The sequence below is a fragment of the Cryptomeria japonica genome, chromosome 5 (genome assembly GCF_030272615.1).
Source record: "Cryptomeria japonica chromosome 5, Sugi_1.0, whole genome shotgun sequence".
NCBI lineage: Eukaryota > Viridiplantae > Streptophyta > Pinopsida > Cupressales > Cupressaceae > Cryptomeria > Cryptomeria japonica.
Genome location: NC_081409.1, coordinates 605212638 through 605356816, shown reverse-complemented (window position 1 = coordinate 605356816; position 144179 = coordinate 605212638). Strand labels below are relative to the sequence as shown.

Below are 144179 nucleotides of genomic sequence, written 5' to 3'. Positions count from 1 at the left end.
CTCACCTACCCGTACAAGAGAAGATAGAATATCGTACTATAATGGATAGAATGGCATACGAGATTTTGCAGAGAATTTATAGACAAAATCTAAAAGATGAGAATCTGATGATCTGTGAGACCAAAAAATTGAGTTTCCAACCCACGGTGGGCACCAATTAATGTGTGTGTGAAATTTGGAATCAGTATCTGAAACACAAACACTCAATAAATCATTGCATGCATGGTTAGTTGATTAAAATCAATAAATGTAAAAACCATAACAAATCGACCTATTGGCTCCTAAAAGATGTGAGTATAGATTTGTTCTCAGATTTATCTAAGCAATACCAGTGACTAGACTACACCAAGACGGAGGATTTAATCTATATGAATGCAAAATAAATGAATGCAAAATTAGGCAAATTAAGTAAATTAAGCTAGATTAATCTAAAGTGATATGAGAAGCATGATTAATCTAAAATGCTAATTATGCTAGATGATTGAGATAAAAATGTCTATAGTAATGATGCTAAAATCTAGGATGCAAGGGCTCTTTATTGCTCCAAAATGAGGGGTATTTATAGGAATTCCAAGGCCAAAGCTGAGGTGGCAGGAATAGACGATCCAGATTTGATCTGAAGATATCAAGGGCTAAGATTGAGGAAGTTGGAGAAGAGGTTGGAGGAAGGGACACATGTCATCTATGTGGTGACAAATGTCAAGGAACCTTGCTCATGAGAGGGCAAGTGTCCAAGAGAGGAGACATGTGGAAAAAGTGTTGTGTGTCTCAAAAGGAGAATATCCAACCTATAAGAGGTTAAGATAAAAGAGGTTAGGATGTGCAAGATAGGATAGGGTTAGTTAAACCCAAGATTAGATGGAATGGGTTAGGTTAGGGGGTTGTTAGGTTAGGTGGTTAGAAGTTAGGAGCCATGTGCTCATATTTGAATTTTGAAATTTAAATATTAGGAAAAGATAATTAATCTCAACAAATTAAGAATTCGTTAATCTTAAATAGGAATTAGAAGAATAAAACTGATGGGGGTAATTAATTAATTTAGAATTAATTAATCAAAGGGGGGTTATTGAATGAACTATATAAATAAATCACTTAGACTTATTTACTAGTAGATGAATAAGGAAATTAATCAAATTACTTGTGAATTCAATTAATTGGGAAGGGGTATTGATTAAATAATTGTGTATTTAATTAATTATTTTCAGACCATTTTTAGTTGTATGCACCCCCATCTCTCCCTTTCCCTCTCTATATAGAGTTCTCTCTCTCTCTCTCTCTCTCTCTCTCTCTCTCTCTCTCTCTCTCTCTCTCTCTCTCTCTCTCTCTCTCTCTCTCTCTCTCTCTCTCTCTCTCTCTCTCCCCCCTTACTACACCCATCTCTCCCTTTTCCTCTCCATATAGAGTTATATCTCCCTCTATATATTGAGCTATCTCTCTCTCCCTGTCTCCTTCTACCTCCCCCTCTGCCCATCTCCCTGCTTCACTCCCTCCCTTTCTCTCCATCTCATTATATTAATTTATTCAACTTTATCTATCACTCTCTCTTCTCTCTATTTATCTCCCACTCTAGCTCCATCTCTATTTCCCTCTCTATCTCTATCTCCTTCCACTCACTCTCACTCTTCCTCTTTCTATTTATCCTTCTCTGACCATCTCTCTCTCCTCTCTCTATCCCAAATAGAAAAACACCATATTGGTAATGGACCCTAAGTCAACCTAATTCAAAGGTTTTGCTCCAATCATGTTTAGATCCACATAAGTGGATGCATAGTTGATTTGAGGCTTTGAATTCTGCATTGAGACTTTCGTTGCACAAACAACATAATTTGCTAAATGGACTACCTATTAAAACCATATACTTATAGACCATTTTTTTTTATATTTAACCTTTCACACATCTTCGACCACTGTACACCAGAGTGCAATTGCTAGTTATAATTTAAAAATTAATAAAATAAATTTTATTATCTATACATCACAATTAATAAAATCTACATTCAATATTAAGAACAAATAATTATTTAAAATCTATGTATAGTAGAGATTTCCATTTCGTCTACCAGTTATATCTTTAAACATTCACTTGCACATAAAAATTAGGAATCAATCATTATACTCCATTAGATCTTCACAATATGTTTTCAGAAAAAGCATGCATTTCAATTTGCAATGTGATATTATTAACTTGTGGTTGTCTATGATTAATTAGTGGTTGACTTCTAGGTTTGGTTGAATATGGACATTTCATTGTGTTTGGAGTAAATTACATGGTTGTTTTTTTGGTTTTGCTTAACATGGTCAATTTAAGATTCTTTGAGCAATTTTCATATTTGATCACTTTTTGAGTTTGATTGAACACAACTGTTAGTGTTGGTGTTGGAAATAAGCCACACTCGGACCGACGATGGACTGGTCCAAGAGGGGCTAGTAGCTCAGTGGTAAAGCACTCCAGCAACGTATGGAAGGTCCTAGGTTCGAGTTCTAGCTAGTCCATGTCTCAACATGGTATCAGAGCCAGGTTCAGGCTAGGAGCCCCAAGCACACGAGAGGTGTGGCTTAAGGGGGGGTGTTGTGTTGGAAATAAGCCACACTCGGAATGATGATGGATTGGTCCAAGAGGGGCCAATACCTCAGTGGTAGAGCACTCCAATAGCGTATGGAAGGTCCTAGGTTCAAGTCCAGGCTGGTCCATGTCTCAACAGTTAGGCGATCATATTCTAAGTGATTTTCTTAGTGGGTTTCATTGAGCAAGTGGTTTGAGTATTTTTTATGTTTTTGTGCCTTGTTGGGATGTTCAATCATTATTTGTTGAACACTCCCTATTTTACATGGACATGACAATTTCTATGGCTATGGGTTTGAAATCATTCATGATTTTTTATTTTTTATTTGGCCTAATTTTTCATTTGTACGTTATAGAATCACTTCATGCAAATCTTAGTTTGTTTAGTCTTATGTACAAAAACATTTAATGTAAAGTAAACTTTACATTTATTTTCTATTGTTTTGTGTCTTAGCTAAGTTAAATACATGTTTTAACTATTCTTTTTAGGATGCAAACTTTTGTGTTTATTCTCATTGCTTCATTTTCTCCTCCATAATTTTTATGTCGAAAAAATCTCTATTCTATTTACTAGTTTTCTTTAATTGATTTGTAAGAGTCGTAAAATTTTTCTTGACAATAATATTGTCAATTATAATAAATTGCAAGAGATAATCCTCTTTTATTGGTGTTGGCCCTTATGGTGTTTGGCTTTATTAAAGAAACCAATGGTTAGCCATTATTCCACCTTTTTCACTTCAAAATTTACTTAGGATCAATTGCTCTAAGAGCACTTAAATCAATTGTACAAGGGCTTTTGCTTACATTTATTTTTTCTTAAAATTAGTTTATAATCTCTTTCTTCGTATTTACATAGCATGATTGCCCTTGGAGAAATGATAAAGTAATTTATTACATGGAACCTTGCAAAGAAAAGAATCTAAAATTATTTGTTTGGCTTGTATCTAAATTGCAAACAAGGAAAGTTATCTTCTTCGAATCCTAATTCTTAATTTGATGGCATATAACAAAAATAAATTTAATTATTTATATTTATTTGTAAAATTACATGGAGGAGAAGAAGAATATGGAGAAATAGTAGAAGAGGAGGAGCTAGTAGTAAATGAAAAGTATATTCAAACCTAAAAGGGTGGATTTTTAGTATATCTCTTAGTAGGAACTTGAGTGACATTAATACATCTTTCAACATTTACCACCAAAGAATAGCTCAATGACATAGTGTGTCAAGATTAATGAATTTCATATAAAAAAAATGCACTATTTTTTGGGAGGCTTGCAAATATTGCTTTGATGATACATCTCATTGCATAATTATCTATCAACTAGTAGAGGAAAGGGATCATCTATGACAATAGACTCAGAAAAATTATAGGAATATAGTACCTCCTTAAATTTGGCTTATTATATATAAGGTCTTGAATGCGTTACCATGGAGGATATGTTGTTGTCTTATGGGTTTCATGCTCTTAACTTTCTATTCTCAATAAAAGGGAGGATTAGTGAAGTGGTGTGCCCATCTCTCCCTACTTTATCCTTTGTTTCCTTCTAATTAAAATTTTAAAATATCAATTGTAATAGGGAAATGCATATAGTCTAAAATACTAATTATCTATATCAACATAAACAAATTAAAGCATGTAAATAATTACCTTTTCCCCAAACACGTTCTCTTTGTCTATCTTTGCCTTCATAATATATTCTCTCTTTATATAACCTTACCTTTAACTCTTCCTATCTAATTCAAATTTAAACCTACATGCCAACCTTGACCCTAATAGTTCAACCTTGGTATTTAATCCTATATATAAATAATTAAATTTAATAAATAATTGTAAGTTGTGAAAATTAGGGTTTCACCAATTAGGATAGTAAAAACACTAATTGCATAAGATCTGGCATATATTAATAGGGGGTGTAAATCCAATAGATCTAGCCACAATTCAACTAACAACAAAAGGGTTGAGATACTAATTAAAGTTACTTATTTGTTGTCTCCCCTTTTAGAGTCGAAATTGGATTTGAATTATAAATTTCTAGGATAAGACAATAGAGAATTGGAGAAAAATAGTAATAAGAGATTGTTCCAAATGTTAGATAGAGCCACTGACAAAGATCTCAGAAGGGAAAGTGAATCAGAATCTACAGCTAAAAATCTAGGTCGAATTGTTGAGACTAGGGTGGTAGGTCACCCTAGTCCTACAACTTCCCGACAAGCAAGTGGGATATTTTTCGAATCAAGGAGATGCATAGAATCCACTATCAAAATATTAGACAAAATTATTTCGACCAAGGTGGTAATTTTCCCTAGTCCTCCATTTTTCACTCTTGTAAAAGCTAAACCTATTTGTCATTGTCTATTCTTTCGAAATCTTTAATCACAACTCCTTAATCAAATTTCTACACACACACAAACACATAGATAGAGAGAGGGAGAGAGAATGGGTTGTGGACTAGGGTTTGCCTTGGGCCAAACCCCGGTTTAGGAATCTACCTTGAAATTGAAATGATAATTGAAATGGAAATAGAACTGAATTGTAGCAAGATGCTTTCCTTTTGAGGGAAAGGCTAGATCTGAATTCAAATGAATACTTGTAATTGAAGTTGATACCTCGATGAAGCTTGCTTGAATCCTCACATGAGGGTTCAGGATGTCATATAGAATGTCTTTATGGAAGTTTGATCATGGATGCCAACTTGAATGCTTGAACTTGACTTAAGCTCTCCTTTAATACAAGACGAATTCTTGATTGCTTGCTCACTTGAATTGAATTTTCTAGAGAGAGATCCAACTCAGGCTTCATATACATCATAGACATAGACTTCAAATGAGTGGGGTGAGCCTCCTTTTATACTTAACCATCCAATAATTATTTAAAAATTTGGAGCAGGCCAACATAGGAGCTAAATTCCTGCCCACTTGAAGTGATTGTTGATGGGACAAAATTTAGGTCTTGATTAGGAGGACCAGAGTGGTGGGATGCCCTGGTCCTAATAATCAAGACTCAAATTTGGATAGGGGATAGAAGGAGAGTTGAAAATGAAGGTTTCAAAAAGGTGTGAGTAGAATCAAAGTGGATATCAAGCACTAAGAGATAGAATTCCAAGGTGAGGTCTAGGTGAGGACAAAATTGTATGCAAATATAATTTACAATGATACATTTTATCCATACTTTAGAAAGAGTATAAGACTACACTCACTCATAGTAAAGACAAAGTCACACAAAAAAAATTTCACCAAGATACCAAAGAGAAAAGACACACGAAGCTCCCAGGGACTTTAGGATCTTACTACTCTAATATCGAGATAAAAGGGACAACACATGAAATAAAAGAGCATGACTATATTTGCCTAGTAAGATTTGTGCTCACTATGAGTAATGAAAAATAAAATTTTGAAATACCAAATTATAAAGAAAAAGGCTCAATTTGCAAAGTAACTTAAATATCGAAAGCACATCGTTAGTGTGTGCATAAAGTATAACATTGAGCAGAGTGTATTCCCCCACGTTAATTGCATATTCCTTATTGGGAGAAATAACTTTAAGGTAGTATGCATCCAAAATACAAGCACATTACCACAATGAGATGCCCCCAAGAAGGACAAATCAAAGGATAATGGTTACAAAACATATAAGAAAAAGCACATAAGGGATCCACTAACTCTAGGGTCGGTAATGAACTTGTGATAAATAATGTATATCAAGAATAATTGTATTTAATTTACCTAATCCCCCAAAGGTAGTGGAACTATGAACACAATGGAAGAAGAGCACAAGAGATAACAAACAATTATTTTTTTTGAGCCAACATGGAAGAGACCAAAAAGGAGATCTCAATGCTTTGCATGGTCCCCAAGTAGACAACACAAGAGCACATTTATAAATAATAATGTACGACATAACATAGATATGACATATAGAAGAACAAAGGTACACATAGAGGAATGTTAGAACAGATTCAATCTATCTATTACCTTGCACTAATGGAATAAGAAGGGTCATCCAAAGAAAACCTAACATAACATAAAAATCATATCAAGTAGCACATCATGGGGGAGGCACATTATGAACAAGAAAAAACATAAAAGAGAATCCATGACACAATTGAAGCTAGTTAAACAAATCATCTGCCTCCCAATCTTGCTTAGCATAGTTTAGGGATGGTTGACAAGATGAAAGAGGAGCCACATCAAGAATGGTAGATGGAGCTACTGCAAGTTCCAAACAAGGACCGTGATTTAATGATGAATCACTTTGTTTAGAATTAAGACCTAAGATTAATGCTTTTGAAAAATATGAAGATAACTCATGAATAATCTTAACAAGCTCATACATAGTCTAGGATTGTAAATTGTATCCACATACAATTTCATCCTCACCTAGACCTCACCTTGGTCCTCACAACAAGTGAGAAAGAAATTAGATCCCATGTCGGCCTACTCTATAAATTCAAATAATTTTTAGGCAGTCAAGTATAAAAGGAGGTATACCCCTCTCATTTAAAGACCTAATCTAAGAACTTCTAAGAGCCTCATTCAAGATTTCAAATTCAAGTGAGAAAGTAATCAAACATTCATCAAGCATTAGAGAAGAAATAAAGTCAAGTTCAAGCATTTAAGATGGCATCCATGATCAACCTGAAGACATTCTAAAAGACATCTTAAAACCCTTGCATGAGGATTCAAACAAGCTTCATCAAGGTACACATTTCAATTACAAGCATTTCATTTTAGATCCAGCCTTTCCCTCAAAAGGAAAGCATCTTGTTATAATTTTTCATTACAATTATTATTTCAAATTCAAGGTTAATTCCTAATTAGGGGTTTGACCCAAGGTAGAATCATATTCACAATCTTTATCCTCTCTTTTTGTGTGTAGGGAATTGACTCGGGAGTTGTACTCAAAGATTCCAACAGAGTTGACAATGATGAACAAGTTCAACTTTCAACAAAGCAAAATTGGAGGACCAAGGAAAATCTCTACTACTCGGTCTCAAAAAATCAACTTGAACTTTTAGAAGTAAGTTTTGATTCTCTTCTTCTACCCAAATCCATGTCTGTGGCTTCATTGAATATCTACAACATTCTATTTTTGTCAATTTACTTCTTTTTGTTAAATACTTGTCATAAATTCAACTTTACAATTTCAATTGCAATATTTCAACTCAAACATAAGGGAAATGAGAGTTCAATCAGCATTCAACCCTCTTCCTAATATAATCAAGGTTGGACCAATTGTGTTTATCATCCTTTTAATATTTTGCATGTGAAAGTTAGGTCATTTCCTAGTTTACAAAGCATAACTTACGAAACCCTGATTTTCAAACCAAAAGATTTTGGTGAACTCGACTCTCATGCTTGCATTAATTTTGATTTTGATTTTTAGATTTGATTCATATGCACTTAATTGATTCATATTTGCAATCATTTCTAAAACATATAGCTTATGCACTTTTAGTTACATTCATTTCATGTTTTTGTGAACCTAACTTCTTTCATGCTTGTTTCTAATTCATTATCTCAAATTCAATTTGTATGCACTCTATCATTAAGATTTGCACTCATAAATCTTATGTACAATTGAATTACATAAATTTAGTGGTTAATTTCATAAAAACCCTAATTTATTATTTTAAAATTGACTTGTGGGTTGCATAATTTTTCAGATGTGTTTTTAGATCTAATTATTATGACATGTTATGTTCAGATTTAGATGCATCTAATATCCAATATCATAATTCACATTATTTAATTTAATGGTTAATCAATCATTTTTACAAAGAATTGCATTGCTTAATCATAGTTTTCAATTTTTGCATTCAATTTTCCCTCCTTTGTGCATGAGTTTTCTTACCCTTAGTCCTACACTAAATATTCCTATGAGAAGAAGTTGTAGACTTAAGGCTTCTCAAGGTTTAAATACTAAGGATATGGAGCCTTATTTGAATAACTTATTCCATGTGAATTTTTGTGCTTCCTCTAATCCAACAAATGACATCACTTATCCCAATTATCCTCATACTTCTCATGATGTGGATGAATCATTAACTAGGTTTATTGTTGAATAGTTGGAGAAGCTCAATAATGAATTTAAGATTCTTGAACAATGGATGGGTCAATAATACCCAGATAGTGAGGCAATCCCCTTGATTGAAGGATTAAAAAGAATGGTGCAAAATGATAAGATAGGTGTGGATTTGTTGCATGGCCTTGTTCATATTGTTGATACTAATATTATGATAATCAAAATTTGTTTTGAAGTCCTTGGTTATTCCCAACCCACTAGCCAAGTTAATCATACCATTCCTATGCCCACATCCTTCCCTAGTGTGCCTACATTTACATCTTCGATCATGACTACTTCCACACAAAATTTTAATCCGACACACGTCAATCATGGGAGAAATCCTATTAATCAATATTCTTACATACCTCCTTATGTGAGTCTTCCATTTGTTTCACAACCATCTCCCATACCAACATCCCACAATGTTCCCCCTCCTTATTATCAAAATCCACCTACTTACAACAATGTTGTACTCCAATATGTCCAATTTCAATCCATCTACCAAAACAACTATCAATAACCTAGCTCAAACTATTACATTTTTACAACATCAATTGGCTTACATAATTCAATTCAAGTTCAATGTTCCCACATTTGATATAGCGAGCCCACTATCTGATGACATTGTTTGTATGGTTCTTCCTAAGCATATGCAAGTTCCTCAATTGGAATTGTACAATGAAAAAGGTGACCCATTGAATCGTGTGAAGACATTTCAAACTTTGTATAGTGATTTTGCTCATGACCAAAGACTTGTCGCTAAACTGTTTACTAGAACCTTTAGAGATAAAGTATTGCAATGGTATTGTTCTTTGTCTCCTTATTCTATTACTTCCTTTCAACAATTGGCTAATGATTTCATTCAAAAATTTCAAAATAACATTGGTCCTAAGATTACTTTTACTGGTTCAATTCATTGTAAACAAAGAGTTAAAAAAAAGTGAATAAATTTATTGGTAGATATAAACATTTGCATTCACCTATCCTATGTCTGATCATGAAATTCAAAGAATTTTTATTGCTAATTCACAATAAGATATTAGAGACAAGCTTCTATTTCTAACTTTACTTCTTTTATGCAATTGTGTTAAGTGCTTCATAATTATCAGCTTCAAGTGAGTCAATTTGAATCATCATCTTCAATGGATCTGGTTGATAAAAACAAGAGTGCTCAACAATCGATATGAAGTTCAAACCAAACAAAGGTTTTATCAACATAAATGACAATGTAGATTATAATCTTTAGCTCTCCTTTTCAGGCCCTTTTATTTTACTTATTAATACCTCGACTCCCAACTCTTAAATTTTTTTCTCCCATTCTACCACGTGTCATTCAGGTGGACTTTTGAGCCTAGCATTTTGTTTTGTTTCCTTGAAACCCTGCCAGGTCGTTGTGTGTCTCAACCCAGAGCTAGGCTCAAGCCTCAAAGTTGAAGCAACCCACCTATTAGCCAGCCCAACACGTGTCTCATTTGTGGAGCTTTCCTAAAAAGGGAGGAAGAGAAGTGGGGAGAATTCCTGTTGTTTTTTCACACGTCTGTTCAACCAAGTTTTTAACCACGTGTAAACAGGGAGGAATTTTGAAGGGCGGCATGATCCAATGACAAGCATCCATTTTTGGAAGCTGTGAAGGCCATTTCATTTAGCCAATTTTTTGAGGCCTTTAGATCAAAAATGATGAACAAGGAGTGGGGGAAATTAGTGAAAAACGTGAACAATAGCCACAAGGCCTAGAACAAGAATCTTTGTGGTTGCCTTTAGAATTTGTGCCAGTGATCAAAAGGGGGTTATAAAAAGGAATCTTAGATCATTTTAGGGGGTTCACATAGATAGATAATTTTTACCTTACTCATACTTTAGTATTATTTTCAGTTTATACAAATAGATAATCAGTTTGTGCCAACTTTTGGCCTTTATGTTTATATGTTTATTTTTCCAATTGGATTATGCTTTATGTCATTAGAGTAAGAGTTGTAAATTTGCAATTTGTGTAAGCTTTTAAGATATTAAGCATAACTTCTCTTATTCGAATAATTTCTCAAACTCCTTTAACTTGTTATTGTATTTAATTCATATTATGCTTACAGTGAATTTTAGCATTTTGTTTATTTCAATTACTGAATCATCAAGCCTTTAAATTGTGCATTTAATGTATGGTTTGATGTGCTTTGAATGTGTATAATCTTAAATCTATGGTGCATCGCCTTAGCTAGTTTATTTTTTAAATTTTTCTTTCCCCTTTTCCCATTTGAAATGAAGAGCTGACTTCTAAAATCTTAGAGGTCGTTCAGTGATGTACAATAGGTTCCCCACTCACTGAACTTCTCATAAGGTTGTTGTCCTGAAAGAAATTTTAGGCATCAATAGTTCTTTTTCTAGCACGCCTAGTGGGACCAAAAATATCAATACTATAAGTGAGTGTATGAGCCATAAACCTACTACCAAATCTCAAATCTCTATGAGTCCAAGCTTGTTGGTACCACCACTAGTAATAGTTCAAGAAAGAATCTCTCGGAGAGGTATTCAAGCCCTGATCCAAGCTCTTGTGCAAATGGTAGTCCCTCCCTATAATTTTATGACATGGAACAACATGAGCCCTCTTATTCCCCTTGTCCCTCCTGCACAGTGGGATCCCATTCCAACTTCCACCTTAAAAGCTTTTCCCAAATTCACAAGGGAAGATTTTAAAACTCCTACAAAACACTTGCAAGATGTAGTTGATGTTTGTACTATGCATAATGTCACACAACAAAATGTGGCATTAATATTGTTCATAGCCTCTTTTAAAGGCAAATCTCAAGATTGGTATTGCTCCTTACAGCCTTATTCAATAAGAGATTGGGACCAACTTGGAGATTTATTCTTTGAGTGTTTCACAAAGAAAAGAGATAGATCTTCATTATTGCAACAACTGATAACTATCAAGAGGGCACCACAAGAAACCATGATTGATAAATCAATACAAGATTTCACAAGACCTAGCGAAGGATCCCAACCACTACCTATTGTCCAAATGATATGGTGTTTGTATTTTACTTAAAAGCCTTTAAATCTAACAAAGTGGTGCTTCTACTTCTGCTTCACTAACAGTGGAGGTAAATGACATGAAGAACTTATTGTAGACCTTTTTTAATGAGACAATTAATATCAAGAGGAAACAAGCAACACTTGTAAGGCCTCCTTTTCAGAATTACCAAAGCGCCCTCCCCCCCCTCTTATAAGAAAAATCAATTACAAGGAGGTGTGAAAATGACACCCCAAGCTCGACCTAATAATCAGCTTGTGCCCATCCCTACACCTTTGCAAACTATTCCTCCAAATCGAAACAAGGAGTTGGTAGCAAGCCAAAATAACCTTGTGGATGAAACTAATTCATGTTGTTTTCCTTGTAATGAAGCACGTATGCCCTTAAATTCCCCATGCAACAAATTACAACAAAAGGTGGTGGAGCAGCGTAGCTAAGGGATTACTTTGGATTCAAGAGTGTACATGTACTCTTCCCCGGGTATGGATAATGCAATGTTGACCGTGCAAATGCAAGGGATGTCCTTAGAGAAAGAAGCAGAGATCACCCCTGACCATGTGCTCTTTTCATGGATGGAAGGAGAAGAGGTGGTGTTTGCTAATGATACTTCAACCTTGAAAGCTCTTCAAGTGCATTCGGATTACAACACATGCTCAAAGTGCAGACTTATTGAGGAACTATTGGTACAACAACTTAAAGTTAGTTTAGATAAATCTCAAAAATAGCTCATAATGGTTCCACCATTTCAAAATCCTAAAGAGACTTTTCCCTACAAGCCTAAGGAATTAAAATTGTCGCTCCCAACATCACTTAATGTGATTGAGTAACTTAAAGAGGCCCTTGTAAATATATCCTAGTGGGGTATTCTACCTATTCTAGAGAAAATATCTTTGTTGCAAGAAGCTTTGGGAGAATCTAAAAAATCAATAGTGGCGGGACCTGTTGTAAAACATGCTCAAGCCAAAGATAAGACATCTGAGGCTAGGAATCAGTCGCATCAAGTTGCAATACTCACAAATGATGAAGATGGAGCTACAAAAGAAAAGGTAGATAAACCGAAACCCACTCCCTTCTTCTTAATGCTCATTGTAGGGGATTAAGTTGCTACATAATTCTATGATAGATTCTAGTGCTAGCACTATTGTTATGCCCAAACAAATAGTTGAAGTGCTAAGGCTTGAATATGAACCCTTAGATAGAGGAGTTATGAAACTAGATGGAAATAAGGTTTAGGCTATAGGCATGATCAAAAGTCTTCTGCTAACCTTATACGCTTGTCCTAGTATTATTGTGTCTTAAGAGGTGGTAATAATTGATATTCCCCATATTTTTGGCCTTTGTTTGTCAAGTGACTTTATTGCAAAAATAGGTGCTTGTACCTTTCCTTAGATTGGTCTCATCTCATTATGAGGACTAAGCATGGAGCTAAATTAAAAATATTTTCCGAGCTTTTATATTTGAAACACATAGCTGAAGAGGCTATAATGAATTTCGAAGCTACCCATACCTCCATTACTAAGGATGAAATGTACTATGCTAAATTGTTGGACAATGAGGAAGTGATTGGTGCTTGAACTCTTGAAGAAGAGGTCCTCCTCAACGAATTCATAGATACAGATCCTTTTGGAAACTATCATGCCACCAGTATAAGAACCTATGTAATCTATGATGAAGACCAAGTGATCCCCATGGTCTCCAAGGATGAACGAGATGTGCAAAAGTTGAAGGAGGGTTACACCTCCAAGTTATGGACGTTGCATTTTGATGTTGCAAGATGTAAAACCAGATTAGGAGCCAGCATGTGTCTGAAGTCTCCATCAAGAGAGGAAGTCCTCAGGGCATTCTGTTTCCAATTTGCTTCCTCAAACAATGAGGCAAAATATGAAGGCCTTGTGCATAGATTAAGCCTTGCAAAATGGATGGGTATCAAATAGTTAAAAGTTTTGAGAGACTTTGAGCTAATGATGAAGCAAGTCCGAGGTAACTCCATAGCTAAAAATGCCTACATGCACTCCTACAAGAACAAAGTTTGGGACCTAATTGAGAGTTTTGATGCTTTCAATATCCAAGGAATCCTACAGATTAATTAGCTACTGTTAGAGCCCAATTTGACCCTATCTTGGAATTGATAGAAAACAATGACTCAATCTATGTGATCGTAAGGCTAGCCATCCCAAAAAATGACCAAAACTGGAAATTTTTTGAAAGCGATGCTCATATTGTTGTGTTCATCCAACAGTCATGTGAATTTGTTGATAAATTGTAACCCATTGTGGTAGAAGCATATAAAGAAAAAAATTGTTCAACTAAAATCAAATAAGCTTCCTAGGGGTTTAATTACCTTGTAAAACTTGTTTGATTGTGATGATGCTAGAAATAGCAAAAGAAAATTTGCAGTAGACAAAGGAGACTACATTGATCTCCATGTCGGAGAAGGCAAGAAGTTGAAAGTGGGCAAAAATGTTCCCCAGTGGGATAAGGACAGATTGATATACTTCTATGAAAAATACAAAGGGGTTATTGCATGGTCATATGATGATCTAAAAGGATATGATCGTACTGTCACTTAGCATACTATTGAGCTAGCGGAAGGGGTGAAACTAGTCTGACAAAAGTAGAGACCAGTCTACCCCAAAATTGAGTCTCTCATGGCTCAAGAGATAAGGAAACTAGTTGACTTTTAGATAGTGTATACGATTAAACACAACACCTGGGTCTCTAACCTAATTCCTACCCACAAAAAGAATGGGGATATTCACCTCTACATAGATTTCAAATATCTGAATAGAGCCTCTTTAAAAGACCAGTATTCTTTCAATGTTGGATGGTTTCTTTGGATATAACCAAGTCTTGGTTAAGGAAGAACGTCAACACAAAAAAATGTTCACTACCAAGTGGGGAACATTCACATGTGCTAAGATGCCTTTCGATCTCTCTAATATAGGAGCCACTTTCCAGTGAGTCATGAACATTGCTTTCAAGGAGTTGATCAACAAAATCATACTCATCTACCTAGATGACCTCATCGTAATGTCAAAATCAAAAGGGGATCATTTTGATCACCTCAAGTTGGTTTTTCAAAAGTGTTTAGAATTTGGGGTCTCTCTGAACCCAAAGAAATGTATCTTCAGAGTCCCATAGGGGAAATTATTAAGACATGTAGTGTCCAAGGATGGAGTGTCAATTGATCCTTAATGTGTGGAGGCTATTAAGAAATTACCCCTTCCAGTTAACAAAAAGGGAGTTCAGTCTTTCCTGGGAAAGATAAACCTTGTAAGCAGATTCATATTAGATTTTGTTAGAATTATTAGACCAATCACATTAATGCTAAGAAAGGGCTAGCCTTATAAATGGACTTACCAAACTAGAGAGGCCTTTTAAAAAGTTAAGGAAGCTATATCCTCCACTCCAGTGCTAGTTAATCCAGACCTTTCTAAGAATTTCATCATGTATGTGTATAGCAATGAATATAGTATAGCGATGGTCTTGAATCATAAAGGTGACAAAGGAAACAATGAACACCCTGTAGCATTCCACTCCAAGAGACTCAAGAATTCTGAAGTTAAATATAACTTCGTTGAGAGATAGGCTTTTGCTATTGTAGAAGAACTTAAGAAATTTGGACACCTGATTGCCTGTAATAAAATAGTAGTTTATGTTGCGCATCTTATTGTGTGTGAATATATCATGGAAGGAGAAATAATAGAGAAGCAGATGAATTGGATTACTAAAATCTTGGAATATGGTATTAAAGTTTGACCAAGTAATCTGTGGGAAAGGATTGTGTGAATATCTGGCACAAGAGCTTACAATTGCCACTGAAGGAGATCATTCTGAGCAAGTTTTGGTCAATCAATAGAACCCAAAGGATGTTGGATGACAAATAGAATCAATTTTATGTAGATAGGTAAATACCCTCCAAACCTTTCTTTTAATAAAATAGATTTTATAGGTTGTAGAATGTTGGTTATGCACTTATTGAATGAGTTCTTTTTAAGAGAAATTTCAATGGAGTCCTCTTACGTTGTGTGGACAAGGAGCAAGAAAAGAAAATTCTTAATGAATGTCATAATGGCCTTGTGGGTGGACATTTTTCAGCAAAAACCACTGCAATCAAGATTATGCAGGTAGGATATTTATGGCCCAACATGTTTAGTGAAGCACATTCATTAGTTAGGTCATGTAAAGAATGTCAATTCTTTGTAGGGAAAAGAAAGAATGTGGTTATGCCATTGAGTCCAATTGTGGTGGATGAGCCATTCATATAGTGGGCCCTAGATTTTGTCAGTATGATCAACCCAGTTTCAAGCATCAAGCACAAAAGGATTCTCAGGACAACATAATATTTCACAGAATGGTTAGAGGTTATTCCCTTAAAAAATGCAACAGAGGTAGATATCTTAAATTTCCTGGAAGAGTTAGTTACCAAATTTGGCTCGTCAAAAACCATCATCTCTGACAATGCTAGGGCCTTTTTAGGCTATAAAATATGTTAGTTTGCATTAGACAATGAGATTTTCCTCAAGACATAATCTAGTTACTATCCACAGGGGAATGTTCTTATGGAATCAACAAACAAGAATTTGATCTAGTTGATCAAGAAGATTGGAGCAGAATACAAAGTGAATGGCACAATCCCCTAAAAGTGGCACTATGGGCAGACATAATTACTCCAAAGAAAGTTTTTAAGATGTCACCATATGAGTTGGTCTATGGGAAGGAAGTCATACTACCCATTTCCATGGAAATACCCGCATCAAAATTGTTGAAGTCCCTGAAGATTGACGGAAATGGAGCTATGGAAATCAGGTTGGCAGAACTACTTAAAGTGTAGGAATTAATTGAGAAAACACACAATGTAATGGATGTATGCTAGAAAGTGGTTAAAAGGTGGTTCAACAAGAAGAGTTTCAACCTAGATTTTAAGTGCAAAGATATAGTGCTGAAATACAATGAATGTGTCGCTAAACCTAGGTGACATGATAAATTTGATTCCTTATGGGAGGACATTTTTTGTGTCTTAAATTGCAAACAAAATAATTCCTTTGAATTAGAAAATTTAGAAGGTGAACAATTGGGGATTTATATTAACAGAATCCACCTTAAACCTTTCTATTAAGATCATCAGTCATTAGCCTTTGTAAATTATGTTAAGAGTGTAAATTTTGTATTAAAGTGTGAAGTTCTTGAAAGTTTGGGTTAGTGTAATGAATAGAAAAGTAGAACCCATAAATTTGATACATAATTTCATGTAAAGAAATCCAAAAGAGTCATATATTCATTATATCTTGTAATATGTACAATATATAATTCAAAAGAGCTCTTAGGCATATGTACGTGAATGTCAAAAAGTATCAAAAAGAGGGACTCCAGTCATATTCTTCATCTCTCTCCTCTTCTGAGGACAACGTAGCTAGTGTAGCAAGAGGGACAGGTTGAAAAGCTGGAAAAGCAAGAGCAACAAGTGCAAGAGTAGTTGGAATTGCAAGGTTACAGAAGCTAGTATACCATGCCAAACCATAGATTTCTACCACGTTCATAAGCCTCATCAAGAAATGACAAGCGCTAGCTGATTTTTGTCTATGACGTTGGACATCGTAGTTGTGCGGAAGCTGCTCAGGAAGGGAATCCAAGCCACCACCTCATCATGGTCATTGTAGTGTTGTAGGTCTGAAGCAGTGGGTATACCTAGATCTATGACAGTAGTATGCACTACCTCTTCTGGATCACCCAAATAGTGTTTTGGGAACAACTCTCTAGTGAGTTCAATAATGTGAGCTTTATGCTCACCTAGACCCAAGAGGGAGGCTACAAAACAAGACTCAAATGTCAATATTTATCTTGTACCTATCTATCCCAATGACAAAGTCCTCACCTAGAACCTATTTGATGGCTATAACTGTGAAAGTATTTTATTTTTTTATCCTCTGCAAGAGGCGAGTATCACTAATCTCCCCTAAGAAAGCCAAGTGATTCTTTTAAATTACTAACCTAATGGGAGTATCCATGATCATTGTACCTCAATAAATTTAGTTTTGTATAAGCTGAGTATTGTGATAAAAATTAACAATATGTAAGCTAACTAGTCATAGCCTATGGGTAATTTATAGGTTCGATACAGTTGGTAGTGGTACTAGATGTTGGCAGGTCGTAAACCTTGAAATACGACTCAAATCAATTGCCCTACAAGTGGAGTGAGGTGGAAAATAAACATTGAGTTGGTGGTGAAACCCTTGGGAAGTGAAAAAATAAAACCAAGTTCTAAGTGTCCTACCATAGGATTTATTAGTTGCATCAAATCCAAGAAAATCAAGAGAACAAAAGCCTCATGCTAAATCACCCTGTAGTCTATTTTTAATGAAAAGTATTTGAAAAGGCCTGTACCAACTAGTTGCAAGCTCGGTTACCTAACTTTTCAAGGTGGAATAATCAGTCATTGCAGTGAGGTGGCATCCTCTCATCAGCTGCAAATTAATTTCGCACAAAGTTCACAATTATCGGCATGCCTTGGGTAAAATGCTCTAACTTCCGTATTAACCTACATTAGTAAGGAATTATAGAAACGTTTATTTTTTTTAAAAAGCTAAATGTTGAATGCAAAATTTGAAGGCAGTATTATGGAGAAGAAAAGATCAGCGAGAAGCTTTATGATTAGAAATTTAAATTATCTAGAGAGAAACACTATGGTAGCAAAGGGGTCTTCAACAAGTGGTGAAAGGGAAGGGTCCTCCACTCCTTTGGCCTTTGTAAATGTTTTTGGAGAAGTGTCATATGCTTCTACCAGAATGTTGAGTAAACTGACATATCCAAACATGAGAGTTGCTTCGAAGGGCACATACAAAAATGGCAACTTATCTAAAGATGAGTTTGATAGAGTTCATGACCTAGAGCTAAGTTCAAACCCCAAGAATCTTAGAGAGGGAGCTTGTGCCTAAATGGCAGAAAAGATGAAGAGGAGAGAAATTGAGTCCTTGGGATATAGGCTATGGCAATATGGTCTCCCGAAATATATGGTTTCATTGGTTCATCATTTCCCAAAGTTGGTAGGAGCAAGCATTGGAAATCTTGAGGGAAATAATGGGCTAATTTAAAGGATAGTTTCTCAAAGTAATTATCAACCCTGATGCTATATGAGATATGTTATGCATTCCTCCCTTATCAATAGAAGCTGAGGTATTCACTAGAAAGAAGATGAAAATGTATTGGTCTACTCGAACGAATCATATTAGTTTTTTACAACTTAGAAAAGGGAGACAAGAGTAGCTCCCAACAAGTAAAATTTCTCGTGTCTTTAAGGAACTTCAATCAAGATTTGCAATATGTTTTTTCCATGTTGGCATTTATTTTTGGTTTCAACCATGATCAAAGTGTACATGAGTTCCAACTTGGTTTGGCTTTCAAACTCCAAAAGAAAAAGGGAGTCTTTCAGCTCGACTTCACTGATGTAATTGTAAGAGAAATAATCAATGAGTTACAAAAATTTGATAAATAAATTAAACTCAGGTACTCTTATTTAAAGGCCCACATGTTTTTGCACCAAAATGCAGACTTTTTTAGTTAGTTTATGCAGTTGGCGGTGGTAGACAAAAATCGATGTAGAAGACCTGTGTCATCTTGGACTCATGTCCTTTCCATTACCTATGACTACTATGTTTTTTCTAATAAATTTTTTACCCCCATCTCAGAGGATTTGAGGTGGGGAAACAGGGAAAACCTAACTAGAATTTATGAAGAACAAGTTGGGTGGATGGTAAATTCCAAGCCTCCATGTGACTGGTTTTTAAGGGAAAACTTTACAATTATCAAAATACATGGCTTTTTTGAGGAACCTTTTCGGCTCTTGACCTACCTAACAGATGTAATTCTTGCAATAGAAATATTCAAGCAACTCTCTATCCTGGATAAAATGCATGGTTTAGGGAGACATAAGGTTGGTATTTATGATTACTCACTGGTGCTAGGGCCAACTACCCTTTAAAGGAGAGACGTGAAGGCCTTATTGGAAGCCAAATTGGCTCACCTGGCTTTAGTTTTTATATTTGATAGATGAAATTATGACCCAGATAGTTGCCTTGTGGATTTGAAGGTCAAGGTGAACCATATTGCTCGACACTATTAGGAAATTCAGTGCAATCCAGCGGTTGTCAAACCTGATGCATATTTGGATCTTAATCTCATTACAGAATCAGATATAAAGCAACCTCCTTAGCTGTCATTTTACCCAGTCACAACTCTGTAGCATCATAAAATTGTGACCCTATAATTTTTTACCATATTTGGGTCTTTGCATTAGCAGATGAATCCCTAAGTCTGATTGGAGACCCGAGACATGCTCATACCACTTCAAACTTGCATTTTCTTGCACCCCGCACTACCTATTCTAAATTAGGGTTGGACAGGGGTGTGGCGCCCCTGTCCTCCTAGGATAGGGGCGTGGTGCCCCTATCCTCCTAGGATAGGGGTGTGGCATCCTTGTCCCTGCCCTATTTTGGCCTCCCATTACCTATTCATGCATTGGGCTTGTCAATTGCAAGCAAGAAAAGGTTTTCCTATGTCGGCCTAATATGAAAAAATTAGTTAAAAAACCCCATTAGCAAGTATATAAGGAGCATTTTCCCCTCCTATTTGGATGAGTTCGATAAGCGAAATAAGTTCAATAAGTTTGATAAGAGAAATCAAGTACAAGCATTCAAGCATTCAAGAATCCATTGAGCATCTCAAGTCTCCTTTAAAGGCTAGATGTTGCATTCAAGTCAAGGATTCAACCATTAAAGAGGATATCTCTTTCAACATTCAAGACATTCTATTCCACATATCCTTTCAAACAACTCTATCAACATTTCAATTGCATCCTCTCTTGAGGTTAATTTTACTTCAGACATTTCCTTTCACTTGCTTGCAAGTATTTTTCATCATTTCATTAATTCCAAAACAAGGTTTGACTTGAAGGCAAACCCCCAATCCCAACAACATTTCCTCTCTTTTATGTGTGTAGGTTAGAGGTGCATGGTTGTAATTGCAGGTTTAGGCTTCATTTTCAGAGACGAAAAAACCTTTTTTGGTGCATGGATTTTTCGGAGGACCAAGTACACAATCAACCCAGTCCCGACAACTTTCACTCAAATTTGCAGGGGGGATTTGTCTTGACATTTTACTACAAATTCCAAGTGCATAGTTTCATCCTGCATCTCTACCTCAAGTTGTAATCATTTCTTTGTCATCTTCATGCAGAGTTTCAATTCATTTAATTCAACTTGTATATTTTAAAAGAGGGTTACTTTACTTTCCAAATCATTGTCAATTCATTTAGCATTCAAACTCTTTCTATTTGAGATTGGATCTAATGAATTCAACCCCCCTCTTTTAAATATAACGTGTGTGAGAAGTTGAAGGGAATCCTTGGTGAATCTTTTCACTCATTTCTTGAGGAGGGTAAAGCTTTCCACTTGATCTCCTCTCATCACTTTTCAACACATTGCATTTTGGTGAACCCGACGTCTTACATGCTTCACATTAAATATTTTTCATTTACAAGTTTAATTTCCTTACAAAACTTCGTGGTTAATTCATTCAAAACCCTAGTTGTCAAAATTGAACTTGCGTTTTCCAAAAAATGCTATCTATTGTCTTAGATCTGAAAATTACTTTAATTGTCAAATTCAATTCTTTCATTGTCTTGTTCAGTTTGCAAATCAAATTTACAAAATTAAGTGGTTAATTGTCAAAACCCTAAATTTCAAAAATCAACTTGAATTTGTGCAAACATTGGATTCATATTTAATTTTCAGATTTAGGAATATTTTCAGACTTGTCTTCTTGCCTAAAATTCAAATTTTCAGTTTCCCTCCTTCCAAAATTTCAAAATTCAGTGGTTAGGCCCTAAAACCCTAATTTTCAAATTTGCTTGGATTTTGTGCAAATTTCAATCAATTTCAGTTTTCTAAATATTATTCAAGGTGGCCCTATCCATTAGGTTTGACCTTTTTCAAATTTTCAATTCAATTTGTCATCTTTTTCAAAACCCTCATATGGTCCTATTTTGACATTCAAACCTCAATTTCTCCTAGATAAACTTCGTAAAATTAACCAATTTTGGGGGGTTAGCTCTAAAATCATTGTAACTTTCACCCCTGAAAATTTTTGAAAAAGTTGGGCAAACCAGGTGCACTTTCAATCTGGTCCTCGACTTTTTTCCTGAAATTTCGGAAGACTGTTATGATTGTACTTAAGTGCTTAAATCCAAAAAATTGGCTGATTTTGTCAAATTTTGATCCCTCTTAAAACAAAAATATTTTCCAATTTCAAGATTACAAATTTTAAGAAAATATTTAAAATTAAGTGGTTAATTATAATTTGCCCTGATTTTAAAAATCCTAATTTTGTCAAAATTAAGTGGTATCCCATTGGCCCTAATTTTCAATTTTAATTTCTTTTCATTCATCATAAATTGTCTTGGAAATTGCATCATTTCCTCTTTCCACAAAGTTCAAATTGCATAATCATCATTTTCTTGAATTATTCAATTTTGCAAACTTTGTTCCCAAAATTTAAAATTCAATTTTTCCCTCTAGTGCATGATTTTTACAACTATTAGTCCTACCTATACTATCCCCGTTATACAAAGCATTAGAATTAAGGCTTCCCAAGGTTTAATTCTCGGAGAGATGGAGCCTAATCTGGGTGACTTCTTTAATGAGGATATGGCTAATTCTTCCCATCCTAATAACATCCCTATCTACCCAATTGATGATTTCAATGATGAAGAAGAAGCTTTGACTAGATTTTCCATAGATCAACTTTCAAAATTGGATAATCAATTTGACAACTTTCAACAAAGGATGTCCCAAGAATATCCTAGTAGTGAAGCTCTTCCATTAATTGAAGGTCTAAAATGAATGATTCAAAGTGATAAGAATCAAATTGATATATTGTGTGGCATTTCTCACATTGTTGATTCTAATGTCATACCTATAAAGAGTTGTGTTGAGACCTTAGGTTATTCACAACCTCCTACACAAATCAATCATTCTATTCCTTTGACCACTTCAATAACTAGCATTCCTACTTTCACTTCAAACATCATGGCTACATCAACTCAAAATGTCATACCTACAACCATTAGTCATGGGGGAAATCCCTCTTCTTCATTCAATCCTTCATCTTTATCTATGCCTTCAATGAGTATTCCTATTGTCTCTCAACTAATCAATGTGACACAAGGGGGCAATTCATCCAATCATTCTATTGCTCCTTTTAGTGTCCCATTCCCTACTCAATCATCACCTATGCCTACTTACCATAGTGTTCCACTACCCTATTCTCAATCAATGCCTTCTTCTAATAACATCACACCACCTTCTAAATCAAACATGTCTAACATAATTTCCTCAACCGAAGCAACCATTAATAGCCTTGCCCAAACTGTGTCATCATTGCAACAACAAATCGCTTCTATGAGTCAATCCAAGTTTAATGTACCCACATTTGATGTTGCGAGCCCACTTTTTCTTGATATTGTAAGAGCCATCCCTCCTAAACATGTTGAAGTCCCTCAATTGGAACTCTATAATGGAAAAGGTTATCCTTTAACACATGTCAAAACATTACAAACTTTGTGTACTGGTTTTGCTTATGATCAAATATTTCTTTCGAAATTGATTAATAGAACATTAAGAGATAAGACTTTACAATGGTATTGCTCTTTGCCTTCCTATTCTATTACTTTTTTTAAACAATTAGAAAATATTTTTATTCAACAATTTGAAAACAACATAGGTCCTAAAATCACTTTGACTAATTTAATGCATTGTAAACAAGGTGTTAAAGAAAAAGTGATTGATTTCATTGGTAGATATAAGAATTTGTGTTCTCAAATTTCTTTTCTAGTGCCTAATAATGATATTCAAAGAATTTTCATTTCTAATTTGCAAAAAGACATTAGGGAAAAACTTCTCCTTTGTAAGTTTACTTCCTTTCCACAGTTGTACGCAACACTTCACAATTATCAACTGACTATGAGTCAACTAGAGTAATCTACTCCTATGGCTCCGAGTGATAAGGGTGAGAGTGCTTAACAACCATTTGCGAAGTTCAAACCGAATAAAGGCTTCATCAAATTCAATGACACCATTAACAACAACAGTGTGAATGGTACAATAGGTGTGCCTCCTATTTCTAAATTTTTCAAAAGAGAAAGACAATTTACTCCTTTGAATGAATCTTTACATATCATCATGTCTCAGTTGTTACAAATAAATGTTATCAAACTCCCTCCAATAAAACTAGTTGACCCTTCTAAGGCAGCCTCACCTTACTTTGATAATAATTCTTTTTGTCAATTTCATCGTCAACCTACTCATGATACTGAGAAATGCTTTGCATTAAAAAGTAAGATTCAAGACCTGATAGATAATAATACTATATATGTGGTAGGTGTGATTGATAAGGGAAACAAATCAGTAGCTCCTCCTAATCAAAATCTTAAGATTTTTACTGATCCTTTACCCTCGCATACCTCTAACGTGATTAAGACTGAACATACCTCTTTCTCTCCTTTTAATCTCACTACCACGATTCCAAATTTGGTAAATATGGTAGAGAACAAGATACACCTAAGGATCAATGTATCACATTTCACCCTAGTGAGACCATTAGAGCACCTGATGGCTCTTTATACATAGTTGTGAAAATCCAATACAAACCTTGTCGTGGTGTGCTTATCGATCCCTCTTGCATGGTTAATGTCATCATTGAAGAATATCTCTATACTTTACATTTGCATAAAGCAATCTATGATGATACTAATGTGGTCGTTAAGTTATTTGATGGATTTTCTTGTCCTACCATTGGTTCTATCACACTCCCTATTGAGGTTCGCACTAAATCTATAGATGTCAACTTTGTTGTCATTCCTTCATCTGAATAATTATGTGTGAAGTTAGGCTACCCTTGGCTATCTTCCATGAATGCTATTGCCTCTCCAATCCATAAGTGTTTGAAATTTCCCCACAATGGAGAAATCATAACTGTTAACCATAGCTTATTTCGACCAACCAAAAGAAGCCAAGGTGTTCCTATTGATTACTTTTGGCCTCAACAATTTCAATCTCTTCCACCAAGAAGTGATTCTCTCTTTCAATCTTATTAGAAATGGAAGAGAGATGTGATCTTATCCTTAAGACAACCTAGAAATCCAACACTTGATATTCCCACTATTCTTGAAGATGAGGTTCTTCCTCTAACAGATAGAACTAACCTTCCTCCTAAGGAAGATTCCCAACCTATTCCTATTGATGAGACTATGCCTTCTCCTAAGAAGAACAATAATATCCATCCTAAGGTTAGACTTGTACCTCCTCCTCATCATGGATCTAGTCTCCTTCCTACACCAAACATTCCTCCTTTATATGGTGCAGTTCTGCCTCCTTGCTCTTATAGAGAGAAGAGACATGCCTCTCCTCTTGTTCAACCTAAGAGACCTCAACCTAAACCTCCAACTACAAAAGATGAGAATATTTCTCCTTCAACAAATATTCCTCCTTCAACAAATATTCCTCCTTCTTCTCAGCCTTCGGCTAAGACTTGACAGAATCGTTGTGCAAGAGAACGTTGAAGAAAATGTCGTGCTAGAGCCCGTGAAGCTATTTCTCAAACTATTCAATCTCCCAAAATACCAATAGTTGACATGATCCAATTTTCTGCTCAATAATATGTTGAATCTAAGTCTCTAAATCATAAGTTGCAAAAATCATGTGATTGTTTTACTTCTATTCATATTAGACCTCCTCTTTCTATAAATCTTGATGAAGAAATAGGTGAAAATGTTATTCATGATGGCAATACAACTCCTAATGCTTTCGATAGTGAATATGAATATGTTGACGTTGACAAACATTTATCTGCAAAATTTTCAAAAGCCTTGATCCTAGCTCCTAGAATCGAACAAAGTGACTTAGCATGTGAGCATAGTCCTTGTTTGGATCTTGTGATAGCTCCATCTCCTATGCTCAATGTTGCTCCTCTGGAATGTTTCCCGCCTTTCCAAAATAATGTTCAGCAAGATCGGGAGGTGGATGTTGTGCTAGACTAGTTGCATCGGCACCGTAGATCCTCTATCTCTCTCCTTTCTTGCTCTTTTGTGCCCATTCTTCTATGCGTATCCATGTTCTTCTATTTGTTGTTCCTAATGATATCTACTTGAGGATGAGGCAAAGAATTGAGATGTCTTTTGGTCTCTTTCATGTTGACTCAAAAGATACATGGGGTTCCCTTTCTTCCAAGGTGGTTTCCTTTCTTTGGGGAATGAGGACTATTCTATGCATAAATACATGATATAAATGAGTTATCATACAACATACTGACCCTGAGGAAAGTGAAGCCACCCCATGCTTTGTGTTTTGTGTTCATTATCCTTGGGTTTATTGCTTGATTGGGGGCTAAATCCTTGTGGTAATGTGATCCCTCTCTTTCTCTATCTTTGGTGTATCCTACCTTAAAGCAATCGCTCCCGATAAGGCGTGCGCGATCGCTTTAATGTGGGGGCATACACTTCACTCATATTTTTCTTCTTGAATACTCTGAGTTACTTAGTGGACTTGGCTTTGTTTTGTAATTTTTGGTATCCTTGCTTTTCATGACTTATAGTGAGGGGAACCTTGCTACTTGCAGTCATTGTTCTCTCCCTCTTGATCTTCCCTTTTACTTTGTCAATTGAACTTGTAAGATCCTTAGTCCACATGGGGCTTGGTGCATCTTGCCTCCTTGACGTGGTGATATTATTTCAATCCTATTTCCTTGTACTTTACCGGTAGTATTGGCATACGCTTATACTCCCGCTAAAGTGGGGGCTAAATGTAGTGTCATAAAATTGCGACCCTACAATTTTTGACTGCATTTGGGTCTTCGCATTGGTGGATAAATCCCTAAGCCTGATTGGAGACCCGATACATGCTCATACCACCTGAAACTTGCATTTTCTTGCACCCCGCACTGTCTCCTCTCACTGCCTATCCTAAATTAGGGTTGGACAGGATCGTGGCATGGTGCCTCTATCCTCCTAGGACAGGGATGTGGCATGGCACCCTTGTCCTCCTAGGACAGGGGTGTCGCCCCTGTCCTCACGCCCTTGTCCCTACCCTATTTTGGGCCTCCCTTGACCTATTCTTGCATTGGACTTGTCAATTACGAGCGGGACCTATGTCGGCCTAAGACGGAAAATTATTTAAAACCCTAATTAGCAAGTATATAAGGAGCATTTTTTCCTCCTATTTGGATGAGTTTGATAAGTGAAATAAGTTCAATAAGTTTGATAAGCGAAAGAAGTTCAATAAGTTCGATAAGCAAAATCAAGTGCAAGCATTCAAGCATCCATTGAGCATCTTAAGTCTCCTTTCAAGGCTAGGTGTTGCATTCAAGTCAAGGATTCAACCATTGAAGAGGATCTCTCTTTCAACATTCAAGACATTCTATTCCACATATCATTTCAAACAACTCTATCAACATTTCAATTGCATCCTCTCTTGAGGTTAATTTTACTTCAAATGTTTCCTTTCACTTACTTGCAAGTATTTTTCATCATTTAGTTAATTCCAAAATGGGGTTTGACTTGAATGCAAACCCCCAATACCAACAACATTTTCTCTCTTTTCTATGTGTAGGTTGCAGGTGCACAACTATAATTGCAGGTTTAGGCTTCATTTTCAGAGATGGAAAAACTCTTTTCGGTGCATGGATTTGTCGGAGGACCAAGTACACTTTCAACCTGGTCTCAACAACTTTTGCTCAAATTTGTAGGGGAGCTTCATCTCGACATTTTACTGCTAGTTCCAGGTGCATGGCTTCATCCCACATCTCTACCTCAAGTTATAATCATTTCTTTGTCATCTTCATGCTTAGTTTCAATTCATTTAATTCAACTTGTCTATTTTAGAAGAGGGTTACTTTACTTTCCAAATCATTGTCAATTCATTTAGCATTCAAACTCTTTCCATTTGAGATTGGATCTAATGAAATCAAGCCCCCTCTTTTAATTGTAATGTGCGTGAGAAGTTGAAGGGAACCCTTGGTGAAACTTTTCACTCATTTCTTGAGGAGGGTAAAGCTTTCCACTTGATCTCCTCTCATCACTTTTCAACACATTACAAACTCGATTGGATCCCGCCAAGAAGATAGGGACATTTCTCAGACGCAAACTTATAGGTCAGGGTTGGAAATAAGAAAAGGTTGCAACCTTTTGGACTTATCGTCAGGAGATTCAATATTTGGACATTGACTATTAGATTAACCCTTTATATGATACCTTTGATGATATCTAGAATGGGGAACATATTAGTATTGATGAAGATGAGGATGAATCTCAAACACAAGAAAGAAATGGGAAGAAGCCTACCTTTGAAATTGTTACACGATCGTTAGTGGTCGAGGGATATACAATAGTCTGGCGGCCCCATTCTCAGAACTCCAGGAAGCGTCCTCAACCCATGCCACAACCTCAAAGGATAATCAAGGTTAATAACCCATCACCCAAGAAGAGATAAAAGACAAATGATATGCAAGAGGAAGTTATAGAGCAAGCGATAGTTTCAGCACTAGCTTCATCCGCTCCCGCAACTTAGGTACGCTTTTCTCCTCCCCTTCTCTCTTCTCAGTCTCTTGTGAACCCACTAGTTATTCCTCCTTCTATTTAATCAGTCGGTGCCAGTTCCCCAACCTTAATCTCTAGTTCTATGACAAGTTTTTCCCAAGTTTCAACGCCTATCCCCTCAAATGGCTTCACTTTTACCCCTCTACGAACATTTTTGTCCTTTGTAATTGTCTTAGCTCCTCCCACTGTTGCAACAATTAATATTCTGACAACATCAGCCCCTGCACCTCAAATTACAACAACAATAGTTGTTTTATCCCTTGCATCTAATGTAAGTATCACACCTCCTACACTTCTAGGTGCTCTGCAAAGTATTCCCCCTTTCTCCCCTTTAGTTCTCCGCCTCCCAAGGCAAACCCAATCAGAATCTCCAAGAATACCCATTATTTTTGCTATCACTACCAGGTACCCTTTTATCAACCAATGCATTCCATCCCCTGATGAGTTCATAAATCAAGCGGATGCAACAGGAATCTAGTAGTCATAGTAGTCAATTTTTGAAGGGCGACATGATCCAATGATAGGCATCTATTTGTGGAAGTTATGTAGGCCATTTTAGGGAGACGATTTGTTGAGGTCGTTAGACCAGAAATGATGAATAGGGAGTGGGGCTAATTGGTAAAAAATACGAATAGTATCCACGCGGCCAAGAACAAGAATATTTGTGGGTGCCTTCAGAATCCGTGCTATGGATTGAAAGAGGGTTATAAAAGGAGAATCTTAGATCATTTTAGGGGGTTCACATAGGTAGAGAATTTTTACCTTACTCGGACTTTAGTATTATTTCAATTTATCCAAATAAATAACCAAATTATGCCAGCTTTTGGCCTTTATGTTTATTTGTTTATGTTTCTGATTGGATTATGCTTTATGTCATTAGAGTAAGAGTTGGAAATTTGCATTTTGTATAAGCTTTTAAGATATTAAGCATAAATTTTGCTATTCGAATCATGTCTTAGACTCCTTTAACTTGTTGTTGTTGTGTTTAATTCATATTATGCTTGCAGTGAATCATAGCATTTTGGTTGTTTCAATTACTGAATCATCAAGCCTTTAAATTGTACATTTAATGTATGGTTTTGTGTGCTTTGAATGTTTAGAATCTTAAATCTCTAGCACATCGTCTTAGTTATTTTATTTTCAGTATTTTCTTTCTCCTTTTCCCATTTCAAATGAAGAGTCAACTTCTAAAATCTTGGAGGTCGTTCAATAATGTGCAATAGGTTCCCCACTCACTAAACTTACCATAGGGTTGTTGTCTTGAAAGAAATTTCAGGCATCAACAAATAACATCAACAATCAAGTGGCAGTCACGACATCAAGTGTGACCCCTTTATCCAAATACTTTAGAAAAAAATTAACTCCTCTTTCAGATTCTTTGCATAAAATAATGTTGAGGTTGATGAATGCTAATATGTTGTAGCTTCCCCCCATCAAATTAATTGACAATTCTAAACCATTGCTAGGTTACCATAATCCTAAATATTTTTGTCAATATTACCGTCAACTTGGCCATGATACTAAGAAATATTACCAGTTGAGAAATAAGATCCAATACTATATTGATAACAATACTATATCTATAGCTGGTGTCAATGACAAAGGGAATAAATCCATAGCTCCTCCTAATCAAAATCTCCAAATCTTCACCAATCCATTGTCTTCTCATTCTACCAATGTTGTTGATTTTGAACCTCTTGCTTTTTCTCCTAATGACCTTGGTATAGAATGTTGGCATTCTACACTCTTATGAGAATAGTTGATGTTGTCATTGATGGCAACCAACTAGCAATCATCTGGCAACCCACCAGCAGTTACCGACACCGACAATAGACTTCTACATACACCGGCAGGCACTTCACTGGCAGCGGCAATAATGCATACCGACACTCAAGCCGACATGGAATAAACTTTGTTTATTGTTTTATATTGTAATTATCTTTTGTAAAAGTTGACATGGCATACTGTAAAAGACTCGTATATATGTATGAGACCTTATAGGTCATTTTGAAAGAGGAGAAAAATGATATGATAAGAGAGAGAGAGAGAGAGAGAGAGAGAGAGAGAGAGAATAGATGATTTTGTTGTATAAGGTGATATAGTTGACAACGAAGGTTTTGGTAATAGACTGAACTTAAACCGGTACTGAATATAACATAGTTGATGTTGATCTGAAGTAGTACATTGTATTGGATTTTGATAATCCATTTTGTAAGTTAGTGAGACTTTTGTTTTGTAATTGGGCAGTGAGCTCTAGCCTGCTAGCCTTCTTGCATGTGCAGGCCCCTCATTGTAAGTAATATTTATTCATTGGCCAGTGAGTGAATATTATGGGTCACAAATCCCACCAAGGTTTTTCCCACATCGAATTTCCTCATTAAATATCTTGTGTTATAGTGTGTTCTCTATGCTATCTTTGTTATTCTTATTTACTGCATTAATTTTTATTTACCGGTACACTGTTTTGGGATACAAAGTTCTTAATAAGTTTAAATATTCTACTAACCGGTTAGACATGGATTCACCCCCCCCCCCCTCTCAATGTCTTTGGGACTGACATTGATTCTAACAATTGGTATTAGAGTCTGGTACTCTATTTTTGAAATCCTAACAACTTGAGGAAGATTCTGACACTGGTACAGATGGAGAACTTAAGAAAACAATTGGAAGGAGCTCTTGTAGATTATGATGCAGAAAAAATTGAAGAATATCAAACTTAAAGATGACCTAAGGACTGCACAGGAATTCATTAAAGGACTTCAGGAGAACCTTGCTATAGCACAAAATAAAAGAAAAGAACTTCATGAGAAGATGCAAAAAGATGGTGAGGAAAGAGAAAGTCTTAATGAACTTGCAAACAAGTTGAGACAGGAAAATAGTAATATGAAGATTGAAATGCAAGATATGACTATGAGGCTATGTAAAGACATTGAAGATAGGAAGAAGAATGAAGAAGACTTGACTAGAAGACTCAATGATGTTGGAAATGAAAATCTAAGACTTAGTCATGAAAATGATATGTTAAAGATAGATCTGATTCACATGCAACATGATAAAACTTAGCTTATGAGACAAAAGGAAATTCTGGAAAATGAGTTGGCTACTGCAAATCAACACAAAGAGAAATTCAAGAGAAGTTCAGAGGAGCTTGATGACATGCTAAAAAGTTAGAAACCTAATGGAGATACAAATGGACTTGGATTTGAAGTTGGAGAAAGTTCCAGTACTGCAAACAATCTAGATCAGAACAAACGGGTAAGAGAACCTAATGCTTTTAAGTTTAATGAAAAATGTTTCAATTGCAACAAATATGGTCATAGAGAAAATTAGTGTAGATTTAGAAATAATTAGAATACTAATACACCCACTGGTCAATGTTCCAAATGCAACAATGTTGGTCATAATTCAGAAAACTGCAGAATGAATGTGAAATGCTATATTTGTGGAAGATATGGACACTTATCTAATCAATGCAAAACACAAACCGACGTAGGATATGGAAAGGCTATTTAGAGGAATAATGTGACTTGTTGTGCTTGTAACAAAATTTGACATATTGCCAAATTTTGTACAAGCAAGACTTCACCCGCAAACAATAAAGGATCCAGTTTGAAAGGTAAAGAAAAGGTAGATGAGGTAAAGCAAGAATTTTCAAAACAATGGATTAGGAAGAGAGATCAGAATGTTGATGAAACTATCTCTATACCGGTAGAACAGAGTAATCCTCCACCGATAGGAGATTCTTCGTCCAACTGAGAAATAACCCTTTGGGGGTGCAGATGTGTTAAGTTTTCACTTAACCAGCGAGCATTTAATGTGATTGGTAAGAGAAATGTCATTATAAATCAGCTAATTTCCCTCATTTTTGATTCACCGAGCATTCAAATTAGAAGAGAGCGCGAAAAAAAGCAAAGGCATTCAAGGTGAAGGTGCAGAGTGATTTCTTTAGGCATTCATAATATTTTCAGGCAGCTAAAGGTATTTTTCAATGGATTCTTCTTCTGCTCCCGATTTTATTCCGAACCCTACTATTGTAGAAAATGTGAAAAGCCCTAGGCCTATATTTAAAATAATTCCCGAAGTAGCTAAGCAAGATGACTCTATAGGGGCATTTTTTAAAATTCCTAAATGTGTAGCTTTTGCAGAAGACCCTAGGATTTATATACATTGCAATATAGAAGAACTAGTTTCCAAAGAATTGATGAAAATGTTTACTAAAGTGATTTGTGATGAAAATGGTGCTATCAAACCCGAACACAAAATCATAGAAACTCTAGGTTTTGTGGAGATACTGAACATTCCCCAATTTCTAGAGGAAGTAGTAAGAATTGTTTTGAGTAGAGCACATGGAGAATTCTTATTGTTGGATTCTGTTTGCAAAATAACCCGACAAGAAATTAGGGCAGTAACTGGTTTACCCTCAACCGACAGAAGACCTGATAAGACTAAGAAGATTCCTAACAACAAAGTGATGACCCTAACCAGAGCAACATCTAACAATAGATCACTGAGAGTGAATGATATCAAAGACATCAATGTAAGATTTGTAAGTATGGTGTTAGGATACAAGACTACACATGCTAACAGGCTAAATATAGTTTCTAGTCTTTGTATAAGCAGTGCTTATGAGATGGTTAACAACAATGCAATAATAGATGTGTGTGAATGGCTAAAAGATGAACTCGTTGACAATTTGAAAAAGATCAAAGGAGATAAGAAAGGGACATTCCGCTTTGGAAATCTTTTGGTATGTTTAATGTTGTATTTCACTAAGGAAATCCCCAGTACGGGACCTAAAGACTTTGGATATGATATTACGGTAGGAAAACAATTACAGGAAGCTTTTATTGGCATGGGAACTACAAAGGACAACAACATAATTGAATACTTCAAAACCTTCCAAGCTAAAATGAAAACTAGAGAAAGACTACCACAGAGTGTAGTGGAAAAATATAACAAAGATATATGTTTTGTTGTCAAGAAAGATGACACATGGATGGAATTTGTACTCCCTAGGACTGTCTGGGTGACTGAAATGGGATATGAGGTAGATCTTAACATTCTTGAGACATATACAAAAGCTTTACTAGATGCACCAAGAGAACCATCAGAACAATTTTTTGATAGTGCTGAGACTATTGAAAGTGATGTAAAAACATTGAAGCAAAGGAAGAAAAGAGAAAAATTTATGAGAGATGCTTCTAAGAAAGTTAAGGAAATCAAGGAAAATATAATGAACATTAGTGGCATATCGGCTAGTGAACTTGAAGGACTGCAGCTGGAGGCACACATTTCACTGGTTGGCACATCTTCTGGAATTGACAGTGAGAAACCAACAGAGTTTAAAAGAGTTGAAAGGAGGAAGAGAAAGCCTTCATCGATACCCTCTCCTTTACCTAAGAGAACAAGGACTTTGAGGAAGAAACAACAAACAGTAAGGGGACCACCAAAGAAACTGACACCAAAGAAGAAACAACAACATGTTACCCCTTCTTTGAATGATTTATTAAATGAGATAACTGATGATGGAAATTTGGCCAATGTGCACAAACTGTATAACACATTTAATGATTCTGACAGGGAAAACATTGAGAATAGTATTATCTTACATCTGGATATATATAAAAAGGTTTTAATTGAAGTTGTGGATGACTTACCCAATGATCTGTATAGGAGATTAGAAGCAAAAAGGATTGCAGTAATGGAATTAGATAAGAAACTAAAAGTTGAAAAACTTCTAGCTGTACATCCTGTAAATTCAAAAGAGGAAATTGATGAATTAATTTCTTAGGCTAACCGATCTATTTTTGCTAGTGGACACCAGCAAGTAAGTTTAATGGCAGGAAGAGTAAAAGAGATTGCAGATGAAATTGTTGATAATTAGGATATATTTTTTGTGGAGAAGGAAAAACAAGAGGAAATGAACTGATCGAATAAGACATTTAAAGTATATCAGAAGGATAAGGACAAAGGCAAAGGAAAAATTGGTGGTATTCCAAACATCAAGATCACTGACAATTTACCGCCACCTTTGGATACTGCACCGATACATATAGATGATCCACCGGTTATTGACACAGAAGGTGTTACACATGATGACACAAATCTTGAATCTGAGATACTCTTCACCATGAATGTGGATACTCAGAAAGTGAATATTGTTGTAGATAAGGACAGTGTAGAGGTTAAGGAAGACAATGTTAACAGTGGCAACTTGGCAGAGAAACCGATAGAGATTGTTGAAGTTGAGATCCCAACTCAACCTGAGCAACCATTAGAAATAGAGAAACCTACTAAAGGAATAGATGTTGGCACAGGGCCACCGGAGACTGAGATACCGGCAGTTGAACTTACTAAGAAACCTACTAAGGTAGAGGTACATACTAAGGCAGAGGTACACACTAAGGCAGAGAAACCGGCAATCATTGTTGTTAGGCCCAATATGGAAAGCTAATGTACTAAGAGGGGAGGGGTGAATTAGTACTTCAAATCCTTTCTTCAACAATAACTTTACTGTTATGCATAAACCAAAAACTATTGTAACATAACATAAAGCTAAAACAAATAAACAACAATCATACATGATTCACTCCATAACACATATATTTTGGTTATGCAGAAACTCTTGGTTAGAGAGAAAAATTGTGGTAGGGATGGCACCCACAACTTCACTACTGCAATAATAAAGGTTGCTCAGTTAGAGCTACATGTTTAGCTATTTCTGATAGCTTACCCTATTAGGAGTATCAAGATCATTAGATCCACCTTGCTAAAGGATTTTACAACACTTATTCTAAATGTTGCACCTGGTTAAAGGCTTTACAATTTATAGACTTTGTTAGTCTTTTACCCTGTTAAAGGTTTCTCTTACAACTCAAAATATTACAATAAAATCTTTACAAATATCTGCAACTTCACATCTGAAATGTTATAGCAGATTCTATGTGCTCAAAATGAGATTACCTTGCTTATAGCATACCTCGGTAATCCATAAAGTAACTCAGTAAACCCTTCTGTTTACTCTGTTCCTTGACTGTTCTCTGAAATCCTTCTCAGTGACCTTTGTGTCTCTAACAGTCACAATACTCAGTGCTTCCTTATCTATTACGCATGTCTTGCTTCATATACCTCTCTTTTTTATCCTTAATTCATGTTGTATAAATAGATCTCTTATGTCGGTGATTTGGTTCATTGCTTCAATCTTATAAACATGATTTATTGAATGAATAACCATACAAGATATTTCATTGGATAGATGACCTCAAGATCATAAAAAATCTTTAAGGTGCAATTTCCTAAGTGATAATGATTCTCTGCTCCTCGATCTTGTAACATGTTTCCCATGTGTATCTAGGTTCAATGAATTTGGTAACACGTTTCACTTGGTGTGTGCTCACTCGGTATATCATTTTTGCTTCTCGGTAGACATAGAGTGTTACTCGGTAGACAACTCAGTGTATACTAGGCTCTGTGACTACTTTCTTCTATTACCGACTGAATATTTTGGTAGCAGTAACCAACTAGAGTATATAGAATGACTTTGGACATAAAACTAATGGCAACTTAGTAAGTAGTAACAATCTCCCCTTTTGACATTAGTTTTGAAATGTTTGACAAAACTCCTTTCAAAGTCATAATTCAAAAAATCTATATACTTACAAAATTTGACTAATCAGACAGTATATAAATTTGTCAATAAAATAGTATATTCAGATATACTCCCCTTATCAATATACTGTACAAAACTCTGATTATGCATGCGTTGTGATCAATATTCTATATTAACTACTTGGTTGTCACTGTTCAGTTCACTGCTCCCCCTATCAAAATTAACTGTGCATTTGGATACTATGTTCTGCTCGGTATACTCCCCCTGTATACTACACTCCCCCTTTGATAATTTGATACTATACTCCCCCTTTTTGACAAACATCAAAACTTAGTTACCATTCGGTGGAGGCAACTGATCAAAAATGGATTTATACTTTATCCTTGCATCGGTGAGAGTGGCAGAGAGGGCATCCTTGACACTATCCATGAGTGAATTCTAAGTTGTAATGTTAGTTAACAGTGAAATTAGTACATCTAAGGTGCTTCCCTCTGGTTGAGTGGATAGGAAGGTAGCCTTGTTGATCTACTCTTGGATAGAGGACAAGTGTGGAATGAATAAGGTTTGAAGAGTCATAATGTCCATCCATATTTTGTGTTCTTCATTCCTAAGTTCCAATTGTTGATCCATGAGCTTTTGTAACTTTGTATAGAAATGTTGAATAGAATTTGTCTCAGTGGTCAACTTATTTGAGAGATCGGTGATCTCTTTCTCAATCACTTCTGTTTTATTTTTGATATCTTTAATGAATAAAGAGAATGTACAGAGTTTCTGAAATAAATAAAGAATATGCTTGAGTTAAGGGGACAACTCAGCAATAAATTTGACAAGTTTTACTTTGCCAATAGCAATGGCTCTCTATACCTCTTCAATCATTTTAGCAATGAGCTCTTTGTCCTTCAACTTGCTCAATATTCAGATGTGTCTACTCTAGATGTCTCGATCTAATTGAGGAGTTCATCCAATTGAATATGGATGGCTGCATCTTTTGTCACTATAGCTTCAAGTAGCATATCTGTTAATAGTGCTTTCACCTTCTGAAGTACTTTGGTTTTCTTTTGAATAGCCATTTATTTTTCTTATTTTTCTTTGGCTTTGCATAGTTCACCGAATTCAATGAGTGCTTGCCCTTTTAATTTGGATATGTCTACATTTGGCAACACTATTGGTTTTGACAAATCTAATTTGAAACTATGCTTTTTCATTTTCTTTTCTTTAGCTTTCACCAATTGAACTAATACAATGGCTTGGGAGGCTTGTTGACCCTCGGTAGGTTGCTCGGTAGAGGCAACACTTTTGTCAATTTCTTGAACCTCTGATGTAGCCTTCAGTGAATCCTTGCTCGGGGTCTCAGTTGTAACATTTTCAATGCTAGAAGGAGCTTGAGAAGTCTGTTCCCCGGTGGCTTGAGAAGTAGCTTCTCCTTCTGTAGACTTGTGACCTTTTGTTCCTTGTTCAGTATCCTGAGGGGCCTCAGTTGAAACAGGTTGAGTGACCGAAGGATAGGGCTGAACTTGTTCCAAAAGTGACTCATTGGATACTAGTTTGGCATATGCATTCCCTTCTATCATTTCCTATTCTTGTGCCTCGGTGTCCATGATATCCTCATCAATTTGTATAGTGTCAGCAAGGTCTTGCTCGATGATATCAGGATCTTGCTCGGTGACATCAATTATTTCAACTTCAATTTGCTCACCATCATTCTTGATTCAAAAGATTTCCTGCCATTTTTCCTTGGTCTCATTCTCTACATCCAGATAAAGGCCATTCATCAATTTCAAGGCTCTTTGCTTGACTAGGAAGTTTGTGTGGTAGTTTTTCAGATATTCATTGATCTCATGTACTGACATGTCTAGAAAGAGATGTACCGGACTTCTTTCTCTCATCTTCTTTTCCGAGTCCATGGTGTATTTCTACCTGTTATCAATATGCAAATACAATTCTTTTGGAAGAGAATTAGTTACTTCCAATGGGACCAATCGGAATTTTAGAAGAGTGCAGATTACAGCTTCTTCAATTTGTCTCTTTTCTGCATCAGATCTGGAATCATATTTTACATATCTGAATGCTCCAAATCCACCACATTGCTTCAGATTAGCACAAAAATTATCAACACTATTTACATCTTCCTTTTTACTCTTAACAATCTGAAATTACTTTTGTCTTCAGATTCGGTGTCACTAGACTCTTTAGTCAAAATGAGTCTCTGAGTAGATTTCTTATAAGTTTTTGTTACCTTTGGTGCGACAACATTCTTTGGTTTCTTACTCGGTGACGCTGCAGATGATCTTGTGTTTGGGCGCTTTACTGAAGGAGTTGGTAATACCTTTGATGTATCTTGTTTCTTCCTTTTCAAAACTTTCCCTTTAGGCAACTCGGTGCTCAATGTAATAGCTGCCTCTTGGGCTTCATATTCCTCCTCGGTGATGACTAGAGTGCCCTTGACAGGTGTGGAGGAAGAACCTTCTCTAAATTTCTCCGTTAATGCCTTGATCATTTTTGTTGCTTTCCTTGTAGCCTTTGGTACTACAATGCTCATCTTAACTTTCTCTTTAACTTCTTCATATGTATCGTATCTCAATTTGGTAGCATGCCTTGGTAATGTAAGTAAAGCATCTATTTGTTGTGTGGTGTCAAAATAAATCTCATAACCCATAGGTGGCAAAGATTGAGTTCTTGGTTCCACCGCATTGACATAGCAGTAGTCGGTGTCTACTTCAAAGCATATATCATCCTTGTATTTCTCTACTAACTTGGGTGGAATTCTATACCTGTTATGCATCTTTTCTTGAAACTTGCTAAAGTAATCATCCATAATATCATTAAAGTTATCACCTAGTCGTTTGATGAAGTCATTGATTTGATGGGTGATTGGTCGGTGTAGCTCCCAAACTACATTACCGACTGTTGGAAAGAATTTCTTAAAATAGAAAAACATGCATACCAAAAGTGATCCAAACTTCAGTGTGTTAGTCGAGTTGTTCTTCTTCGGCTTCCTTATGGTGTTTATATTCTCAAATAGGTTTTTCAACAATACTTCAGATAGATCAATTTTCATTCCTTTCTTCACAATTTTATATGCTAAATCAACTGCTGCACGGGGTACACTGTTTTCCCTTGTTGATTGAAAGAAACAATAACCTATGACTCTAATTGCAAAATTAAGCTCTGCATCTGTGACATTATTCAGTTTTAGTCCTTTGCAATCAAATTCAACTCCGGTTAAAGTGATCAATTCCTTTTGTGATATCATTTTCTGAGCTCGGGCATGATCAAAAATAGGGTAACCGATGATCAAATGGATGATTTCCTTGGTGATCTTGAGTGGTTGCTCCTCTAACCACATGAAGTCATCATGAACTCTGCTCAAAACAAATTTAACCCACTGGGGTTTGAAGACTCACGGGTAGGTTAGGGCTTCGGTCAATCCCTTGACTTTAATGTGTTCATACTTGCTATCCAATTTCCCATCGGTACACAATTCATCATATGTGTCCTTGATCTCAACATGACCTAGTTCCTCAACACGACACTTAGTGAAGAATATGACATCCTCAACTAGTAAAACCCTATATGGAATGAGTGAAAATGTAGTTTTATCATCCGGTTCAGATGCTACTTTGGGAGTTAGAGAGTATTTCAGTGAGGGCTTTTCAATGTTCTCAACAACAACGGGCTTCTGGATCTTAGGTGCCATTTCAAATTTCAGATAATCACTTAACAAAAGATCCTTAGGGTTTGAAAAATTTTAAACGACAGACGCTTTCCACTTAACAAATGTCAAACAGATATTCACAACTGATATGATCGGTAAACTAGCTTGACAATGCGTTGTGATTGATGTAAATACCTTGAATTTTGTTTCGAAGGAGGTTTGATCACCTTTGAATCGCTTTGCTCTGCTTTCTTGAAAACTTGGTAAGTGTAAAATGACTGCGCAAAAGCTTTAAGTACACAATATACCTTATCAGGCTTCGTATAATTAGGTCAAAAAACATTAAATGCACTCGGTACCACTTCCTTTTTTATGCTTTTACCGAGTAGCCAGACTTCCTGTATTTACCGACTAGACAGGCTTCCAAAAGACTTGATAAAATTTCAAATTTCCTAATGCATCTTTAGCTATGCAGATTTTGAATTAAGTACATGATAAAATAGGAACTGTTAAGATTTAACCTTTGAGAGAATGCAGTCCCTTCATACCTTCACCGATTAATTTGGAATAGGTGCACCTAACTCGGTAGATAAGGTGCTTTCTTCATTTGACACAATTTCCTTCTTTTTCCAAATCATCTGTAATTTGCCTTTTATTTCCTTAGTGTCTCCTCTAGGTTGATCTCTGCAATCTCTAGCCAAGTGTCCAACTTTGTGACAATGAAAACATGCCATACCAGGATTTCTCCATGATCTTCGGTTGTTCATTCCAAACCTTATAAAGCAGTTGGCACTTATATGTCCATATCTTCCACAACATTCACATCATATCCTTATATTGTAATCCCATGGTACTACAGCATATTGTCGATTAGGATCTGTGTGAGTTCGGTAGCTTCCAGTATTTGCTCGGTGTGCAAACCACATATAATTCTTTTGCTTAAACCAACACTTCTCGGTACTATGTCCATATCTATTGCAGTTTTTACAAAACCCTTTGAATTTTGCCTTCTGATAATTGCTAGCAAACTTTGTCCTACATTGGTTAGATGTGTGACCATATTTATTGCAATTGTAACAATAACCATTAGACCTTGTGACATTTGGTTGCTTACCTTTTCTGATTTGGCACATGTTGGCAGTATGTCCTTGTTTTCCACAGTAGTTGCAAATAAGTTTCTTTCCTTTGATGTTCTTCTTGTTTCTAGCTTGCTTTGATGATTCTCCTCTCTTGGTAGTGTGGATTCCCTTTTCAGTATAGTCTTTTCCTTTGTAACCAAGTCCTGCAACTTTGTTGGGTCTTTTGTATTAAGTTGCTCATCCAACATCTTTGATGCTTCATAACTCTTCTTCAGTGTTTCTTTGGATTTCTTCTCTATTTCAAGTTCATCGGTCAATCTTGATAGTTCAAGTTTTAATGCTTGATTCTCATCATCTTTCAAATTTTCTTCATAATGTGCATAACCCAATTGATCTGACAGTTTTTGTTGAATCCCAATCAACCTTGTGATTTCATCATTCTTTTCAGATACTAATGCTTCAAGCTGTTGTTTTTCTCTTTCTAGATCTCTTACTTTATCCTCAGCTGTCCTCAATGCATCAATATTTTCAGTCATCTGTGTGCTAAAATGTTCATGTTCTCTTTTCATTGCTTTTAGCTGATCAGTCAATTCTTTTTTCTTTTCTTTCAGTTCTCCAATCATCTCTTCAGTCTCTTCAGATATATTGTTTTCAGATGATGTCTCAATTTGTTCCACTAACTCTTGAGAGTCTTGCAAATCATTAGACAATCTTCTTCTAACTTTCAGAGATCTTTGCATTTGTTTCTGCATGCCAGCAATCACTTGATTAGCATGATCCAATTCATTTTGAAGATTCACAATTCTCCGAGATTGTCTGTAGCCTTCCATTGATAAGATCTTTCTCTTTATGTTGTTAAACCCTTTTCCAAGATTGAAGCTCTGATACCAATTGTTAGGCCCAATATGGAAAGCTAATGTACTGAGAGGGGAGGGGTGAATCAGTACTTCAAATCCTTTCTTCAACAATAACTTTACTGTTATGCATAAACCAAAAACTGTTGTAACATAACATAAAGCTAAAACAAATAAATAACAATCATACATGATTCACTCCATAACACATATATTTTGGTTATGCAAAAACTCTTGGTTAGAGAGAAAAATTGCAGTGGGGATGACACCCACAACTTCACTACTGTAATAATAAAGGTTGCTCGGTTAGAGCTACATGTTTAGCTATTTTTGATAGCTTACCCCGTTAGGAATATCAAGATCGTTAGATCTACCTTGCTAAAGGATTTTACAACACTTATTCTAAATGTTGCACCTAGTTAAAGGCTTTACAATTTATAGACTTTGTTAGAGTCTTTTACCCTGTTAAAGGTTTCTCTTACAACTCAAAATATTACAATAAAATCTTTACAAATATATGCAACTTCACATCTGAAATGTTATAGCAGTTTCTATGTGCTCAAAATGAGATTACCTTGCTTATAGCATACCTCGGTAATCCATAAAGTAACTCAGTAAACCCTTATGTTTACTTTGTTCCTTAACTGTTCTCTGAAATCCTTCTCGATGACTTATGTGTCTCTAATAGTCACAATACTTAGTGCTTCCTTATCTATTACACATGTCTTGCTTCATATACCTCTCTTTTCGATCCTTAATTCATGTTGTATAAATAGATCTCTTATGTTGGTGATCTGGTTCATTGCTTCGATCTTACAAACATGATTTATCGAATGAATAACCATACAAGATATTTCATTGGATATATGACCTCAAGATCATACAAAATATTTAAGGTGCAATTTCCTAAGTGATAATGATTCCCTACTCCTCGATCTTGTAACATGTTTCCCATGTGTGTCTGGGTTTAATGAATCTGGTAACACGTTTCACTCGGTGTGTGTTCACTCGGTATATCATTTTTGCTGCTCGGTAGACATAGAGTGTTACTTGGTAGACAGCTCGGTGTATACTAGGCTCTGTGACTACTCTCTTCTATAACTGACTGCGATGTGCTTACCGATTGAATATTTCGGTAGTAGTAACTGACTAGAGTATATAGAATGACTTTGGACATAAAACTAATGGAAACTTAGTAAGTAGTAACAACCGTGACATCAAAGCAGTCTAAGAAACCCTTGCAAGTTGAGATGCAAACATAGACTGATCCACTGAAGGTAAACACAAGTAAAATGGTTACAACTGATGGAAGAACAGAGGTAATAAAGGCAATTGATCAGACATCCAGCACATCAGCAAGTGAATTAAGACCTACCAATGTTACAGAGGTACTTTTAGAATCAGTCAAAAAGATAACGGATTGCAATGCTTTGTCCTACAAGGCAATTGATAATACTGTACCAATTCTTAAATTGATTGCACCAAATTGTAACATAGATCACATTAAGGATTCTTTAGGAAAATTGGACACATTGTCCAAATTTATTGTTGACAATGTAATAACGATTGATAAAGTGAATGAGGATACAATAAAGGAAAGAGTTGAAAAAGAGAAGGACAAATTCTTTGATGACACCATAAAGAAGTGCACCAAACACCTGAATACATTATAACTGGCACTGAACTCTACAATTTTGGAGTACAAAGAGCTATATAGGGAAACATGCAAACCTCACATTCTTGACAGCGGACATAGACAAGGAGATCAGTAAAATACAGAAGGAAATCGATGACATAGCTGATAACATAATTGGTTCATCTGGTCACATATCAGTTTTTGAGCAAGAGATGACAGGTTTTGAGGAAAAATTAGAGAAACTTGAGAAAGAAAAGACAAGGATAAGGTCTAATGCCAAAGAGCTTAAAAATAAACTTGGTCCTAAGTTGGAAAATCTTATTTCTCAGAGAATAGAAATAACTAAGGCATTACTTCAAGGAGAACGATCACTGGAAGATCACATGTATCATCTCATCGGCATGATCCAACAGATTGAGGCAACTTTGAATGACAGCAAAAGGTTTATGCAGAGTCTGAATTTGGTTTTGGAAGATATCTTTCAAATTGTAACCAACCGGTTATAGACTTTGAGGTGAAATTTTTGCACTCATTTGACAATTTTTGACAACCTTTGTCATTGATGTCAAAGGGGGAGTAGTGGAGAGAAAATTTGATTACTCCAAGGAGATCATTTGCTCAGGGGGAGAACATCTTTTTGGAAACTTTTTGGACTTCAGTTTTTGGAATAGTTTTTGGATTTTTCTCATGAGTGTTGCCATCAATGCCAAAGGGGGAGATTGTTGGCATTCTACACTCTTATGAGAATAGTTGATGTTGTCATTGATGGTGGCCAACTGGCAATCATATGGCAACCCACCGGCAGTTACCGGCACCGGCAATAGACTTCTACATACAATGGCAGGCACTTCACCGGCAACGGCAATAATGCATACTGACACTCAAGCCGACATGGAATAAACTTTATTTATTGTTTTATATTGTAATTATCTTTTGTAAAATCTGACATGGCATATTGTAAAAGACTCATATATATGTATGAGATCTTATAGGTCATTTTGAAAGAGGAGAAAAATGATATGATGAGAGAGAGAGAGAGAGAGAATAGATGATTTTTTTGTATAAGGTGACATAGTTGACAGCGAAGGTTTTGGTAATAGAGCTTAAACCGATACTGAATTTGGCATAGTTGATGCTAATCTAAAGCAGTACATTGTATTGGATTTTGATAATCCATTTTGTAAGTCAGTGAGACTTTTGTTTTGTAGTTGAGTAGTGAGTTCTAGGCTGCTAGCCTTCCTACATGTGCATGCCCCTCATTGTAAGTAATATTTATTCATTGGCCAGTGAGTGATATTGTGGGTCACAAATCCCATCGAGGTTTTTCCCACACCGGGTTTCCTCGTTAAATATCTTGTGTTATGGCGTGTTCTCTATGTTGCCTTTGTTATTCTTATTTACTGCATTAATTCTTATTTACTGATACACTATTTTGGGATACCAAGTTCTTAATAAGTTTAAATATTCTGCTAACCAGTTAGACACTGATTCACCCCCCCTCTCAGTGTCTTTGGGACTATCATTGATTCTAACATAGAATCTAATAATGTTGTGAACCTTGTTGACAAACCTACACCTCCAAAAGACACATGTATTCCATTTGATGCTAATGAGACTATTGTTGCACCTAATGGCCCATTATTTATCACTGTGAAGATCAAAGACAAACTCGCACGAGGGGTGCTCATTGATCCAGTGTGTATGATGAATGTGATTATTAAAGAACATATTTATACTCAACAATTGCATCAAGTAACGTATGATAAATATGGATTTATGGTTAAGGTGTATGCTAGTTTTTCTTGCCCTACTATTGGTTCTATCACCCTTCCCATTGAGATTGGTACTAAGCACTTAGATGTCACCTTTGCTATTATTCCTACATTGGATCAATTTTGTGTGAAGTTGGGACATCCTTAGACCTCTTCAATGAAATATATCCCTTCTATAATTCATAAATGTTTTAAATTCCCTCATAATGACACTATTATAATGATTAATCATATCCTTTACCAAGCCACAACAAAGAGTGAAAATTTCAATCTTGATTACTTTTGGCCTAAGCAACTTGAGCCCTTATAGCATTGAAATGACATCCTTTTCTTATCTTGCCAAAAATGGAAAAATGAGATGATAATTGTATTGAGTAAACCTAGAGACCCTACACCCATGTATATTCCTCTTCCTCATCTTGGACTTGGTCTTCTTCCTACTCATATTACTCCTATATATGCCACAATCCCAACTCCTACGTCCTATAAAGGAAAGTGCTTGGCATCATGTGTCTTTCAACCTATTAGGTTTTCCTTTATTCCTCCCCCTATAAGGGAAGAAAAGAAGCCTATGTCAATTGATCCTCAACCTTCGCAAGTCTTGACTAAGACTAAAAGGAATCATTGTATGAGAGAACTCCAACCAAGAGGATTGATGTCGGGGTTGACGTTAAGTCAAGTATTGAAGATGGTAGCATTTGATATTGATGGTAGGCCAAGTTGTGATTCAAAGATGGAGGATAGTTCATGTTTTGATTAGGCCCCAAGTTTTAATGATGTACACCCTTGAGTATTGATTTTGATAAGTAGGATATGTGTTATGTGGGCGATTGTTGTTTCAAAGAAGAGTAACTCAAAGAATGTTCATGAGATTATGATTGTATGTTCTACTAGTTGGAGGATCATTTTGACTTGGGATATGAATTGATGTGGGATTAGTTGTACCTTGACTGATGTAGACTTCGTCTACACGGACTAGCCTCACCGTTTCTTTTCCCACAGTTTGGCCGCATCAATATTTGTGTGCTTCCTATGAAGCATGCCCGCTTCAAACAATGCAACCCTGTTACGGAACACATGCCAGTTGGTCAGAGTTTCTAGGCCCCTAGGTGATATTTTCCCTCACAAAGGTCTGTCAGTGTGACACATGCTCTGAGGCGGTCATGCCCTCAACAAAACCGCTAACACACATTCTTGGAAATGTGTCAAATCACGTGTCTCTCATAATTAATGACAAGTTCGATAGGTGTTAAGGGGCATATTTTCAATTAGCCCATGCAATTATAAGTAATGTCACATGAGCTTGCCATGATCGGTTGTTTCATCCATAGCTAACACGCATACTGCGAATAAGCTAGTGAGGAAAGCACACTTGACTATGACATGAGAAGTCAAGGAATCCATGGCTAATTCTTTGGCATGCCATTTGATTGTAATAAAGGGCAATCATTTCATTATTGAGAGAAGTCAAAGATGTTTCTATAAAACCCGAGGGCTTGTATTGAAAAAAGATATATATAATTAGTAACATAAAACTTTAGGTTTTTTTTGAGGAAATGATTGTAAATTCATAGTCATTTTTAAGGAACTCGATGGTTTTTTTGTCAGAGGTGTATGTTATGACATCTATTTTCTGGAGCTTATTCTCCAACCTTGGCATGTTTTCTCTTAATGAATTATAGAGACTATGCCTATGTGGCATTTTTTCTTTTATTAATCAAAATGTGTTGTGCTAATTTCTTCAGAGTCTGGTCGAGTTTACTTATGAGGGTGTGATTGTTTTCTGTTTAATTAGATGCACTTATAATCATGAAGGTTTTTTTCTCCTTGTAAGGCATTTAAAATAGAAGATGAATTGTACCCTTCATAGCCTGCTCCTTAGGAATTTTTGCTTTGGGAGTGGAAACCTCTTTGTTGGACCCTTATACTAACTATCCCTCTATATAAGCAAGAACCCATTCTTGGTGTCTCTTCATTGGAATGGTCTTCTTGTATCGTGTTCTTGGACATAGAGGAATTAACGCTCCTTAGTAGTTTTGTGTTTTTATTCAGACCCTTACAGGTGCTTCCCATAGCTAGGATATGAATATTATACCCTATGCCCTCTGAGGTTTGCGTATTTTGTTCTCTTGGCCAACAATGAAGGGTAAGTGTTGCATTGTGTCTCTTTGATAAAGATATGGATGTTTGATCAGTAATGATCAAATTACTATGAATACTATCTCATACATTCCCAATTGAACCACCAAGGGCCATTATATAACCAAAATCTTCATCACGGTGAATCGCCTCCCATTAGCTTAGTTTATTTCTAAAGGGTTTTTCTTTTCCCTTTCCCTCAACCCCAATATGAAGAGTCGACTTCTAAAATCTTGGAGATCGTTTCACATGGTGCAACCTATCCCACTCCTGTGATGCTTCCCAACTGCCCTTTTTTAAGCGTGATCCTCTTAAGGATCAACAACTAACATTTGGTTGGTTTAAAGGATTGACATTTATATTTGATGAGCTTGTTGTGGTGCCTATGATGTTGGTCATGGTATTGGTCGAAGGAGGAGGTTGGTTATTAGCTTGTGGAGCTTGACTGTTGGTATGCTTTGGAATTGATGATGAAGACGAAGGTACGTTTTGATTAATAATTTTTTTATTAGGTTGTGTCACATTTTAACTTGGTTGGGACATCTTTTGATCAATGAATGACACACTTGGATTAGAAGATATTAAATTGGGATTAGGTTGTGTGACACTTGTTTTATTTGTTGAATGTAAACCAAAAAGATGGTTATTAAATTGGAAATCAAGAGATGATGATGAGCCCTCAATTGGTTTTGGTTTATACTATTATGGATTCGGGATGTTAGCCAAATTGAGAAAATCCATGTCAAGTGAGGTTTGTTTGATATTTGAGATGTCAAAATCAGGGGGTAATTTGGGTTGTTGTTGTTCTAATAGTAGGAAGTATCGATCTTGGTCTTTTGCAAGAAGGGCATCCATTATAGATTGAATCTTAGGATCTTGCAAGCCTTCATCAATCTCCTCTCGCGTTAAATTTTCTCTAATGTTTTCTATGGACATATCAAGAGGAGGTTCAAATGGATATTCAAGTATGGGACTTGGATTTTTTCTCTAGTAATAGTAATTGGTAGGATCGATCATGGATATTGAGATGGGTCCATCTTGTACTTATTGTTTTGGGACCTAGTAACAATAGGCATAACAAAGACTTGAATACACTAAAGATGAGATGCAAGCTATATGAAGTCTAAGACTATGTTTTTGAATTTTTGGGATTAGGAACATGCAAAAGAAAAGGAAACCTAGGATCGTCAAAGGAATGTCTATACCTTGGATAATGAAGCTTGATCATGGTCGATTAGTCAAACTCACACTAGACTGATGGGTGCAAGCTCAATGGATAGGTGGATAGACTAGATTGACCCAAGATGAAGGCCAAATCAATGATGAGACAGATACAAGGCCTTGACAACATATTATTAGCCCAAATTTTTAATTGAAGAAAATTAATCTAGATGCAAAAAAGTATGGTTGATAAATAAGATGCGAGACAAAGGTAAGGAAATGAAAAGTGTAATCCTACTTGTCTCCACTAAGTTTGAATTTAGGATCAATTTCAGTCCATGTTTTGAAAGATCATTTTGGGACAAATTGTTTCCAAAGTAAGAAGACACTTGACAAGCATTAGAAGACAAAGAAGTTGTCTGACTTGGACTAAAATGAATCCATGATATAGAGTTTGCAAGAGGGGCCTAAATGAGCCCATTAATTAAACTGGCTCTACTGGTATAGCACATCAAAATTTTACAAATAGGTATAAGAAAGTACAACCTAGGCTGGAAAGTGGATACTACTTGTTGGGAGCCTTGTCGCAATAAAATGCCTTAAACAAAGTGAACATATAGTGATCAGGTGGCATTCGCTCCTCCACCACAACACTGACATTCGCTAATCATCTAATCTAACTTATGAATAACGCGAGAAGAGAGATGGAGGCATAAACCTTAGATAAGAAAACATACTATGATCAAAGAGACTAAGATATCTCTATGAACTCCAATGCAAGCAAAATAATATCTTCAAACACAAGCAATAAAAATGGAAATCATAGAAACGAAAAATATAATAACTTCAAACATAAAAACATGAATCAAAATCTACCTTGAATATCTCCATAATGCTCAAGTCTCCTTTGAAATTTTGGTAGAGTTTTCCCTCAAAAATTTGCAATCACAAAACAAGATAAAGAAAGAGGTCAAGTATGGCAGTTAACCTAAAAAAGGGAGGCCAAGATTTGAATTTATAGATGTGGAGGAAATTGATCAATGATTGAGTTAAAATTGAACACATAAGGGATTGAATGACTCAGATCATGTAGGAGAAACTTTGCTAAAGATAGGGAGAGAGTAGAAAATATGGTGAAACGAATCAGAGGACAAGTGGCGATGACAGTCATAAAGTAGAGCGAGTGGGAAGGTGAGTGGCAAAAAAGGGGATTTAGATAATAAAAATTATTTAACTTTATGAGCAAAGGGATAACAATAAATAGATAATCATCCAAGGGGTTGAGCTTAACTGGTTAAAACATTGGGTTCTCATGGTGGAGACCCAAGTTCAACTCCCAATAGGGACATCTAAAGAGGAATTCTAAGCTATGACTCTTGGCCTTCCATAGGACGGGGAAGGTCTTGGGGTCAATCTAATCAAACACAATAATAATAATAATAATAATTCAAAGATATGTAATGGGGATGGGGCCCCCTACTGTGGCCCCATTGGTTCATAGCTCCAATCAAAAGCTATTCAGGCTTCGGCCAATTACCTATAAAAAAAAACAAAAAAACAATAAATAGATAATCATATTTGTACAAGGCTGATGGATGAAAGGATAGATGGATTTATTTATTTGACTATAGAGGAATATTTAGTTAATTAAATATTAAAAAGTATTTAATTACAAAATGACTTTAGAAGAAAATGACAAGAATAATTAATTAATTAAAAATCAATTAATGATGAGATAAATAATTAATTAAATAATATAAAATTACTTAATTAATATGGTGAGGGGGACAATTAATAGGTTGATTAAATAATTATAAATTATTTAATTGTGGAAGAAGATCGATGGTTAGAGGAATGCTAGTTTTTGGTGTCCATAGGATGAATTTAGATTGCACCATCCAACCTTGTTGGAGCTCTAAATACTCAACTACCTTCAAGTTCTCAATACAATTCCCATTCTCAATTATCCTTTCTCAACTTGCATACAACTTATGGTTTTTGTGTATGCTAAAATTCATCATGTAATTCAATCAAAATCAAAGGGAAATCACGAATCCCTATCCAATTAAAGAATTTAAAACAAACATCAATGAAAATAGATGCATAATAGAATAAATCTAAATAATGTAAAACTCCCTATTGTGCATCATGGCTTCCATTGCTCTTATTCTCTTTGTGGTATGGTGTCTCTCAGATATCGCTCTGGCAACCTGCAATTGACACAAAGATTTGAAGTTCATGATTGATTGATCGTAATTGTTGAAAATGGAGATTGAATGCTCAATTTATAGATTATTGGAGAGGATTGAATGAGAGGTGGAACATATTGATTAAGAGGTGGAACTCAGGTGAGCTCACATGTTGATTGATAGTTGAACTGTTGATTTGGAGGTGGAATAAAATAGATTGAATAGATAAATGAGTTCACTGATTGAAAAAAAACTAATTGAAAGATGAAAAAGAATGATTGGAGGATAATTGATTGATGACAAAGAAAGCTTTATTTAGAGAAAAGCTAACTAAAAGATAGAAATAAGAATTGAAAGGATAATTGAATTAATTAATTAATTGATTGATTGAATCAATTAATTAATTTAGCATGTGCTTACATTTTGACTTTGATTTTCAATTTAATCTTTGCATGAGATTTAATTCAAATATTGAATTTATTTTAAATTCAATTTGTTATTTGAATATATTTAGAACTTGACTTTGATTTTCAATTTGATTTTTGAAATCATGCACATGTATTTGAAATTAGGAGAAACTAGAATTTGAACTTGAATTAAATGAAACTAGAAGAATAAATTAGTTAATTAAGAAATTATTTAATTATTTAGAAATTGAATTTAATTAAATAATAAAGATTATTTAAATTGTCCAAGGGGTTGAGCTTAGTTGGTTAAAGCATTGAGTTCTCAATGTGGAGACCCAAGTTCAACTCCAATGAGGGACACCTTTGTGTAGAATTCTAAGTTGTGACTCTAGGTCTTCCATTGGTTTGTTTAAAGTGGATTTCTAAGTTGTGGCCCTTGGTCTTCCAATTGTTGTTTCTAGTTTGGTGCTCGAAAGGAGCTAGTATTTGTAATAAGTTTGCTCGAAAGGAGCTGGTATTTGTAATAAGTTTGTAACGTGGATGCTCGAATGAGCGAAAAATGAGCTTTGTGATTATATGATACTTAATACAAAAAAGATTATTTAAATTAAAGAATTAAAATCACAATTAATTAAATAATAAATATTTAGTTAATCTTTAGAAAAGGGTTGAATGATTAATTTGATTAAAGATAGAAATTGAAAATGAATTTTTTTAAATAATAAAGATTATTTAAATTGAAGGATTAATAATCACAATTAATTAATAATAAATATTTAATTAACATTAGAAAATGATTTAAATGATTAAACGATGATAGAATTGAAATAGGAATAATTAGTAAGAGATGAAGAAATATAAATTTAGAAGAATAAGATTAATTAATTTAATTAAAGAATTAAAGAATTATTTAACTAATTTAGACGAATAATTAGTACATGATCAATGAGACATTTTTAGGTGACTACATTTGCCCCTCTTTGAGACAAAGTCAATATGACATTGTTTCAAAGAAAACGAAAAAAATTCTTGCCCCAGTATGCCTCGGTGACACTGTATAGTGTAAATATGCTCCCTCGGAAAAAGTGGTAAAAAAATTTGGAAATTGGGACCATATTTTCTATATCATTATAGTAAGCAATCGTGTGAAGTTTCGTGCGATTTCGAGATCGTTTGACTAGCCTACAAGTTCGTTGATGTTCAGGGGGACTATGGGCATCAGAGTGGAAAAACCCCTAATTTTGAGCTATAAATAGTGATGTTGGCCTTTCATTTGCTCATTTGCATTATGTTGAGTTCTTGGAGATCATTGCGAGTATTTGATCATCATGGCTAGCTATAGGGCACAAGTGCACTTGTCCGAGCGAGTACATTCTTATCAGAGATCTCCGGGGACTAGCGACATGGTATGTTTCCAAATTTTTGCTTAATTTTTTGCCTATTGTTGCCATTTTTTCCAAAACAATTCCAGAGGTCTAGGTTTTAGTCATCATGCATATGCCTTTTGATTTTTATGTATTAGCCTTAACTGTACCACAAGAATGTAAGTGTCACGCATAGGTACTAAGTGTTACACATTCCTCTAACTGTTTACGCATTAGTGGTAACTTTTATGCATAAGCTCTAATTGTTACACATTAGCTTTAATTGTTACGCAAAAACTTTGAATGTACAACAAAAGTGTTTAATGCTACACATAAGCATTAAACATTATGCACTCATTGTAAATTGAAGTTTTTTTGTCATGTGTTTGATCAAATTTTTATCGCGTCATCCGATATCTGACATTTTCAATGTTTTCTCTATGCATGTTAATATTGGAGTGTTATACTGCCGACATAGTAGAACTAGTGCCCTTGATCTTCGATCCAAGTTACTTGATGAGGAGGTTGCACATATCCAACATCTGGGATTATATCATGTGTTACATTTGCCAGAGATTACGACCAATAGGGCCTTGATTACTACATTAGTAGAGCGGTGGCATTATGAGAAATGTACCTTCCATCTTCCTACTGGTGAGATGTCTATTACCTTAGAGGATGTTTGGCATATACTACATATTCCCATCCATGGTGCGAGAGTTGTATATGATCATGATAATGGCGTCGTTGGACTGTGTGCCCTTTTTGAGTGTGAGGAGCAGGATTTACAAATTAGTGGTCATTATGATATCCCTTGTGCTCAATTGGACTATGATGATCTTACTATAGTATTGTGCAATACCGTAGGTGGTTTGCTGATTCCTAATAGACGAGGCCATGGCTTTCTAGTTGGATGGGGCAGAGTGCTCCATGATATGATTGTTCATCGTCAAGTATATGCTTGGGGTTCTTGTCTATTAGCCATGTTTTATTATCAGATGCACAACATTGTTTACTTGGGATATTGATCGATTAGTTGTGGTGTGACATTGCTCCAAACTTGGGCTTGGGAGCACATTTCTATCTCAAGGCCAGTTATTCATGTTGACTTGCAGTCGAAAGAGCCATATGCTTATAGATATACACCTGGTATTAGACATAGGGGTTTGAGTAACACCTTGTATTGGAGACATCGGCTTGATATCTTGCAGCATTTTATTTGGAGACCTTATTTAGATTGCCTTGGTTGGGCAGATGATGCTCAACACTTGCCTTTCTGAAGATAATAGAGATATCTTATTGGGAGGATCGTTGAGATGCAGAGGATCATTGAGATATACCTTCCATGATGGGTAATCAGACAGTTTGGAGAGGTACAGGTAACACCATTTGTTACAACATACTTTGCTCATGTTTCTCATGAGGTTTCTGATTGGGGTGCGTGCATACAACCACATGTGGTTGTTGTCAAGTTTGATTCTCTTCAAGCATTATAGTGGGGTTGGAGTGTAGGTACGACAGATCCTGGGACTACTCCTAAGTATGATGCATGGTAGGCCAGACATAGGCCTATTCCACTTACTAATCCAACTGTTCCGATCACAGCTCAACAAATATGACATCCTAGAAAGCGGTTAAGGATTGACATGGGGGAGAGGAGGGGAGATGATAGAGGAGAGGAGGGTGGAGGGGGAGAGGAGGATGGAGGAGGAGATGAGGGGGAAGAGGAGGAGGATGTAGACATTGTTGGAGACACCGAGTCTATGAGCAGTGAAGATGACGATGATTCCTCAGAGTCATCAAGCAGTGAGGATGGGGATGATGATGACATGTTAGAGTTAGAGGGTGTTCCTACTATAGAGGGGGGATGAGATGGAGGATAGGGTGGTGATGGATATGATGATGATCCGCAGATTCTCAGAGCGTGGATTCAAAATCTAGAGGACGAGGTTGCCAAACTTAGGTAGTGATGAGATGTTAAGAGGGAGGTATTCTGCAAAGACTACGATGCATTAGAGACCGAGAGGGATAATCTCTAGATGGAGAGAGATGATGTAGTTAGACGGATGTAGATGGTTCAAGTTGCTTATGATCAGCATTTTTCTTCGGGTACCAATGCACGCAGACAGTCTGACAGACTCTAGTATGTTGCACAGGAGGCCTTTTATTACTGACAGCTCTACCATCATGTTGTACCTGAGGGACAAAGAGCTCTAAGCTTCAGTGAGGTTAGAGGTCATTCTGGTTTGAGTAGGACTTCTACACAGAGGACCAACAATGGTGGTGTTATGGGTCCACCTCGGCATCCTAGGGTAGTATCTAGCAGGCATGATCCACCTAGAGATAGAGGAAGTGTGGGTTGAGACATTGAGATCATGTTATCTGAGCCTTTGGGCCTGTTTTATGATTATTGTATTCTGACACATTACCATTTTTGAGTTATATATAATATGCAGTTTTGGCGGTGATCTATTATGCTTTGTTTTCCATGTATGTTGTATGATGCTATGTGTTATGTGATGCATGTCTATATGATTTATAAATGATTTTTTATGAATGCAATGATTTCTACATGGTTTGTGATGTGATGATTAGTTTAATGCAATCTTATATAATACTCAAATGAATGCAATTAACACTATATGAATGCAATTTACACTATATGGATGCAATTTACACTATATGGATGCAACTTAAAACTATATGGATGCAACTTTGTTTTTGTATGCTAATGTTAGAATATTCTTTTAACTCAGATGTACCTTGAAGAAATGTTAGTAAGATAAAATAAAGAAGAGATTGATGAAAGAATAATGTTAAATGATAGAAAAAGAGATGAGAAATCAACAAACTATCAATAAGCAAATGAGATGAAAATGAGAATGATTGATTCATGAACCCGTGTCATTATTTATTGCACAATATATATTCATCACTGAACCTTATTATGGAACAATGGAGCTTAGCACATTAGGGTACAAGGAACTCAGATGTAAAGATATCTCATTGAAGAAACAAACACATAGCAAACAAGGAGTGAAACCCTCCATTTTGGGAATAATGCCAAGGGTCGAGGTATGTGGGATAGTCACAAGCATAATTATCCTTGAATTTTGCATAGGATATTTGTCGAATGAACGCACCAACACAGACACCCACTGGAACTATTACCCCAGAACTTCATTGGTTCACACCACAAACAACAAAAAAATAAAAAGATAATACCCATCTCGGCTCCTCTAGTCACTTGTGGACATCCTTGAGTAGCATAGGAAAATGACTTGTCACCAAATGATAAAAGATAAAAAACTAACTAGGACAAAATCCATCAGCCATACTGATCTTGTGCCTTCATTTTGATTGTTTGATGTGATAGTTGATAATGTCTGATCTCATAAAGTTGCGGACCCTGTTTAAGACTGACTTGTCTTATTTTGAGTGTATCCTCTTCTGTTTAAGACAAGATGATGATCACTTGATATGGATATGATATGATTGACAAGACAATTTGATCAATTGATTGTAGATGTTTGACTCGATAGTTATATCCTTTGTTAACTTCGTGCGAAGCATTTGCTGGATATTTGCTAGGGTATTTGTTTCTTGCGAGACATTTTATTGCAAGTTTTTTGATTGATTTTTTTTTTTTTTTTTAATTTTGTGGATTGATATTTGAATGTTTTTGGTTGATTTTTTCATGACTTTTTCTGAATGTTTTTGCTATTTTTTTTAGTATCGTATTTGAATGTTTTTGGATTGATTTTTTCATGACTTTTTATGAATGTTTTTGGTATTTTTTCAGGATCGTATATGGATGTTTTTGGTTGATTTTGCTTTTCAATGTTTTGGATTTGATGAAACGTGACCTATCATCAATTGATAAAGATAAGACTAACTTGGACAAAATCCAGCAACCATATTGATCTATGTCATTGTTTTGATCGTTTGATGATTGATAGGAATGTCTGGTTTGAGAGAGTGAATACCCCGTGTAAGACCAATTTGTTTGGTTTCGAGTGTACCCTTCCCTGTATAAGACATGTTGATGTTTGATATAGTTTGATCGATAGATTGATTACAAGACAAGTGATCAGCTTGATTGTAGACTTTAAGAGTTTGTCTATTGTTGATTTGATTCAATGGATGGTCCATGCTTTCTTGCATTTGATTTTTCGATTTTTAAGGCTTTTTTAGGACATTTTATGATTTTTTTTTGGAATTTTTTTTTCAAATGTTTTTGGTATTGATTTTTTTGCTTTTCAATGTTTTTGAATTTTATGTTTTTTCACTGTTTTTTGGATTTTTTTAGGACTTTTTATGATTTTTAAGATTTTGTGTTTTCCTAATGTTTTTGGTATTTTTTAGGACTTTATTTGATTTTTTAGGATTTTTTTAGCGATGCCCCCAGTATGCATACCTATATGATGTTGGCATTATACACTCAGATGAGAATAGTTGATGTTGTCATTGATGGCAACCAACTGGTAACATGGTTCACAAGTTACAATGGCAATAGACATCATCTACCGGCACCGACAGGCACAACAAGATTATTCTCACTGACATCCATTCTACATCGACAGAAGATCTTACCGACACTCCCAGGCGACATGAAAATTATATTGTTTTGTATTGTAATTATATTGTATAGCTGACATGATGTATTATAAAGACTCATATATGTATGAGATCTTATAGGTCATTTTGTAAGTAAGTGAAATGTAATTAGGTAATGAATATGAGCGGTATATGAGAGTGAATATCTGTATATGTATTATGATGTAATTATTTTATGAGAGAATAAGAGCAGAGCAGAGCGAAGCAAGGTTTATGGAAGAGGTATCTGATAGAGCTTAAACCAGTACTGAATCCAGCATTGCAGATGCTATTTTGAGCAGTACATTGTCATTGGATTTAATCATCCAATTTTGTAGTCAGTGTGACTCATTTTTGTGATTGAGCAGTGAGCTCTAGGCTGTTGGCCTTCCTGCATGTGAATGCCCCTATTGTATAAGTAATATTTATTCATATTGGTCAGTGAGTAAATATTATGGGTCACAAATCCCATCGAGGTTTTTCCCCTACCAAGTTTCCTTGCCAAAAATATCTGTGTTATGGTGTGCATTGATGATTATACTATTATTTCTCTTTATTGCATTATTACTTGTTTACCGGAATATTAATTTGGGTTATAAAGTTGCAAACAAGTTTAAATCTTTTGTTAACCGATTAGACACTAATTCACCCCCCCCCCCCCCCTCTCAGTGTCTTTGGGACTGTTCAAGTATCTAACATATGACATGATGATTTGCAGAATGTATGTAAAAACAATGAATTTTTTACATGACCTATGTTAATGTAATATGCATGATGAATATGCATTTCCTATTCGAACAAGGATGACTGTGTTTGTTTAGCATTTTGTAATACACCAATTGAATTGGAAGTACATAAAATTTCATAGAAAGCGGTCAATCGATCCTTAAGGTCCCTTGGAACATCCAAATTAACACACTTACAGACTATGATTTACAAATGGAGACACGGAAAACTTCCCCATTGGTTCTTGAAACTTTGATCTTCTTTTGCCCATGTGTGTGCAAATGAGTTAATTCATGCTCTTGTGTTCACTAAAGATCCTTAGCATCCTATATGACTAGCTACATGGATTATTCTAACTTCAAAAGCGTCCCGAATAGAGCCTCGCTACCAGCAAGATTTTAGAGCTCCAATGAGGTTATAGACTGTAATCTCTCAAATATTGCTCCATTGCCAGCAGGCGTTCATATCCCTGATGGAGTTACTTGCATGTTCCCATAGTCAAGCTTTTTGTCGCACTTTGTATGCATGGTATTTCAGTTATATATCATTGCTCTTTTGCCTTGAGATGGATATTTGTCATAGCACTTTTTCTTTTTTATTTTCTTGCCTTGACTTGTAAGTAATGAAACCTACTTGGGTGTGACAATTACAGCGACGCTGAAGTAGAATTTTAGATTTTTCACTAGTCATAGTCTAGAATGAATTAGAGATTTTGTTAATGTGTTTGAGATATAGCAATTGATAGATTTTGGGTTAACAAGTCTCAAATAGTGAAATCACTACCCAACCATAAGTAAAGCATTGTCATAGGGTAATGTTGAAAATGAATGACCTTAGGACCTCAAAGACTTCATGTTTGAATATCTAAGAAAGGAGATGCCCCTTGTTTCTCTTAAATGCAAACATATGATAAACTTGGACAATTGTCTTGTTTTATTGATGCTACTATATGCTTATGCAAAAAAAATTACGAATGCAATGTATTTGAAAAAGAAACTATATGTGATGCAATTCTTTGAATAAAATGAGATGCAATACAGAAAGTAAAACCTAAACTAATCCAATCCTTAGATATAATATCGTTTAAGGTGCATGTTGTTCATAGGGCCGGGAAGTTTTGTGTAGGTGGTTCATTAGTCTTTGTTTGAAGAGTTGGATAAAGATGTCTTTTCCAATAGGATATAAGGAGTCAGTTGGGTGTATTCCATGTATAGTTTTTTCTATAGCCTCCTTATTTTTAAACCAATCTAGTTGTGGTAGGTCTTCTTGCCCCCAGTCTTTCAAGTGTGGGTATATGAGACAAATTGATTTTGGTTTCGAAGTTGTGACATGAGAGGGTGCTATGCCTATTTTTATTGATGCACTTGAAGAGTATGATGAAGCCAACCAGGTGTCGATCTCATTAGCTGGTGTTATGCTTGTGCATGAAGAAGATGATGGAATCATTTGAGTGTTGATTTCATTAGCTAGTGCCATGCTTGTTTATGTCACCACATTGGCATGCAATGATGGATCACACACAATTGTTGACAAGTTGTTCTCTGCAGTATGATCAGGATTAGTGATTTTATTGATAAGGGGTTCATAAAAAACTTGTGTAGAGGGATTGGGATCACTAGGAGAAATGGTAAATTCATTTGAGGAGGAATCTTGTGAGAAACATGGAGGATTATGATATGGAGATGGAGAGATGGAGGGATATTGATCAAGATCTGGATAAATAATGGGATCTTGCTTAGGACATGAAGGTGAAGGAATACTTTGATCTTGACTTGGAAAGGAATTATTAGGAAGGATGGAAGGGATGTCCTGATCTTGCTTAGGAGGTGGATGTTGGATGAGACTTGAAAGGACACTTTGTTCTTGAGACAAAAGGGTATCATTATGAATGGAGTAGAAAAGAGCGAGGGGATCATCATAAGATTCTTGGTTGGTGGGATCTTGATCAAAAATTGGGTAGGATGGAAGGGTTTGTCCTTGATCTTTATTTGTTTCAGGACTCATTTCTTCTGATTTAAGATCATCCTCTTGACACGAGGAAGGAGTTTGGATATGCATGGGAGATTCTTGGAATGTTTTAACACATTGGCTTGATGAGAAAGGATTTTGAATGGGACTATCTATAATAGGAGTATACAGTATGATTTGGTCTTGAATTTCTGAAGCATGGTAGGGACTAGCATCATGACTTGGATTAGATTGGATTTGTATTATGGATAGCCCTTGGGAGGTTGCATTATTAGATAAAGATGGTGTGGACTTCTCTTGTGTGACTTTAGGGGATGATGAAATGGTGGATAGATTTGGTTGATTTGGGCTTTGGTTGAAAGGGATTTGATTTTGGTTGAAAGGAGTATGATTTTGGGTGAAAGAGGTTTGATGTTGGTTGAAAGAATTTTGATTTGGACTTTGGTTGAAAGGGGTTTGATTTTGGTTGAAAGAGGTTTGAATATTGGGTTGGTGTGAATTTTGATTTGGACTTTGGTTGAATGGTGTTTGAATTTGGTTGAAAGGGGTTTGATTGTTGGGTGGATATGATTGGTATGATTGATATAGTGCGTTGAAAGAAAAAGAAGGTTTACATGACTCTAATGTTGGTTGAATTGAGGTAGGAACGATTTTGTTGAAGAATGAAGGTTGGCATGTTTGAATGGTATCATAAGAAGAAGGTTGGCCTGATACTAATTCCCTCATGGTCATCACTTCTCTCATCATTTTTTCTAACCAGCCCCTATGGTTGTTAGGACTAGTCATGTCTATCATTTGTTGTTGCAAAGCCTTGATCTATTTAGCTAAGGTTTCTATGGATGGCAATGGAATCGGAATGGAAGGGATGAATTCTCCATCTTCCCTATGAAATGTATAATGCTAATCCATGATGTTTTCTTGATTGGTTTGGACCTAGGATCACGACAAGTAAGATGTTTTCTCCATTTCTCTGGATGTGACAATGTTTGATTTGTTGAAATTGACAAACTTATTTGAGTTGAGGTTGAGTTTGATTGATCCTCTGATTGTGTTTTGGACATTTGGGGTATGACTTTCTAGGATGATTATGCAAATGATGATGGACTAACACAGACGTATATGAAGTCTAGACAAGGACTAAAATGAAGATTATAACAACACTAAAATGAACTAGGAGGTTAATGGGACACAAATAAGGACTTATGCGAAGATTATGATGACATATATGGGAACTCTATGAGGACGATAATGAGGATGATTCAAGGACTTATGCAAATCCTAATGATGTAAATGAGGATGATAATAAGGACGATAATGAGGACGATGCAAGGACTTATGCAAATTACAGGACGTAAATGAGGATGATAATAAGGACGATAATGAGGATGATGTAATGACTTATGCAAATTCTAAGGACATAAATGAGAACGATAATAAGGACGAAGCAAGGACTTATGCAAATTCTCAGGACATAAATGAGGATGATAATAAGGACGTTGCAAGGACTTATAAAAATTCTAAGGCCGTAAATGAGAATGATAATAAGGACGATAATGAGGACTATGCAAGGACTGCCTCTGGTCACAAGTATGCAAATTTTTTTAGTTTGTAGGACCGTCTGATGTTTCAAGGTAAACTTTGTTTCCAGTAATTCTGTTTGTGGGACAAGTTTGTTGTTTTCCAAATCTGAGAACAGTTGTTTGACGATAGGTATAGCTGAATGAACTGTGTTCTGACCAACTCTGAGAATTCAGAGATACGCAAGGTAGGGTTTGAAATAGCCCAAATACTGACTCAATATTGGTTTGGAACAACGATACACATAAAAGCACAGAAGACAATCTTAGGCTGGATATCGAAAACCATTTAAATGAGGCCCTTACAATAAAATACAGAAACAAAATGAACAAATAGAGAGTCTGGCAGCACTGGCTCCACTCCACGGCACACACTTCTCGGGCATGCCAGTCTCTCTTACTCTGAAGATCTGAAGATCTTATCACCAAGGGATTTTCATAATGCAAGGTACATGAAGGGTATCTATGGGGTATGATCCGCACTCCCGGAATCACTGAATGTGGGATTTGGGCTACTAAGTTGGTTCTTATTGTAAGTTTCGAGGGATCTCGATCCAATGATGGATTCTTAGAGCAAGCCACTTAAGACTTTAGTTAATCTTATTGGTGTAGGGAAGGCCCCCACATACATTGAATTCACTCAACACTCTAGTCGCCTGACCAATATATTTATATAGCGGCTCGAAAAACCCGCTTGAGAGTACGCTGGGAGAGATGATATCCCCAACGCATCCCAATTCGAAGTACCTCTATGGGGTGATGAAATTCCTAGTCAAAGATACCCCTCACTACTAAAATGAAAAATTGGGTGTTGTTATCACCTTCTCCCTTTCTCCCAAGACCCCGAAGGTAGGTGGAAAGGTAGTTGATGCAACAATAGGTCCACCCCAAACATGATAAAAATTTATTTCCCTTTAAACAAATTAAGTGTGAGTTATTCTATTGAGAAGCCTGATTCACGTTCATTTTAAAACCCAAACTTAGGTGTGAGATACACATGTGCATGTCAATTTTAGAACAACAAACTGAAGTGTGAAAGCATGCATGTCAATTTTAACCAAGTTTATTTTAAGCCCAAAACTGAAGTGTGATAACATGCATGTCCATTTTAACTAGGTTTATTTTAAGACCAAAATTGAAGTGTGATACATGAGTGTTTATGATTCAGTAGTGATCTGATCTTCTCTGTAAATTCACCACATGTCACAGACAGATAATCAGTAACCTAAGAAAATCTACAGAAAACAAAACTTAACTATGAAATATACGAATGTGTAATGATACTTGAGCGAATGCGTGGTTCTGTATGAGCAATTGCGTGATCCTAACAGAGTGAAAGTGTTATTCTGACAAAGTGAATGTGTGATACTGATATAGCGATTGTGTGAAAATATCTAGGCTAATGCGTAAATCATAGACATACCAAACAAAACAAATACAATACAAAGTCTAACTCTGATTTAGATCCTGCAAAACAAATTGTGATACCCTAGCAAGATCTCTCATCATCCATTCTATATTAAGCAAATCATATTTCACTCTATATGAGAGAACTAGGCTATTGTATCTATCAATGGTTGGTTGGTCCTCTAGATCTTGTATCTTTTTTTTCTGCCTTTAGGATTTGTTGATAACGTCTAGCTTGTCTCCTTTGTTCCTTTGTCCTCCTAGCACCTGGAATCTTAAATTGTACCTTACGTGCCATAAGATGTCATAATTAAAGCATCCAATAAGGGTAAAGAATCTTCATATCTAACTAATTTCATACAAAATTTAAACACAACAAAGAACAAAAAAAAACAAAAAAAACCAGACAAATAGAAAGCAAAAATAACCCTATCGAATGCGTAATGATGCTTGGTTGATTGTGTGATAAGATAAAGATGATTGCATGATGGGTTCCGCACAAATGCATGACCCTGAGTTATTGATTGCGTGATTTTGTCTATGCGATTGCGTGATTGTTGAATCCGCTTTGCAATCCGTACAAAACCTACAAAAAACTTGAAAAAAACGTACGATCTGCAAAAAATCACACAGAAAACAAGAAGTCTAATTAGTTGTTGCTTCACGTCAGGTTCACCAAAATGTGTATGCTAAAATTCATCATGTGATTCAATCAAAATCAAAGGGAAATCATGAATCCCTATCCAATTAAAGAATTTAAAACAAACATCAATGAAAATAGATGCATAATAGAATAAATCTAAACAATGTAAAACTCCCTATTGTGCATCATGGCTTCCATTGCTCTTCTTCTCTTTGTGGTATGGTGGCTCTCAGATATCACGCTGACAACCTGCAATTGACACAAAGATTTGAAGTTCGTGATTGTTCTTGATTGATCGTGATTGATTGTGATTGTTGAAAATGGAGATTGAATGCTCAATTTATAGATTATTGGAGAGGATTGAATGAGAGGTGGAACACAATGATTAAGAGGTGGAACTTATATGAGCTCACATGTTGATTGATAATTGAACTGTTGATTTGGAGGTCAAATAAAATAGATTGAATAGATAAATGAGTTAACTGATTGAAAAAAAAGCTTATTGAAAGATGAAAAAGAATGATTGGAGGATAATTGATTGATGACAAAGAAAGCTTTATTTAGAAAAAAGCTAACTAAAAGATAGAAATATGAATTGAAAGGATAATTGAATTGATTAATTAATTTAGCATGTGCTTGCACTTTGACTTTGATTTTCAATTTAATCTTCGCATGAGAGTTAATTCAAATATTGAATTTATTTTAAATTCAATTTGTTATTTGAATATATTTAGAACTTGACTTTGATTTTCAATTTGATATTTTAAATCATGCACATGTATTTGAAATTAAGAGAAATTAGAATTTGAACTTGAATTAGATGAAACTAGAAGAATAAATTAGTTAATTATATAATTTAAAGAAACTATTTAATTATTTAGAAATTGAATTTAATTAAATAATAAAGATTATTTAAATTGAAGAATTAAAATCATAATTAATTAAATAATAAATATTTAATTAATATTTAGAAAAGGGTTGAACGATTAATTTGATTAAAGATAGAAATTGAAAATGAATTTATTTAAATAATAAAGATTATCTGAATTGAAGGATTAATAATCATAATTAATTAAATAATAAATATTTAATTAACATTAGAAAATGGTTTAATAATAAATATTATCAAAATTATGAATGCGAAAAGCAGAAACTCTTCTGCAAAACCTCTGAAACATCTCCATGGGCAAGAGAGGTATCTCGGGCAATAGCAAAACAGTTTTTCTCCTCTAGCGGTCCAAAAAAATGATATACGCTCCGCAAACAGTTTCGATGCCCTAAATTCAAATGCTACAGGGGCTAATGTTATGACTTTACTGCTCAATGAAATTAGTAAAATGGCTCTGAGGGCTTCGAATGGTCAACTCCCTGACCTAAAGCAAGCAGAGGGCCCCTCCTCTTCTTCGGCAAGGACAGTTTGGATGCATACTTTGAGGACGACAAGGTCTCCCTGTAATACTCATGGAAATACTTCTTCTCAGAAGAAGGAGGTTTTCTAAAATAACTCAAGGGTTATATTGAAATATGGGGACCCTAATAAAAAAAGGTCTTCCAGATCTCCTCTCCCTCGGGCAGAGATTTTCTTTTGAAACCATGATGATGTGGCTTCTAGAGCAAATAGAACCACACTAGGGGTTAGAAAGCCCTACTCAATTGTTTCAAATTTCTCCACCAGAAGAACGGAGGGTTTTGACCCTAAGCAATGTCCTTTAAACATCCAAAAGTCGTCTGACATCAATACAGATAACATTATGATAATAAGTGGCAAACAAACTGATGAATTATGGGAATGTTACAATGCTCGAGGACTCTTTGGCAAATGGTTTGGTTATGAAGCTTCTTCCTCTGAGGTCCTGCAATGGCTGAAGTCCCTCACGGGAAATCAAATAAGTATCACAAGCCTAGATAATGATTTTTTATTTATCAAATGCAATACTGTGGATCTCAAAAACAATTTACTTAAAAATAATCATAGATATTTTAAGGGTTATTGTTTCAAATTTTTTAACTAGAAACCCAATTTCTACCCCACAGACTTTGAGAAACTTAGGGTTCCAAAGTGGTTTCGATTTCCTAATATGCTGGTAGAATTAATCCATAGCCATGTCCTTAAAAAATTAGGGGATTTTCTCGGTGGTTTTGAAGGCTTGGAGGATAATTATCTGGAGTCTTCTGATATTAAAATTTTAGCCAATGCTGAGATAGGAAAATCAACATTTGAACCCATCAAAATTATCACAAACCACTCAATATATGAAATTAAACCAAAGATCCTCGCGGAAGGCTTCATTCCTAGGACTGTAATCCCCCCTTCTCAGGAGTCAAAGAAAATATGCCACAAGGCAAAGAGGGATGTGGAATTAAACATAAAATTCAACCCTAAGGGTGGATTTATGTTTAACAAACAAAATCTCTTGGCCAAGGTATCAAAAAATGTTCATAATAAAGCAGATAGCGAAAGGAAAAACATTAACAGTGAAATCACTCTTAATAAACCAATAAAGGAACATTGAAGGATAAATATTGTGAATAAATAGAGTGATTTGCAAAATACTATACCATTAGCAGATATGTCATCCACAAAATTAAATGATGAAGCTATATTTAATAGCCCCCTAAAATTCGAGACCAATCCCATTAACCAGGAGGCTTTGTTAGCTCAAGATAAGATTTTGCTGGAGAAGGATGTAGCACTAAGCAACCTTGTCCTGAATACAGATGTCAGGGTTAAAGGTCAAAAAAAAAGAGAAAAAGAACAAGAACAAAAAAGGCAAAGGAAAAAACAAAAAAAGAAAGAACAAAAAGGGAATAAATCACAACACAGATAATAGTACTAAGGATGTGGATGTGGATGCGAGGAGAGAATTAGAAGATAAATGTATACTTGAGTATGTGGGCAACTCTGTCACAAATGACCTCATTGAACTATTTATTGATGAGATAGCTAATGAAGAAGAACTAGCATTACAAAAAACACTGCTAGCTAGGGAGTTATGCAAACCTGACACTGAGGATTTGGGGAATAACCCCTTTGTTGATATTACAGCCGAAAAATTGGAATGCCTAGGGGTAGCTAACTCCATGGAGAACTGCTCCCCCCCAGACTATGTCGCTAACCTAAAAAAGCGGGGGAGAAAATCCATTTCTGAATTACTTACCAGAGCTGGATGCACTGTGGGTCAGACTAAAATTACAAACCTTTTTGAGGTAGGGAAGGGGAAGATCCTTCCCATTGAATTATGCAACTCCTAACGTGGAATGTTAGGGGCATGAACGCCCCTAACAAGCAAAGTATCTTAAAGTGATGCATTACTAAATACAACCTGGAATTATTCTTAATACAAGAGACCAAATTGAATAACAACGAACTAACAAACCTAAAGAAAAAATTAGGTATCAGAGAACTTGAAGGTCAAACTGCCTATGGAGCATCTGGTGGATTGGCCATCATATGGGACCCTAGGCAAATTTACTTCAAACTTATAAGTAGAAATCCGAATTGGATGTGTGGAAGGGTTTCAAGCATTAAAAGTAACTTAAACTTCATTATAATTAATGTTTATGACCCTATCCAAACGCAAGCAAAAAAACAAGTCTGGGATGAAATTGAGAATTTCCTTCTAAGTGACACTGAACAAACATACCTAATTGGCGGGGATTTTAATGCAATTTTGGATCCCAAGGAAAAATGGGGTGGCAATAATAAAATGACCCAATCATGTTTAGATTTCAGAAATTGGACTCACAAATGCAACTTGTTGGAATTAAAAGCCAGAAATGAAGCCTTCACCTAGAATAATAGAAGACAAGGCTTCTGCAACATTGCAGAAAAACTTGATAGATTTTTCCTGTGTGGAAATCTGACACAGTCTTCTGAATCCTCTGTCCTCCCGTTCTTAGGTTCGGACCATTTTCCGGTCCAATTAATTATTGCAGAAGAACTAAGACTGACAAAAACTCCCTTTTGCTTTGAAAAAATGTGGCTCAGAGATGAAAATTTATTACAACTTATTGAAAATTGGTGGAATGAAACTAAAGTCATAGGTTCCAAAACTTTCAAAGTAGTTACCAAGCTTAAAAAGATTAAGCAGCAATTAACAATTTGGAATAAAGAACACTTTGGAAATATCTTCACACAAAAAATAGAGATTGAGAAAGAGATGGAGATTATTAATGAAGAGGTGATCAAGTATGGGATGAATAACACCCTTTATCAAAAAGAAAAAATCAATTTGGCTCGGTATGAAGAAATCTTAGCTCGTGAATAAATTTATTGGAAACATAAATCTAGGGATAATTGGCTTGAGGCTAGTGATAGAAACACAAGCTTCTTTCATAATAGCACAAAACATCGCAGAGCTATAAATAGAATCAACAAGATTAAACTGACATCAAGGGACTCTAGTGAAAATCCCAAGTTAATAGCCAAGGCAACAGTTGAGTATTTTGAGACTATCCTTAATAATAAGGAGGGCTCCAAATGGACTAAGGAGAGTGACTTCTTAAAAAACATTCCAAAACTAATATCTAAAGAACACAACCTAATGCTTAACAAAAAACTAACTTTGGAAGAAGTTGAATCAGCTTTATTCCAAATGGGTCCTGATAAGGCTCCGGGTCGTGATGGGTTCCCAACACATTTTTTTCAAAAATGTTGGAGTTTCATGGGCAAGGAAATCACTAAGGCCCTAGAAGGGATGAGAAACTCAGGGAAAATTCTCAAAGAACTAAACAATACATTCATAGCTTTAATCCCAAAGAAGGAGATTGTGGATAGTTTTGAGGACTATCGTCCAATAGCCTTATGTAACACCCTTTATAAATTACTCACAAAAACAATGGCAAATAGAGTACTCACCCTTCTTCCTATAATAATCAGTGAGGAACAGACAGGTTTTGTGCCTAACAGATCCATTTATGATGGCATAATCATTGCTCGGGAAGCTATCCATTCAATACAAAACAATAAAGTACCAAGTATGTTGATTAAACTGGACATTAAAAAAGCATATGATAAATTAGATTGGCACTTTCTTTGCAAATGTCTGGAATCTTTCGAGTTTAATAAGCAATGGATTAATTTGGTCTTTGAATGTATTGCTACACCCAGGGTTTCAATCCTAGTCAATGGGGCCTTAGAAGGCTTTTTTGAAATCTCTAGAGGTCTCAGACAAGGGGATCCCCTCTCCCCCTTTCTCTTCATTATAATGGCAGAATCACTGGGAAGAATGATCAATTGGGCCAGAGAAAGGGAACAGCTAACTGGTATTAAAATTACCTCTAACCTAGAACCTATCACCCATCAACAATTTGTTGATGATACCATGTTGTTTGGATCGAGCAATCCTATAGAGGCAAAAATAATTAAGAAAATCCTGAATAGCTACACCAGCATCTCTGGTCAAGAAATTAACACCTTGAAGTCTAACATTACCTTTTTCAACACAAATAAAGAACTACAAAAGAGAATTCTTAAAATCCTTCAATATAAAGTAGGAGAATTACCGTGCAAATACTTGGGGCTCCCCATAGACAAGGGTATTAGATCATCCTATCTCTGGGATTAGGTTGTCTCCAAAATCACGAATAGAATATCCTCATGGAAAGGAAAATGGTTATCCTCTACTGGTAAGGCCACTATGATCAAGGCGGTTCTCTCGGCTATGTCTATTTACCAACTCTCATGTATGGACCTCCCTGCTTCTAAGAGAAAGGAAATTACAAAACACATAAGAACTTTTTTTTGGCAAGGCTCTGAAGACAAATTCAGACTTCCATTGATCGCTTGGGATAAGATATGCTTACCTAAGGAGATGGGAGGCTTGGGCATCAAAGACCTTAATATCCAAAGCAAAGCGTTGGGGGCTAAGTTAGTTTAGCGTATGTATACTAACCCCAATGTTAAATGGGCACACACCCTTTATAACAAATATCTACATAACCAAGATCCTATAAGTATCTTCAGGATAGCCCACCCTCCTAAGGGCTCTAGAATCTAGAACTTTATGCTTGACTGTAGAAGTATCATAACAGACAAGCTAACATGGTGCATTGGCAATGGGCAGGATGCCCTTTTTTGGAGGGATTCCTGGGGAGCTCATCCTCCCCTCAATTCTCTTCATAATTTCAATAAAATCATACCTACCCTTGAATAACTCTGGGGTGTTCATGTAAAAGATTATGTGGAAGAACTCAGCATTGGGCCCCCTAAAACATGGAGATGGAAATCAACAGAACATCTAAACATTCCGGCCTAGGAGAAATCCCTCCTATCTAAGATCCTAGCCTCAAGGAATGTTGCCCTCTCTTTTGAGGCAGATAAACTGATATGGGATGGATCCAATAAGGGGATATATGAAACAAAGGATGGTTATAAACATTTGCTAGATAAAAAACACAATCCACGCTCCAACCTACCCTTAACTCTGTGTTGGGATAATAGGTGCCTTCTGAAAGCAGGTCTGTTTGCATGGATGGCTATTCAGAACCGAATCCTCACCAATGATACCTTTAATAAACTTGGATATGAAGGTCCGAGCAGGTGTCCATTATGTGAAAAGGAAGAAGAAAATTCCAACCATCTCCTGGTAACCTGCGATTATGCTCATAATTGTTGGGGATGGTTAAGAAATCAGCTGATTTGGTATACCCCTATTCCTAATAACATTTCTGATCTTTTCCACGCCTGGCCAATCCGGAACAAAGGCTGCATGTTTGAAAATTTATGGATCATTACCCCCTCCATTATGATCTGGGAAATCTAGAAGGAAAGAAATAGGAGGATTTTTAAAGATAGTAAAATGCAATGGTATCATTTGACCAATAAAATTGAAGCCACCATAGTTGAAATAATAAATAACCAAACCTCAAATTATCAGAGAGATGTCAACATGACCCACTGGGATGAAAAAATGAAACTAAGATGGAACGGTCTAAAGATTCCCCCCTTCATTGGCAAAGGTCCCTCATCAAACTGGATGTTACGTAAGGAATGTAAGTGGCTCCCTCCTATTAGTGGATGGTTTAAACTAAACTTTGATGGTGCCTCGAGGGGTAACCTGAGGAGAGTGGGTCTTGGTTGCTGCCTTCACAATTCAAATGGGGAGGAGGTGGCCTATATGGCTCTCCCTTGCGGCAATTGCACAAATAATGTAGCAGAAATGCAAGCACTTGCTGTTGGAATTAATCTAGGCATTATACTCAATATTAAGAGGATCGTCATTGAAGGAGACTCGGCCATTATCATCAATGTCCTTAGAAAAGGGGTTATGCTTGACTAGAAGCTAAATGCCTCCCTAACCAAAATAATGACAAACATTAAAACATTTGACAGGGTCATCTTTAATCATATTTACAGGGAAGGCAACAAAAGAGTTGTTTCCCTAGCTAACTTGGGAGCTAATGGTAAGACAATAATTCATGTAGCTCCTAACATTAACCCTTAAAACCAATATTTACAACTAAATGGAAAAATATAAATAGCTCTCATTCCACATGATAGCTATCACATACAAGGCTCATAATCTCAGAAGGAGCCAATCCCTAACCCTCAAAATCCTCTGATTGTAATCATCTAAGGCTCCATAGTAATTAAACTAACTCACTTCACAATTTTATCAAAACCCTCCCACACACAACAAACTTCAAACATTTAAACTATAACCAGATAAATAAACATACACACACACACACACACACACACACACACATATAATGGTTATATATATATCAGAATTCACATTTAAACTATTCATATATATATATATATATATATATATATATATATATATATATATATATATATATAAGATATATGTATATATACAGATATATAGAGGTATATATATACAAATATATATACACAAATATATATAAAAACTTATATAATATATATATATATATATATACATATATATTAATCTAGGTATATATACATATATATATACCAAGATTTAGATAATTATAGAGATATAAGCACATATATTGACTCTCATGAAATTTTTTCGAAACTAACATTTATATAATAAACATATCAAAATTAATACATATATATACTTTAGATTCATATATATATATAAACGTATGTTTCAGATATATATATATATATATACAAACACCCATATATAGATATACACAAATATAGACTTATATATATAAATATTAAATCATTAATTCACGTTTAAAACCTGAAACCAATAATATTAATTAGCAAACATTATCATATTTAAAATATATATTATCAACACCAAAACATACCTATAGAACATTTTACCTTAAACTTGAATTAATTAAATTTTCATCAAGATTTGAGGTTTAGCTATCAATCATAAACACTAAGCCCAGAGGCTTATATGTCCCTCATCTCACGGAACAGAGACCGATTATTAACTTAGCAGGCGGCGACACTCGTATCTAATCAAAGCAATTATATAAAAATTAACTCCCAGATAGGAGAACTTGATCATTAAAGCAAGCATGATCCCCAAGAAATCCTGCTCATGATGACAAGTCAGGGCTTTGGTGTGAGGTGTACTCGTCTGATCATCCACTAAAATTAATTAGGGCTCCTCTACACGATTTTCCATCATACGGTGCATCATTTAAGGATATGCACTATTTCCTAACCAATAAGATTCATACAAAGTGGGTTACGACTTGCATGTATTTAGTAAGAATGAGCAAACTTAGCTCTTTCACTTCATTAACCCATTCGGCTATTAACCAAGCTTCAGGTTCAATTTAAGGAGCTCTGTAATCCAACAAAGACCTAGAATTGAGGAAAATTGGTGATGGATACTCCGATTAAACTATGCACTACGAAAAGGCAAATGACTTTTGAAGGGGCTATTACCACAGACCGCCTAAAGTGCATTATGAGTCTTCCCCATACCTTAGTGATTGATGCGGTGGAAAATATTCTGGGCTCGGACTTTCTCACAAATTCAGATAGAACCAGGGCCAACACGGATTTGACCGCCATGTTTCTTGCTATGACAGTTACATCTACCAAAAATCACGAGGTTACAAGTGCTCTATGTAAAGAGGTCTTCACTGCCTCTATCTTGGGTGATCTGGAGCGGGTTTTAGTCAACATTGACAACGAATGGACTATCCCCCAGGCGCGAAACTATGATATTCTCATTCGAAATAATTGACTGGTTCCTCAATTCCCTATCATCTCCACGGACGGTGAGTCTTTCACTAGGGAAAGGATTGAGGCAATCAACATAAATGTCAACTTTCTGCTCTACTTATTTCATGTGCGTCACCCTCCAAAATCCACTTGGTTTGAGGACTTCCTCAAAGCCAAGGGCCTAGTTCTGGACAATGAGAATGCTTCTACCTCGACTTTTGGGTCGGAGTAAGTAGGCTTAGCCTCCGATGTGTGCATGGGACCATTTTTGATAGTAAAACAAAGTTATTTTTGCATGGGATGATATTATCACTAACTGTCTGGATTATATGGACGATCCAAGTAGATTACTATTTCTATCAAAAATAGGGTTATATCTTTAGTTAACAGAGACCGGGGCAAAGACAGTAACTAGTATCGAATCTTAAAAACATACCTAAGCAACCTACAAGACACTAAATTAGTATGATTTTCACTAAGACTAAATAGGCATGATGGAATATCTGTTTATATAGACATATATTAGCATTCTGTTTGGGATACCTAGCAATGTGAATATATACTCTAGATAATTACAAGTATTTGGATGCATGCATTTACTGGTATTTACTCACATTGATGGAAATCATATCAGGATGGGTAATATTGACTTATTTTAGAATATCAAATAATGGCTGTAGTACTCAAGTGCCATTTGTGGAAGATTTCTATATTGTGATATCCTGCTGTCATATCTTAAGACTATGGTTTATATGTGGCTAATATGCAAAATTCAGATAATCATTTACTCCGTTATCTTCTCTGCTATAAATCTACAGGAAAGGGGAGGTTAGAATGACCGAATCTCTTTTTACCTACTCTTGTTGTTGTAGCTTGGATCTTATCCTTTACTAGAGATAGCATCTAGGAGCATAAACAAGAGTTGGTAATCTGGAGATTCATTGTTTGTTGGGTCATAGGCCGATCATGATTGGGCCTAAGATATACGAAATTGGAAACCCAATTCCATTTAAAGTTTTTACACCTCTTTATTTTATGATCTGTGAGGATAGGTTTCATAAGATATTTTATTATGGTAACTTTCTAAGCTTTACGGATAAAATTTCATTTGAAATAATTGACTGAACAATACTAACAAATCTGCCAAGTGTTTGAGATACTAACCATGCAGGCCAAACAGGTATATCTCGGGCAATTCAGGGATACTATATATAACCAAAGAACAACCTCAGAGCCAAGTCACTGGAAGTTGTGGAAAAATGATTATTGAAATTGTAATTTAGGGCTTGTAAGGGAAGGGAAAAATAGAAACACCCTCCCACTTGATCACCATGGCCTGGGGTGATGATGTACTAAAATATGTAACTATTGTATAAGGTTAGCTGGACTATGGTCCCAGGCAAGGCCGGAGGTTTTCTCGCCTCCACTCTTTCCTACCGGTGCCTGCACGAGTGGAGGAATGTATAATTTCAAAATAATTAATAAAATTCTTGGCCTCGACCTCTTACCGATAAAAATAAAATAAAAAAACATTAGAAAATGGTTTAAATGATTAAATGATGATAGAATTGAAATAGGAATAATTAGTGAGATGATGAAGAAATATGAATTTAGAAGAATAAAATTAATTAATTTAATTAAATAATTAAATAATTATTTAACTAATTTAAACGAATAATTAGTACATGATCAATGAGACATTTTTAGGTGTCTACAATTTTTTATTCCATTAATTTAATGATAGGCTTGATAAACTTATAAGGCACTGAGAGCGGGGGGGGTGAATCAGTGCAAGAAAAAACAACAACACAAATCTGACCACCACTTTTATCAACTTGAAACTTAACAAGCATGCAAGGAAAATAATCACATAAGCTAACACCTAATAAAACATGCACCACATGACACAATATTTTTCACGTGGAAACCCAAATGGGAAAAACCATGGTGGGAATTAGTACCCACAAGATTTGCACTCTTTCGGAATACACCCTGTTAAGAGCCTAGCCCAGTTAGGAGCTTTACAATAATGCCCTGTTAAGAGCAGACCCTGTTAGGAGTTACCTAGTCAAGGGATTTACAACTTAGCATTGTTAGGAGCTTTACCATGTTAGGAGTAACCTCGTTGGAGGATTCAAACTCAAATTAAAGAGATGCCTGGTTAAGGTATTTACACATCCAGGCCTATTAGGATCGACCCGATTAAGGGATTTAGACTGTTGCAACTGTTAGGAAACAATAGGTAGTTGATCTGCATATAGAACCTCTGTGCCTGATAAGATCTGCTTCAGTTATGCAACAAACATCAACTAAACATAAATATAGAGCTTCACCTTCCACCACACAATCAAATCCTCATTCTAGATCCTTCATCTGATACACCATCACATAATATTCATCCTTTTATAAACAACTTTGCTAAGTCGACAAACAACCTTGGAACAAATTCCTAGGCTCAATGTATCTGGTCAATCTTGTTCAACACACTTTACTTATGTCAGTCATAAACAAAAATAAAATATTAAGTCTACCGGTTTATTGATCTAAGTGTGTCTGCTATACCGGTTAACTGTTCTTCTTGATTGACTGCTCAGTACATCATAACTTGCTCATACCATCGAATCTGTTGATGTGGTTCTAGACATAGACTCCTGCCAATGTCATGAAAATGCATACCAAACCGCAACACTTAAGTCTTCACCGATCGTCTGTATTGGTCGCTTGATCATAACACTGTCGCTGTTTACCAGTTCATTGTTTAATTGCTTCCTCTACCGGTTAGGCTTTACTGGTTGGACTAAATGACTTAGATGACTGACAAAACATGGTTGCCATCAATGACAACATAATACAAGTCATCAATCAACCTATTACATCAATATCATCATCATCAAGCCAACAAGGCTAACTAATTCACAACCACAAATGCATCAAAGTTGTACTTAGAAACTTTGCTAGGATTTTTTGAAATATATAAATTAAATAGGAGGAAAAATACATAATGAGAACTAGAACTGTCTTATTATTGATTTACTAGTGGACTAAAAAATGCTAAGTAACTGCAAATAAGATTTGAATAAAACTATTTTTCGTTTTCCAAAGGGATTTATAATGGTTCTTGCACACTAGTCTTTGATATTTACCTACGTACAAACCCATATTGGTATGCAATTTGGTATAATCCTCAAAACTCACAGTCCAACCTCTTTAATTTAAAAAAAGTAACATTTATAACCAATAAAGCAACTCAAATTATAATAAGGCATTACATATGGCATAGACTAAGCTCCTTGATTTTGCAATTGAAAAGGCATATAATATTATGTTATATAACTAAAATAAATAACTAAATGCTACATGATCTCTCAAACTCTTCTAACTACAAGTGATTTTCACAATTCCACATGTATTTACCAAAAAACTTTTTACTCTTGTGGTAGAAATGTATTCCTGGCTTCATTTCATCCCCATAGGTGAACAAAATGACTCCCCAATGCTTGTTTGTTCACCTACAAGTAAGATTCTACTTCAATTCATAGATTGTATCCATTAAAACTCCCAAATTCTTGCTTGCATTCACACTAGCATTGTTTTCAAATAGTTCATGTACATTGTTCTCTCTTCATTTTCATATTAAATTGTCTTTTGGAGAAAAACCATTTTTTTTTTACATGCCTATCTACTCCATATCAATAAATTCATCATCTCTATCCAATTTTTATACTTGACATCCAACCTTGACAAGGTATTTTCCTATTTATTGGGCATTTGAATATTTCATGCTAAGCTTTTTTCATATCCACTAGTCATTTTCCTTCGTAAATGGTATTTCAAGCATTGTTAGGCATGTTTGAAAATGACCCAAGGTGTTTAAGAATGATTTAGGACATTTGGAGATTTGCAAAGGTGTTTAAGAATATCCCCTAGTGTGATAAATTAATGTCATACATTTTAGAATAGTGGATGTGCATTTTTGATACTTCTCAAGCGCCTGAAACATATGCAAGTCACTTTTGTTAATGGCTATGCATTTGAAACCATGTCTACAAATTCAAAAATAATATTGAGGCATTGAAAACTTATGCAAGGGATTTTTAATCATGCCTTTGCATTTTAAAACATGGTTAGGTCATTTTTTATGATAGAAAGTCGTTCTCAATTATTACCAGGCTTTAAAAAGCTCCACAAGGAATTTTGAATCATGTAAGGGCATTCAAAACCATTATTGAGGCATTGGAAATGCTTGCAAGTCATTTTTACCCTTGCATGAAGCATTTTCAACATGTTGGAGTATTGTTTTTTGAGTCGCGGTGTGTGTAAGCTTGCCTAGGACATGTTGGATGTGAGAGCCCTCTTTTCCTTCAATTTACAATATTAAAAACCTACTAGAGTGCCCTTGCACGTGTCTCCTTTTGATTATGTCATTGAGAGCTCTTCATAGAAAATCTTTGACACATGAAAACACTCCCAAAGTTGTATTATGCACTCAAAGTTAAGATAAACTTCGAAAAATATCATTCACATGAAAAATAAAAAAGAACCAAATTGGACGTCCGCTCTAGTTAAAAACTAGTGCAAACATTAACACAACACATTTTTGAAAATATCACGAGCCTTCAAAGTTGCACCATGTAGTGGGGAAATCTTTTCATTCCACTTTGATTTAGAAACCAATTTCATAAAGTTCCACTTTTTCAATGACCACTTAAAATGCTTGCCTTCTAAGGGATGCATTAAAAAATTATAAACTATAATTTTATCCCCTTCATCAATTTAAAAGAGAAATATACCATTTTAATAATTTTCTCTATGAAAACTTTTGATAGAGTAGTAATTAAATACATTTCGATGAAAATGACATATCATGTCATGAGTTAGAGTTGCAACTAGAAGTTGTGAAAATTTGGGAAGAGCACCTATATTTGTTGGATATCCTTATACAATCATAGAAAATTGAACAACAAACCAATTTTTTTGGGGTTCCTTTGTAACAGGACCAGTCTACAACTAGTTAATTTTTCTATTCCATTATGACCCAAAAACTTATCCAATAACCATGAAATTGAATCTATAAGCTGACTATGAATTATCCACGCTCATTCCTTTACCGTACTCGAGAAAAAATTCATTTGGTGATGCTATATAGACTCATCCACAAATGTTGAAACATTAAAATTAGGCCCTAAACTCATCCAATCACCTTGAAAATGGAGGTGCATGCTTGTTTTGAATTATCAAAACTTTCTACGAAACATATTTTTAAGAAATGAGCTCTAGATATTGAGATTTTAATGTTAGACATTTTAGATCAGCTTACCATCTCAAGGCCTAAAAATCATCTTTCACTATTAAACTAAGGGTTGACTTGCATAGGAAATAAGGCACAAAAATAAGTGCCAACAAAACCTACTTATTACAAGTGAGGTTTTCTACCAATGAGCCACTCACCCTTTTATGGTGAAAACTTTCAAATTCTATCAAGAAATGTACTTGAATTCTAAAACATCATGTAAGATACATTATGATGAGATCAATTATGCTATCAAATTCAAAATTTGAGACATGATATAATTAAAACCAAGAGCCATTCTTCGATGATATCAAAGGGTAGAATGTAATGATGTGATTGTGTTAATAAAAAACTTACTTTTACTTCTAATTTGACAATCATTTAAACATACATATATTAATATTTAACAGTAGACATAATTAGCCAATAGGCTATTTAACGTGGGCATAACCCACTTGAAATGTCTCACGCACCTGAAAAACAATGGACGGAGATGGTAATTCCGTTGTCGAGTTTTACAACATGACGAGAAATAAAATATTAATATTTATGTTTTGAGAACGGTCAAACCCTAAACATGTTTGATTTTAACGACAACGAGCATCCCATCATTGTGTAATACGATGAATTAGGACATTAATGTTTTATCGTGCAATGCAGGAAACTGTAAAATGGAGGCAATTTTTTATTGGGACTCGATAATGTTTTTATCGTGCACATTCAAGGAAAAATAATTTAATTTATTTTTATGTTTTCTCATAACATCAAATCAAATCATGATTGATTGTAATTAAGTAAATATAATCAATAAAAAATAGCATAATAGAAAATTTACATTCATCGAGATTTTTACATCTAGAATATAGCAATGATAATAAAGTATATAATACGGCAAAAATATATTTGTTTTCCTCAGGTTCTTCACATTTGGGCATATAGAAATTATATGGTTGCTAGACAATGAGTGTTGGACGTGACATCATATTTACGCAAACATTGATCTCTAATACCGCCACACACCTATTTATGTGCTGAGTAAAACTTTATCGTGGCATTAAATAGTAGATGACAAAAAAACTTAATTGCTTGCCACCTCACCGCTATCCTTCTGTTCATATATCCCAACCTCTAAAAGATGGGAAACAAAAAACGAAGATTGAAATATAGGTTGCTCTACTACAGGAGTTGTTTAAGAAATCCAAACAAGTATGTTTCTGTTAAATTTGATTGCCTAACTTTATGAAAGTGATCATGAGAACCATATCTTTGTTGAACTGTGGATACAAAATTTATTCTAAATAGCGGCTTATATGAATAAAAAAAACAACCCCGCAATCTGGGTATTCTATGTGGCAATTCAAGTATTTACTATTGTACTGAACTTATTTTAATTATTAACTGTTTTGTTGTTGATGTCGCTGGTTACGATATGCAAGGAATTGTAGCAGAAGGTGCCTGTCCATGATGGCTTTGTTTTTTTGGTTCTATGTTATATAGTGTTGTGTTGTTTTATTTTTTATTTTTAAACATGCCTCCACTGTGGGATGTAAACATTTCCTTACACACATACCAATTTAGCTATATCAGTGCATTTTTAAGAATATGAATGTTGACCTTATCATTTATTTTAATATCGAGCTATCGCATTCTCCACAGTTTTCATTAGATAATCTTGAAAATTTGAAAGTAGAATGTGATTACATGACAAATGAATAGAAAAAGAGAGTGAAAAAAATTAAAAACAATTTGTATAAGTTTTGAGGGAATGATTCTTGACAAATACAACCACATGTTCTCTTGACTCTCATAGTCCAATGCAATAGCTCGTTCAATTCTCATTTATCATATTGGAGTTAGGGAATGCACATGCCATGATGAAATATTCAACTCCCTAAAACCTTCCAAACAACATGAGAGGTTACAAAATAATGCTTTCAATATAGGATAAACGTATGGACTGAAAGGAGATCAAGAGTGAAGATACAAGGAAATTTTGTTCTACAATGCTCAATAAGGAAAGTTCATCAAGGATGAACTAAAACAAAATAGATAATGTCATCTTGTAAGTTCACAAATGTGAGAACAACTTGACATATAGGTTACAAAGATAAAAAATTCACATGTTTCCTGGGATTCCCTGAGCACCTCTTTGAGGGAGCAAAAGCACCCACATCCTATCTATGTACCCCTTAGAATAGTGGGGCTACAATGCAATTCTACTAATGATTTCTGATTCGAAATGTCCAACCCCCCATCAAAACTTATCGTTTTGTGCTCCAAATTGTGAAAATTTTGTTAGCTGCTAGTATGGTTTAGAAAACCCTATTTTAGCCCATCCATAGGTTATAAGAATGATATTTTGTCGTACTTCAGCTTTTGTATTTTTTTTAATCTCTTCCAAATTTTATTAGCACGTTAAAAATGTTTTAAGATTTAAGAATAGTTCAATAATATATAGGAGCAAATAATTCATTATGACTTGTTTTTTATTGAATTTTATACTCAAATAGTTTTCTGAAGCAAGGCATTTATTGTCATATGAAATTACATGATTAATTAAAATTTTAACATAATAATTATGTTGAATTCTTTTAACTAAACAATGGATTAGTTCTTTCTTATTCATTTTATTTTGTGCAACTGACAAATTCACACATATATTACTATCGACATACCCATTGCACCTCTGATTAGAGGCAAGCACTAATATATTAAAAAAAAAAACACATAAAAATAAGATAAAACTTTCGTCAACATTCCCTAGGTTCTTCTTCGATGTATTATATAAAATTTATGCGTCTATATGTGGTGAATAAATTTTTAAGAGAGATTAAAAGCTAAAGGTCAAATGAAACGTCCGCGGAAGCGTTAAAGAGTCCTTCCCTCCGAGGTGGCAACATGCTTGTGTCCTAAGATTTTAATCATGGACTTCAAATGTGATTTAAATATGTTTCTTTTAATTTCAATTCCCGTCTGAATTACTCGGTTCAATTTATTTCGTTTTTCTCTAAGTCGATGCTCACTTCTTCTGTACCGACAATTCTCATTTCATCCGTAGATTTGAGCAGTGCATAGAATTTTGTTTGGACAGGTTTGTGAAAATTCGTAGATTGTTTTTTATGGGTTTTCATTTCATTTGTTCGTTGTTTCAGTGATAAAACCTCTTCAGATTTTGAGTTAGACGGTTGCTGTCGGTCGATTTCAACAATATTAAAGCGACCTAAGCTGATTATGCTTACAATTCTCTGATCCAAATTCCTTTTATGGGTTTTTAAAAGATCTGAATGATTTACCCCTCGTTGGTGTAATATTGTAATACTTAGAACCTCGAGGTCTAGGGTTCGAATCCTTGCCATCTTCAAGTTTTTTTTTTCGCTTAACTTCACTGTTTGTTTCCATTTTAGATATAAATTAATTTATGATGGATAATTGAGAATCAAGGGTACTGAATTTTAGATCAATCATAAATTCCATATACCGTGTCATATATTATCTAAATCCTGGAGGTACAGTGTTCTAATCCTCTGCGCCTGGAAGCTGTATTTCTTAACCCCAATCTGTTGTTTGTATTTTAACGGATAAAACCAAATTCTGATGGATCATTGAGAATATAGGGTATTATATACAGGCATTGATAAAATAAATATATGATGTTAAATATTTCCGAAGTTTTATACGGGGTTCGAGTCCTTGCCTAACCATTGTCTTCTGTTTCTTTTTTCACAGATACAAGTTTCATAGATCATTGAGAATGTCTGAGAGTGACACGGTTCCCCTGCACCCTAGATCTTCTCAATCAGATATTGATGAGATTGAGAGTCTCATAAATGTGAGCGTACAACCAGCAACACCCTTGACACAACATGCACCTGTGCTGCCAGCAAGACCTCCCAGCCCTCCCAGAGCATCAATTCCCGTCTCTACCTCACCCTTCACATCGTCGCTGCCTCCAGTGACTCCCGTTTCAAATGGGACTGCTCCTGTCACCGCTGCTTCAGCCGGCATTGCTGCCACTGGATTTGGTTCATCTTCAACTACATTGACAGAGCCTGTTTGGGAAACAATAAAAAGAGATTTGATGAGAATAGTGAGTAACTTGAAGCTGGTTGTGTTTCCCAATCCTTATCGGGAAGATCCAGGGAAAGCATTGCGTGACTGGGATCTCTGGGGACCCTTTTTCTTTATCATCTTCTTGGGGCTCATGCTGTCCTGGTCGGCATCCATCGATAAGGTTTTTAAAGCATTCTTTTCTTAAGTGTTTGGACAATTTCTTACAGCTTACGCAGAATTGAAATATGAGTGCTGGTAAAAGTTGATGATTCATTTTCTTTTTCTTGGTGTGTAGTGAAAGTCAGGATATTTTGTACCAACTGCCTATTTTTTATAGCAAAATAAAAACTAGATGTACTAATTGGATAAAATTTCAAAACCTGTTAGCAAAGTTTAATTAGAAATTCATTTTGTGATTGGTATGAAGTTGTTTTTTAACTCCTATGTTGGAGGAGTTGTTCATTTACAAATAAGTTCGCTTTACTTTATTAGATTCACATATTTACAAGTTAATCCTTGTTTTTCCTTAAATGTTAGTCTATGGTCTATGTTAGATATATATAATTTATTTGAAATAGTTATAGAATGATTAAGCAGCTAGTTATGCTTGTAATGCTAGTTATTTTGTTATGCACAAAATACCATGTTCTTTATATGAAAAAGAAGACAGAATCCTCAACAATATCGCAAAGTTTGAATTATCTCATTTGTGGATATGGCAAATCAGGATCCTTTTTTGTATGCTTTTGGATAATAACTAAACAAACTCATCAAAATGCCTGCAGTTATAGTTTGTTATTTATTTATCAGAAAACCAGATTGTCCTTATCTTTTTTGTGGTTTGTAAAAAGTCTTTTTCATACTACCAGCAGCCAATTATACTGGTAGATTTGCACTACATATACAACTTACAATGACCCTGACACCGGATCCAAGATGACAGATGTTTCAAGAATGCATAGAGGATCTGTCCTGTCATGACAGAACCAATGAAACGGAGCTGTAATTGAATTTAAAACGTAAATTTCTTTCGATTAGTATCATCCAGAGCTACATGGGGACATATTCATACCTCTTTGTCCATGTTCCCCTCCCTCTGCCATGTCCAAAATGTGAGTTCTGGAAATGGCCAGGAAACATTTTGCGGCTTTTCCTTCTCACCCTCAAAATCATGTATCCATTGTCATGCTTGACATCCTGATGATGGCGATTTCTCAGTTGGCATCAGTAAAAAAATTGAATCAGTTTAGATCAATCTCTAATGCCTCTCTCTATATAACCTAACACCTTTTTTTGCGACCGCAATCAATTTGCAGCTATAATTGAATCAGTGAACACTGAACGTTGAATCTCAAATTTCATGCATTATTTGAATTTCTAAATTTGAATCTTGATGTCATGTATAACTATGCTTGAATTTTTTTTTCCTATCTATACCTCTATCTCTATCTGTCTATATATTGCTGCCCCTGGTATCCTTAAAAAGATGGTCTTGCAGAAGTGGTCCCCCAAATGCATCTCATTGTTCCTGTCTTGAAAATGTTGTGGAATGTAGGTATTAACTATTATCTGCTATTTTAGCATATCTATGCAAGTGAGCAAGAGATATACAAGATAACTGGCTATGTACCGAGACTTTTTTTTATTATTGGGAGAGCACATTTGAGTAGCTTGCCTTGTAAAAATCATTTTGTCGTAGGTGTTGATATGCCATGTCAGTCCTAGAGGATGGCTTGATTTGATTGGGACCATTACGCGTTAATGTTGTAGCTAGGTCGGATCCCTTCTAGGGCCGACCTAGCACTTTTGGATGACTAATTGGCCATTGGCCTTAGTCATGTCCTATCTTGCAATAATCATAATATAACCTATGAAGGCTGTAACGTGTTGAAGCTGACCCATATTGGGGTCTTGTGCAGCGTGAGGAATCAATTCAGTCTTGGCGCCAAAGTTAAATAATTAAATTGTCAATTATATGTTCCTTACGTAAGCTGATTTGATGAATCAAAAAGATATGTCGCCTATATATATAAGTCAGCATTCATTGTTCAATCAACACACAGCAAATTGTCTTCAATCAGCGAATTATCTCCTTCATTCAGCAAATTGTTTCTCTGAGTCAGCGAACTATAATTTAAGGATAGTGAACCATCTTGCAGTGACAGCGAACTGTCCTCAAGGGCAGCGAACCTCATCTTGTGGACAGCAAACATCATTTGAAGGCTCCAAACTATCATTGATGACAGCGATCTTCATCCTAGAGCAGTGAACACTATCTCTGGGACAGCGAACCTCCTTAACAGCAGATGCCAGATACCCTATTCTTAGAGATAAGTTTATCATTTGTATATCCTAGGTTGAAGGGGTTATCCTATTGTGCATAGTTTGCTGGTTCTGATTGCTTCAAGTGTTGAAGCCATATTGTAAGATACTTCTGATTATTGCATAATAAGATCTGAGAATTATAGCTGGGTTTTTCACCTCCAAGAGGGAGGTTTTCCCAGGATATACTTGGTGTTTATTGTGCACATTGATTTGATTCTGTTATTTCTGATTATTTTGCTACAGTCTGATCTAAAATTAACATTACGGAGCTTGATTAAGCTGTAACATCTGGTTTCATTTCCAGGATTATGCATTTATCTGAATACTGATGGGAAGTTCAATCAAAGAAGTTTGTGGTAGTTGAAGTTTGAACAACTAGAGCAACACCTAGAAGTTTTGAAGAACAACAACATGACACCTATCTACATGAGATTGTTTTTGTTGGATATTATATCAAATTTAGTTCAATGAAGTGTCCATAGGAATGAATCCCATTCACAATAACTGTGCTGGTACCAATTGTATGGACCAAATGAAAGTATTAAATTTTCATGGGATTGGGATGAGGTTAAATGTGACTCAGGTGACGGATGAATCATGGAGTCTATAGTTGAGGTTAATCTTGTACTTGATCTTGCTCAGGAGCTTTTAGCAAGGACATAGAAAGAGATTTATGCAAAGTCATTCTTTGATGATAAAATAGTAAAATGAAATTGGTTGTAACTTTTCAGGTATTGGGAATTTGATTGTCACATGCATACAGATGATTTAACTTTATATCACTGAGTATTGGAATCCTATTATGGAATACAATAAGGATGGGAAGAAGATAAGTCTTGCAGATATGAAGAAGAAATTGAAGCTAAGTTTCATCGCCCATGGTTGGAGTAATAAAATCATGTGGAACAAAATGAGATAATGAAAAAAACTATGAGAACATGTTAAATATCATAACAAGATTTTTTAAATGCAATACACAACTTTACATATAAAACTTAGAACATTTAACATTGAGTGTGATTTATTGATGGGTTCCAACTGAAGCCAAAGCAATCACTTGTGGCAAAGACATTGGGAATGTGTTGAGAAATGAGAGTATGTGTGAAGAAATAGGAACTTCTTTCATTAGTACTAATCTCAAGTTGTATGGAGAAGTATTAGGTTATAAAGATTGAAGTTTTCTTTACACGCTTGTTGATGTGACTTATCAACATGTCAACTTGGGGAGCAAGTTGGTCCTCTCTCGAAAGGTATTTTACTTCCCCAAGGCTCAGGATTCCTACTTGTAGGTTTGGTAATTGGCTGCCCCATTGAAGGATATATTGGTTATTTTTTGGGCCTACTGTGATAGGTTGGTGTGCTTTCAGATAATTTACCTTAGCAGTTTTGAGTTTATTAACAAGATCGAAAGATTAACCAAGAAGCTCAAAATAACTTTGCTAAGAAAAAAAGAAACTAAATCTAATCCTAATTATATTGAGATTATAAAGGAAGGTCAAAAGAAAAGGAAGGGTAGGGACAAAGATAAATAAGCTTGTCAATTGGAATGACTTATCTAATTTCCAAGTATCCCATGAAGGTATCTAAACTGCTCATGCAAGTAGTTTTGACACAACTTGAATGTAAGTACAATTGAATCTTCGAAGGAAATCAATCTCATGCAACCGGGGAAGTGATCACCATATTAATGTGTAGACCACAATATGAATACACATACCACAACTTGCAGATAATATTGATTGTTATATCCTTAACACACACAATTTATTTATTCATAGAGAAATACTCATATAAGCAATGATATTAACATCCATTGATCAACATGACTTAGATTGGAAAACATAAAAGAAGCCAACCAAAACCGATATTAACAAATGCAAAGGTTTTGTTGTCATTTTATGACACCCTTGGTCCATTGGTGAGAACTGATCAAAGATATGTTCTATGGACCAGCGTTGCCTCAATTGATCAAAGAGAAAACAATGGAATCTGTTGGAAACCAATAACACTAAGAGGGGGGGGGGTGGATCAGTGTTATACCAGAATAAAATTTTGTAACCTTAACAAAATATTCATACACCAACCGGTATACCGGTATATAAATAGAATTGAAAGAAGTAATGCAACCAATAAGCCAAACACATAAATGAGAATCATAACACAGATTTATACGTGGAAAACCTCAAAGAGGAAAAACCACGGTGAGATTTGTGACCCACAATATCAATCCACTAGCCATATGAAGATATATTACAATAAATGATGGGCCTGCACTTGTAGGAAGGCTTACAGCCTAGAGCACACTGCTCAATCACAATAGGAGCTTCACTGACTACATAACATACTAGACAACAATCCGGAAATAGTGAACTGCTAGGATAGCGTCTTTTATGCCAGAGTACAGTTCCGGTTTAAGCTCTGTCTATTCCGGTTAAAACCCTAAACCTTTGTACCGAAATAACCCCTGCAATGAATTCCTTACATACATAGTCTTTCAGAATGATTTTGCATCATATTACATTTCCATGTCCATTCCATTACACTCCTGTCATCATCTCTCAAAATGATCTAATCAATCTGCCCTATATACCCTATACAAATTTATGCCTTATGTCAGCTTACAAGGATATATACAATATCAAATTACATGTCGACCATATAACATAAATGAATAAACATTAAAGCAAGTTGCCGATGCTGAATACAAGATGTGTCGGCCTCCAATACCGATGACCTTTATTATACCATGTCGGCCTGCATTATCGGTGACCAAAGAAATCTTCTATCCTGCCGGTGCCGGTGCCGGTGCCGGTGTAGAGTCTGTGAAGCGCCTGCCGGTACACCATATGAAGCCGGAACCCAAACTCATGTTGCCATCAATGACAACATAGTGAAACCAACCAATATAGTGTCAATTGCCAACAAAATCATGAAGTATGAATTGTTGTCTTGCCAGAACTTCGGAACCCTCAGGTTCCCAAGTTCCTAAGTCCTCAACCCCGGAACTCCGGAACCCCCAGGTTTCCCAAGTTCCTAAACCTCGGAACTCCGGAACCCCAGGTTCCCAAGTTCCTAAGTCCTCAACCCCGGAACTCCGTAACCCCTGGGTTCCCAAGTTCCTAATTCCTCAACCCCGGAACTCTCGAACCCCCGGTCCTAAGTTCCTAAGTCCTAAACCCCGGAATTCTGGAATCCCGAAGTTCTGAAATCCCAAGCCTACTTCCCAACTTCGGGAGCCCGTGTTTCCGAAGTCTTCCGTCTTCCTTCCGACTTGCAACACTTCCAAATGGCGTGATCAACGCTCAAGGCTCTTAATGCTCCAACAACTCTTGTGACTTGTACACCTTTTGTGGAGCTACAGGGGCACATTTAATGATTTTTGCAAGATTTCCATCAAGAGAGATACAGGGCCATGCTTATTTGTGGTTACTTATGTCATGCCTGCATGCTCTGACTTTGGAATGTCAATCATTTCACCTTCTAGAAGTACCTTTCTTCTTGGGATTGCATTTTCAGGGTATGGCTAGGTTGCTTGCATGTACCCAATGTCAGGTGCATGCACTTCCTTGCATTCCCTGTCTGACATTTACCTACACACACAGGGGTCAAGGCTTCTCTCCCTTGACCGATGGTCTCTCCTATGCGACCAGTTTTCTATATAAAGCTGTTATGCCTCATTGTAAAGAGTTCTCTCCCTGCTGGCTTGAGCTATTCTATGCTCTTTCACTTCTCTTAAAGACTTGTATTTATCTTGCATTTCTGCAACTGTAAGTTTGGCCATTGGCCTTATGATGAATTGAAATCATCATTCTTGCTTGACTTTAACTTATGTATGTTGTGTATGTGTTCTTACCTTCATTGGAAGTGTATGTTTGTGGCTTTCTTTCACATATATGCTGTGTTAACTTGTTTCTGGGTGTGACTTGTGGGAAACCTTCTCCCCTCTTGACATTCAGCAAGTCCTAAACTCCATACGTGCGTTAAGGTTATTCATGCAACTGAAGTTTGTGTATCTCTTGGGTATTTCAGTTGATTCTTTGTGCCATTTTGAGTGGGGAGAGAAACATCTCTTATCTTGGTGCATCACCTCCTTTCATTTTTAGCATTTCTCTCTTCCCTTTTCCTCTGCAAGCTGTTAGGATAGGTTTAGAAGCAAGATTTGAAGTGTTGATTTGGTTCAACACCTGCACTTGGATTGAGAAGGAAGCCGGCCTTCTCCGAAGATTCAACCCCCTTGCGCAAGGTTCTACACTTCGGGGTTGTTTCCATGTTTCACAAGGTTGCTGAGTTGATAGCTCAGTGAGGGTGCAAGCTTTTTGTGATAACAGTTTTTGGCACGCCCGGTGGGACAAACTTTCGATTTACATGCTAAGGATTCAGTGCTTTTCTTAGTGTCTTAGCCTTTAGAGGCAGTCATCTTTCAAGCACTTGGCAACTTTGCTCACAAGTCCAGTCTCTTGTTCATGACTTGTTGTTGATTTCATGCCCAAAATTCATACAAGGGCATCTTCTAGAGGTAGTTTCCAATTTGTAGAACTCTCCTCTTCAAGTTGTCGAAGGCGGAGAGGTAGACCTTTATTGTCACTAGTCAGGGGTGTCAAGGTCGTAAACACTCCATCTCCCAAGTCTCGTTCCACCTCTCCATTTACAAGACCATTACTGTCTAGGGCTCCCACCACTCATATCAATAGACAATTGTTTCACATGGCTAGAAATCAGGTTTTTGTTACCTTCAATGGGGGGAGTCCTCTTATTTTGACCCAATGGAATGATATACCAGTGGCTGTGTTAAAGAGTATACCGTACTTCACTGGTGAAACAACTACTACCCCCATTGAGCATATTCAAGACATTCTGAAAATCTGCTCCGCCCATAATGTCACTCAGGATGATGGTGCTGTCAAACTCTTAGCCACATCTTTGAAAGGAAAAGCTTTGCAGTGGTATATAGGGTTGCCATCTAGCTCCATTCACAATTGGGATGAATTAGGGGAGAAGTTGTGCAACCTTTTCAAAGACAAAAGTGATCACCTCTCACTTGTGGAGCAGTTGACTACAATTAAGAGGGCACCTAATGAGTTCATGGGAGACTTCAATTTCAGATTCCAAAAGACATGGAATAGAATCCTTGCTCTAGTGAAGCCATCTCCAAATCATGCCTTCTTGTATTATCTTAGAGCTCTCAACAACGATATCGCTGTCATGATACAATCAATGGGTGGAACCTCTCTACCAGATGCATGACATAGCCATAAGGGCAGAAAATTGTTTGATACAGGCTGGGAAGATAGCTCCAAGGCCTCCAATGCCTCTCTTCTCAGAAGCTCCTACTCAACAACCCACCTTGGCTCCCATCCCCATGACGCCTGTAGGTCAACCATCCACATCCTCTACAACCTCTAATGAGCTAAATGAAGTCAAGACTCTATTGCAAAACTTTGGCAATGAGTTGGTAACACTAAAGAGGCAACAAACTCAACATAGCAGACCTTATCAAACACAAAATCAGAACTATTAGTAGAATAGGCCACCCTTTCGAGGGCAAAACCAATGGAGCAACGCTAGGCCTTTGAATAGTGTGAACCCCATAGCTGCAAGTAACTCAAAAGCAATAGTTCCAATGCAAAACAACCTCGCCCAAGAGCAAGATTGGTGTCAACCATGCAATCAGCCACACAACCAAGGTGCATGCCAAAATGGAGAGTTTTTCCAAGCCTTAGTAGTGTAGAATGAGCCAACCACCTTTGGCCAGCAATATGACCCAAATCAGCCTAGTGTTGGCAATCAGGCTCACTTGCAGGGAGATTCTACCTTTGTCAATTGGTAGGAGGCAGAATTCTGTGGTATGAATCAAACAAATGGTGAGTCTATGCTACAATATACAAGTTCAAAGAAGAGAGCCATGGAAGTTGCTCACCTTCAACATCAGCCCAAGCTCCAACGCCCAATGTAGCTGTCCAGGATACAAAGCCAAAATACCATGCAAGGGAGCAAGAGATGGGAGGAGGCCCAGGTCACCCAAAAAGCAAAGGTAGACCTTGTAGCTTCGAGGGGGCCTCCAAAATCAGTTAGTGTTCCTTTCAATATAGTTGATCAGATGAAGAAGGCCGATGTTAATGTCACTATGTGGGAGGCCCTTTCCATCCCATCTCAAAGGGATTTTCTCAAGGAGGCATTGAAGGACATCAACTAGTCAGGTGATGAGGCAGCAGTTAGCAGGAAGGCAGTCTCCACCAGTTTGGTGCAACCCAAGGAGGAAGAAGATTCAAGCAAGGTCAACAAGCCTCCCCCCTTCTATCTCTCTTTAATCATAGGAGATAACTTAGTTCACAATTGCATGATAGATTCAGGAGCTAGTAGTTTAGTCATGCCTAAGAAGGTAGCTGATCTTCTTGGCATAAAATATGAACCTGTGACTAAAGGGGTGGTCCAATTGGATGGCATTTCTATTAAGACAGTAGGGGTTGTTAAAAATTTGAAGTTGACATTGCATGCATGCCCTCGTTGCACTGTCTTGCAAGACATATAAATCATCAACCTCCTTGCCTTTTTTGCCATTTGTCTGTCTAGAGACTTCACTGCCAAGATAGGTGGATGCTTGTCTTCTGATTGGTCCCACATGCTATTTCGAACAAGGTATGGTACCAAGGTTACCATAAGGGCAGAGCCCATTGCGCAAAACCACATTGAGCCCTACACGCCCAGCCCTATAAACATGAATTGCACTTTGCACAAAGAGGGGGAGGAGTGTACTGTCCATGAGCCTGCTACTCTTTTGCAAGAGGTCCTTGATTGTTTGCTCGATGAATGGGCCAATGCTTTTCAGTTTGACCCATTAGTTGAGAGTGAAGAGATTGGGCTTGGTACCTATTGTATCCATGAAGAGGATACTCCTATCCCTAACCTCACCAAGACACAAGGAGATTCAGAGGGGTTATGGAGCATGTTTTTTGATGGTTCAAGAAACAGAAACGGTGCAGGTGTTGGTGTGATGCTTGTTTCTCATGAGCAGGAGAAATACTTCTCTTTTAGGCTTCAGTTTGGTTGCACCAACAATGTCGCTGAGTATGAAGCATTGATCCAAGGCCTCCAACTTGCACAAAACAAAAAGATCAGAGCTTTGCAAGTATTTGGAGATAGTGAATTGGTTGTTAATCATATCAAAGCTCAAAGTATAACAAAGAACAACCTACTCAAATCATTCAAACACAGGGTTTGGGATTTGATTGAAGGATTCGAGGCCTTCAACATCCAGAGTATTCCTAGAGGTCAGAACAAGCATGCTGATAGGCTTGCAACAGTTGGTGCTCAGTTCGACATACCAGTGCATGTTGCAAGTGAGAAGGAAGAACACATCAGGCTTGTTGTGAGGCCTGCTGTCCAGACAATCAGGCTAATTGGCAAGTATTCAAAAGTGATCAGCAGATTGTTAATTTCTTGCAAAATGATGCACATTTTTTTGCCAAAAATCAGTCTAAGTTGCAAGACCAGTATGGAGATCAAATCATGAGGCTCAACTCCAACAAGTTGCCTAAAGGTCTAGTTACCTTGGAAGGCATTTTCAACTTGAACGATCAATTGAAGAAGAAGATGAACTTGGCTGCAAAGAATGGTGATTACAAGCCAGTTGTTGTTGCCTAGGGTAGGTCTCTAAACTTGGGCAAGGTATGTTCCTCAACCAAACAAGAGGCCTTTGTTGAGCTTTGTCAAAAATATGATGACATAGTTGATTGGACCTATGAAGATTTGAAGGGTTTTGACCCTAGCTTAGCCCAACATACTATAGAGCTAAACCTGGATGCAAAGCCAGCTAGACAAAAGCAAAGGCCAATAAACCCCAAGATTGAGCCACTAATGAGGAAGGATTTGACCAAGCTCATAGAAGCCAATATCATCTTCCTTATCAAGCACTCCTCCTGGGTGGCCAACCTTGTCCTTGTAAGGAAGAAGAATGGGGAAATCAAACCATGTGTCGACTTTAGGGACCTCAATAGAGCCTCCCTCAAGGATCATTATCCCCTTCCTTCCATGGAGCAGATTCTCCAAAAGGTCGGTGGCTCAGAAAGATTTTCATTCTTGGATGGGTATTCAGGCTACAATCAAATTTTAGTCCAAGAATCAGACCAATACAAGACTGCATTTACTACTAAGTGGGGTACCTATGCTTATTGCAAGATGCCTTTTGGGCTAACCAATGCAGGTGCCACGTTTCAAAGAGCAATGGACATGGCTTTCAAGGGTGTATTAGCAAAGTTTGTGCTTATATACCTTGACGACATAACTGTTTATTCAAAGCATGCAGCTGACCATCTTGGTCATCTTGAGCAGGTGTTCATGAAATGCAGGGAGTATGGTGTGTCCTTGAACCCTAGCAAGTGCGTATTTGCTACTGATCAAGGAAGATTGCTAGGACACATTGTATCCAAAGATGCTTGACCATTGATCTAGAGCGAGTAGAGGCTATTCTTTCTCTTCCACTCCCCAGTCACAAGAAGTGATTGCAAAGTTTCTTTGGTAGGATCAACTTTGTGAAGAGGTTCATTCCCAACCTTGCCACCATGGTAAAACCCCTCACCTCCATGTTGAAGAAAAACTTGGTTTTCAGTTGGACCAAGGAGGGGAGGGCCAACTTTGAAGAGATTAAACAAGCAATTGCTCAGGTCCCTACCCTTGTCAACCCTAACTATGAAAGGGATTTTATCCTCTATACCTTCGGAGGAGAATCTAGCATCTCAGCTGTGCTAACACTGCTGAACAATGATAATTTGGAGCAACCTATTGCCTTCTTTAGTGAGGGGTTAAAAGACTATGAGCTTAAGTATAGCTATGTAGAGAAGCAGGTCCTCATTGTTGTAATGGCATTAAAAAAGTTCAGACACATGTTGTCTAACAAGAGGATCCAGCTCTTAGTTCCACATGCAAGTGTCAAGGATTTCCTTATAAACAAGGACATCAGTGTGAAGAGGGCTGGGTGGATAACCAAGGTCATGGAATACAACTTGTAAGAGGCAGGGGCCTATGTGAATCGCCCTTGTGTTACAAGAGGATCAACCAACTAGGAACGACACTCAATTCAATTGGGTAAGTGACATGACCACCTTCTTAATGGAAGGTAGATACCCCCAAGGTCTGGACAGGACCAAAAGAAGGCACTTCAAGTTGCAGTCCATCCCCTATGTCTTAGTGGATGGCACCCTTTTTCGAAGAGACTCTAATGGATTCTTGTCAAGATGTATCGAGCAAAATCAAGTCAGCAGATTGTTAGAAGAATTTCACAATGGCTCTTCATGGGTCTACTTCTCTGCAAGGACTATAACTATCAAAATAATGAGGGTTGGTTATTATTGGCCATCCTTATTCAATGACTCACATAGATGGGTGAAGAATTGCAAGAAATGTGCTTTCTTCTCTGAAAAGCAAAGACTAGCTGCCCTACCTCTTCACCCCATCCAAGCAGGTCAACCATTCGCACAATGGGGTTTAGACTTCATTAGCATGATAAATCCACCTTCTAGTGCTGGCCACAAGTGGATCTTGGCCGCAACAGACTACTTCACTAGGTGAACAGAGGCAGTTGCATTAAGGGATGCCACTGAGGCCTTAGTATTGGAATTCGTTGATGGAATTGTGACAAGATTCGGTGTCCCCTCAACCATCATATCAGATAATGCCAAGGCATTCGTTGGAACCCAAATCAGTTCTTGGGCACTTAAGCATGGTGTATACTTGAAGACGTCATCCAATTATTACCCTCAGGGTAATGGCTTAACTGAATCTTCCAACAAGAACCTCATCAGGATAATCAAAAGGACGGTTGAAGACAACCAGAGTTCGTGGCATATTAAGTTGAGGACAGCCTTATGGGTTGACAGGATCACACGCAAGAGGGCGATCAGTAACTCCCCTTTCATGTTGGTATATGGGAGAGAAGCAAGACTCCCAACTTCCCTAGAGTTACCTTCTCTTGAACTAGCACATCAACTGGAATTGACAGAGAATGATGCCATGATAGTAAGGCCAGCTGAGCTAATGGCGCTGGAGGAGGTTAGAGGCCAGGCTATGCATACACTTGAGACTCATCAAAAATAGGTCAAGAGAGTTTTTGACAAAAAGGCTACTAATAGGGTCTTCAAAGAGGGAGATCTAGTTCTTAAGTGGGATGCAGACAGAGCCAAAGCTGTGTGACACTCCAAATTTGATGCTATCTGGAGTGGTCCATATGTCATCACTAGTTGCAAGGAGGCCAATGCATTTCATCTCTCTAGGCTTAATGGCGAAGTTCTTCCAATCCCAGTGAATGGGATTCATCTCAAGCCCTCCTTCTAAAGAGGGTGTTGATGACTGTAAATATTAGACTAGAAGTTGTTTTGCTTTCATAAGTGCTTGTGCACCTGCCACATTCTCCTTAAGACGGTGTGTGCTCTAGTTTCCAGTTTCCCTCCAAGTGATGGCACACACATGTTTTGGGTCTTTTCAATGACTCAGTGCCCAATGGATACTCAAGGCTTCTGGACTTCATGCTTAGCAGGCAAGCATCCCGCAGAGGTCGCCAAAAATGTTGTCATTTTATGACACCCTTGGTCCATCAGTGAGAACCGATCAAAGATATGTTCTATGGACCAACGCTGCCTCAGTTGATCAAAGAGAAAACAATGGAATCATGAAGTATGAAGTGTTGTCTTGCCAGAACTCCGGAACCCCCAGGTTCCCAAGTTCCTAAGTCCTCAACCTTGGAACTTCGGAACCCCTAGGTTCCCAAGTTCCCAAGTCCTCAACCTCGGAACTCCGGAACCCCCAGGTTCCTAAGTTCCTAAGTCCTCAACCCCGTAACTCTGAAACACCTGGGTTCCCAAGTTCCCAAGTCCTCAACCCCGGAACTCCGGAACCCCCAGGTTTCTCAAGTTCCTAAGTCCTTAACACCCGAACTTCGTAATCCCGAAGTTCCGAAATCCCAAGCCTATGTCTTCCAAACTTCGGGAGCTCGTGTTTCCGAAGTCTTTCGTCTTCCTTCCGGCTTGCAACACTTTCAGATGGCGTGATCAACAATCAAGGCTCTTAATGCTCCAACAACTCTTGCGACTTGTGCACCTTTTGTGGAGCTACAGGGGCGCATTTAATGATTTTTGCAGGATTTCCATCAAGAGAGGTACAGGGCCATGCTTATTTGTGGTTAATTATGTCATGCCTGCATGCTCTAACTTTGGAATGTTAGTCAATCCACCTTCTAGAAGTACCTTTCTTCTTGGGATTGCATTTTCAGGGTATGGCCAGGTTGCTTGCATGTACACAATGTCAGGCGCATGCACTTCCCTGCATTCCCTGACTGACATTTACCTGCACACACAGGGGTCAAGGCTTCTCTCCCTTGACCAATGGTCTCTCCTATGCGACTAGTTTTCTATATAAGGCTGTTATGCCTCATTGTAAAGGGTTCTCTCCCTATTGGCTTGAGCTATTCTATGCTCTTTCACTTCTCTTAAAGACTTGTATTTATCTTACATTTTTGCAACTGTAAGTTTGGCCATTGGTCTTATAATGAATTGAAATCATCATTCTTGCCTTACTTCAACTTATGTATGTTGTGTATGTGTTCTTACCTTCATTGTAAGTGTATGTTTGTGGCTTTCTTTCACATAGATGCTGTGTTGACCTGTTTCTGGGTGTAACTTGTGGGAAACCTTCTCCCCTCTTGACATTCAACAAGTCCTAACCTCCATATGTGCATTAAGGTTATTCATGCAATTGAAATTTGTGCATCTCCTGGGTATTTCAGTTGATTCTTTGTGCCATTTTGGGTGGGGAGAGAAACATCTCTTCCCTTTTCCTCTGCAAGATGTTAGGATAGGTTTAGAAGCAAGATTTGAAGTGTTGAGTTGGTTCAACACCTGCACTTGCATTGAGAAGGAAGCCAGCCTTCTTCGGAGATTCAACCCCCTTGCGCAAGGTCCCATACTTCGGGGTTGTTTCCATGTTTCACAAGGTTGCTGAGTTGATAGCTCAGCAAGGGTGCAAGCTTTTTTGATAACAGGTTTCCAACCTTGCTTCCAACAAAAAGGAGGAGAATTCCATCTTTGCCTTTAGGACATTTCCCCCATATTAGATTGAATCGTGATGTTAGAGAGAGTTCAATTTTCTTATGATGCCATGCTCATTTTGGATTTTGACAAGGTATTTAACGATTTGCTACTTTCCAATGTTGCCCAAGTAGGGTGGGTGCTCCTAGCATGATTTGGATCTTTTATGGTATAAATGCCTTGCAAGGCTGTAACCAACTAGGAAAATTTGATTTATCCTTTGGGATCAATGTACAATTGTCGCTGGATTTGATCTAAGAATGACATTTTGAGTTAATGTCTGTGAGTTCCTTCCATGTAAAGGAGATAGTCAATGCTTGTGTACAACCATAGAAAAATTTATTTTAAATATCTAGTTTGAATTCCAAAACAGGAGCAATTGGATAAGCAAATTAATCTACAATTCCTAGGATTCCATACTTTTTTTCTTTTATGATTACTTGATGCACCATTTCCTAGTGACCAAATATTATTTTCTAATTGAAATTCATACACTTTTTTGTTTTACTACCATCAATTCCATTAAAACATTTCCTATTGGCCAAGGAAATCACTAACGGTCATAGTTAAATCACAACATTGAAGGGAACATAGGTCATTGAGAACAAAAGATAGGGTCTTACCTTCTATGGAAATCTAGATGTGATTTGTTGATAAAATTTATTTATTTTTGGTTTTTTTTTTTTTAAATTTCTTTGTTAAGGTGGGAAGAATATAGCAATTTCAAATCTAAACGTTACCCAAAATTAAATCATTTTCATAACATATTGTTCCCATTGAGACCTACCTAGGAAATTGTGAATCACCAAAGATTAATTAGAGAAATATTGCTTTATTTACTAAAATGATTGCCAACTTAATTAATCTTTGATTTTATAAATATATTGGATTTGGTTTGTATTAGGCCTTGAAACCCATATCAGATGTCTTCTTCTCTTCAATGAAGGATCAAATGTAACCCTCCAACTAAACTACTATCTATAAAATGTTGGGTTGAGAGTCTACATTGGATTTAATAATGTTTTTGTGGTCCTAATTGGCTTTACCTTAACTCTCGTGTTTTCTTTTGCAAATGTCATCTTGCCAATAAACTAGATGATATAAGTACATTGCAACCGAGTGTATTTTGCATTTCTTTTTAATATATTCCCTATTTAGATTATGCTTTTCTTTTGATATAAATTGTTTTTATAACTTCATCATGTCTAGAAATTTTACTTAACCTTCGATCACTTAAATGTCAAATCCCTATGAGCCAACATGTCATCATCTCACATCACTTCTTTTTTGGTCTACAACACCACGTGTCATCATCTTCGCTACTTGCTATTTAGAAGAAAAGATAAATAATCTGGATCGACAAAGATTAAATTGTGAGGAAAGTTGAAATTGGACCTGTAAGAAGATTGCAGGCCAAACGGTGACAAATGGAAAACTTGTGGTCCAATAACTAGTGTATACTTTAAGAAATGGCCTCTTGAAAATTCTATAGAAGCCTTGGCAAATCCACTCTAGAGAATTATAATATCTAAAGCATTTTTCTTATATGGTGGAAATCGAAATTAGAGAGGATGGTGATTTTTTAAAATGTACCAACTTCTTTGCTCTCTAAAGACTAAATTTTCCTATCAATATAACTTGTATGTCAATTCAGCTTATAACTTTTTTATTAATTTATAACTTAAAGAAAAATATGTTTGAATGGGTGAGTATAACCAATAAAAAATACCCCTTGTAAACTAGGGTGGGTAGGGCCCAATTTTATGAATGATGGCATGATATGTCTCAATCCCAAACAATTAAAATTTTCAGGCCGCTGTGATCTTGTGATTGGATTGTGGGAAATCCATCCAATATGGATGAATGCAACAACAATGACACCACTTTAGAACCAAAAAAAAGGTCAAATTTTAGGGAAAAAAATATAAAAAATAGCCAAATGGCTACATATAGCCACTAAATAATTCCTTTTCTGATAACCCTCCAGATGCAATGGGGGTATTAATTAGAATTACCACTGAAAATCTGGATAAGTCTGAAATAAACAGCTGTTAATAAAACAAAGTGATTCAGGTGTGAATTTAGATTAAGTTCCATCTCAATATATATATTGTGTCTGCAAAGGAATTGGATGCAAAAATTCATGGAATTTACTCTAAACAATTTGATATTCTCCTTTGTGTGATCTGTTTGTTAAACTTTGCATATATTATCTTGAAATCTGGGAAGGTGAATAAAGAAACCAAGGGATCGATGTGCATACTCTAATAAGCTATGGATTTAAAACAGATATTGGGTCCATGTGGCGATTGGTCGCTAAAAGGTGAACAACATATAGGCGCTTCTCTGATTTGAAATTGGATCCAATATGTAAATTAAATATTCCATAGAAATTAAGCAAAGTTATAGAAACTTAAGCAAAGGTATAAACAATGTTAACATGGATGTGATATAAATATTTAGCCTGGATAAAAAATAAAATCAGGTCAAGGTGTCATTGGAGAAAAAGTGATAAGTGCAGGTCTGATATAGCACCTGATTCTGATATTCTATAAATTAAGCTTTCTAAAGATAAATTGTGTCTAGATTACTCTTTGGCAAATTAACATGGAAAAGTTAGAGGGAACCAATTTCAAACAACTACAACTTTGTAACCAGCTCCACTAAAAATTAAATTCACCAAGGGGAAATCTAGAAAATTGGAATTAGAGAATAACTTAGGGGTGCCCCAAGTTTCTCAAAACAAATTGGGGCATGTTGTGGTGATAAGCCACATCAAATGGAGAAAACACTCAATTTTTAGGAACCAAAATTTCTGAGTGAAATAAAAAAAATCACAAACCAAATCATTTCACAGCGAACACTATCCAAAATCAGAAAATTAGACATTGCTTATGAACATTTTAATTATTACCTATTAAACTTTGTGTGCACGTGTATATATTCACCATTTCAAAAAAACTTATTAGGATCAACCACATGTTAAGTAGCCAGGTGTCAAACATTGATCTACAAATGATACCAAGTTATGCATAGGTAGATGTCACTGAGTACCAGACATTGCTCTGCTACCAGCTAGGTGTTTAAAATCCCAATGGAGATGTTTTTTGCCCCATTCTAGGCATTGCTCTATAGCCATTTGGGTCTTGATGGAGATACTTGAATCACTCATAATTGATATTTTAATCATTTCTTTAACATTCTCAGTCAATATTTTGCTATTCTTCCATTTTTCTTAAATATACAAGCACATAAAAGCCCACTTTGGTTTGGGGATTACATGGCAAATAGGGGACCAAACTCTTAAGATTTGTTTTGGTTACTTAGACTATGGTATATCACCATACCAAAGTTGGAAGTTTTAGCATGTTTTTAAGATATGACATGACTAACTGAGACTATTATAAATCCAGAAGCATGCCTACCTCGACTAAATTTGACCAACATTCAGTGGAAAATGCTTTTGATTAATCTTCTTACACCCAAAACTTGTTTAAAAACACTCAAATTAGCCCATCAAGGTGCCTATTTCAACTTGGTTACTTGTATCCCAAGAAATATGACAACCGAGCTGAAGGGGCAACTAAGGCAAAATTAAAAGTGAACTGAATGCAAGCCAATGACAAATTGAAATTCTACAACAAAGAGGTGATAGGTGTGGATCCATAATTTGAAAGCTTCTCCTACCAGCAAGTGAAAAATTCATTCTATGAATCTTTTTACCAGGTTCCTTTAAATCCCCCCTTCGTGCCCGTATTGGGATGATTCAAGTTTGGTTCTTGGGCTGGTTCCCCACTAGGTTTGCCCAGGGTCCCTTCTGGGCACCCTTTAGTTATTAGAATCTCTTGTCACATAAGAAACTTGATTACAATGAGGGGGTGACAAGGAATTGGGAACTAGCTTGAGTATGTTGACTTAGATGCTATTATTGCACAACTTGCTAGAAAATATCTTTAGATGAGGCAACTTGTATAGTTCATGGCTAATAAAGTGGCATGGTAACTCATTGTGGTTCAGGTAAAATTGAACCAAATGTTGACTTTGATGCTTTTGATGAAGAGCAATATGAGGATTAGTTAAATATTGATTGTAATTATCATTGTGTATTGACATTTGACAAATCACTGTATTATGAATTTATGAGTGTTTTCATTTTTGCAAACCATGAGGTATTTAAATATTTGTTTTGGATTAAGGTAAAAACAGGTTTTGAAGGGGCCCCGAAACCCTTTACAAAAAAGATTCTAAAAGACTTAGAATTAGAGCATTAGAGAAATCCAAAACAAAAACAGGCTGCAAAAGATAGGACAATACAAAACGCAGCCAAGAAACCAGCAAATGCCCAAATGGGCAGACAAAGGAACAACAAAGAACCAACAGACTAAAAAACACAAAAAGCATAGAAAGATAACACAATCACATGAGGCAATTGAGGGTCTCAGCGACCTCAACCTCCAGTAGGCTCATCTTGTCAGCAGCCATCCTAATCTCTTTGTAATCCTCTCTCCGAATCACGGCTTTCTTCTTCATGTTGCCCCGGGTCCGCTTGCAAGGGCCCTGATCATCCTGCATCTTCTCACTATCATCACCAATATTAATCAGAATTTTCTCCTGTTGCCCTGTGTCAAGATTGTTCGCCATGGCATTCATGGCATCCATCGTCTGTTTGACAATCTTGTGGCTATTGGTCATAATTGTTTTAAGGGTGGATTGAATTTTATTATAGTTTTCATCCACATGGGTGAGCCTCTCCTCAAATCTTTTTTGCATTTGATCAATACCCTCCACCGCTCTGTTGATACAATCCAACACATAATTCTTATCTTCCGTCCAATGCCCTTTATCTTTCTGATTATCTTGAACAGTAACAACAGGGATAGCATCTATCTTGCTGCCCAAAGCCCTCTGGTTGATTTTGACCTCCTTTAGCTCATAAAAGAGCCATTTGAACAAGCTGAAAGTGTCAATGGCGTGGTCCCTAGCCATTCCCAGAATATTTTCATAATCATCCCTCTTATCATTTACTTCCACACTCTTCGCATGGAGATTCTTAGTTGTATTCTGCCAAGGCGGCGAAGGGGGTGGCAAGGGGAACTTGTCAATGTTCTGGCTATCAGGTTTTTATACCATCCCCTAAACCACCCGCAAAGTCCTCAGAGTTAGCATTGTTGCCACTAGACATAGGGGAATCCTTGCTAGACAAGGTGGAGGAAGAAGACACAACCAATTGCTTCCGCACCTTCTTACCCTTACCCACAGAAGATTTGGCCTTTTGGGAGATAACATGTTTGGCTTTTTTATGAGGGGGGGGGAGTCCGCCTAAGAGTCCGAATTGGACTCCTCACCATCCGACTCACCAACATAAGTATCATCCTCAGAAGAAATAGGGATTGTTGGTGTAAATAAATATTCATTTTGGATATTATTACACTTACTTAAGCTAACTTAGGATAATGCATCTATTCGTAGTTTGGATTTGAGACACTTAGGGAAGTGTGCACATAGGGATAGAGCTTGTAGGAGAAATTCCACCTTTTGTGGTCATATTTTGCTGTTACACTGCACATTCGGTGGGTCATCCACCTCTTGTGGAATATTATATTATGTCTCCTACCTGTTGTGACCTTTTCACACATCGCCCCATTGCTAACGGGGACCCCCTCTTTGCTAGCTTCCTGCATTGTTAGGTTAGGGTTTTGGCTGCTTAGTGGGCAATTTTGCGTTTTCCGTGCCCGAGTCTCAAAGTTTTGATCATGCCTAGTGCCGTCTAGGGTTTTGAAGTGTTAGGATCAAGTTGCAAAAGATGATATTTTTTAATGATCCTAAGTTTTGCTAAGTGTTTGAGCATTTGAACGTTAATGTGTTTTTAAACACGCGCATCAATAATTTTAAAGTGCTTAGATATTCACAAACCTTTTGGAGTTGTTTTCTCGCTCCTAAGGTAATATTTAAGTTGGTTTCGCACTTTATTCCAACATTTTCCTGGCGTTTCGCTCATATTTTTGGAAAATTAGTCTAAGTCCAGTTAAATTTAAAGTCGCTGAGTAATTTTGAGTGGTTAAAATGTTAATATCCTAAGGGAAATCCATATTCCAAGGGTTAAAGGGTCAAAATCCATGCTAGAGGTGATTTTCCCCTCACATTCCAGACTACCCAACCCATTCCCCCACTCAAAATCCATACTACACATGGGTTTCCTCTGGAATCCATATTGGCCACTAATTTCCCCCATTGTTTATCCACACCTGGAGCGATTTTCCCCTGGGAATGCTAAAATTTGGCTAAGTGTCAGGATTTATCCAGACACCCATCGAATTTCCCCTGGGAGTGCGGATTGGAGTGCAAGGATAATTCCATGCCTGGGTCGTTTTTCCACCAGGATTTTTGTGACAACTAAGTTAGGATGTTTGTCTGGATTTTTATCCAGACAGGGATCGATTTTCCCCTGAGCATTTTTGTCCGGATTTTTGTCCGGATTTTTGTCCAGATAGGGATCGATTTTCCACTGGGAACATTATGAAGAGTTTTTGAGTCCGGATTTTTATCCAGACTGAGGTCGAATTTCCACTAGGGAGGTATTTTTTCAAGTTAAGTGATTTTTGAGTGTGGATTTTTGTCCAGACACCCATCGAATTTCCCCTGGGGGGTGATTTTTGCAAATTGAGTGCAATTTTGTTTGGATTTTTGTCCAAACTCCTATCGATTTTCCCCTGGAGGGTGATTTATGTGCATTTTGGTGATTTTGAGCATGGATTTTTATCCAAGCATGGGTCGAATTTCCCCTATGGGGCAAATTTTGACACTTAAGCGATTTTTTGAAGGGATTTTTTAATCCCAACCTATAGCGATTTTCCCCTGGAGGCTTTATTTTGGATTTAAATTGCAATATTTTAAATAAAAGCTCCATTTTGATTGCTTTTAAACAATTATTAAATGATTATTTAAAATTTAAAAGCAAATTTAATAACTTGCAATAATTATTAAATGTTTGAATCTTCTAGAAGCAAGTTAGGGTTTCACCAAGCAAGTATTTATACAAGTGTTTTTTTTATCCCACATTGCTTGTGTGGTGAAAGTTGGAGCTGAAAGCAAGTATATGAGAGGAACTTCAGCATTATTTTATTATTATTTCTGCCAGGTGTCTCCATGAGAGCGGTTTTTTCAAGTTGGGCGAATTTTTTTAGCAAGGCATTTTTGTGAAGTGTGGGATTGAGGATTTATTTTCCTCCATTTTTTCTAGCTTGCTGATTTATTCCTCTTGGCTGCCATTAAAGACCAGTTTCAAATTTTCGATTTTGCTAAGTTTGGCGATTTTTTTCCAAATTTAGCATTTTTTGGTGAAAGTTGCCGAATTTGTGTTTGGACACCTTGGGCGATTTTTCCTCCACCATTGTTGCTTGCTGTTCAGACCTTCATTTCTGCAGATTGCTGCCATTAACAACAATTTTCAGAAATTTGAAAATTTCGATTTTTTGCCAAGGCAGGCAAATTTTTGTGTTTGGGGTTTTCAATCCCAACTTGGGCGATTTTTCCAGATTATTGCCATCCTCCATTATTGCAGATCCGAGCTACCATTGACATCAATTTTCAGATTTCCATTTTAGCGCTAGACTTGGGAAAATTTCGATTTTGCTTGGAGGCCACATTTTGGTGGATTTTTCATGCATGTTTGTTGGCTGTCATCATTTCCAGCCTGCTGATTCGCTTCAGATCTGAGGTTTGCTTCAGATTTTGACCTCCATTAATGGCTGCCATTAATTTTCAGACTTAAGTTTTTATTGCCCAGCCAATTCTAACTTAAATATTTAGCATTTGGAGACATTTTGTGGAGTTTTCTGTGCATTTTTTAGACCATTTTATCGCTGTTGCAGGTCTGAAACTCCATTGTTAGGCGGTTGTCCTCAGAAATTTCATTTCCAGCCACCTAACCAATTTTGGCGAATTTGCTTGGGGCTGTTTCCTAAGCCATTTTTCATCATTTTCAGGGATTTAAACCACTTTGCAAGGTGCTGGTAAGTCTAAAGTGTTCGATTTTCAGACTTGTCCTCCGAAAACTAATTTTTACCAGCCATACTTACATTCCAGAAAATGATTGTTTTCATCAATAAAACTGATTTGTATTGTTTTTATGCACATTTTGAAGGTTACAACATATTTTAAAAGTCTGAATTTTCAGGTTGTCTTCAGAATTTTGACCTCCATTGTTGACTTCCGAAGGTGTCTTCAGACATTCATTGTGTGAAAACACAACCTTTCACACCTTTCCTAAGTCATCATCAATCCGGTATACTCCTTTGCATTCTTTGCTTGCATATTTTCTAAGCGTAAGGAGGTATAAATGAATTTTTATGGAAGGCTTCCATGCCTTAGTGTTGTCACACATTGAACGTAATTGCTAAAATTTACCAAGTGTATGGATTATTTTCCTGACTTCATGCTCTAAACTAGCTAAATCTCTAGAAAGTCAGGAATTTTATTACAAGTATTTATTTTTATCCTAGGACTAACTTCCAGTTTCGTACAGGTGCGATGTCGAAGTCAGGATACAAGGAAAGGAAAGAGCTGCTGAAGACGTTGGAGATTGGATTTTATCCAGAGTTCAAGATTTCATCCAGATGGAAGGAGATCACTGATACCAACATGCATTTCCTGGACTTCGACCAGATGCAGCGTCGGATGTTCGGATCCAGAGATCAGGTTCCTTCTCCAGCATATGCGAATATTATGAAGAGTGGCATTTTCCATGCCGCTGGGTTTCCATAATCCATACAGTGCAGTGAGTTGATCCTGGAGTGTGCACGATGTTACGATCTGCTCACAAGAATGATCAAGAGTCCGAAGGGTGTTGTCATCGCCTACCTTGCTAAGGATGCCATTGCTGAGGTATTCGGAATTCCACGCAGTACAGACATGAAGGATGTGACCAAGGAAGATTATGCAGACAGATACACAAAGAAGATGGGTGTATGCAAGAGTTTAATTAATAAAGAATGGATGATTGAACCTAGAAATCATCATTCCAAGGCTCCCAAGACACTTATGTGCGTAGATTTTAAGGAGGAATATAGTGATTTGATATTCCTACTCAACAGAGTGATGGGAATGCCGCAGGGAGCAATATTTCATGGATGGATGTTCTACTTCATCCAGGATTGTCTTAAAGGGACACTAGTGAATTGGTCTAAGATCATAAGCGACAATCTGGATTTTCAGTTGAGGAATGTATCTACTTGCACGGTTTGTTTCATACAGAGGATTAATATGCAAAGGTGAAGTCGGGAATGGGCAAGGACAATTTAAGAGTTATGAATGCTACCCCCAGTTGAGTATGCACAGAATTGAAGATTATAAAAGAGTGAATGATGCATTCACTATGTACATCACACGGATGCTGCAGGGCGGAATCCACAGAAGACTGTCCAAGGAGGCAACAGAGTTAATAGAGAAATATGGATCGTGGTATATACAGTTTCCCACTTTCACATACCTTAGGATTCATGGGTTTCAATCTGAACCCTACAGGCTTCCTAGGTATCTGTTGTGACGTTTTCACACATCGCCCCATTGCAAATGGGGACCCATGTTTTTTTGCTCGTTTTGTTCGTTTTCGCTTTGCTTTTTCTAGGGTTTTGTTAGTTTGTTAGTTGTCTGGATTTAGGGTCAAGCCTTAGGGTTCTAATTACCGTCTTTTCGGACCAAAATCCAGTCAGTTTTGGGGCTTTTGAGTTTCCTTTTCTAGAATGCAAATTTTGAATGCAATGAATTTGCCAGAATGGTCTAATTTTCAATTGGAATGTTCATGCAGAGCTTAAACTTGTCTAAGTGTTGAAGATGAAATGTGAATTTTTGTCCAATTGAATATTTTTGACCAAATTTTGACTTTTTTGAATTTTGATCCTGGGCATTGGAATTGATTTGTTTTCGCCTCGTGAAGTGTTAAAATGTGAAAAATCTTGTTATTTTGGCCTGTAGGAGCAAAATTGCTCCTGTCCCTCAGTGAAGGACGGGAGCTCAATTTCAAATATCTCATCGTCCCTGCAGAGTCCAGACAAATTTTACGTTTGAAATAATGGAGAACGACGAGATCTTTCCATTGAATATAAATTGAAGATTTTCGTGAGCACAGAAATGCCTCCAGGGGAAAGATCGCTCCTGTCCCTCAGTGAAGGACCGGAGCTACAAATTCAATTTCGCCTTGTCCTTGCAAGATTTTGATGACTTAATGATTTGAGGACGTCCAAGGGAAGATACTTTGCCAAATGAATATAATTTGATATGCAAAAACGAAGGAGAATGACCTATATTGACCATATCGCTCCTGTCCCTCTCCAAGGGACCAGGGCGAGGTACCTTGTAGCTCTCGTCCCTCTCCCAGGGACCAGAGCGATTTCCTTCATTATGTAAAATCCAGACAAAGGTCAAGGCAAGTTTACGTTCAAAAACAAGGAAAAACATGAGATAAATGCGTTGAATATAAATTGAAGATTTTTGGGACGTCCATAACAGTGCTAAATGCCTAAATCGCTCCTGTCCCTCAGTGAAGGACCGGAGCTGCAAATCCAATTTTGCTTTGTCCTTGCAAGATTTTAACGTCTTGACGATGTGAAAAGGTCCAAAGAGGTACATTTTATCAAATGAATATAACTTGAAGTGCTGTCGGGGAGATCAACAGGGTAGCAAGTCCGGATTGAGTGAGGTCCTGATCCTGAAATTTGGCTAAGTCTGGAATGTCCTGATCCTGAAATTTGACTAAGTCTGGAAACTGAAAAACCTCCAAAAACTAGATTTTGCAATATAACTCCTGGAGGTCTGAAACCACTCTCAAACATCCTGAAAGTATATATGGAATATAACTTAAAGTATAAGAAAGAAGAAACATAGAAGGAAATGTCACTTATACTTAAATGTTATATTCCATTAAAATTGTCCTGATCGAGAGTGCGAAAAGTCAAATTTCGCTCGTGTCCTTCTCCAAGGGTCCAGAGCGAAATGCGCTCGTGTCCCTCTCCAAGGGACCAAGGCGAATCGCTCGTGTCCCTCACCAAGGGACCAGAGCGAAAATGCTTAGTTGAGCCATTCCTGACCTTGTTTGGACGAATCGAGACATCAAAGGCATGGTGAAGGACGAAATGAGCATGATAGAACATCCAGACTTGATCAAAAAACAATGAAATGATGAAGTTTTGCCTAGAGGGTCAAATTCGCTCCTGTCCCTCACTGAAGGACCAGAGCGAAGTTCTTCATAAGGTACGATCTGGGCAAAGATCAAGCAAATTTTATGTTCGAAGGCAAGAAAGGAGGTCAATCGAACCCGTTGAAGACAAATTGAAGATTATCAAACGTCAACAAAGGACCAAAATGCTTAAGTTCGCTCCTGTCCCTCAGGGAGGGACCAGAGCGATTTTTGTTATAGATGATTTTCTCGCCAAATTTCAACCGATCTCAAGGCATGAATGAATGAAAGGAGGCATTGCGAATCCGTTGAATATAATTTTCGAAGGTGATGAAGTGAAATGAGGCCCACAAGAGCAAAATCGCTCCTGTCCCTCAGTCAGGGACCAGGGCGATGAGGTACGTATCTTCCCACTTTTTCATTTTTGGGCGCTAAACAAATATTTTTGAATTTATTTTAAATGCTAAAAATCGATAATCTTTGAAAATTCAATTAAAATGGCATTTAAAATTTGCGCAAAACATTAATTAATTATTTTTGCCTTGTAAAAAAAAAAATAAATCGAATTTATTAATTAATAAACAAGGAAATTTAATTAATTAATTATTGTTTGCAATAAAAATGGAGCGCTTGAGTTTATTTTATGAAGGTCGGCCTTTGTTATTTATTAAAAATCATTTATAATTGCTTTATTATTACCAAGTCGGCCTTAAGGTAAGTATGAGGTGAGCGCTATAAAGGGAGGGTGAAAATCTTCATTTTCACATCATCATTTTCATCTCTTACATGCGATTTGAGGAAGACAAAGGAGAAATGCGATTTGGAGTATGCAAAGGAAGGCGCCAAGATCATTCAAGGGGAGGAGCGAATTTCAAAGGGAGAAGTGCTAAGTTGTGTTCAAGGAGGTGCGAATTTATATCCAAAGGAAGGCGTTAGTACTATCCAAGGAAGTGCGAACTTGTCCAAGGCATTGGAGATCACGTCAATGACATATCAAAGATGGCGAAATTGCTAACTTGAAGAAAAGATCACGTCCAAGGCTTGAAGGGTGGCGAAGTTGATAAGAGGAACGTTCTTTTGAAGATCACATCAAGACTATCGAATTTCAAATTTTGCCTAGGCGAATTCCTTTATTTTGCATTTTAGAGTTAAGCTCTCAAGCATCAAATGGAGATCTCTTCAAGGAAAATCAAGCCAGATCAAGGACGGTCTTCGCCAGGACGGTCTTCGCCAGGACGATCAAGCCAAGGCATGGGCGACCTCTTCCAATCCAGCGTTCCAAGGCGAGGTACATCATCTTCCTGCACATCAAGGACGCAAGGAGTTAGAACAAGGGCTCGTTGAAGAAGCAAAATAGATCCAGAGGAATTAATTAAAGCAAGTTTCTCAACAATATCAAGATGAATATCCACCAAGTTCCAAGTGTCAAATGAGGTGGTGTCCTAGTCATCATTTCTCCAATCAGTGAAGTCCATCTCAGCATGTCCAGATTCAATGTACTTAACTCATGGAAGGTGGCACAAACTCCGATGTACCTACCCCGGCTATCCATTGGTCGATTTTTCTAAAAGGGACATGTGTCCAAGCAATACAATTTTATCATTGGTCAAGCATTAAATGTTATGTAATGGTTGTAACAAACCCTAATTAGGGTTTTCATTGTAAAATCTTGGCCATTGATCTTGAATTGATCTAAGCCATCAAATTGTATTGTGGGCACTATATAAGCCCAGGCATTTCATTTTGTAAAGGGGAATTTTAGAGGATTAGAGAGAGTTGTAAATAGTTGAAAGTAGTTAGTAGATAGAGAGTAGAATAGGAGGACAAGGCAAGAAATTGTTGCCATTGATTGTAAACAAACTCCATTTTCATTGAAGTAATGGTGAAATATGTCGTTTTTCTTGCAATTTGCATGGTTTCTTGTTGAGTCTTCAATCTTAGATGGTAGATGATTAAATGAATGGAGGGAATGTGATTGATTGATGGTGGAATTCGTACATCCATACTACTAGCAGTTTGTTGATTGCAAACTTGCCTTGTGTAGTCGACTGGAATCGTTCAGCTTAAGCTCAATTTCAATTTGTCGCCTCTTCATTGATATGCATCAACTTGGATGGTATCTATGCCTGCGGTGATGATTTGAACATCATAAAGCTCCCTTAGAAGATCGCACTAGTCTTGTGTAGATGTTCCATTGATGTCAAAACAAGATCTAGTTAGAGTTTCACCAAAAATCAAGTCATTGCTCCTACATTCTTCGTATTAAGATTAGATCCTCTCTTCGCCCTTATCCTTTTTCCATTTTTTTTAATCTAAGTTAGTCAGAGCCTGTGTCCAGCAAAGCAGATCGGAAGTTCAATGTAAGTCCCCTTGTGATTCCAGCAAATCACATCATACCACTGGAGCTTGTCCACACGTGGAGACCCCACTAAAAGAACCTTGGAGTCTACCTAACTGATCCTTTACGCGAATCTTCAGCAGTTAGAGACTATTTTCTCAAGAGAGGATAAGATGCCTTTAGGTATTTTATTCTGTGTATGATGGTGTACAAAATACACGTCAACAGTATCCTACTGACAGAATGATATTGTTGGAAGTGGTAAGACAGCTTCTAGAATTCGATGTTATCCAGAGAGAGAAGCACAAGACAGGAATGACATTCCCTATTTCAGTTGGGAAGACGTCAGAGGTCTGCCAATCCGCCATAGCTGCCAGCACTGCAGGTGAGGAGATTGCATTCTACAGATTTGCTACCTACAAGAAAAGAGAAAGATTTGATCCAGACAAGAAGGTCGGAAGGATCAGAGGAGAGAAGTTCACTCACAAGGTTTACATAGAGGATTATTGGGCTAACTTAACGGATGAACAAGCAGTAAAGAGAAGAATGTGGTCCAGAATGTCAGTGGATTTCATGAGGAAGTGTGGACTTTTCCTCATCGTTGATCAGGTATTAGATGATAAAGATCATACACACCCACATTATGAGAATGAAATGAAGAAGGGAATTCTATTGCCAAATTGGTCAGAGTCAGAGGAGATTGATCTGAATATATTGATGAGAGAAGTCTTGAATTTCTCCCGTACATGGGTAGATATGCAGATGAACAGATTAGTTGACATGGGTGTTCCCTTCACTTATGAGAGGATGAAGACGGAAGAGTCTACTTCCGAGGATGATCAGAGGACTGTCAGTGATGTCAGGATTCATGCAGACGAAGAGAGTCAAGCTCCCAAAAGAAGGAAGAACATGCATGGAGAAGTCAAGGCTAGAGAGAAGAAGATTGAGGATGTGAAGAAGAAACAAAAGACTATCATTCCTTCACCCCCTCCCAGTGTCTCATCAATCGAAGTGATTGAAGTAACAGAACAGAATAAGGAGACTCAGTAGTGTTCCAACACAGTGATACTACCAGAGAATACTCAGGAATTTCATGCCACGGCAACATCTGCACCTCCTAATGAGAATGATGACCAGCCGAGATCCCCTACTGTTCTTTTGGAAGTTAGTTTGGGAAATGATGTATATGATTGGACCAGGAATAATCCTGATGATAAGGATGAAGTTATCTCGGCATTGAAGGACCTTGATCAAGAAATATGTCTTGATGATGGTATGGAGATGACCGCTATTCCTGAATGGTTGAGGAAGAGTATGGAGAAAAGTAAACAAATGATAGAAGTACAGCCTATTGAGGATATTGATGACTACCTAGCTAGGAGTGCTAAGAAGAAAGAGCCCAAGAGAGCGGAGATTTTGTCGCACATAGCTAGAGATGAGACAGGAATGCGGATTGCACAGATTGCTGTTCCTAGAGCAGGCGTGACAGTGGACACTGCTACTCCCATGGATTTCCAGATCACTTCAATTGCCCTTGGTCGTCCATCCGTAGGGCAGGAATTTCAGGAGATTGGTGACAACCTCCAAGCAATCAATGCCAAGTTAGACACAGCGATTGCGGAGAATGAAAGGTACAAAGAAGAAAATATTAGACTCAGAGAGTATATTGCAGGGACAAGGCGTGGGGATCCCACCCTTATTTCCCCTATTGCAGTTGACCATGGAATACATTCACACTGCGAGGTAGCGAGAGGTACACACTTAGAGGTGGAGTGGATTGAAAGCACAAGAAGGCAGGCAGATGATTTCCTTACTTAGTTTGTCCAAGCATATGATAAGACAACAACGCTTGTATTCAAAATCCAGTATTTGGAGGGAGTTTGGGAAGAATTCCGGCCTATCCAAGAGAAGACCATTCCACGCCTCCTGGCATTGCATTTTGGTCAGCGAGAACATTGTGCACAGTGGAGACATATATAATTTCCATGGCTGGTATTGTACACTAGCTTTGAAGAAATCAGCTTATGAGAACGCCCAATCGAGTTGTATGGAGATGGAAGGATTAATTCAGGACATTCAGATGAAAATCCTTGCCTCGATTGAGGAATTATTGGGTGTTGATGTTAGTGATGCTAGTGGTTTACACTTAGCCGAATTAAGAGACAAGATAAAATTTATGTATTTTTGCCAGTTGGACCCTTTGTAGAAGAGTCAGATAGATGACTTGGTCTCTTTGTTGATTCATGTTCATAATTCGCAGAAGCTCATACCTGAATGGGAGAACACTTTGAATGCTTGCTCGGATTCATTGGATGTGATTGATTTACAGCAGGATACCTTGCCTAGCATTTCCATGGGGGAGTTAAATTCAGTTTTGGCTAGATTCTTGGAGTATGCTAAGAGAGAGAGAGATGCAGGGAGGAATCTTCTAGAAGATTCTCTATACAATGACTAGGTATCTTTCTATTGGGCCATATGTTGGTGGCACCATTTTTGATGTAACCCTAATTAGGGCAATTCTAGGGTTTTGTTGGCATGATTTCGGCCATTGATCTTAGATCAATCTGGGCCATCCATTTTGTAAGAGACTCTATATATGCCCCTTTGTCTCTCATTTGTAAGAGAGTTTTTGTAGAATTGTTGGTATATGCTACGGCTATTTGAATCCTAATCATTGTTCAATTGTTGGTGATTTTGCCCTTCAAGTGTTGTATTTGCATTCATGGTTCTCAATTCCTCCAAGTTAGATTAGAATTTAGATTAGAATTTATTTTCATGTATGTTAGATTGAATGGAAGATTTGTTGAGTATATTTGTGTGGAATCCTTAATCCATACCACTAGCCTCTTTCTGCTGGTAAGTGCGCCTTGTGTGGTCAACTGGAGTTTGAGTAAGCATAACTTCAACTATTATGCGTCCGTTGACAAACATCAACTTGGATGGTGTTTTCGTTTGATGGTAATAGTCTGAAAATCATTAAGTATACCTTAGATGATTGCACTAAGCTTGTGTCAATACTTGATTGTGAGACCTTGCTTGGTTTGATTCCACTAAATCCATTCACCATTTCTTACATTCCTAGGATTAGAATAGATTTCCTGAACCCTATTCTTTTTCCCCCTTTTTTAGTAAGAAGTAAATCCAGAGCCTTATTGATAAATCTTAAGTTGTCAGCACACCTATTCCGCATCATTCATGATAATCCAAACATTTGCGTAAGTCCCCAAAGTGAAACACAACAATTCACATCAACCACTGAACTTACCCACTCGTCAAGACCTGACATGTAGAAACCTTGGAATCACATTAGTTGATCTCATCCTTAGCATTTGAGGTGATTTTGTTCAAGAGAGGGTAAATTACTTTGGTAATTTATTCTGTATTGTTATGTGCATAAAAAACACATCAACACTACCTACCCTTAGTATTTCTTACCTACCCTTGTTTCTCATTGAGCCACATGTCATATTTGTGTGCTCATACATCCATATGGCCTTGCCTATATAAGCAGGCCTCTATTCATTGTATTGGTTAATCCAGTTGATCATTTTGCATATTGATGAGAATACAGTTTGTTCTTGTCATTCTATTGTCTCTTTTATGCTTTTCATTGTGCCCTTGATCTTGGCAAAATCCTACATGGTATCAGAGCTATTGGGGCTTCATTGATCGGTTTTTGGAGATATCGTGGAAGGCTTCTATTTTCAGATTTGGGGATCTTCATTTTTTGGGGGCGTCATACAGCGATTTGGACATCACTGTTGAATCCGGGAGGCCGTTTCCATAAATTTCGACTATAAAGTCGACCTATTTTGGTGAGAATTTTTTTTCCCCATTTTGGCTATTATTGTACGGATTTCGAAAATTCAAAAATTTCGAAAAAAAAAAAAAGAAAAAAAAAAAGAAGGTTTTTGGCTGTTTTTTGGGGGTCCGCAGACCCCCCCTGTATTCGGCCGTACCTTTTCTGCAGGTTGTGTGTGCAGGGTTGTCCCGTCGACCGTACCGCCGCTACTGACCTCGTACTCCAGTCGCCCTTGGTCCTCCGTTGTCTGACGACCTGTTGACGTGTATTTTGTACACTATCAAACACAGAATAAAATACCTAAAGGTACCTTATCCTCTCTTGAGTAAAGCCTTCGAATGCTGAAGATGTCGCGAAAAGGATCAATCGGGATGACTTCAAGGTTCTTGTATGTAGGGTCTTGTTGACGTGTATTTTGTACACTATCAAACACAGAATAAAATACCCAAGGGTACCTTATCCTCTCTTGAATAAAGTCTCTGATTGCTGAAGATATCGCGAAAAAGGATCAATCAGGATGACTCCAAGGTTCTTGTATGTAGGGTCTCTACGTGTGGATAAGCTCTTTGTGGTATGATGTGATTTGCTGGAATCACAAGGGGACTTACACTTGATGCCTGAACTTCTGATTTGCTTTGAATATTGCTGGAACACAGGATTTTCACTAGCTTAGATTTGAAAAAAGGAAAAAAGATGAGGGCGAGGAAAGGATCTAATATTAATACTAAGAATGTAGGAGCAATGAATGATCTTTGATGGAATTCTAACTAAGTCTTGTTTTGACATCGCAGGACCATCTCCACAAGGTTAGTGCGATCTTCGAAGGAAAGTTTTATGATGTTCAAATCATCACTGCAGGCATAGACACCATCAGGTTGATGCATATCAATGGAGAAGCGACAATTGAAGTTAAACTTAAGCTGAACGATTCCAGTTGACTACGCAAGGCAAGTCTGCAATCAACAAACTGCTAGTAGTATGGATGTACGAATTCCACCATCAATCAAGCACATTTCTTCCACTCATCTAATAACACGAAATCAAATATGAGAAGTATAAAGACCATGCAAATTGTCTAATCGACCCATAAATTTCACCATTTCTTCAATGAAGTTACAAGTCTTTTACAACAACATCTTGGCAACAATCTTTGCCTTCTCTCTCTACTCTACTCTACTAACTGCTTCCAACTATTTCTATTCTATTTCTAACTATTGCTAATTATTCTAACTATTGCTAATTCCCTTTACAAAATGAAATGCCAGGGCTTATATAGTGCCCTCAATACAATTCGATGGCTTAGATCAATTCGAGATCAATGGCCAAGATTTTACAATGAAAACCCTAATTAGGGTTTGTTACAACCATTACATAACATTTAATGCTTGACCAATGATAAAATTGTATTGCTTGGACACATGTCCTCTCTGGAAAATTTGACCAATGGATAGCCGGGGTAGGTACATCGAAGTTTGTGCCACCTTCCATGAGTTAGGTACATTGAATCTAGAAATGCTGAGGTGGACCACACTGACTGGATGAGCGATGACTAGGATGCCACCTCGTCTGACACTTGTAACTTGGTAGATATTCAACTTGATGTTGTTGAGAAGCTAGCTTTAATTAATTCTTCTGGAACTACCTGCTTCTTCAACGAACCCTTTGCTCTAATTTCTTGTGTCCTTGATGTGCAGGATGATGATGTACCTCGCCTTGTAATACTGGATTGGAGAAGGTCGCCCTTGATGACGTTAGTCCAAAGAAGGCCGTCCTTGTCGATGCTAGGCTGGAGGAGGTCGCCCTTGTTGATGCTAGGCTGGATTGAAGAAGGTTGTCCTTGTCCTTGCTTGATCGTCCTTGATGAGACCGTCCTTGATCTGGCTTGATTTTCCTTGATGAGAGCCTTCCGACTTGTAGATCCTTCGAGCTTGGAGTCGCCATCTTGATACCTACACAACATTTCAAAATTAGTAATATATCTTGAAAAAATTAAACTTTAAAAGGAAGATTCAAGATTTTAATTAGGAAACTTCATGATAAATCTTGAGTTATCATTTCCTAATTTAGGATTTTCAAAGCAAAATTTAAATCTTCAAAAATGGTGCCAAGGTGATTACGCCATACCTCCACTTGGGAATTAATTCTAAAAAATGATGCAAAAATAGGAGAATTCGCTAGGCAAAATGTAGATCGAGACTCCCTTTAGCAAAATGCGCCCCCTTTAGCTTGGAAAAGAACTCCATCTTCCACTAGCTTCTTCAAGATCTGGAAATTCGCCTTCAAATACCTTCAAAACATCTGGAATTTATCCTCCAATCTAGCAAGAAATACACCTCTCCAATAGCCTTCAAGATGAATTTCGCCCCTTGTTGTTCTTCTCCAAATCGCACTTGTGCGAGTGGATGAATGATGGATTAGAATCGCTAAACACACCTCCACTATATAGGCGCTTACCTCTTTATTTTCACAAAGGCCGACTTTTAGAAATAAGGCAAATAATAAGCAAATTTAAATAAAAGGGAGGCCGACTTTATAAAAATATAAAAATATAACCCCAAGCGCTCTCCCTTTTTATTTAATTTAATAATTAATCAATTTAAATGCCTTTGTATTTAATAATTTCGATTTTTAAAAAGGCCCAATCAATTATTAAATGCCTTATGCGCTATTTTTCAAATGCCATTTTAATCAAATAATTCAAAGTTTTTATCGAATTTTAGCATTTAATGTATTTCAACATTTATTGGCGCCAAAACATGAGAGATGTAAGGGATACAAACCACATCGCTCTGGTCCCTGGGAGAGGGACAGGAGCGATTATACATTTAGGTCCTCCATCTTGCATTTTTCACGTTTGAAACTTCATCTCCTACGTCCAAACTGGGATCTTCATTCGTAACTTGATGCTTGATCGATTCTATTTTGTAAATGAATGCCTCTTAGAACCATTATCGCCCTGGTCCTTGACTGAAGGACAGGAGCGAACCTTGCATTTAGCTCAAATTTGCCAACCTTTTGTCGTTAACCTCTCGTTCATCATCTTCTTAAAGATATTTTCAACCTTGTGTAACCTTGTCCTGACGTAATTTTTTGAAGGAAATGACCAGTTTAGTAGAAATCGCCCTGGTCCTTGACTGAAGGATAGGAGCGAACTTGCATCTTTGCTTAAGTTAGTCACCTTTTGACGTTTGGTTCCTTGTCCATCATCCTTCCAAGGACATATTCGATCTTGTATAACTTTGCCTTGGCGTGGTTTTTTGGAAGGGATGATGGTCTTCATAGAAATCGCTCTGGTCCTTGACTGAAGGACAGGAGCGAACCTTTGTTCCTTGGGCTAATCCTTGTTCTTATCAACTTTCGATTGTCTTCAAAGTATAAAATGGTGTCTCTTACTCCTTCTTGAACATTTGAAATGGAAGTGGCACCTCAAAATTAAGCATACTTAGACATTTCGCTCTGGCCCCTGGGAGAGGGATAGGGGCGAACTTGACCATTTCCATCACTTTTCGCGGTCCTTGCAACTTTGTTCTTCTTCGAAGCGTTCCAAACATCCTCGCTCCCTTGTACCTTGGCCTGGATTTATTAAAATTCGAAGGGGAAGTCTAAATAACCAAGATTTCGCCCTGGTCCTTGACTGAAGGACAGGAGCGAACTTTCATTTGTAGGCTCAATCATTCTTTGCCAACGTTTAAAACTATCTTCAATGGATCCGCTATGCTCCCCTTCACTCATCTTTGACATGGAATTTGCTTCAAATTGGTGAGAAATTTGTCTTAGGAAGAAATCGCTCTGGTCCCTTGGAGAGGGACAGGAGCGCCTAGGCAAATATGGGCTTCATTTGGTATCTTGCAATCTTCAAATGATCTCCAATAGATTCGTTATGCCTCCTTTTACTTGCCTCAAACTTAAAAGCTCATTTCACTTTGCCAAAAACTTGTCTTGTGGAGGAATCGCTCTGGTCCTTTGGAGAGGGACAGGAGCGCCCTAGCCAGTCACCTTGGTCCCTTGGAGAGGGACAGGGGCGAACTTGTTACTTAGGCCGATTTTCTTCATTGTGGCGTACTTAAGTTATATTCAACGGGCAAAACATACTTCCCTTGACCTCCTCAAATCGCGAAACCACTTAAATCTTGCAAGGATAATGCGAAATTGGAATTCAAGCTCCGGTCCTTCAGTGAGGGACAGGAGCGATTTTTGCTCTCAGGGCCAAATCTTTTTACTTTTCACTTGAAATTTCCTTCGCTGAGGAAAATATCATTTCTTTACACGCCATGAATAAAAGTTCGAGTCCAAACAAGGTCTAAAAATGTGTATATGAATAAAATCGCTCTGGTCCCTTGGTGAGGGACAGGAGCGAATTTACCTATCTAGACAAATACTCCATCATTTCATCGTCCTTAATCAAGTCTGGATGCTCTATCACGTTCATTTTGTCCTCCATCATGCCTTTGATGTCTCAATTTGTCCAAACGAGGTCAGGAATGACTCCACTAAGCTTTTTCGCTCTGGACCCTTGGCGAGGGACATGAGCGATTCGCCTTGGACCCTTGGAGAGGGACAGGAGCGCTTTTCGCTCTGGATCCTCAGTGAAGGTCAGGAGCGAAAGTTGACTTTTCGAACTCTCTATCAGGACAATTTTAATGGAATATAACATTCAAGTATAAGAAAGAAACTTATACTTTAAGTTATATTCCATATATACTTTCAGGATGTTTGAGAGTGGTTTCAGACCTCCAGGAGTTATATTGCAAAATCTAGTTTTTTGAGGTTTTTCAGTTTCCAGACTTAGTCAAATTCAGGATCAGGACATTCCAGACTTAGCCAAATTTCAGGATCAGGATGTTCAGACTTAGCCAAATTTTCAGGACATTCCAGACTTAGCCAAATTTCAGGGTCAAGACATCACTCAAGCCGGACTTGCTTATCCATGTGATCACCTGGGCGACACTCAAAATGCAAAGGCTAACTAACAAAACCCTAAAAGACCAAAAAACAAACCCTAAAAAACAAAAAAAGCAAGGGTCCCCATTTGCAATGGGGCGATGTGTGAAAACGTCACAACAGGTCTCTACGTGTGGATAAGCTCTCTGTGGTATGATGTGATTTGCTGGAATCACAAGGGGACTTACATTTGATGATTGAATGTCTGATCTACTTTGAATATTGCTGGAACATAGGATTTCACTAGCTTTGATTTGAAAAAAAGGAAAAAAGATGAGGGCGAGGAAAAGATCTAATCTTAACACTAAAAATGTAAGAGCAATGAATGATCTTTGATGGAATTCTAACTAAGTCTTGTTTTGACATCGCAGGACCATCTCCACAAGGTTAGTGCGATCTTCGAAGGAAAGCTTTATGATGTTCAAATCATCACTACAGGCATAGACACCATCAGGTTGATGCATATCAATGAAGATGCGACAACTGAAGTTAAGCTTAAGCTGAATGATTCCAGTTGACTACGCAGGGCAAGTTTGCAATCAACAAACTGCTAGTAGTATGGATATACGAATTCCACCATCAATCAAGCACATTTCTTCCACTCATCTAATAACATGAAATCAAACATGAGAAGTATAAAGACCATGCAAATTGTCGAATCGACCCATAAATTTCACCATTTTTTCAATGAAGTTACAAGTCTTTTACAACAACATCTTGGCAACAATCTTTGCCTTCTCTCTCTACTCTACTCTAATTGCTATTCTAATCACCTTCTAACTACTCTCTATCTGTCTTCTAACTGCTTTCAACTATATTCTAACTTAACTATTACCTTTACAAAATGAAATGCCAGGGCTTATATAGTGCCCTCAATACAATTCGATGGCTTAGATCAATTCGAGATCAATGGCCAAGATTCAACAATGAAAACCCTAATTAGGGTTTGTTACAACCATTACATAACATTTAATGCTTGACCAATGATAAAATTGTATTGCTTGGACACATGTCCTCTCTGGAAAATTTGACCAATGGATAGCCGGGGTAGGTACATCGAAATTTGTGCCACCTTCCATGAGTTAGGTACATTGAATCTGGACATGCGGAGGTGGAACAATCCAACTGGATGAGCGATGACTGGGATGCCACCTCGTCTGACACTTGTAACTTGGTAGATATTCAACTTGATGTTGTTGAGAAGCTAGCTTTAATTAATTCATCTGGAACTATCTGCTTCTTCAACGAACCCTTGTTCTAACTTCTTGTGTCCTTGATGTGCAGGATGATTGATGTACCTCGCCTTGGAATGCTAGATTGGAAAAGGTCGCCCTTATCTTGATGACGTTAGTCCAAAGAAGGCCGTCCTTGTCGATGCTAGGCTGGATCGAAGAAGGTCGTCCTTGTCCTTGCTTGACCGTCCTTGATCTGGCTTGATTTTCCTTGAGGAGAGTCTTCCGACTTGTAGATCTTTCGAGCTTGGAGTCGCCATCTTGATACCTACACAACATTTCAAAATTAGTAATATATCTTGAAATCTAAAAATTAAACTTTAAAAGGAAGATTCAAGATTTTAATTAGGAAACTTCATGATAAATCTTGAGTTATCATTTCCTAATTTAGGATTTTCAAAGCAAAATTTAAATCTTCAAAAAAATGGTGCCAAGGTGATTACGCCATACCTCCACTTGGGAATTAATTCTAAAAAATGATGCAAAAATAGGAGAATTCGCTAGGCAAAATGTAGATCAAGACTCCCTTTAGCAGAATGCGCCCCCTTTAGCTTGGAAAAGAACTCCATCTTCCACTAGCTTCTTCAAGATCTTGGAAATTCGCCTTCAAATGTCTTCAAAAATCTGGAAATTATCCTCCAATCTAGCAAGAAATACGCCTCTCCAATAGCCTTCAAGATGAATTTCGCCTTCCTTAGCCTCCACACTTGGTAGAAATTCGCTCCACACAAGCTAGATTTCGCACCTCCTTCCTTGCTTCTCCAAATCGCACTTGAAAGGATGATTGAATGATTTGAATTGTGAAACAACACCTCCAATATATAGAGCGCTCACCTTCCACTTACCCATGAGGCCGACCTTGCAAGTAAAGGCAAAAAACAAAAAAAAAAAAAAAATAAAAAAAAAAGAAGAGGCCGACTTGATAAAATGAATAAAAATAATACCTCAAGCGCTCTCTTTTTAAATTTAATTTAATAATAATTAATTTAAAAGGCCTTTACAATTAAAAATTTCAATTTTTTAAAGGCTTAAATTAATTATTAAATACCAACGCACATTTATTAAATGCAAATTTAATTAAAATATTTCAAGGATTTGGCAAATTTGGCATTTAATACAATTTGAAGGATATTGGCGCCTAAGCATGATGAAAATATCACTTTGTTAAGAATCTCGCCTTGGTCCCTGGGAGAGGGACAGGAGCGAATTTTGCATTTGTGCCCAAGATTGTCGATTCTTGGAGTCAATTCCTTGTTCATCGTCCTTCGAAAGACATTTTTGACTTTGCATATCCTTGCCTTGACATGATTTTGGAAGGGAATGGTCGATTCCATGAAAATCGCCTTGGTCCTTGAGTGAAGGACAAGAGCGCCTTAGCCATTTTTATCAAGTCTTGTGGTCTTTGCAACTTCATCCTTCCTTGTAGCGCTTTAAATATCATCGCCATCTTGTGCCTTGCCCTGGGTTCATCCAAATTTGGAGGAAAAGACTTGATGATGTGTTTTTCGCCCTGGTCCCTGGGTGAGGGACATGAGCGCCCTGGCCTTTATGAGCTCATTTATGCCTTGTTAACTTTCAAAACTATCTTCAATGGGTTGATTACGTCCTCCTTCATGCCTTTGATGTCTCAATTTGTCCAAACAAGGTCAGGAATGACTCCACTAAGCTGTTTCGCTCTGGACCCTTGGTGAGGGACATGAGCGATTCGCCTTGGACCCTTGGAGAGGGACAGGAGCGCTTTTCGCTTTGGAACCTCAGTGAAGGTCAGGAGCGAAATTTGACTTTTTGAACTCTCTATCAGGACAATTTTAATGGAATATAACATTTAAGTATAAGAAAGAAGAAACACTTATACTTTAAGTTATATTCCATATATACTTTTAGGATGTTTGAGAGTGGTTTCAGACCTCCAGGAGTTATATTGCAAAATCTAGTTTTTTGAGGTTTTTCAGTTTCCAGACTTAGTCAAATTTCAGGATCAGGACATTCCAGACTTAGCCAAATTTCAGGATCAGGACATCACTCAAGCCAGACTTGCTATCCTATTGATCTCCCCGACAGCACTCAAAATGCAAAGGCTAACTAACAAAACCCTAAAAGACCTAGAAAACAAACCCTAAAAAGCAAAAAACATGGGTCCCCATTTGCAATGGGGCGATGTGTGAAAACGTCACAACACGACCACCTCCCCGGCATCTCCCCAGCTCTTGGCGACTTCCCGGCCCACCGTTCGGGCTCCGTTGTCGGCGAACCCTGCCTGCGAACCCTACTCGGCTGCCGCTGCCTTTCCCCGGGCCGCTCGTCAGCTCTGTCGGCGCCATATTCTGCCCGGCCTCTGTGTCGTCTCCTCCGCACAAGCGCTTCTGGCCCTCGCACGGGCGCTGCTAGACACCGTCCCACCAGACACAGACCATGGGACCCTGCCATGTGCCTCGGCCACGTCAACCTGACACATTAGACCGCCACGTCACCTATTTTGTGCCACGTCAGCATGTTCGTACGGTACGGATGTCATGCAGAGGGAGATGAAGTTTTTGTGACGGCCAGACAGGCGTCAAATTTAAGCCCGTCATTTGCTGACGTCAGCGCCACATCAGCAAATTTTTGAAATTTTTTAACCCCTCTCCATTGGGTTTTTCAGTTTTGCAGTCCAACTTTGAAAGGCCATATCTTGCTCATTTTTGCTCCTTTTTTGGTGCAATTTTTTTTTGAAATGGGCTAAAATTTCGTGATCTTCGCAGTGGTGTGGTTATTTTTTGATTTTTGGTGCACAGGTTTTTCGGAATTTTCGGATTTTCTCAGCTGTACCTGTCCAATCCTCAATTCTGCAACTTTAAAGGCCTCGTTTGAGCTCATACGACCTCCTTTTCAGGTGTCGTTTTTTTTTGAAAGTGCTTATTTTTTCGTCTACTTTCAGAATCTATGATCAGATTTCAGAGATTTTGAGTGGAAATTGTACTTTCAGATATTGGTCTTATTTGGCCTATTAGGTACTTGTAAATTGCTTGGATCTTAGTTAGATCTCTTGCGTTATCAGTTTGAGACTCTTTTGGCCTTATTAAGGCAGTTGTAAAATTGTAATCAGAAGTCCACTTTGCCATTTTTTGCAAGTGGCCCATTGTATACGCACTACTTATAAAGTGCCAAATCATCACATTTGGGGGGGTTCTTTGATTGAGTGAATTTGGGGGGGTGTCTTGTGTGATTGTGCCTCTCTTTGTGCTCTTTCCATTTTTGTTGCAATGATTCCTAATAAATTTCCACCTTTAACTCCACATAATTATGCATCATGGAAAATTAAAGTATGGAGTAAACTAATGGAAAAGGGTCTCACACACTACATAGATGGAACAATAACAACACCACCTGATCCCAAGGCTGATCCAATTGCTCAATTAGAATGGCTCACAAAGAATTGCATGGCTCTTGGAACTTTACGCAAGTATGTATCAGATGACCTCATTTTTCACATTGAGAAGTGTAAAACAATCAAGGAGGCTTGGGATATGTTTCAGAAATTGTATGGACAAGTTGATGAAATCAGAGGCTATCAGATTGACAATGAGCTCACCAACTTAGATCCCAAGAGTTTTGATACAATCCAAGATTATGTCACCAAAGCAAATGAGCTACGAGCAAAGCTTAAGGATTGTGGAATTAACAAAAAGGATGCTCAGTTGATATTCAACTTGTTGGACAAGCTTGCACCAGAATATGCAGCATTTGTATCTAGCTTCCAAACTCAACGTTTGACAGTGGGGAGTTCTTATGTTATGCCTTCATTTGATGCTTTCACAGAAATGTTGATATTGGAACAATCTAAGTTGTTGAACATGGGGTTTCTCAAGTCTTCAAAGTCCAAGGCTTTGGTGGCTAATCAAGGGAATCAAGGAAGTCAAGGCAAAGATTCCAACAAGAAGAAGAAGCACTCTAAGTCTAAGCCACACCAGGAAAAAGGACAATCATCCTCTCCATCACAAGGCGATTTTTCATCCTCTTCCAAGAAGGGGACACCACCTAAGAAGGATAAACCAACTTGTGCATATTGCAAGAAGTATGGTCATGATGAGCATCGATGCCACGCAAAGCAAGTTGATGAGTTAACCAATCTTCTTAAGAAAAACAACATCAACTTGCCATCCGCCTACACAAAGAAGGATTCATCTCCTTCCTCTTCCTCACAGTCTAAGGGAAAAGGGCAAGCATTTGTGGCTACAACAGGTTCTTCACAGCAATGGATACTTGACTCGGGTGCCTCGTATCACATGGGTTCTACAAAGGAGCAGTTTTCTTCATTGGAGCCATCTAAGGTACCTCACATTTACATAGGTGATGACACACAAGTAGAGGTTGAAGGGAAAGGTTCAGTTGACATGGATGATGGAACATTTGAAAATGTTCTCTATGTTCCTAACTTGTCTACCAACCTTCTCTCCATCTACCAAATCACTCACTATGGGAATGGGAAAAAGGTTGAGTTTACACCAGATTCAGTTATGGTAAAGGAACTTGATGATGATGCCTTGGTAGCGGTGGGACAAGTCAATGACAACTCAAGGCTTTATTCATTCTCCCATTTTGCGCCAAGTTCACCTTCTAGGGCCTTGCTTACTCATTCAAATTCAGAAAGTAAGCTATGGCATGAGCGGTTTGGTCACCTCAACTACCGCTATCTTCAGCAGCTAAGCACTAAAGACATGGTCACAGGTCTACCTCGAATCAGTTTTTCAGAGGGTGTATGTTTAGGTTGTTCCATGGGCAAGCATCCCGAAGAGAAGTTTGATAAAGGGAAAGCTTGGAGAGCTTTGGAAGTTCTTCAACTTGTTCACAGCGATGTAGCAGGTCCATTTCCAGCACCTTCATTTAGTAAGGCTTGCTATGTTCTTACCTTCATTGATGACTACTCCCGCTTCACTTGGGTCTACTTTCTCATTCATAAGAGTGAAGTATTTGATAGATTTTAGGACTTCAAGACTCGTGTGGAGAAGCAATCAGGGAAAGTGGTCAAGATTCTTCGCACAGATAATGGAAGGGAATATGTGAACAAAAGACTTGAGGATTTTTGTACATTTGAGGGGATTGATCTTCAGCATTCTGTTGCATACACTCCACAGCAGAACGGGGTTGCAGAACGCAAGAATAGAACTCTCAAAGAAATGGCTAGCTGTATGATACATGCACGTTCTCTTGATCTCGCCTTTTGGGCAGAGGCTATCAGTTGTGCCACACACATCCAGAATCGGGTTCCTCACAAAGCTTTGCAAGGTATTACTCCCTTTGAAGCTTGGGCTGGTAGGAAACCGATTGTGAGACATTTCGGAGTCTTTGGGTGTCCAGCATGGGCTCGCATACCTCCGCAGAAACGCAAGGCATTGGAACCTCAGAGTCGGCCTTGCATATTTGTTGGATATCCCGAGGGTGTTAAGGCATACAAATTGATGGATCCAGAGACACATGAGGTATTCATTGAGAGGAGTGTTCACTTTGAGGAAAGCTCTCCAAGCTTACCCTCTTTACCTCCTCCACCTTCCTCCATTGTGGATAGTGATGTTAGTGATTCAGATGACGAGACTCCCTCAACTCCGACTCGCAGGGTTACACCTTCGCAGGGTCCACTTGCAGTTGAGGAGCCTCGTTCTCCACCTCCACCTAGACCTCGTTGGGCTCGACAGACACTTGAGTCCGCAAGTTCTCTTGTTGGGGATCCTTCAGACACACGGAGAACTCGATCACAGCATTAGGATCTTCCACATGCATTCATTGCTACCGCTTCCGATCCACAGACATTTAGGGAAGCATCAGGGGTTCCTGAGTGGGACCAAGCTAGGGAGGAAGAGTATAGTTCCTTGATGAGGAACAACACATGGGATCTAGTCCATCTCCCTAAGGGGAGAAAGATGGTTCGATATAAGTGGATCTATCGGACCATGTTTGTAGCGGATGGTAGTGTGGATAAGTATAAGGCTCGGCTTGTTGCGAAAGGTTTTTCTCAGGTTGCAGGTGTTGACTATACTTAGACCTTTGCACCCGTAGCCAAGATGAACTCCATTCGTTTGACACTTGCTATTACTGCAGCTCATGGTTGGGCTGTACATTAGATGGATGTGAAAAGTGCTTTTCTTCATGGTGATCTTGATGAGGAGATTTATATGGAGCAGCCACAGGGTTTCATCCTGGATACTTCCTTGGTTTGCAGACTAAGGAAATCTCTCTATGGCCTTAAGCAGGCCCCCAGGGCTTGGTACGCCAAGATGGATTCCTTTCTTCTCTCCACAGGGTTCACCAGGTGTCATTCCGATCCGAATGTCTACATTTTGAGACAGGATGACTCTCACTTGATACTTGTGCTCTATGTTGATGACTTGATCATTACAGGGAGTACTTCATCCATCATTAGCAGGGTCAAATCTGCTTTGCATGACAGATTTGCTATGACTGACTTGGGTCTTTTGCAGTACTTTCTCGGGATAGAGATTTCACAGTCACCTTCCGGGATTACACTATCGCAGCCCAAGTATGCTCTTGATCTACTTGCACGCTTTCATATGGCTGATTGTAAGCCTGCCCCAACTCCCTTTCTTTCAGGAGTCAAGCTTGAGGCTCATTGTTCTTCTCCACCAGTTGATGCCACTTTGTATCGTCAGCTTGTGGGTAGTCTCATCTACTTGACTCATACACGCCTTGATATTTCATTTGCAGTTGGCATGGTTTCTCGCTTCATGCAGGAACCACATGAGCTTCATTGGAAAGCCGCCAAACGCATCCTTCATTACATCCAGGGTACACATCACTATGGGATTCACTATGCAGCAGGCACAGGACTTCGCTTGGTTGGTTACACAGACTCCGATTGGGCTGGCGATCTTGTTGATCATAAGTCTACTTCTGGTTATAGTTTTTACCTTGGTTCGGGCCCCATTTGTTGGCAGAGCAAGAAGCAACATGCTATTGCTCTCTCTTCGACTGAGGCTGAGTATCGAGGCGCTGTTAATGCAGCAACTGAGACCATTTGGCTCCAACAGATTCTCACAGAGTTTGGTTTCACCACTCCACGGCCGACAGTTCTACATTGCGACAATCAGAGTGCTATTGCAATCTCGAAGAACCCGGTCCAACACTAGCGGACCAAACACATCGAGATTCATATGCACTATATCCGAGAGCTCATCCAGGAGCAGGTCATTGTTTTGTAGTATTGTCCTACAGTAGAGCAGGTTGCTGACATATTCACCAAACCTTTCACCGAGAGTAAGTTCCAGCAGTTGCGAGTTCTCTTGGGGGTGCGGGATGTGTCATTTGGGGGGGTCAGTTGACTTCTCCTTCCTCTCTTATTGGGGGGACTTTTTCCTCTTTGAGGTTTTGTCCTTCTTCTTTGAGAGTCTTTTGTACATTTATCTCTCTTTTGGGGGGAAGTTTTTTCCCATTGGGTTTTCTCCCTTTCTCCGTTTGTGAGAGATTGCATTGCATAGTTTTGCTTGCATTTGCATATTGTACATGGGTACCTATCATGGCCTAGTAGCCGGGACCCATCTTGCATTGTTGACTTGAGTCTTCATTCCCCTAAGTTGCACTTAAGGGGGGGTGTTGGTGTAAATAAATATTCATTTTGGATATTATTACACTTACTTAAGTTAACTTAGGATAATGCATCTCTTCGTAGTTTGGATTTGAGACACTTAGGGAAGTGTGCACATAGGGATAGAGCTTGTAGGAGAAATTCCACCTTTTGTGGTCTTATTTTGCTGTTACACTCCACATTCGGTGGGTCATCCACCTCTTGTGGAATATTATATTATTTCTCCTACTTACCCTTAGTATTTCTTACCCACCCTTGTTTCTCATTGAGCCACATGTCATATTTGTGTGCTCATACATCCATATGGCCTTGCCTATATAAGCAGGCCTCTATTCATTGTATTGGTTAATCCAGTTGATCATTTTGCATATTGATGAGAATACAGTTTGTTCTTGTCATTCTATTGTCTCTTTTATGCTTTTCATTGTGCCCTTGATCTTGGCAAAATCCTACAGGGATATATATAGACAGGGCAGGGAGGGCACAAAAATGGGAATCAATAAGCACCAGAAGCCCTTCATGGAGGATAGGGAACTTAACAGGGTTCTTTTTATGGTCTCTAAAATTAGCCCTCATGGTAGACATAAGATAGAAAGGAAGGGACGCCTCGACACCACAACGGAAATGATTCAAAAGCACAAAATGATGACCATAAACCCTAGTAAACCGGCCATCAAGGGTGAAATATTCCATAATTACCTTAAGAATTTTTGCCCCAAATTCCTTGATAACAGAGATATCGAAGTAGTTCGCCGTTTTCTTTATCATTTTGGCCCTCTCCTCTTCATTTTTGGGGAAGTTCAACACCGCCTCCTCCGAGTAGTTCCCATCCCTGTAGAATTTCATCCCATCAACCGAAAGGCCAGTGACCCGAGCAATCAAATTCTCATCAATAAGCACCTTGCGCCCATGGATAATAAATTATGAGTATCACTATCCTACATTATATAATTTTTTTTTTTAATACAAATAACATTACTTACTTTGTTTCTTCTAAATATGTGATGGGGTTATGTTCAACCCATTATGGTCCTATGCTTATGTTGGGAAATCAACAAGTTCAATACCAAAGATTGTGAAGATCAGTCTTTATCCAGTAAACCAATCAAAGGATGAGATACAAGGCTTCGAAAATTATAAAATAAAAACCTGAAACTTATATGCAAATCTGAAAATTAAGCTGTCTTAATGTGGAAAACCATGCTTTGATCCTCCTTTTTAATGATGCCAAAAATAACTCAATCTTATGTGAACTTATAACAACAATAAATAAAAAATATCATCACCTTAATATAGCTGCAATGAGGCATAAATCAGCAACATAAAAACATCATATAACACAAGATTTACATGGCAAAACCCTTGCGGAAAAAAAACTTCACCAAGAAGAGAGGTCAAGTATGCATTATCAACAATAAATGTGATTACAATACATTCACGTAATTCTCCTCGTTTCTTCCAACATAGCAGCACCTGTGTACTTGTGAACAACTTCCTTATACCTCCCAGCTGTCCTTGATCCTTCGGAGTAACTTTACATTCAACTGTTCCTCATTTCATTCTACATCCAATAGTTGTATTTATAGAATGATAAGAGATCCAAAACCACCAATAAACGTGTACAAATAAGGAACTTGATTCCCAATGACCACAATCCTTGGATTACTTCCACAGAAGCCAAAAGGAAACCTGTTGCCTCTTTCAATGTAATGGCCCCTATTGTATAATTGAAATTCTGTCACTGCAACTCTATCCTCCACAGAGTGGCCATGTGCAATCCTCTTTGTTTGAGACTCTTGCATGGTGTCAATTGACTAAGTGTCAGTTGTGATCTTTGTGTAATGATTTGCACTATGACTCTTGTCATTTCTTGCCACTCGTTCTTGATCGCTATCTTCAGGCACATTGCATAGTGCTGTTCTCACAGGCTGGTAGAATCTTTGATCTGATACTGATTGTAATGTCCCCTATTGGAATATTACTAAATTTTTCTCACAAGAGTAATTGTTAAGATTATTAAATGTTTGATATAACAGGTCTTAATTGGATAGGTTAGTGTCTGATCTTGTTTGTGTATCTGCTGCTTACACACTTTTTTTCTGATCTGGATTTTATTTCCTTTCGCTGATTGTTGTATTCCTTGGAGCCAATGATGCTAATATTTTAAGATGTTTGCTGTAATAATATGTTTAGGTCTGCTGTAAATATATTTTAGTCTGCTCCCTTGAAATAATATTTTCTTTTATTTTCTGCTGTGGGCCTGCTCTTGAATAGGAATGATTTTCCTTGATTCCATGCCCCCCCTTGAATGACACTCAAAAAACTCTTATCCCATGAAGTGCCTCTTAAAACAAATGGTTACCTCTCTTTGATGCTGGTCGGCCAAGCATGAATAAGACCTTTTTTTATTTATAAATTACCTTGCCCAAGCTGGGCACTAGAGCCAAGGAAGGTCGGCCAGCATAAGGTTTTTATTTTAAAACAATTTGACATTCAAATTGGGCGTACCACTTCATAGGGTCCTCCCTCTTTGAGATCCAATTCAAAGCCAGCGAAAATAAATTTATTGCCTTAAGAGAAGGTCGGCTCATAGGAGAGGGTCAATCATAAAATAAAAGATTATTTTTGCATCTCTTTTTAATCCATAATTGCACCAGACATGGGTTGGCCCATGTGTCGAGAAAAACTCGATTGTGGTTGTGATCTGGATTTTTTGAATACTGCGACTAGGGTTTTAGATGGGGCATGACATTCAAGCCCCCACTCAGAGAAGCGCGAAGGTCACTCATTTGTCCTTTTCCTAAGTTAATTATCCCATTCTAGGCGTCTGCATGTGAGGAAAACAATATTTAATAATTGTGTTCACAACCCACTTTTACTACTGCTAGTGGAATCCAACACACTTTATGAATGTATTACAAACAATAATGAGAATAAATATTACAAAATATTTTCCCAATACACCTTAAGTGCTGTAAGACATTTTCCAAGGATGTTGGAACCATGTCATAGGACTTACAAGGTAGATGGCATCTTAATCCTAACAGTTTAACTAAGACATCTTTGAATTCCAAAAAGAAAAAATTGTTCATTATTTACTCAACACTAAATATCTATTGTCTAGGATTAACATTTGAGGTAATTCATTGTTTTCATGTTCAATCCAAACATAAGTTTTCATATCTAAACCATGATATTCAAAATAGTAAAAACAAGGTTTAGATGAGAAATAGATATGCCTTTTTTCGAAGAAATCAGTTGAAGGTGTTTGTTCATCATTCATTGCTATTTTTTTTATGCAACCAGTGTCCTTTCATTACTTATAAAGAATTTTTAAAGCATACTCCTCACATGTATACACATCACACACAATCATTAGCCAATAAAGATTCCCGCTGATTATCCTGTTCAAAATTCTTTTCTCTTGCTATTCAGATGAATTTCATCTACACTACTAAAAACTCAAAGAATCATCATCAATATTCATGCCTGAGTCTATGTAGTGTGTGGTCGAATTTACCTGTTCACACAAATCTTCAAGTTTTGAAATTTGTTATATATATCTTCGATAAAAACATTTGAATATCAATGCAAGCATCTTTATCATTAATAATGCTTCTTCATGGGATATGGGATTTTGGGATTCTTATACTTATTGTTGTTCAAAAAGTGTATACATTACTGTTTTTTTCTCATGGGAAAAAAATCATAAATCTCTCTACTCACATAAGTATGCAACAGAGTCGTCTGATTAATTAGGTTATTGAAAGGTTCAATGCTATGCTAATTTCTTCTATACCCATTGCAGTCTCATCCTTAACATGACCCTTCTTTAAATCAGATAGATAAGTCTCTGATAATTTTTGGAATATAGATTGAATTGAATGGACCTCTATAAACTGGATATGTAAGATGTTAGATGTTAGATGTTGGTTGCATAAATAAGCTTCTTTTAAGTTGAGGGTTGTGCATAATCTGATTTGGAACACATGGTGGATGCGAATTAAACATTGATTGATTGTTATAAACAAAATTTAGATCAATCAGTTGCAGTGTAAAACAAGGGATGATACTTACGTTTGTTTGATAAAAGGGGGGAAACTATCCTGTACTGAATTTGTGAGGCATGGGTTGGTGATTGGCTGTGATAGTCTCTCTAAAAGCCTTTGTAAGAGTGGAGATTCTCGGTGATTGTCTCACAAACATTGAGGTTAAGTGATCAAGTGCACACAAGTATGAATCCAAAACAAACAAATGGATTAACACAAAGGGAGTAGCAAGATGATTGAGCATCAAATTAGAAGGCTTGGATAGTCTCATTTGGCTTGCACTTAGTGCTCACAAATTGTAGAAAAGCCTCCTTTGGGTCTATGATTTTTTAGAATAGAATTGGGAAGGAGTTTTCCAGTTCTACCCAAGAATGTATTGAATCGATACGTGGTGGTAGCACAAACTAGTGTGATCGATGAATTGGAACGGTCTGTATGATAGATCTTGTAATGTCCCCTTGTTGAAATAGGATTTATTAATAAATAATAATAACAAATTAAAATATAAAAGAATAAAAATAAAAATGAATTTAATTAAAATTTAGTTAAGTTTAATGAATGGTCAAAATGCATGAAATTAAAAGTTGTGACTCCCTCAAACATGAGATATAAAAGGGAGAGAAGAGAACTTCATTTGGGGAGAAAAGGGAAAAAGGAAGAAAGAAGGGAGCAAAGGAATTAAGGAAGCATTAATGGGAAGAAGATAGGAAAGTGACTCTTTTTAAGGGGCAGCGATGATAAAGGTTGTGACCCTTTTGAAGGGTGGTAATTGTGAAAGATTGTGACCATTAAGAAGAGGTGTGACTCTCCCTCACATTGGAGGATATAAAGTGGAGAAGTCTTCATTTGTGAAGGAAGGATCCATGGAATAGAACAAAATATCTGAACCATTAAAAACAGATTTAGGAGCAGACCTCATTCAGAATTATAAGAAAATCTGGAAGAATGATGTGAACATTTATCAAAGAGATTAGAACACAAATACAAATCCGCAAACAATAATCAAGCAGGCATCGAAGGAAAATAAGAGGAAACATTAAATCAATAACCAGAGAATCAGACCTGATGGAATAGAAAGGATTAACACACACACACACACACACACACACACACACACCTGTGCATTTAAAGAGGGAAACAACACTGAATTGAATCTGTCCAAATTACCACAGTGGACTGAAAATACATAACCTGCAATAATTCTACGAGTATAGTGGGCAAGATTTAGTGTCCTCCCAAAAGGGGACATTACACATTTTTATTGATGACAACTAACTATCCTAGAGCATTTTTGAATGCTTTAATGTGCTCCTGTTCAGTTCTCTAACCAGTAGCAGTGTAGGTTGGGAGGTACTAACCAACATCCTCAAGAATATCATGGACATCCTTGGGGATGATATCAGGGATGTCAATAGGACCATTATTTATCCAAGAGACAAACATAGCAGGAAAATTGCTCCTGAATAACAGAAGAACTCATACCAAGATGCAACTATAAACCTTAAACTTTCAGATTATACAAATTTTTGCTGAACCTGTTGAAGATACACCATCATGTATCCAGATTCTTGTGTGATCGATGAATTGGAACGGTCTGTATGATAGATCTTGTAATGTCCCCTTGTTGAAATAGGATTTATTAATAAATAATAATAACAAATTAAAATATAAAAGAATAAAAATAAAAATTAATTTAATTAATATTTAGTTAAGTTAAATGAATGGTCAAAACGCATGAAATTAGAAGTTGTGACTCCCTCAAACATGAGATATAAAAGGGAGAGAAAAGAACTTCATTTGGGGAGAAAAGGGAAAAAGGAAGAAAGAAGGGAGCAAAGGAATTAAGGAAGCATTAATGGGAAGAAGATAGGAAAGTGACTCTTTTTAAGGCACACCGATGATAAAGGTTGTGACCCTTTTGAAGGGTGGGAATTGTGAAAGGTTGCGACCATTAAGAAGAGGTGTGACTCTCCCTCACATTGGAGGATATAAAGTGGAGAAGTTTCCAGCCCTGCTTCTAGCCACTTAAATCTCGAGACTGATTCACAATATATTGAGAGCTCGAGAGTCCCAAGATCTAATTTCTTACAAAAATGGGGGAAATTTGATCTCAACCTTTGTGACATTCCCTCCATAGTGGATTGGATTATGATTGCAGGGAGAAAGTCTGATTCCCTAATGGGGTCATGCTTCTTTACTTTGGATTATGCTATGGGTATTAATCATTTGCTAGTTTCTCTAGTTGCTTAAGTTGCAATGGCCTGCTTTGGAACTTATTAGTTATTTGGCATAAATGCTTTGGTGGGTGCCAAACACATTGGAAAATCTGATTTTTCCTAAGGATCAATGTACAATATCAGCTAGATTTGATCTTAGGACTCTAGAGTTGTCTTTGAACTCCCTGCATGTCAAGGAGAAACTCAATAATTAACTAAAACCATAGAAATATTTTAATTTAAAATTTGGTTTGTATTCCAAAGTAGGAGCAATAAGATAAACAAATTAATGCTCTGGTCTTGGAGTCCATGCATTATATCTGCTGCAATTCCTTGATGCACTGTTTTTTGGTGATCAGACATTATTTTTGGGCTGATGTTCATGCACAGGTTGTTTTTCCTGCCATCAATTGTGTTAAAACATTTCCTATTGGCCAAACAAATCATTGTGGGCCCAGTTAAATCAAAGCATTGGAGGGAACACAGGTCTTTTAGAATAAAATAAAAAAAAGTTACCTCTTATTGAAGCCTAGGTTTGATTTAAATAAGATTGGGTTTTCTGTGACATGGAGTTAACTTTCCCAACCCTTTAGTGTGAATTGTGATTAATTAGGGGGTAGAATATAACAATTTAAAATTCAGAGATCACTCACTATTAAATCCCTTCTGTCACATATTAGATCTGTGGAGACTCACCCAAATCATCCTAACTCACCAAGGGTTAATTGGAGAACTATTGCTTTATTTGTAAAATTAGATATCAACTTAATTATACCTAATTTTTTTAAATATACAGGTAAGGTTTATATTGGACCATGAAACCAATATTGAATGTCTTTTGACTTTTCCCTTCTGATGAAGGACCGCTTCCGATCCTCCAATTATATCATGGTGTTTAACATATTGGGTCCTGAATCTACTTGTTGGTGCTATTCTACATGCATGTGGATCAGCTGGTAGATGGATTGTGTGAGTAGCAATAATAGTTTGTTGTTAGAAAATAAAAACAAATGTCTGTTATGTGATAACAGATTTGACTATGTATATAATATATATACACATTATCATATCAATATGTGCTCAAGAATTCTCAATATGGTATTGGTATCAGAGCCTCTCTAATAGTTAACACAAAGTTGCACAAGAAAGTTTGCATGAGGCCTGTGAAGCTCGATAGCGGTGTTGTTGAAGAAGGTATAAGTTTGAAAGTTTTTTTGGAGTTCCCATTCTTGTTGTCATCTTGCTTTTAGTTTGAATTCACGAGAAGGTCATGGCTCCAAAGGCTTCAATTGATTGCTTTCCACCCTGCACATTGTAAGTTGTCTTAAATTTGAAAAGCATCGTTGAAGCCATCAGGAGAATGAAGAACTGCCAGCACCCTGTTGCACCACAGTTCGAGTCATTTTTGTCGGAATAATCCTCTGCTTTGTTCTGGTTGGTACTTGGTTTGTTGTTATGCAATCTGCTGCTGGTTAGTGAAGAGCATTTTTTGCTGCAGTGATCTGTTGGTTTGAAATTGATTTGCCAAAGTTTTGTGTGTTTGCTTCCCAGCTGCTGATTTATTTGAAGACTCAAATATTTTTGGAGCTTTGGCAGTGAAAGATTACTGCTTTGCCTCGAATAAAGAATTCATAATACCCGTTCAAGGGTTTGAGCTTAATTCGTTAAAGCATTGAGTTCTCATTGGGGAGACCCAAGCTTAAATCCCAAAGGGACATTTAATATGAAATTCAAAGTTGTGACCCTTGGTCTTCCATATGTGGTTTCTAGTGTGGTTGCTCGAAAGGAACTGATGTTAGTCTCATGGTTGTGCTTGCAAGAGCTTGTGTTGGTCTCATGTTGATGCTTGTATAAGCAGAATGTTTGTAAATGATTAACAATATAAAAAAATTATAATGTTGTACGTGAATGCTTAGTGGGATGAGATTTATATGAAGTTTTCACAGAGATGATTTTGCATCAGTGAAGAAAAAGCAAACATCATTATTTTCATTTGAAGCTTTGCATTCTTTGTTTTGATAGATTCAAAATGAATGGTTACATGCTATATCTTCTCTTTGGTTTTAGTGATCAAATCAGTTCCAAAATCAGCCAGCAGGTATAAAACTTTCATAAAAATGCAATTATTTCTACAATTTTAGCCATAAATTTTTTATTCGAGCTTTTGATTGACAAGCTGTCAAAAATACTGAATTGTTGGTTTGGAGAGCTTAGCAATGAATGGTTGCATGATACATTAAGATTATGCTGTCTATGGACATAAATTTTGCATGATGGTAAATCATTAATGAAATAAACTTAAAAAGGTGGGAGTCTGTTTCACATTTTGTTTGAAGTGTTGGACTTGTTACAAGTGCGGTTGTCGTTGCACCAAAAGATCGACCTGTTAATGCCCGATACAACCACTAGACTTATAGAATCCACAGGAGGCGATTAAGCCATGTCACAAACCTGAGCACTGTGTTGCACAGCACAAGGAGACCAAGGGCGCACACCTTGCAACAACCCCCGCCCACCCCCCCACGCAAGGGAGCGGTTTGAACTTGTGACCAAGCTTTGATACCACTTGTTACAAGTGCGGTTGCCGTTGCACCAAAAGATTGACTTGTTAATGCCCGATACAACCACAAGAGGCGATTAAGCCATGTCACAAACCCGAGCGTTGCGGTGCACAACACAAGGAGACCAAGGGCGCACACCTTGCAACAAGACTCATAGTTGTGAGCTTCTTAGCATCAAAACCATTGAGTAGTATTATTTATTGGTTTTATAAAATCAATTATCCATATGATGGTGTTAGTGTGCTAAAAGCGTTATTCAAGGTGCATTATCTGTGGATCCTAACACCTTTGATCTTATTTTGATTGGGGGGGTCAGATTTTTAGTATGAAGAAAATTAACAATTGATTGAGAAATTTGAAGGTAAAGGTTTCCACATTGGGCAAGTCAATTTGTAATTGATTCTTATTGAAAAGGATCTATGAGATGTGGTCAAGTGGAACTACACCAAAGCCAACAAATGCTAATGGAATTAAAAAATGAACTATATAGGGTCGAAAGTGGCAACTTCAATTGGTCTTGGCCTCTCAGATGCAAACCTGCACTACATTGATTTCTCAAAGAGCTCAAAGCTAGTATGGGATGCTCTTAGTGCTTTGTTTGGATCTATGTTACCGGGTTCGCCGGTTTTGGTCCTTGCACCCTAACCGGGTTTGGGTTCGCTCGGGGGTTTACCCTAGGCATTTGGATTGCCCTTTGCTGATTTTCTTCTGCCATTCTTCATTGTTCCATCATCCAATTCAGTTACGAACTATCAATTGGCATTTGGCATTGATCAATGATGAAGTATCACACTATCAAATGTATTTAGTTTTATAATTCTGTATATTTCTTTAAACTTTTGTATATATATACTGACGAACCTGACCCACAAACCCAAAGGGCAATTTTCTTTTTGCCCGAACCCATGAACGGGGGTTGCATGCCTGAACCCCAGCCCGAACCCAAACCAGTAACTTAGATCACAAGTATCACTTGCAAAGATGGGCCTAAAGTAGAAATCATTCAGGCGAAAAATGAAGGTAGGTGACAATGTTCAGCACATGAATAAGTTTCATTATTTGACGAGACGAGTCAACTATTTGGGATAAAAGCTGAGGTAGCTAATGATGATACAAAAGCTATTTTGTTGAATAGCATGTCTTTTAGCTATTGTGATATCGTGTTCATATTGAACATAATAGATGTTACTCTAGAAGATATAATCTTTACCTTGATTGATGAAGGAACCAAGAAAAATGATTCAACTATAGAGGAAATTGCAATGCTTGCCAAAAACAAGATTAATATTTCATTTAAATCCAATTTTTCTACCTCAAAGGGAAATCAGTTCTCTAAGGATAGAATTTTGTGCTACTATTGCAAGAAAAAGGGTCACATTATATTTATTATGAATTATATTCAACGTGCCAAGGATCTCCTTGAGGGCAAGCTAAATATAGACAAGGCACTAATTATAGACAATGATGAAGCATGTCTTTTTAAGTAGCTACTAAGGACCCTCCACACAAGAATAATGAGGGATACACAATTTGTGTTCTCTAGGGGCTACATAAAAGCATCCAACTATAGTTGTATTTCTCAACATCTCTTTGAAATAAGGAGACCTTACGCTATGAAATGGATGGTATAGGTATAAAAACCTTGAATATTGAATCATTAGACTGTTCATGTTGTTGCAAATTCAACAATTGTTATTGTGTTTTTTCCATTGCAGTAGAAGTGGCTTTCTTCCTCCCTCTATCATAACCCTCTCCAATTTATATATTGGAATGTTTGTCGATAATTGGTAATGCTATGGATGCATGTTTATAAGAAATAGTTTTTGTATTACTGTTTACAACAAATTATGCCATTTCAACCTGCTGTTTTGTTGATATCTCCTCACAAAATCTAACCCCACATCCACTCTCAACTAATAAATGGTGTTCAGTCCTACTTAAAGCCTCATAAAATTAGTTTTGCTGCCCCCTGTATTTTAACCTGCTTTTTGCTTAAAATGGTGGCAAACTTCAGCAAGGGCATTTTTGAGTTGGAAAGGCCTTTTGCAAAGTTTTGAAGGGAGGATGGAAGGACATGCAAATGGGTTTGTTGGTGTTAGAACAGCATTTGTGCTTGGATTTTGAAAAGAATGGGAACCCCCACAAATTCTTTGAGTTCTATGGGAAAAAAAGTAAAACTGACTGAGGAAAAGGAAAAATAATATTGTAGAGCCTACCTAAATGGCTGGAAATGTCTTGCAAATCGTAGTCTCTTTTTTCTTTAAAACACTGTTGTTGAAATAAAAAATGACAAATGTGAATGTCTTCAACACTTAAAGCTGCTGTTCTGAGAACTCAAAATTAAGAAGGCAGAAAGTGAAACACCTTGAGTCTTGAGGCTTTACTGGTGGTAGGCACAACGTGAAAGAAATGAAATTTTTAAGTTTCATTGTGAAATATCTTGAGGCTTTACTGGTGGTAGGCACAAAGTGAAAGGAATAAAATTTTTAAGTATCATTTTTCATCGTTTCAAGCATTTAGGGTTTGGACAAGCAGCGTGGGAGGACTTGTGGGTCACCCATGTCTCTTCTAAACTTAAAACTGTTTTTTTTCCAACAATTCAAGTATATATTTATAAAAACAATTGAAAATGTTGTTTTGCCTTTTGGAACATGCGTGGATGTCTCCAAGACATATATGACGGATGCCTTAGATACCCTTGGCTGTCCTAGGGAAAGCTAGATATCTTACAGGTTTGGAAAAGAATTGCGGACAACTAGGGGAAATTCCCTGGTGTCTCACCACATTGGAAATGCCATGGTGCCAGGAACGTGTCCCTGTGGATAATAGAAATCTTGCAATAAATTGGGACCATCAGAGTCTGTAATGTCACTTTGAAATAGAATTTAATAGTAAAAAATAATAATAAAATAAAAATAAAAATATAAAAGAATATAATTAAACATAATTAAATTTTAATTAAGTTAATGAATGGGCAAAAGACATGAAATGAAAAGTTGTGACTCCCTCAAACATGAGATATAAAAGGGAGAAGAGAACCTCATTTGAGGGGGATAATTTTGGGAACCAGAGGTGAAAATCTGATTTAAAGGAACCAACCAGACACAGCGATCTTATTATTAGAAGGTCAAATGACATATTTTGTATCAATAATGAAGGTGGTGAACATAGCAATCACAGATAATTCTGCATACATCTATAATTATCGGACCTCTTATTTGATCTCATAACAGATTTGTTTTGGAATGTTATATTAGAATCTACATCAGATTTGAAAGATTATATTATTATCAAGAAGAACATCTAATATTCATATAAGGTCTGCTAATTGAATCTTGTCTAGAGTCATTATGCAATTTCAATCGATTCCATAAGCATCATGAGTATAATTATCTCATTAAATAGAAAAGTTAGTGAAAAGCCCAAAAGGAGACATTACAGAGTCAAGGTGATGAGTGATGCAAAGCTATTCTAAGGGAGACTATATGGTTTGAATGCAAATTTGAAGGACAAGTTGAGGCAAGAGACTGAAAAGATGCCTAGCACATGCTTGTTATTTTTTTTTTTTTTTTTGAGTGGATACAGCTAGGTGAATAAGTCTGATGGTCTTCTAGATGAAAAACATTGGGAGGCATTATCATTTTGGGTCCTATGGCCCTTTGACAAAGACTCTTACATTAGAGATTTTGTAGAGTTGTAGGAATTCTATCTGGTCATTTTAGGATTTTCAGGTTATCATTTTGCGAGAATGATGATGCAGAAGAAAAATTGAAATTACGATGCAATGTCGATAAAAGAATGCGTCAACTGGTTTCCTAAGTTTGTTTAGTGTTGAAATTGATTTTTTAAAGGTTTTGCTGATTGCAGATCTCATTGAATTTAAAGTACATATGTTGCACTCTCGTGATGAAATTGCAATTTGCAGTGGCCTTTTCTCATGTATTATTTGAACATTGCACCTTCATAGTTACCTTGCAAACGATCCTGGAACTGAACATTGGACTCCTGATTGCACTATAATTTTGGTTTCATGCTGCCAACCAAACATGTAAAGTGAAACAGGGGCTCGGGGCTGTTGGAGATATTGGTAACACCTTCACTATTTTCGGTTGCATTTTTTTACTTTTTATTTGCACCTGAAAAATCTTATGAACCCAAGGCTAAGTCGCCATTGTAAACTAGAAAGGTACTGATCAAAGCTTTCCAACAGCACAGTCCAAAGATTGTCTACAGTTTATGGAGTTTGTTGCTGCATCACTCTATGATGTCTTCTTGAAGGTCTTGAATGGGACCTTGAATTTTCTCCAGTGTTACATTGACAACTTGGAGTTGAGTGATATCAAGATTGGCATGGATAACTGGTGTGACTTCATAGGGATATCTGTAAGGACCTTGCAATAGTAGAATTACAGATAAAAATCTTCAGTTGAGAACGACTCCTTGTGATAGTGGTGTTGTTTATCCCATTCTGAAGGTATTGTGAATCGATAGTAGGGAATTTATACTTGGTTGAATATGAATAACAACATATGTAGATTCGAAGAGGATCAATTTTATTACCAATAGGTATTGAGAAAGCATCATCATCTGGAAATTGGAATTAAAAACATGCATATCTTGAATTATTATGTTGGAATTTTGTTGGATTAACTCCATGCCATAACATAAAAATGAATGTACCTATAACTTAGATCTGTATGGTTCTGACAAAACAATAAGGTTGATTAAAATACTTTCTTTTATATTTCCAGGGATTCTGAAATGTAACTGAAGATTGTTTCTTCCTTTTTTGGTTTGCAGTCTAAGGTTTTTGCTGTCGCTTTCGCTGTGCTTGCTGCTGGAGCAGTTGTGTTAACACTGAATGTCCTACTCCTGGTATTACATTTTTATCAGAATGTCAAATTCCATGTTTGTTTACTTCCTAAAAGGGTACTTTTTTATTGTTTCCAGTATTCTATAATGCAGCTAAGTGTCTTATGGTATTGAGAGAATGCTGAATTCCTCTGATGATTTATATTAATACGTGCAGGGTGGACACATCATTTTTTTCCAAAGCCTTAGCCTTCTGGGATACTGTCTATTTCCTCTGGATGTTGGAGCTCTTGTCTGTATGCTCAAAAACAGTCTTCTACTTAAAATTATTGTGGTGCTTATTACTTTAGCTTGGAGCTCATGGGCTGCTTATCCATTTATGAGTGCTGCTGTTGCACCAAGTAGGAAAGGACTTGCTCTTTATCCTGTTTTTCTTCTTTATATTTCAGTTGGGTTCCTGATCTTTGCCATAGATTAAGGAAGTTGATAATGCATTTCTTTGAAAAATTTGGATAAGCAATTGTTCCCAGCTTTATAGGTCTTCTCAAGAGTTATATCTGAAAAAGATTGCATCCAAGATCCTCTCAGGATAAATTACTGGAAACTACAAGTTTTGATGCTGCTGAACTGCTTTGGTGTTTTGATTTTATGAGTTGGTTTATCTTCTTCAACGCCAAATTTATTGGAGATAGTGACTATTAAATGGTGTAGCAAGTTCAGCTTGGATATGAATTCCAGTATTATTCATTTTGTATATCACGATGGTATACACATCTTTGTTGACTAAATAATTTGCAATTTAAGTACGTAATTATGTGCTGAGGTGATATTCTCTTCAAAAATTGAATTTTGTTAAATAGCTTAAAATGGACAGTTCGTGACAGATTGTTACAGAGCATCAAACTAGAGTTACTAGTTGTTGTTTGAAAGTTCTTTTAATTCTTTGGGTTCTCCTTGTTGATCCGTTTATTGTATTATTCAAACTATAAAATATATGACTTCCATGGATTCCATTATTTGTAGGGTTGTAATAGAGCTTGATGCAACTTTGTTTTGACAGTCCATGGCATTCGAGATATGACTTAAATCTACGAGTATCTATGACAATACCCACTTTATGCTTTTAAGAATTATTTTGGATCAGTTGATGTCTCTGGGAAAAATCTGGTTGACTTGTCATTAGTAATTTTGTGGTCCAATTCAATGGATGCCAGTTTGTGCTTGGTTTCATCACTATATAAATTTTGGAGCATCCCATCTTTCTGTGGGGATTTGCTTGAATAATTATTGCTGTGACCTGAGGAGAATCATCATTTTTTAATCATGTTTCCAATTCAGCTTTTTTATCATAATCAAATACATTTACCTGATGCAATATGACTGATGGTATTCATCTTAGCCACTTGTCCTCAGCATAAGTGTGACACTTATAGATTTGCAACGTTGTCTAGAAAATTGTGAAGGACAATGTGAAACCCCATTATATCTGCCGTTTAAATTGTTCCCAGTATTTAGTTTTACATAGAGTAGCCGGAAACTCCTATGTCACTCCCTAGGCACGCGTATCTGAAACGGATATGCATCCGATACAGACTGGATACATGGCAGATATTGTACCCACTCATGCCCAAAAAACGTTGATTTCCAAATGAGCCAAATACTATGTTATTTGATTTTTTCAAAATTTGATGTAAATCTTCTTAAATTTAATTTAAAAAAACCTTCATTCATGCATTTTTTTTTATAAAAAAATTGGTATAAACCAAACCTACACCAAATGAGAAAGACAAATGAAATGTTTTTTGTTTCAGCAACCCATTTTTTTGGTTTATCTTCCAATGCAACTCTACCATTTTTGCATATTGTAAATTGTTAAATCAACTTATAACTATTTCTATAGCAATTATGTGTCTATTGCTTTTGAAGTAACGAAAGATCTCCTCTAATAACTTAGAAAATTGTTATAAATATATTTGTATGCGTTTTTTTATGAAGGTTTATCCAGCCGTATCCATATTGAGGTTCTTAAAAAATGTCCGTATCCGTATCCGTATCCATGCAACTTTGGTTATACAGAGTGCTTTTGGATTAAACTGTGTTATTGGTATCCAATAGATGTGTGAGAAACTTTAGTTTAAAGGGAATAGTACATCAGATTCTCGAGTTGAAGTTTGAAGAAACTGTAGTTTGAAGGGAAGAATAATTTAGATTCTTTTGAATTAAATACTTGGTTTGAAGGGAAGAATAATTTAGATTCTCCTTAAATTTTTAATTTGGAGGGAAGAGTAATCTAGATTCACTTGAGTTGAACGTGTAGAACTTTGATGACGGTTTTTTCTAAGAAATCAGTAAGATAAAAAGAACTGCCCCATTAATTTTTAAGAAACTATTGTTTGGAAGAATATCTTGCAAATATAATTCATCAATTGTCCAATCTAGTATAAAAAGTGATTAATGCTAAATCATTGGGATTGGTATGTAGAACTAAATATTGTATGAAGCTCTTGTACATTTCCTAATATTTGATACAAAACTGGCCTTTCATACGTTCTCTTTGTTTTATTTTTTATGAACAACACATGCTCAGTTTTAGTTAGCATCATTTTGCTCTTTTAAATGCCCTACAAGTTGGAAAAATGAATATTTACTTCCAGAAAAGTGATCTGTTGAGCGTGGTCTAGTTTGCTGCATGGTGCCATTAGGCAATTTTTAATGTTCAAACAATTTTGTAATCGTTCTTTTTTGGCACTGAATACTCTTTTTCAGAGAGGTTTATTATTATGGCTTTTAGCTTTTGTTTAGAGAATGATTATGTGGGGAAATGTGTACGGAAATATTAATCTTCACAAAATGTGATAAATTTTATCTTTATTTTTAATAGATTGCAGAGTAATTTAAGCAGGTAATTCAGATCCTTTACAGAAAGCTCCTTTGTCTGTCTTAAGGCAATGTGACAAGATTCTGATTTTGAAGTCGGTAGTTAAGGTAAGCTAGGTAGTGTTTTTGAATATTAAATGTAAATATTAATTAATTTACAAATCTCGGAGAGTATGTGTTCTGTTTCTTTATACTATACAAAAACTGTTCTCTCAGATAAATGTTTTAGTACTTTACGAAGCAGTTTGTTGGTCTTTGGTCTTGTCAATCGAAGCCATCACAATTTTGCATGGAATGTTTCATGTGTTCAACTTGGCCCTCTTCTGTTACTAATATGGTTTAGGAAATCAGGATACGGATCATGGTTAATGCTAACATGTGGAAGAACTACCTTTGATTTTTTGTTGTTGAATCATTACACTTCTAATATCCTTTTGATCAACAAAGCAACTTCTTTCCAAATAGAAGAGTTAGTTTCATACCCCTATTCGATGATAGCTAAGAGGGGTAACTTTATATCACAGTTGTACAATTCTCCATCGATCTTCCATTGAATACGATAAGTTCTCATGACGAGACAAATCCTTACACTAGGCTTAAATCCTTGGAGTTCATTTGAGATGGCCTTGCATATGTATCTTTAAAAAAGGCTC

General features: G+C 36.9%; 1 protein-coding gene across 3 annotated transcripts; it reads left to right on the top strand.

The window, feature by feature from the left end:
* The first annotated feature begins 80318 nt into the window (after positions 1–80318).
* Positions 80319–141471, top strand: LOC131051794 (protein YIP4b). 3 transcript variants are annotated; one of them, XM_057986404.2, is made up of 4 exons: positions 80319–80390; positions 81227–81731; positions 140638–140712; positions 140867–141471. In XM_057986404.2, the coding sequence occupies exons 2-4, from the start codon at positions 81252–81254 to the stop codon at positions 141125–141127; spliced, it is 816 nt and encodes a 271-aa protein (XP_057842387.1). In that variant the 5' UTR covers positions 80319–80390; positions 81227–81251; the 3' UTR covers positions 141128–141471. The 3 variants fall into 3 exon arrangements, with proteins under 3 accessions (XP_057842387.1, XP_057842386.1, XP_057842385.1); XM_057986403.2 differs by lacking the exon at positions 80319–80390 and adding an exon at positions 80404–80591; XM_057986402.2 differs by lacking the exon at positions 80319–80390 and adding an exon at positions 80659–80832.
* The last annotated feature ends 2708 nt before the right edge of the window (positions 141472–144179 follow it).

What these genes read in the sequence shown, in the direction of transcription:
- LOC131051794 (XM_057986404.2), top strand. Translation starts at nt 81,252, where the DNA reads ATGTCTGAGAGTGACACGGTTCCCCTGCACCCTAGATCTTCTCAATCA. An exon ending in GGTCGGCATCCATCGATAAG is followed by an intron (nt 81,732 to 140,637) that starts GTTTTTAAAGCA and finishes TTTGGTTTGCAG; the next exon opens with TCTAAGGTTTTTGCTGTCGC. An exon ending in CACTGAATGTCCTACTCCTG is followed by an intron (nt 140,713 to 140,866) that starts GTATTACATTTT and finishes TAATACGTGCAG; the next exon opens with GGTGGACACATCATTTTTTT.